This window comes from Varanus komodoensis, unplaced genomic scaffold (genome assembly GCF_004798865.1).
Source record: "Varanus komodoensis strain SLA01 unplaced genomic scaffold, ASM479886v1 scaffold19, whole genome shotgun sequence".
NCBI classification, from domain to species: Eukaryota; Metazoa; Chordata; class Lepidosauria; order Squamata; family Varanidae; genus Varanus; species Varanus komodoensis.
In genome coordinates, this window is record NW_025335550.1 from 19640129 (window position 1) to 19778667 (window position 138539).

The 138539-nt window shown below is 42.1% G+C and overlaps 1 protein-coding gene and 2 long non-coding RNA genes across 11 annotated transcripts in view; 2 read left to right on the top strand and 1 right to left on the bottom strand.

Annotated features, from left to right (window-relative positions):
* Window positions 1–20829: 20829 nt before the first annotated feature.
* Window positions 20830–44325, bottom strand: C9orf72 (C9orf72-SMCR8 complex subunit). 8 transcript variants are annotated; one of them, XR_006414482.1, is made up of 13 exons: window positions 44003–44066; window positions 38199–38678; window positions 35239–35298; window positions 34450–34545; window positions 33377–33441; window positions 30618–30690; window positions 28996–29112; window positions 27193–27428; window positions 25947–26067; window positions 25485–25542; window positions 24808–25045; window positions 24053–24162; window positions 23828–23963 (listed from the first exon to the last, which is right to left on the bottom strand). XR_006414482.1 is itself a non-coding variant. In XM_044427720.1 (12 exons), the coding sequence occupies exons 2-11, from the start codon at window positions 38640–38642 to the stop codon at window positions 24056–24058; spliced, it is 1377 nt and encodes a 458-aa protein (XP_044283655.1). In that variant the 5' UTR covers window positions 38643–38678; window positions 44003–44066; the 3' UTR covers window positions 23828–23963; window positions 24053–24055. The 8 variants fall into 8 exon arrangements, 3 of the variants coding, with proteins under 3 accessions (XP_044283657.1, XP_044283654.1, XP_044283655.1); XM_044427720.1 differs by lacking the exon at window positions 24808–25045; XR_006414486.1 differs by lacking the exon at window positions 44003–44066 and adding an exon at window positions 44226–44325 and having other exon boundaries at window positions 23941–23963; window positions 24053–25045.
* On the top strand, window positions 44153–89319 carry LOC123022192. 2 transcript variants are annotated; one of them, XR_006414487.1, is made up of 4 exons: window positions 44153–44308; window positions 57415–57543; window positions 64620–64658; window positions 72087–72323. It is a non-coding gene; the product is annotated as an uncharacterized LOC123022192 (long non-coding RNA). The 2 variants fall into 2 exon arrangements; XR_006414488.1 differs by lacking the exons at window positions 64620–64658; window positions 72087–72323 and adding an exon at window positions 87846–89319.
* Window positions 89320–138104: 48785 nt separating this feature from the next.
* LOC123022349 overlaps window positions 138105–138539 on the top strand; it is a 935-nt gene continuing 500 nt past the window's right edge. Inside the window, exons 1-2 of the long non-coding RNA XR_006414512.1 lie at window positions 138105–138126; window positions 138302–138318. This is a non-coding gene — a long non-coding RNA (uncharacterized LOC123022349). The remainder of the gene's footprint in view (window positions 138127–138301; window positions 138319–138539) is intronic.

Genomic DNA, 138539 nt, shown 5'->3' on the forward strand with positions numbered 1-138539 from the left:
TGCAGAACACTGCTAGTTTATGCCAGCACAATGGCAGGGAAAAATGATCCAAAACACATCTCATTTCTATCCATGGAGAGGAGGAACCAATGAACCCTACTGTCCACTTAACAATTGTTATCTGAACTCACAAACTGCACTTTTATGAAGTACTTTTGAAATACTGCAAGGGCACAAGGCACAGATTCTTGCCCATTGCCATTATTTTTGCAGGCAGACAGCACAAAATTTGCACTGCATGCCCATGCTGGTGGCAGCGCAAAACCATGGATCCAATGCCTCAAGTTGCTAATATTGTAGAAAACTCTAGATTTCAAGCAGGGATCTTTATTTTTTTTTTATTGCATTGGTTTTTTGTTCTATTTTTAGATTAACTATTATAATAAATCCACTCTTGAAGCACAGCTTAATGTGATGAGGAGTTCTGAGAATATCAGAGCAGCTGAGAGCAATGCCACTAAGAGGCCAGATTTGCTCGTGAGTCTGGTCTCCTAGCAGGGTCACCCAAGGCAGAATGGTCAAAGCAGAAACACCAAACTAAGTTGCATCTACCTTCTTCAGGTGCAACAGTCACATCAGCTGAAGAGAATGGATCTCTCTAATGGTGATGGGGTGGAGAAGTGACTGGGCAGCAGCAGTAGTTGAACACTGATTGCAGTGATGCAAACTAACTCTGATTAGTACTGCACAGAAGAAGGCAGCCTATCCTCCAACAACAGATGCTGAAGAAGAAATTGGCAACTTTCACACAGGTGTTCAAGAGGAAATGGATAACACAGCAAACAAGACATGCTGATAATCCGAGGTGATGAGAATGCAAAGGAGGAAACTATCAAATGCAAAGGAGAAAATTGGATAAGAAACAAAGCAGGAAAATAACGCACATAATTTTGTGAAGCCAACAGTCTGTTTATTGCAAATACATACTTCAGACAACCACTCAAATTATGCAATTGGAAGCAGAAGATGGAGAAGTTGTATTCTCGTTGCTAAAAAAAGTCCAGGGCAGATTGCAGAAGTGCAAAGAATGTTGTAATGACCACAAACTGTTAATATTCAGTACTGTTAACAATGACAAAATTGAAACTATGAAAGATTTTACAGGCATTGGCTCAGTCATCTGTTCAAATGGAGAAAGTAGGCAAGGCATTCAAAGATGACTTAAACTTGGAAGGGCAGCAAAATGAAGGAACTAGAAAAGATATTTAAGTGTAAGGATATTTCACTGAAGACCAAGGCTAAGATGATCCAGATTATTGTATTCCTGATTACTATGTATGGGTATGAAAGCTCACCAGAAAAAAAGATGCATTTGAAACACAGTGCTGAAAGAGAGCTTTATGAATACTCTGGACTGACGGAAAGATGAACAAGTAGGTCATAGATCAAATCAATCTAGAGCTTTCCCTAGAAGCAAAAATTACAAAGCTGATCCTATCATATATTGGGTATATAATGAGAAGGGAAAACTCCCTGGAAAAGACAATCATGCTAGGGAAAGTCAAAGAAACAAGGAAGACCAAAAATGATTTACTTCATAAAGGAAGCCACAGCCATGAATTTAAAGCAGCTGAGCAGGGATGTCATGGGTAGCACATTTTGGAGAACTTTCATTCTTAGGGTCACCATAAGTTGGAGATGAGATGACAACAACGAACAACATCAAATTATTATAAAGCACTTTACTATTCAACAACAGCAACAACAAAAATCTACCATCACTGCATATAAAACCCATGTTTAGCCTTCCACTAACTGAGAACGGAATTGCCAATTTAAAAACAATAGGATTGTCTTCCTTCTCAACCCAATAAAACTAATCTCTGTGGGCTACTATTCTATATAGGCTTCCCTGGAAATAAGCTCCACTCCGATGGGACTTGCTTCTGAGTAGAAATGCATGGGGTTGGACTGATAGTCAATGCCATGAGACTTACCAGAACATAACAAGAGCCCCGCTGGATCATAGCAAAGCTCCACCTAGTTCTGCAGTCAGTTCACATGGTGGCCAATCAACTGTCCATGGAAAGGCATGAGCAGGACATGAGTGCAACAGCACCCACTTACCCGAGTTCCCTAGCAACTGGTGTACATAGGCATTGAGGTCCCATATAGTAAGCCACCCAGAGACTCCATTAGGAGTAGGGGGCAGCATATAAATAAATCAATTATTAATTTATGCATAATAAATTAATGAATAAATATAGCCATCAGTACTCTTGATCATTAATAAACTTCTTTCAGTGAATTTGTCCAATTCCTTTTCAGAGCCATCTAAACTGGTGACCATTCCAAGTTTATTTTTCCTCTTATCCATTCAATGAGCTAGAACGTTTTCAGTTTTTTGTATACAGCTTTCTTTTACCTTAGAGCATTTACCAGAGGAGGCCAAACTCAGCCCCGGGAGCTGCATACAACTCTTTGAGTTTAGTTTGTGGCTTGTCACTCACAGCTTCAGGGTGGCCAGGGGTACCCACTCACCACTGCCGCTCTTAGGCACCTGCTCGCTGCTTGCCACCTGCTGCTGCCACCCACGGGCACCCACTTCCAGCTCCCAAACATCGGACATTTACCATATGCGGCTCTTCCATTGAGCAAGTCTGGCCACCCCTGGCATATATGAAAATATACCTCTGAATCTGCCTTCCCCATCAAGGTGCCCTCCAGAGTTCTTAGACTACAAGGCCATAAGAGCTTGGGCTAGTGCAAGGGTCTCAAACTCGTGGCCTGTGGGCCAATTGTGGCCCGTGGGACGATATTTGTGGCCCTCACTTGATATCAAAGTTTAGTGATAGTGCGGCCCGCGCGTTTTTCTCACACGCACCTGCGGGAGTCGTTACCCTGGGCGCAATGTTCCCTCTAAGCTGCACACCGGGACGGGCGAGGCATGGGGCAGGGGCCCTGCGGCCTTCAAAGCGCCTCCAGGAGCCACGCGGGATGAGCGGCCCACCACCACCACGGTGGTGGAATACTTGATGCGGCCCAGACTCACCCAGACTCTACTTCCAGCGGCCCCCAGGTAAGTTGAGTTTGAGACCCCTGGGCTAGTGGAAGTTGAAATCCAGTCTGGAAAGCACCAGGTTGGGAAAGTCTGCTCAGAATTATCCCTCTGTTCTTTGTATAATTTGACAATAAAATGGTTGCATCTAAATGTTAAGACTCTTTGTTTAGCGTGTTGCCTAATCATTATTGCCCAATGTCTTGTGTCAAAAAGCATATTCAAAGATGTAAATACATGCCAGCTTCCAGTATATTCTGTCCTGTTGCTGACTTTCCAAGGTCTCCGGTGGAAGTGCTTTGCATCATCTACAACTCAGTCCCTTCAACTGGAGAGGCCATGGATGGAAACTAGGACCACTGTTGTAAAACGGATGTGCTCAAAAAGCATGGATTCCTCCATTAACTTTTGGCACACAGTGTTAGAAGTAGCCATTCTTTTGTATAGTCTGTAGGTCTTTTTTGAATGTTCAAAAATCCTATGTAATCACTACTGACAGCCTTGTCTGTGGACTGCAGTGGTAAAATAATTGCAGATCCAGTATCTCATGCAAGACAGTGGCACAAAACCTGCAGTCCACCTCATGGATTTTCTTGATTTGTACAAGCACATCAAATAAAAAAGCCATGCTGCAATCTTCCTTCTGTGATAAATGTTTTTCACAGCACAGTCTCTGGTATCTCTTACTGAGAAGAACCTAGTAAGGGTCTTATTAAGGACCATGTTCCAGACCAGTTCTAACCTATCAGGAACACCTTGGAATTCACGCTAGAGAGACCATTTTTGAGCAATGACCTCCCAAGATAACTGCATAAAATGCAAGCACTCAAGATTTTTGTCATGGGGAATCTCTGGACTGCAGGTGTAATTCAGTCCCTGGAATCTAGCTTGCTTCCTTGGGGTTCAAACCCTGTACCCTCTAGAAATATCCCCTGGGAAAAATCCCTGCTGTTTTCTCCAATCCAAGATTGGAGAGATTCCCGTGCACTATGCTGCTTCCACATGAGAATGTGGGTGATAGAAGGATTGAGTCAGTGCTGGGAAGGGCAGCTTCCCTTCTCTGTGCCAACCAAGAGGCTTTGGATTGCATGAAGGTGAGGACTTGGTCAACATTGGGAAGAACAGCCCCTCTTCCCAGTGCTGCACAAGTCCTTTTCGCAGTGCTGAGTGAGGCACAGAACTCCATGTCTACCCCAGTTATGGAGTCTGGTAAATAGGCAGGCATGGGGTGAAGAAGTCAGTGATCTGATAAGTTGATCTGATAAGTGATCTGATATGTTTTGTAAGCCGCCCTGAGGCTTCGGCGAATGGGGCGGCATAGAAATTTTTTAAATAAGTAAGTAAGTAAGTAAGTAAGTAAGTAAGTAAATAAATAAATAAATAAATAAATAACATCATCTGGCCCATGGAGGGGCACAGTGAGGGGCAAGTTGCCCTTTCCCATTCACTTGTGCTTGCTCCTGCACCTCTGACCTAGACTTTGGGCAAATCTTGCTTGGACACGAGGGGTTATATTATTTGCCAAAGCAGCCAGATTTTGTGTTATGACCCATCTTTGCACAGATGTGCACCCTTCTGTCTGTTGCTCTGCTGTTATGGTTGGCATGTGATGAGATGGGGTTGCACTCATAGAAACATAGAAGCAGAGCGAGTCAGAAGGGGGTCTCCTGAGCCATCTAGTCTGACCCTCCAGCTGGCTCTGCTCATGGCATGCACTCTAAAGTGTTCTCTTCCAACTGGGCAGTTTTTGCCAGCTGTCTCAGTGAGGAGCTTCTGTCTTAGGTCTTTCCAGAGTGACCCCTCCTCTTAGCTGTGGCTTATGCTACTTTGAGAGTAAAGCAAAGCTTGTCAGTGTGTGTGGTGTTACATTTGGGGGAGAATAAGAAAAACTGACATGGTGCTGAAATCTTTTACAGGTGATGTGGCAGAAGCGGCACCTAGCAATTGCATGGGATTGGAAATGAGCAGACAACTTGTGGGGTTCATGGCAGGATCTGAATCACTCTGTGGTCCCATCCGCTTGCCAGAACCAGGGTAGTTGCAGCAGGGAGTGCAGGACAAGGGCCCCTGCTCTGTTGGAGCTCTCAGGCCCTAAGGAGCACCAGTTCGGAGACCTGGAGTCAGAGCTCGATGAGAACATGCTCTTCCCTTCAAGTCTTTGCCTGGGCAATGAAGGTCTTCCTGGCTTGCTGTGGTGTGTCCTGGTTGTTACTTGGCCTCTTGCTGCCTGAATCCCTGCCCTGCATGTGGACCCTACCTTCCCGACTCTTGGATCATCACCTGTTCCTGCTTCTACTTCACTTTACCTTGCTTTCTGATTTGTCTGACGCACCTTGCTGTTCCTGGACCTCTCCTTGTTAGTCTGTTCCAGGGACCAGTTCCCCGTTTTCCTGGTTCCTGATTTATGGCTTGTTCTGACTACGTTCTTGTCTATTTGGCTGCACCTTGCTCTACAATCCACCTCTGGTTTGATCTTGGCCTGTTTGGAATAGCGACTCAGACTTACTGGATCAGTGATTGGACTCTGGACATTTGCCATCTTGCCCATGTTGCCTAGGTCCTGGTTCCTCTGTCTAGCATCCTGTCATCTATGACCCATACTCTTGACAGCCCAGAAAATGTGACAATTCATGGTGGGGTTTTTTTTTTTACCATTGTTGGTCTGTCATGTTTGAACCCAGTCATCGTATTTCTCTATGGTACGAAAGCTTGGTCTTTAGAAACCATGATAAGAATCAATAGTTTGTTCAGTGGTTTCTCTGTACTACTATGACTTGTCATGTTGTCTGAACTCGAGCATGGTTTCCATGGTTATGGTATGCAACTACCACAGAGTTCTCTAGAAAGAATTGTAATTACAAGAGCTCCTCTGTCCATCTAGCATCAATGTGTGGACCAAGGAGGAAAAGGCAAGTGACATAGGCAGGAGGACTGAGCAGGAAGGATGGGAACCACAATAAAGTCGAAACCAGTTGATCATCTATCAGGCTCAGCCTTCCTTATGGTTCAACTTTCACAGCCATACGTTACAATTGGGAAAACCATAGCCTTGACTATATGAACTTTTGTCGGCAGGGTGATGACTCTGCTTTTTAGTATGCTGTCTAGATTTGCCTTAGCTTTCCTCCCAAGGAGCAAGCATCTTTTAATTTCTTGGCTGCAGTCACCATCTGCAGTGATCTTGGAGTCCAAGAAAATAAAATCTGTCACTAACTCCATTTCTTCCCTTCTATTTGCCAGGAAGTGAGAGGACCAGATGCCATGATCTTAGTTTTCTTAATGCTGAGTTTCAAGCCAACTTTTGCGCTCTCCTCCTCCACCTGCATCAAGAGGCTCTTTAGTTCCTCTTCACTTTCTGCCATTAGAGTGGTATCAACTGCATATCTGAGATTGTTGATATTTCTTCCGGCAATCTTAATTCCAACATGTGATTCATCTACCCTGGCCTTTCGCATGAAACCCTTGAATAGGAGCTTCAATTTTATATAAAACCAATGTGAGGTGTGATTTTAGAAAGTAGAAATAGTATGAGTTTTGTGAATTGTTTCTTAGGGCTTCACAATTATATGGAGTCCTAGAGGTCATCAGGAGAGATAGATCGTGTTGGTTCTGCACAAATCTGAGTCCTAGCTAGAGATTCCTTGGTGTAAAGATCTCCATGTATTTGTTTTCCCTCTCCTTTTCTCTGTCTTGCAGTTCCTTGCTCAGCATGCACCAATGTTGCTCTGTGCTTGGCATCTGCTAAAACCATTCTTATTTAAGACTAGCTTCAGATCGAAAGCCAAGCCATGGTTTCGATTTTCTGGATTTGAAATATTTTATCTTTTGTGTTTTGATATGTTAATGTTGTTCACAACTCAGGATTTTTTTTTATTTGTAGAGCAGCTAGAAAGAAAGACTGAAATAAAGATAATGGGATCATCATCATCATCATCTTGTACTGGTCAACCACAATTGGAGGGCACCAGCATTGCCAATGGGCCTCTAATAACAGCATGCCAGCATGAAGAAGGTGATAGGAAACATTTTGCCAAGTTAACCTCTATGCCAGGAAACTGTGGAAGGAACATGGCTGAAACCCTCCCCTCTCCTAGGATTACGGCTATCAAAATCAATAAATGGCAAGCACTGCTAAGGTTTAGTCCAGGTTATTAGGAAAAGCAGTCTCCAGGATAGCTGCTTAACACTGCTGCTCAAGGACAGAGGGCTAAAATCATAGAATCATAGAATAGTAGGGTCAGAAGGAGCCAAGAAGGCCATTGAGTCCAACCCACTGCTGGTACAGGATGCCGATTACACCATCCCACTCAGATAACTCTATCTTCTTTCTGAATGTCTCTACTGTGGAAGAACATATGGCCTCTCTTGGCAGCTGATTCCACTGTCATATTACAGTCAGGGAATTCTTCCTTGTGTGTAGCCTGCACTAGTGTACTGTAGTTTAAGTTCATTCTTCCGTGTCATATAATCTGGGATAAGTGAGAATAGGTTTTTCCTCCTCCTTTGTGACAGCCTTTGAGGTACCTATAAAATGCTATCATGTCACTTCATAGTTTTCTTTTCTCAAGCCTGAACAGGTCCAACTCTTTCAGCCTCTCATCATAAGATTTATTTTCCAAGTCCTGTATCATTGTTGGTGCCCTCCTCTGAACACTCTCCAGATTATAAGCATCCTTGTTTAACATGGGTGCCCAGAACTGAACACTGCATTCCAAGTGACTAATGCAGAGTAGAGGAAAATGAGTACTCTTTATCCCAAAGTGATGCTCCCAGCTCCACCAGCCATCCCAGCTGATGGCAATGAAGTGCAAACAAAATGGCCTTCTGTGGCATCCCAGTCCCCCTTGGAAATTTAATTGGCAGTAACAGCCCCAGTAAGCCACAACACCCATGGGCACAAAGTTGTATATGCAATCCCCGTTCAGTGTTTGTTGTGTTGTGAGAGCTTGGGCAGGGTGTTTTATATGAGGCTTAAACAACCCTCACCTGAGCCCCAAACAAACAAGGGATGTTTAACCCACCCCAGATTTCTGGGCTCACATGACACAACAAGCCCCAAGGGAGGCTTTAAAATGGCAGCAGCACATCCCCCGCTGCCATTTTCTCAGTGGAGTGTAATTCTAGGGCCCTGTGAGCAATTGAAGATGGTAACTTCCCCTCCCTGTGCTCTCAGTAATGCCCAGACCCCAACAAGGAAGGGATGAATATAAACTTTAATAGGGTTCAGAGATCAGGGAGGTGGATGTGCAGCCCTGCTACTATATGGAGGAAAATTGAGGCTAAGCTATAGGTCATGTCTGAAAATATTTCTAGAGACTTATTAACCAGTATTCATCTATCTACATTGGCCAGATTGTGAGAGGGTTGTTAGAGCAAGCCCGAGGCCTTGTTGGAGCATAACAAACCATCCTCTGAACCATGACCCAGATTGTTCTCTGGCATAAAAGTGTGTTCGTTCAGTTGAAGTAGGGGCTGGAACAGAACTTACTGTATTTTTCGCTCTGTAAGACGCACCTGACCATAAGACGCACCAAGTTTTTAGAGGAGGAAAACAAGAAAAAATATTCTGAATCAAATGGTTTACTAAACTATTTAATAAACTATAACAGAATACAGTAATACCGTATTTCAACCTTGTAAAGTGAACAGCACTCAACAGTGGCATTAAAAACCATCATCATTAACAAAAGAGAGACTTTAAAGTTCAAGTACTCTTCTAGTTTTTGTTGAACCCATAGAACTCATCATCACTCGAGTCAGAATTTATGAAGCTCTGTTGCTCACAATCACTGACATCACTTTCTTAGTCAGTAGTGGAATTATTGAAGGAATCCACAGTCTACACCAGTTATACAAGGTCTGCTGCAGACAATTCAATAACAAATCTAAAAAAGCCAGTAATGTCCACGCTGCCCTACTAGTAAATAATAGAAAAAAACTTCTGACAAATAATGAGATATTGTACGGTAAACCCTCTGTGAATGATATTAGGAGGATGAGTACCCGGAGGAAGGCTTTCTCTGCGGTGGCGCCCCATCTATGGCATGCGCTCCCCAGAGAGGTCCGCCTGGCGCTGTCATTATTTGTTTTTTGGTGCCAGGCTAAGACCTTTTTATTTAAAACTTATTTTAATTGCTAAATTATTGTATTTATTAGGATTTTAAAATTAGCTGAGAATGCACCAGGGGTTTTAAATGTTTTTTTTCCTTTTAAATTTTTATATTGTTATTAAGTTTTTTTGTATTTTTTGTGAGCCGCCCCGAGGCTTTGTTGCGATGGGGGCGGCATAGAAATGTTTTAAATAAATAAATAAATAAATAAAACACACAGCAGACTAAATAGCCTTTGAAGAATAAACTTCATACACGAAGGTAATGCTGTTCAAATATCCACTGATCCTAAAAAAAAATGTGTCTGATCAACTAACAGATAACTGATCCATGGAAAGCTTCCTGCTAGTCACAGGCACATTCCCCATCACTTCCCCATGGGCTTCATTAAAAGACGGGTTGCCATTTGAAAACACACACCGGCCTGTGATTAACAGCTCTCACCTGTGCCGGAGGAGGGGGGGCGAAGCAGGGCGCGCCGAGCATGTGCCGGCCAGGTGGTGCCATGTGGGGCTGGCAGTGTGCCGGCGGTGGTCTTCTGGGCAGCCGTGGCGGCAGGTCTTCCCGAGCGGTGGGGGTGAGCAGTTCCCGGGCGGTGGGGGTGAGCAGTCCGTCTCTCCGTGCGACCGGCGGGTTAAAGCCCGTGGCTCCTCCTCTGCACCTCTCCCCCTGAGCGGCACAGCTCTCACCTGTGCCGGGGGGGGGGCGGAGCAGGGCGCGCCGAGCATGTGCCGGCCAGGTGGTGCCACGTGGGGCCTGCAGCGTGCCGGTGGTGGTCTTCCAGGCGGCGCAGCGGTGGAGGCGGTGGCGGCAGGTCTTCCGGGCGGTGGGGGCGAGCAGTCCGTCTCTCCATGCAGCCAGCAGCTTGAAGCCCGCAGCTCCTCCTTCTCCGCACCGCTCCCCCTGAGCAGCACAGTTCTCACCTGTGCCGGGGGGGGGTGGAGCGGCGCACACCGAGCGCATGCCGGCCAGGTGGGGCCACGTGGTGCAGGCGGCCGGCAGCGTCCCGGGCGTCGGGCACACACACATTCGCTCTATAAGACGCACAGACATTTCCCCTTACTTTTGAGGGGGGAAAAGTGCGTCTTATAGAGCGAAAAATACGGTACTTTAAAACTGTGCCTAGTAGCAAGTTGCTTGTTTTTTCCTTTTCTTCTCTTACTCTAGGGGAGGCACAGAGGCTCTCTTTAAAACTCTCTCCGCCTTCACACTAGGGCCCTGATCAGGGAAGGGCTTTGGATCTGCTGTAAAAGGAAAACAAAAGGAAAAGCACACCACATTCAAAGCTGCTAAACACAGATTTAAAGTAATTTCCGATTTCATTCTAGGACTTGTACTTTGAGTGACAAAGGCCCTGCACAGGCGTTCAACCTACTTATGTACTGGGTGTCTGTGTGGGGGTGGTGATGGGTGCTACACAAATTGAACTCAGGATATCATTTAAAAAAAATAGCAGGGTGTGTGCATTTTGAGGCATGGTAGAAACAACCCCGGTATGGGTCTGGGTAGAAAATATACAAAATCCTGTTTCAGAATTCAAATAAAAAACCTAAACCTTTCTTTCACAAGGAATGAGATTTATAAGTATGGCACAGGAGCATTGTTATGTACATGGAAAGGGGGTGTTACAAGTTTGTTTTAGCCCAACAAATGATGTTTGGGACCATGTTAGGGAGGGAACAGCCAACAAAGATGCCAGTAGTGGCAGGATATACCAGGGTGTGGGTGCCAAAACCTGGCCTAGTATGAAGAGTAAGCCTAATTGGCAAGAAAGGATTCTAATGGACGCAGGTAGTGGTAAGGGAGGGATCCTGTGGCCCCTAAATCTTGTCTGAGGGTCCATGGGATGTTGGGGATTCCCCATTCGGAGGTCGAAGATAGCACTGCAACATCGGAAAGTGGGGTCAGAGATCCACCTCCTCCTTCCTCACACACCGGAAATGGACCTTTAGAAGAAAGAACTGCTCAAAACAAAAGTCATATTAATCAAAAATAGCAGGGACTTTTTTTTTTTACTGCTATCGAAGACAGAATCCTGTAATTATAGTTCAGTGAGGAATACTGAGAATTCTTTGATGAAATTCTAACTTGAAGAATGTGTCCTGTCCGGGACCTTTAAAGGAGCTGCAAAGGGACGAGCAGCAATAAGATGGCCATCTTCAGGGGCTTTCTCATAAACACCACAATTCTCTCTGGAGCTGCGACAGGTCTCCAACTCTCTCCGCATTCAGGAAGGGGGTTAAGATACCGCTTTCAAAGTTGGCTTTTTAAAGTCAGCAGGAGTGGTGTGGGGCATACTGGGGTGAGCCCTTGTGAGGCCTCAGCCTGAGCTGCTCTCTTCCTGCTCACAAATGCAAAGGCGCTTTAGTGGGTCAGGTGGCTGGGACAGGCCAGTGGCCTCAGGAGAGCTCACTGCAATCGTGCCATCGCTGGGATATGGACTGGGGTGGAATGGGGGGCTCTGAGCCCCCGTGAGCTCAAAATAAACTCGAAGAGCTGCACATGGCTTGCAAGGCTCAGTTTGGCTACCCCTGTGCTAGACAGTGAAAAGAGCCAATCAAGCAAAAGGCAGTGGAAGGCGCAAATTGCCCTGCAGTGCTTCCTGCTCTGCCCTGGATGACTAGAAGCCTCCAAGTGACTGAGCTGAGCTCCACAGGAAGCCCAGGTACAAGTTCTGGTTCTGTTATGTTGGCAAGGGCTGGGCTTTAATAGAAGGCTGAGGTATAGCCATGGGCTTAAAGCTCACAATCCTATTTTCCTGAATAAATTCAGAGTTCCTGATCAAGATCTTAGCTTCGGCTTCCTCCCACCTGGCCTGTAGTCCTGATCTGGACCACCTGTGATACATATTGCCAAACAGTAACCTAAACACAAATGGATAATTATATACAGTATATTGCAACCTGCAATATGTGTGTGTGCATGTTCATCTGCCCCCTGCCCAACATACTAAAGTCTTAGGGCCACTTACCTTAGAATAAAAAAGATACACAGAAGGCCCCAGGGTTTGATGCCTAGTATAGCCAGGCAGGGCTCAGACAATTCCTGTCTGAAACCCTGGACAGCCAGTACCAATTGGTGTCGACGATACTCAACCAGATGGACCCATAGCATGACTCAGTAGAAGGCAGCATCCTGTGTCTTTAAAGCAACATGTGCTTCAGGCTGGAGGATGGGTCCCTCCTCCTCCCTGACTGTTGGCCCTACTGGCTGGGGCAAAGGGGAACTTGAGTACAACATCCTCTTCCTCACTCCTAATTATGGGAGCAGGAGCAATGGAATGATACACAAATATCTACAGAAAGCCTGGGTGCTCTTGCTCACTCAAGAACTGAAGCAGGATTAGTTTCTGGTCAAAGCATCCTATTTGAAGCATTGCAAATAGATTTGGCCAATGATCCAAAAATCACTCAATTTTCTTCCTACCTTCCATTTTTCATTTTACACTTCTAGGAAACAAGAAGGTGCAAACCTGCCATTGGACACAAGTCCATGTATCCACTTTTAAATGACAGCAATCATGCCTATTTTTAAACACTTTGTTTTCCTATTCAAATAGCTCCTCCAGCTTCTACACGTCCAACAGCTGGGGTTGGCCTGAAATACAGCCAACATCATTCAAGATGACTAGAGTTGTTTATGCTCAAAGATGTGCTGAAGCAAACATCAAAGCAAGCTGTCGGAATTAATGGAGCTACTCTATCTAAATTAAAAGCAGAAATGGGTGTGTTTCAAAAGTGCTTTTCAGTCAGTATTTAATTACAAGCAGTTATCAGGGAGATGTACCCAAAATGCCTAAATGTAGCAAAATAAAGACTTTCCACAAATGATAAAAAGTAACTACCCACAGAAATTTGCATACATTTTAATGATTGCATACATGAACAACAGATGTATTTCTTTCTTCAGAGAGGTAGTATGATGAGAGTAACAATGAAACAATTAAAATATATCTATTTTAATACTGGAATTCTTCAAATCTTGTTTATAAATGCAAAACAATAATTACGGTGGTTCCTTGAACAATACTTTAAGATTCAATTGCTCAATATAAGGCTTGGCTATTTTACTCTGCTCATAAAGTAGGTCTCCTCCCTTCTATCTGCTGCCAGAAATGCACTTCTCTTATGGCTCTGATCATGCAACAGCACCTTCTTTTAAAATTCCTACAATTGTCTACTCCTGGATTCTGCCCAAGCCCCTCTTCAAAGCCACCCACAGCCTTGTCCCTCCTTAGCTCTCCCCTCTTACAGCCCAATACATCCCTGTCTATGACTGGCAATCATTCACCACCATCTTATAATCTTGAAGGTCTCCCATTTCCTCAAAAGGCCTTTCTCCAGAGTCCCTTGCCACCTGAAACAACAGAGGACTTGTGCTGTTGCATCGCCCTTGCTCTTCTGCCAGGCACCCCCCACCCCCACCCTTCATCCAGCTGTTGCACCAGGTAGCTGGAGGAAGCCGCCTCCCTGCTCTTGTAAGACTCAGTTGAACTATTGCAGGATCTTGCCAGACCAGGCAGGCCTCCTGTGGGATCTCATGAGAATTGTGTCTTCTGGCTCTGGCTGAGAGCAACAGGCAGACAGCAGATGCCCTAGAGCCCTTTCAGCTGCTTTCTTGTTTTGACAAATGCCATGCTGGGAGACTGGTCGAGAGTAGTTGGTGGGACTCTCTGGGGCACCCAGTAGAAAACATGGTGGCAAAGTGCTGCCATTTGCCACATGGGCCCATGTAAGGTTAGGGCCAGCTGGTTTCTTGGAACTTCCTCTCAGGTCACAGATTGCTCTCAAGGGAAAGTGGCCCTTGACAGCAAAAAGGTTGCTCATGTTCATTCTTCATAACACTGATAAAATAAATTAGGTATATTTACAGCTGTGCTGCATAGGATTGTTTATTTTACTCCATGGCTACATTCAATCTAGCAGAGAAGATACTTTCATGATTAGTATTACCCCAAGATGGAGAGTAGAAGAATTTGAGCTACTTTATAAAGTGCTACAGATCTTGCAAAGGGGAAGAGTGTTGTGCTTTGAGTTTCGCGAACTCAGATCTCAAGACTACTCAAATGAAAACACTGTTGAGAGAAAGTCAAACAGCAGCACAGGGAAAAAGACAATACCTGGGAGATAGAAAAGTCAGCCCTAAATCAGGTCTCTCATGCTCACTTGTATCACCTTCTTTCCATTCCACTGGTCTTCTGTCCTCCAGCACTAAAACCTCTTATCAAAATTATTTCAGGAACTACTTCTCTCCATCTGCCCCTCACCATGTATGACAGTCTGCGTTATGCGGTGGCTGAACAGTAGCATCTAGGTGTCTGCTGGGACCTCTGAATCCAAAGTCTGATCATATCCCCGTCTTTCCAACTATGCATCTGAAACTTAAACTGTTTTACACAATTGGTCATTCCAATAGAACTGCCAAGCTCTTTTCTAATTGAACTGTAGGATCATAATGGAGGTGGGTTCAAATATGCTGTGCGTATTTTCCAAACATGGAGGATTATGGGCACAGGAGGGCCCACCCAGAGAAAGACTTTTGCTCCTGCTTCTCCCACACTGCAGAAGACTTTTGCCTGTGCTCACAAGGAGAAGAGGCTGAGGCAGCGAGATAGCCACAGATATCTAGCAAGTCAGGAAGCACTCTCAGCATCAAGTTTCTAACCTGAAGCTTAAAGACGCACATCTTCAGATGAGAGTTGTGAGGTGTGGTGGTTAGTAAGTTGGATTGGGATCCTGGAAAATTGGGGTTCTAGTCCCCACTTGGCCATGAAGCTCAGTGGGTGACCTTGGGCCAGTCACTCACTCTCAGACCAACCTACTGCACAGGGTTGTTTTTGTTATGAGGATAAAATGGAGCTCTGTAAACTGCCTTGGGTGTCTCACAAGTAGAAACAAGGCAGGGCATAATTGTAATAATAGTCTGCATCTTTCCAAAACATACTAATGAGCTAATTAATATGGTGTATGTAGGCTAAGACCTGTACTGGCTATAAACTCTGCTATCAAGCAGTGCACGCTGAACAGAGTTCAAATGGCTTGCACTACACAGAATAGCCTGGCTAGTTCTCTGTCCCTCAGAGTTTCAGTATTTTCCCCTCTAGAGATGGATGGCTAAGCCTTGAGTTTCTGTGGAAAACCTAGAGAACTGGCATGCAGGGATTCAGCTCAACACTGCCTTGAACAACCCCTGCAAAAAAAATAGTGTGCCTGCAAGGTGAGATTTGGGCCAAGTATAGTTTTGAAACAATGCATACCATACTGCTTTTAAAGAATGGTTTCATTTTTCTCTGTGTGGGAGCTTTAAAAGAACGCAAAGTCCTCTGTAATCCATAGTTCCTACCCACAAAGTAATGAGATGGCTTCAACCTCTTAAGTTTGTTTGCATTACAATATATTTTCTAATGAAAACCAACTTCCTGTCAGAACTCAAATACAACACCCACAGATATGAATGAATGATACTGATGGGAAAATCCTTTAAACCTGAATAGGAAGGAAATCACTAGGGCTCCATAAACATTTCATAGAGTTCTAAGACAATTGCATGTAAAGCCAATAGGCTTTGTAAGAGGCTAATAAGCAGAATGAAGGGTATTTAAGCCAGCCTGTAAAATTAGAGAATAGGAATTCTGAACTCTCATTTGCTCTAAAGGAAGTCTGAACAACAATTTGGTGGAAAAATGAGTGTGTGTCATTCCCACAATATTTGGTGCATGCAGCAAACGCACCCCTGCTGCCAGTTAAAATGTATCACATCTAAGACTACTCTAGTTGCTTTAACACCTGCAGCAGAAAGTGTTGGGAGTAAAAATGCAGTAATAAGATACTTAACTAGCATTATGCTCTTTCATAACATGAAAAATTAGCTGACTGAGCTCACTACCTAATTGCAGAGCTTGTCATGATCTTGGCTGATTTCAATCTTCACTCTTTTTATAAATGGCTAATTTGGCACCCCTGTACTCCAATATTGAAACATTTAAAAAGCAAGAACATATAAGCTTCCCTGAACTGCTCAAACTCATCTAAGTACTGCAGAATAAGGATGGTTGCCTCAGCCCTAACATACATGTGCAAGATTCAAATGCCAGTGTCCACATTAAATACAAGTGCCCAAATATCTTTGAGAGCTATTAATGTTTGACTGCATTAACCCTCCTTTAATGCTGAAGAACTTGCAGAGGCAAACTTTGACATAGTCCCTTGTGATAAGGGACTGTATGAAACACATTTTTGCTGGAGTAGTTTGTCAAAACCTTTTACTTCCCACATCCCCCAGGACAAGGCTTTCAGTTATTTCAATAAACAAGAGATTCTCTTTGAACATATATGGATGCCTATATGTACCTTATGGCTCATGAACTGCAAACAAATATTTTGGGGGTTTTCTCAGTTGACTCCTTCATACAATGTATTGAGCCCCAAATACAAATCAAACAAAAACAGTAGTTTTGCCCCATGAGTCATTCATGATTATTTCAGCAAGTGACAAGCTTTCATTGAATCGCAGGGGAAAGAAATCTATCTGTGGAAACACAATCTCACCCCATATGAGCCCAACAGAAAAGAGCGAGCACTGGGTAACAGAGAATGGTATTCAAAACTCAGCTGTGACAAATCCCAGTTTCTGCTATTCCAGAGAGACCAAAGAATTGATCTTTCACCCAACAGCAGAATGATAGCTTTTGTCTCAAATGTTTTTCTATATCCTTAACAAAACTGTTTTTCATTTCTTCAGAATAATATTTTCAGCCTTCAAAACTGTATGAGAAACCATGACTTTCATGTTATGTAGAGTTGAGCAAATGCTGCCATTCCATGGTTACATCAGGGTTGCTCAGGATAACATGCAAGTGGTAATGAAAGCGTGTATGGTGACATACCACATGAGCAGCACAACTGCTGATGGAGTGCATCCTAATCAAGCAAGTGGAAACTAGAGATGTTACTGGAAGCAGAATGGGCGCATCCATGAAACAAAATACCAAAAAGATCCTGAAAATATTTTGATTAATATGTCATGTAGCAATAATTTCCAGTGGTTATCTAAGATTCAAGTAGAGATTTTAATTAGACTTTATGATAAAGGTAACCAGGTCTCTATTACGTGATCTAACCTTGTCATCTCAAAAGGATGTGATTTTGTGTGTGATTTTGTCCTTTAGAAACATAGAAACAGAGCGCGTCAGAAGGAGTCTCCTGGGCCATCTAGTCTGACCCCCCAGCTCTAGCCGGCTCCACTCACGACATGCCCACCATGTGTATGTCCAGCCTAACTTTGAACACCCGCACCGATGGGGCCTCAGCCACCTCCTGTGGAAGCCCATTCCACACCCTCGGGGTCCTGTCAGTCTTCCTGGCATCTACAGGGAACCTTGGCTCCCTGAACTTTGCTCCATTGGAGCATGTCCTGCCTTCCTCTGCAGGGGAGAACAGCTCTCTACCCACCTCCATGTGACATCCCCTCACATACCTGTATGTTGCCAACAGATCCCCTTGGAGTCTCCTCTTCTTCAGGCTGAAGAGACCTAGTTCCCTCAGTCTTGCCTCATACGGCATCCCCTGCAAACCGGCCACCAACCTTGTGGCCCTACGCTGCACTGACTCTAACCTGGCTACATCCTTCCTGTAATGACAGGCCCAAAAGTGAGCACAATACTCCAGCTGCAGGCACACCAGAGTCGTATAGAGTGGTAGTAATACCTCTCTCGATTTAGAAGCCACACTTCTGGCTATGCAACCAAGGGTGGCGTTCACCCTTTTAACCACTCCATCACACTGCTCACTCATGTTTAGCCTGCAGTCAACCAGCACCCCGAGATCCCTTTCACAAGTGCTGCTCTCCAGCCACTTGTCCCCTAATCTGTAGTTATGACACCTATTCCTATGCCCCAAGTGCAAGACCTTGCACTTATCCACATTGAACGCCATCCTGTTGTCTCCTGCCCACTTCCATAGTCTGTCCAGATCTTTTTGGATCTGGAGTACCTGCTCCTCAGTTGTGGCCACTGCCCCAGTTTTAGTATCGTCTGCGAATTTGATCAGCACACTGCAGACATCTTCCATGTCACTGATGAAAAGATCAAACAGGATTGGCCCCAGGACAGAGCCCTGGGGGACCCCGCTTGTCACTGGTCGCCATCCTGATGATTCTCCACTAATGGTTACCCTCTGCCCTAATCCATCGGACAGTGCTTTGGTCTATCCCACAACTCCTCAGTTTTTCAACTTTAATGCAAGTCTCCATAATATCTGGAACCATTAAGATAATGCTGGGGTTTTCTATATTTTGGCAATTTCTGTTCCACCTACTAAACAGTACAGATCACAAAGTCCTTGTAAATATCACTGTTATTATCTTTATAGTCTCCCAACAGGGTTCAGTAATAAGTTCAAAAAGAAATGAACCTGTTTCAGGAAAAAAATCCTGTATTTCAGGAGTGGACGTTTAACCAAAACATCTGGAGGGTCACACTCCCATCAGCTCTCATTAACACAAACAACAGTGAAGGATGGGGGAAGCTATAGGCCAATTGCCTCCTGATATATGTACAGGGTACCAATCTAACTACATAGAAACCAGCATGTAGAAGCAATTCTTTAAATTTATAAATTCTATGTATTTTAACGGCGTCATATGCCATCAATGTACTAGCTTCACAGCAAAACTTTTCACCAGCTGAATCATTTTGAATGATCACTTACTCTATAAACACCTCTGCAAATCATGTTCCTGTGATAATGAGGTACCTAAGATTACCTTCAGAGAGAAATACACTGTTTTATGCCACTTTTGGGAGTGCATGGGAATGCTTTAAAGTTCTCTGAGTGATTTGTTACCTGTTTATATAGTTGTACATAATGTGGAATTATTGCAGCAATGCTCACATCAGGTTAACATCTTCATTGCTTACCAGAATCAAGTTTCCCTAAGATGACAAACTAAAATCAATGGATGGAAATTGCAGAGAAGCAAGTTTAAGCTAAACATCCAGATAAACTTTTGAATGGTGAGAATTGGTGTGTTCTTCTTTGCTGCTGATGCTTAAGCAAACCCTGTGCTGCCATCTGCCAGGGATACTACAGTTGTATCCTGTATTGCAGGGCATACATTGAACAGAGAATTTGACTAGGTCAATCTTCCCAACCTGGAACTCTCCAGACACTTCCTGCGACAGCTCTTGAGAATTCCCGCTATTGGCCATACTGGCTGAGAGACATGCGAATCAAAGTCTCAGCCTAGAGGAGGGTACCAGGTTGAGGAAGGAAACAGTTCCTTCCAGCTTTGATTTTAATGTCGAAAAATTGCATGGATCCATGGAAGATTAACCATGTGTGGTTTTAATCCCAGGCTAACCAAAAAGGTACTCTCAGTGTTAGCATTTTTCATTGCTATTCTATGGATGCGCATTGCAACCATGAATTGTCACTTGAAAACTTCAAAAGGTACTATGTGCAATGCAGCCTATGCAGGAGTGCCTTATTATCATCCTGTGTGTGAATGATCCCTTAGAACAAATAAAAGTTTTAAAATAATGTTTTTATTGATTCATTGTATTACATTTTGATAATGCCCAAAGTTCTCTGGGTGGTTCACAGCTAGTGCTTGTGGGGACATGCTCTGAGGGGTAGCAAGGGGAGGAATGGGGCTCTGCCAGTATAGGAAGTAGCCTGGTGGAGCCTCGGCCCCTCCTCCTTACAAGCCAATGAACAAGGCACAGGAGGCTGAAATCAGCTATGTTTTATGCAGCACGCAGGAAGTGAAGAGGCAATATGCACTTGCTTCCACACTGTATCAGATGCCTGTAATACTCTTGAGTTTGGAGAGTTGCACTTCGCCACCTTTGATGGTGCCTTAACAGATTTATAACAAAAACTGGAAAATTAAAATGTCTGAGAAAACAAGAAAATGGCGTCGGAAGGAATGTAACTTCAGTGCCAGGTAAGCCTCTCTGCAACGCCTATTCCACAACTGGGGTGCTACCCTCTTCACTTCTTTTGGTGATGCCTCAGCAGGGTGTTAAACAATGCACAGGTATTTTGCGTATAATACAAGTTTACAGTATTTTTATTTGCTGTTTATGACTAATGATAAATAAAATTAGTACATATTTGTCAGCTATCCCAGAAAGAGTTAATAGAATATATCCCAACAAAGCCAAATACTATTATTTTGCTAAAAACTCAAATAACTGAAGTGAATGCCTTCCCTTCAGCCCTCGGGTATCTAAGAGATGTCTTAAACGTATTTTATCTATACATTTCTAGTGCTCAGAGTGCATTCCACCTGCCCCTTGAGTGGCACCACACATTACCCAATAGGAGTAAGGACTTTTTCAAAAAGCCAGTCTTCTCTCATAGCAACACTGCAGAGAATTAGCATACCATTGGCACTAACCCGCTGCATCAGTATCCTGGACCCAACAGTTTGGAAGAAACCTAAACTTGAAAGCAGCACTGATCACATGGGAAATAAGGAATGAAATGGGTGAAATGAAAATGGCACAGGGGAAGTACTGTTGTTGCCTTCTGTCAATGGCAGCACCTCCCACAGGGGTCCATTACACGAATGCAGCTAGTGGGAGAAGTTCACTGGTGAGGCTTGGAAGGACTGGTGCCACTCGGACTTGGTAGTAAATAAAAGTATGAAAAGATTTTGTTAATGTTGTGTTCTATAGCATAATTTTACCCTCAGCATTAAGATGTACAACACATGATATGGAGGTACTGATCTTTTATTATATTGTGCATGCATGACAAAAGTGCATTGAAACTTGGAACAAGTTTTTAATATTTAGACATTCCACAGTGGAAAAAAGACACTATGATTTTTTTTCAGGCAACAATGGAGCTTTCATCTTAGTAATGCCGACGGCATTTGACAAAAAGCATCAAGCTACAATTAGGCATATAATTCAATAGTGTGGCCTGTGTCTGGCAACGTCAGAATGTAGTCATGAGAATTTAAAAACAAGCAAACCACTCTTAACAAGCAAAATTAAAAATATTTTGCTATCCGTGACATCCCATTCCACAATTTTAAGAAAAGAGCAAATAAATAGAGTTTGTCTCTTTACTAGATTATGTCAGCAATAGTTCTACAGATTCTTCAAGTAGCTTGCCATCCAAAGACCTGGAAGCGGGAAAGATACACAGACCTAGCATACTAAATTAGATATGTTTCTTTCAAGCCTCATTCCATACACTAGACAAACCCAACTTTAGTGTACAGCTGCATGTGTAAACAAAACAAAAAACAGTGATTCAGTGTGCAATCAGGATGCTAGAAAGCCCCTGAACTCTCAGGATTATGGACATCCTATGTAGACTGGGAGGAGTGATGGAGGCAATTGTTGCCTCCCTGCTCCTTTCACTCTGCATTTTTGCTAGATGCTGTTTTGAGCTGACTAATTTGAGTGTTTCAGAGGGAGAAAGGAAGCTAAATGGTGTCAGGATGCTCTGTATCCTGGCTGTCCTGGTATCTCCTCTACAAAACTCCTGGAACACCCCCTTTAACCTCTTTCTGAAGACATATTCCTGATGTCAGAGAGCAGTCAGGTTGGTTCTTGCTGTGAGGGGGCAGGGACTGGTGCTCTGGACTGGTGCTCTGAGCCACAGCTGTTTCCAACCACACAGCTGAGACTCCAAACCATCCTATGGCTCTCTAGTTAAACTTGGAAGTACAACAGGTATGTAGCTGTATACGCGGCCTTTAAACTCCAAGGACCATCATCTTATGAAATAGTTTTCAGAAAAGCAGCTTATTATCAGAGTTATATATTACCCATGTATCTATCACTTCATTAACTTTTTAAAAATACCTTATTTAAGATATTGAATACCTTATAAGATATAAGATATTGAATACCTTATATTCAATATCCTTTACCATGAACCCAGAATGCCACATAGGAGTATTCATCTCAAAAATAGTTGCGACCTATTGACTTCTGCTATACATGAGACAACACTGTAATGCTCAAGCTATTCACTTTAGGATGTACTTATGATTTTCAATTATTTCTTGCTCACCTATGCTGCTATTCTACACTGTGCTAAGAGGGAGGGGGCTCTAACAACCTGCTCCTATAGGTTCCTTCCCAAATTTTCCCTGTAGGGTTCAGTTTACTCTGAACATTGCTTTGCATGAAAATTTAATATTCAGTCACTGTAACATCATATTGTAATAAACTCAAGTTAGAGGTCACAGTCCAGAGATCTGTGGGACTCAGATGATGCAATAAGCTCTATAAAAGTAGAGCGATCCCCGATCATTTTACTAATAAAGGAATTTTGGAACTGACACTTCTCCAGGCTGCAAAAGTAAAAGTTAAAACCCTTCCTTAGAGCCCCATGTGCTTACCTGAACCAAAACGTACAAGTCATAACTACTGAATCACAGTGGTTAACATATTTCTAAGAAAATAAAATCATGTTATAGCTTGTTAAGAATAGCTTGAAGAAGAAAAGCCATAACCAGCAAGACTTAGAGATGTTTTTCAGTTCATTTCCCAAAACATGGAGGACAAAAGTATTGCACTTAAAGAAACATATCTGAATTTGGCAAAAATAACACAAGCATGAAATTAAAGAGAGACCAGCATCCACTGAATCAGCAAGAACAAGATGGCGTAAAGTATGATGGCAAAGTTTTGCACACCATACCTAGTTTAAGTATTCTATATTACTGGTTGTGGAAAACAGGCAAATTATATATATTCTTATCTCTTCCAAAATCAGGTAAATTTATAAAGTAAATTTATTAGAGTTGCAGAGGAAGACTGACATCTCAGAGACCCAGAATTTTGCCACTGCCACCATTCCTTTGAATGCGTTACCCACAAACTTTGGCTAAAAATGCCCCCCCCCTCAATTTACAGGAGGGTTTAGGGGATTTAGTTTTTACTCAGTAGCTCAGAGCAAATTTGGCAAGTGCTCATTTCAGCAAAAAGCATACCTTTCCTAGGTCTGCTTTGAAGATTTACAAGTGTGTTAGTCATTTAACAGTGCGACATGCATGATGGTCCAATTTAATTAGCAACAGAACAGCTTCGCTTGGCACTTGGATAGAAAGAAATGTGATTCATGATGGCCTAGCCAAAAACAGCATTCGGTAGCATCAGTTCCCGCTCGACCTCTTTTAAGAACTCAGTTATTTCATACATACCTTGATTTAGGTTATTGGTGCGTTTTGAAGGGTACATGAACAAGAAAACATATGGATGACACTGTTTATATAACCAAACAAACCAGAAATCTTAAAGCCACATTTGCCATCTGTTTGGCAGCCACAGTCTCCCAGCAGGAAAGGGATGAATGCATCGTATCACCCAACACCACACACAAGTTACAAACCCAGTGTGCTCTTAGCAACCCATTAGTATCATCCTCTTTGTGTTTCTCAACATCCCATTAAGCTAGCAGTTAAACTACTCACAAAAGTATTTACTTTCATGATAAACAAAATGGAGGTTTTGATGCATGCCTAAGTTAAAGTGACCAGACCCTTGATAATGCTGCCTCCTCTTTTCTCTACAGGCTGTAGTGTTAAATGTCACATTCAGTTGTCCTGGACAGCAGCACATCTGAAGAGTACGATAACATTCCCTTTATGGACATCTTTGAAAAGCATTGTGGAGCTATACCATCCCACCTCAAAAATGTCTTTAAAATGCCATTAGGACATCGTGTTCCTGCACGCTTGTGTAGAAAGGTCGGCCAAACAGAAATGAATGCAAACCAGGCTTGATCTTCTCTGCTAAAGCCATTACTATATTAAGATCGCCCTCTGCTGTTAAGTCCAGGTCTATCTTCAAGTTACGAAGAGATTTAAAAGGCTTTTTGCCTTTTTGCCTTGAGTAGGGGGAAAAGACAAATGTTTAAATATATTTAAAATGGCACCAAGATCTATAACCCACTACTCCTTTTAGCTTCATACTTACGTGTCATCTTCTATGTATTTGATGAGAGTTAAGGCTTTTCTGTGAAGGACTAAGAGGAACTGTGCAAGAAGCACATTCCTGAGGGACAACCCAGGTTTCAAGTGAAAGACCTGTTGAAATTATCATCAAAAAACAAAACAAAACAGTGTCACAAGCCACAGAGCATCCCACTTACTGGACTTCTCCAAGTGCCCCTATTCCTCTGCATGGATTACTAAATAAATGACATTTATAAACCAGAAAGTACCCAATATGATGAAAGGTTGATAAGCAGAATGCAAGGCTGTATTACTACAGTAACCCTGGGACATGTAGCATATCTTTAAGTGCTCAGCACACACAGACTCATTGTACATCTGTGCAGAATTCTGTCAATACAGGTAGACCAGCCTTCACTGCAGCACGACCCTTAAGTGCAAATGCTTTACTTTTAGCTATAGGAGTGAACGGCAACTATTCACATACAGCAGCAAGCATAAAAGAATGCACACAGGGATATCACTACACTTAGGCTTAATCCTGCCTCCTAACCCTAATGATCCCAACCACTGAAAACTAAATCTGTGCTCATTTGCTTAACTCTAATCACTAATCATTTCTTTGATAAATTAAAACAGTATGTTGGAACCTGGCTTATACAAAGATCTCCACACACACACACACACACACACAGAGGTTACTATGATATATGAACAAGAGATGAGGCACTTCTAGCTCACAGTGCAAATTTGACCTATTAGAGCAACCCAACTAGCCTGCAAGGCCTTGAGACAAAGAACCTCCCCAGTGAGTACAGACACAGGAAGATAAAAGCAGGCTTGGGACTCAGCCAGATCCTGGAAGAGTGGCTCCTCCCAATGTCTTCCGCATCTCTTTGAATGCTGTTAGCTGCCCCAGTGAGGACAATGAGCACGGGACAAAGCTGGTGCAAAAATCCGATGGTGCCAGGAGGAGTTGCTCTTCCAAGTGCCAGCCAAATCCCTTTCTCCATCTCTGCACAAAGAAAGGTTAAAATGGACATCACAGAATGGGCAGGGGAAGCACCTGACCTCCTGACATCACTGGTCTGCCAGATTGGTCCCAGCAGCAATCCAGTTCTCTATGAAAAAATACTGAGTGAGATTTGAGCTGCAGCTTCTTATTTGACTTTGGAAGTGCCACTGCTGATAGTGGTAGTCAACAATTTAGCCTGTTATCTTAGCCTGTTAACTATGAGACAGATTTCCTATTCCTAATCCCTTAGTCTCCCCTCATTTCCCTCATGACAGTACACTGTCATTTGACTGGATTTTAGGCTGTTGAAATGTTTTCTTATCCGTACATGATTAATCTCATTAAAACCAGAGCATGTCCTCTAAAATAACTCTTTTCTTAAATACTTCACAAAATGAATGAGTTGAATTTTAAAAAACAATGAATAAATATTAGTTACCTGATTCAAGAAGGCTTTTACTAGTGTGTCTTGGTGCAAGACATCTTGGAAAACATTCCTGTAAAAAACCAAAATACAACAGAGAGTTAAACTAGTGCTTGGTAACAACTGTGAGTATCTTGCAGCATTCAAAAACGAAACACTAATAGCACAATCATGTGGCCACCCTAGATGACCACAGGAAAAGTCACCAGTTCTAGCTTCAAAAGAGTGCCCTGAGATTGGAACAGGAACTGTAACCTATTCATACCTGGTATGGTTCTTTCTAAGCTGGCTGCAGTTCTAAAGTCAAAAAACCAGGTGTGGTGGGGAGGGGGGGAAATGAGGCACCATTGCCCAATGAGGGATCCTGGTGGTACCTTTGACTTCACCCCTTGTAAACCACTTTAAAACACTTAAGACAGGCCAAATCAGCTGTCCGAGTGTTCCAAGGGGCAGAAGGAGTACCAAAAGAAATCTTGCCTCTGTACTCCTTCTATCCTCCATTTGCTGCTTGTAATCCTGCAATCCAAAGCAGCCAAATTGGATGGCACTCAACGAAAATGTGTGATCCAAAATGAGGAGTAGGGCAAGGAAAAGAATCCTGCAAAACAGTAAAATTCCTTAATCAAGGCAAAAATGCTCTTTCAGAAGACAAAACTCAGTCATTCTTTACTTGATGACTGCAGCATTAAGCTAAAACCTGGTTGGAAGAACAAACTATCTTAAACCAAATACCAGCAAACTTTCATATCTCCTCCCATCTATTTCAGACAAGTGAGTTCCAGTATTCAGCTGAGAAAATATTCCAAACACAAAGAAGCTGGTCCCAAGTGTTGAATCGTGTCAGAAATTTAGTTGGTCACTTCTTGCTGCCAATAAACAAAAAATGTTCAAATCCACTATAAGCTGATCATTTTGATTCCCAGCTTCTTTCACCATTAGCTTCTCAAATGGCAGCTTAGAATAAGGCATGGAGAAAGAAGGAAAGTGATACCAATTCTTAAACCTTTCTTATGTCCCACCAGTCACTCTATCAAAGAACCTCTGTCCCACCATGACAGAAAATAAAAGCCCTCTTTTTCTCAGACAGGAATTCATATAAAGCCATTTAGTTATTATACTTATCACTTACAGTAAGTTTTAAACAGATAAAAATTACAGTAGCAATAATAGAGTAAATTTACTGCTAAAGCTTCAGAACGCTAACCAAAAAAAAAAAAAATCCATTAGTAGTTGAAAGATTAATGGTGAGCATAAATTTTCCTGGGGACTAAGGGAGAGCAATTTCTTAGCAATTGATATGAAAACCTTGTATCCTGCCTAGACTACTGCATTTCTGTGTTCTACCAGTTGAGCATATGTGAAACAATCCCAGGTCTCATAGAAAACAGGAATAAGTGCTCAGTCATGTTACAGTTCTTCAGGGTAAATAGAAGAATGCCCATTTAAAAGCTAGAATCTTAGCCAAACAAATAAAAAAACCTGGGTGCTCGCTGTCAATATTTGTGGGGTAATTCAGTATTGCAGTCTAGCAAACTGCTAATTTCAGGGCAGAGTATCTTAAGATAAAAAGATGGGCAAAACAGATGCAATGCTACATAGATAATGCATTTAAACCATGGCAGCATCAGATTGTAGATGCAATGTCAGAAAGCTGCTACGTTTACCAAGGTAAGGTTGGAACCATGGATTTTATACTTTCTGTAAACACTACAGGAATACATACAAGTCAGGAGTGAAGCTTTCATCTGTATGGATAATGGTGTCCTGAGCTATCTCTTCATCAGAAGTGGCCCGCCAAAATGCTGTTAGCTCAGATCTCATGTACCGTCGCTGATTGTAAATATGTTCATGACATGGAGGCATCTGTTTCACTGTATTGACATCTACATCTATGTGTGTGGTAGGATATGGAGCATACATCACTTGACGAAAAGGCAGCACAAAACTTCCAGTCACATCCTGCCACAGTGAAAACAATTAATTTCCTAGTTACTTAAAGGAAGTTACAGGTATTCGAAATTATGAGATACCATCAGGTAAGAATTTAAATAATTTTTTGGAATGATACTACTATGCAAATGTGACCATTTCATTATAAATAAGGCTGTCATTCCGAGTATGTGTTCTGTATAGTGAATATTCACGTTTTTTACAGATCCATCTGATGCAAATTTACTCAGAATTAAGTTCCATTTATGTTCAGTGGGACTTGATCGCTATAAAGACTGCAATACTTCTAAGTAAACAAGCATAGGATTGCACTGTTAAATATGGAAAAACTAGATTCAATGGGGTTTCCTATTTTCAAGATACTGAAAGAGCTGCATTCTGCTCCCACAACCTTCAATAGATGACTCTGGACCAGGGGTCTCAAACTCGTGGCCCGTGGGCCAATTGCCGGGAGGGGAGGGGCACGGGGGAGGGGCCCTGCGGCCTTCAAAGCACCGGCGGCACCCGGGCCAGACTCCGGATGAGCGGCCCACCACCACCGCAGAGGTGGAATACTTGATGCGGCCCAGCCTCACCCAGACTCTACTTCCAGCGGCCCCCAGGTAAGTTGAGTTTGAGACCCCTGCTCTGGACTAAAATGTTGTAACTCACACAGCATGATCAAGTTCACAAATGCCCTACAGAAAATGCAGAATGAAGTTTCACTAAAATTATTTAAACTTGTTTTCAAATTGGGAAATGTATGACTGGAGCTAGATAGCAAGTCACATATGGTGAGGCAAGCCATATTACAAAGATGAGAGCAGCACACTAAGAGGCCTGTTTCTTTCAATTTCCTGATTCTGCCTAATCTGGACAAAGTGCTAGGCAACTAGATTAGCATGGGCAGCTGTTCAACTACAAACATTACACAATTCCTTGTGACAAAGCCGCAAGAAGCGCTTCATAAATCTGTTAAGAGAACAAAAAAGAACTGAGTTTTATAGTACTCCATCATCCTTTCCCCCCCTCCATTCCATTTATTCTGCAATGACAGCTTCTACAGAAGGTGTGAATTTTATGTCATATTTATATCCTACTCTTCCTGACAAATAATTCTAAAATAATAAAAAATGTATCGTATGCAACTCTAACTTTCCAAACACATCTCATTCAAATGTTCCTGCTATGAGGGGGAAAGAACAGGTGTTATTTTACCCTTCTTCCTCATAGCTGGAGAACAAATAGTAAGATACAGTACCCCCCAAATGCAGCACAAACAAGCTTCACTTAGGAAATGTTGCTTTAGATAAGCACTACAACTATGCTTCATCTGTCATGCAACTCCCAGCAACTTTGTCACCTTGGAAAAAAGCCTGCTAAATGGGCTGTCCATTAACATGCTTAGGTAGAAACTTGAGTTTTAAAGAAAAAATATTAGGTGGAAAAGAGCAGTCAGAAAACTTTGTTGCACAGGATACAACACTGAGCTAGGAACATAGGTTTAGATATCATGATGCTAGTGAAAGAAACGTGATAAACACAAATGCATCTTATTTAGAAATGGACTCCACTTATTGGCAGCTGAGGACTGTACCTTGAGCAATCCTTGCACAAACAGACCTGATTCATACTTGAATGATGTTTCATTTCTACAGAGTCTAGAACACTTTCGCTCTGCAGAAGTGAGAAAGAGGCACAGGGTCCGTACTATCTGTAATACAAAAGCAATGTAATGCTATAGGCAGGGCAATTTACCAATACAAAAACCTTAATATATCAACAATAATATTGTATAATTAACTGGCCATCATTCCTTGTCTGATAGAGAGAACCAAGTATTTTTCCAGTTGTAGGAAAACCTCATCTCTGTAGCACTGGCATATTATATTGCTAGAAAACTGGCTTTTTTCTCCTCCAACAAGTGCATCCATTGCTGTTGAATTCCACAATACTAGTAGACCTACAGCCCACCATATTCCCATTGTGAGACAATGGGCAGTATCCAACAAGGTCATTGTACTAACCCAAATTGTACTGCTTTAGAGTGAGAGATCTCTAGTGTAAGTTACCTCCAGTGCTAACTTTCCAAGAAATCCTGTTGTGCCAGTGAAAGTTATTGATGTTGTGCCAACAGTCCCATATGCTATCCCTATGTAATCTGCATTAATGCAATGCCACTGTTAAATACTGCCCATTCTTTAAACTCTGCATTTCTACGTTTAAAGAGGTCAAGTGTTAATATTGCAACAGAAGCAAACATGCAGTTCCTGTTCACACATAAAGATGAATTACAGTAGGCTTGGGCACATGAGCCTCCTTGGTCCCCATCATCTTCATTTTAATTCAGAGGTTTGTATCCAGAACAGACTTACTGAAAAGAATGGGAATTAAGTTAGCTTAGTGCTGGATACAGCTCATTGAATACAACCCAGAGTTTGCAATCAACTTTTCCCATTTTGTCCAAAGATGAGAAACTGTGGTTTGTTTGGAATACGGTTTGTTGATTAACTGTACTTGAGTGAAACCCCACCCCCCTGCAGTTTGTTTAATTTGTTCTCGTAACTGCAAGATTGTTAACAGGGAATGGACAATATATTAGGCCAGTACTTGACCATCTGCGCTCGCTAACAGTGCAAAGTGAGACCCAATTCCAAGTGCTGGTATCAACAGTCAAAGCCCTGGATTACCAGGATTGTCTTTTCCCATATATACCTGCCCAGACTCTAAGATTCTCCTCAGTGGCCCTTCTAAGGGAATCCCTCCCAAGGAAAGTCAGGTGGGCGGCTGCTAAGAAGAGAGCCTTTTCCACTGGAGCATCCCAACTATGGAATTACGCAAGGAGGCCCACCTTGCACTCTTCTTGGTGTCAGCTGAAAATCTTATTTTCCAAGGAATTTATCCAACCCCTCCCCACCAAATTATTTTCAGACAGTTTAAAGTTCTGTGTTGTAAATGTAATCTTTGAACTGCTGACAGATTGTACTCTTTTTCTTGCTTTTATACTGTTGCCTTAACTATTTACAGTTTTATACTTTATTTTGTGTTTTACATTGTTCTCAGTTGTTGTGGATTGCCCAGAGCACTTTGCCTACTGGGTGGTATAAAAATGAAAATAAATACCTACAGGCCATAAGAAACTGCTAGCTCCATGTTTTCAGCTAATACATTGTTCACTCTGGTAACTGGTCATTTTCATAACCTACAAAAGACACTTACCTTATTTACTTTTTCTGGGCTGCTTCCAACAACAACTGAACAACCACATGTCTGCAGGTGTGAACTGATGGCTCTGCAAATCAATCCAATAGTATAAATATTTCAGAAGAGTTTTACATGTGGGAACTAGCACACTGTACATATATTAACAGCCCCTTTATCAATGACAAAACAAAATAAGTGAATTTATTTACCAGAAATACAAATGCATCCTGAAGCCATTGCCAGCTACTGCCAGATTCTGGTCCAACTGCTGCTGCCAAAATCATATGCGCCTTCATACAGCCTACCCTGACAACCCAGATCTTGAGTGGGAAAGGGATTCCTCTTATTCCAGGAATGGGGGATACTGTTAGGGTCTGGGCTGCTCTGGTGGCCAGAACCAAAACAACTACCACTGTATTTGCCAGATCAGTCCCAAGCCCTGCTGGAGTTCTCATTCTATGGATGAATGCCAGCTGGGAGTCCTGGGCAAAGAGCAATATAATAGCAAGCCTCTTCCTTCTACACCTGGCCTCAGCAGCACAGGTTCTCTTGCAGCTGCAGAGACCGTACCTTGCCTGATTACTCCTGGCTCTACCTCTTCCCTTGCTGTGTTACCTCAGCAACACAGGTTTGCCTGTATGCTGCTGTGCCTGCATCCTGCCTGATTTTCCTGCTCCTTGTTCCTGCCTTTGATTGCCTTGCTGTTGTGCCTGCCTCTTGTCTCATCTATAACTTGCCTTGTCTGTATATCCTGCCTTGCCATGTTGTCTCAGTAATGCAGGGCTTACCATGAGCTGTGGTTCCGCTCCTGCATCTTGCCTGACCCTAGATGCATCTGGTTCCTGTTGTCTTGTGTATCCTGCCATGCTATATATTCTGTCCTGCTATCTTGTCCAAGGTATCTGCACCTGTTTGTCTTCCTGGTTCTCAACCCTTGGCTTGTTCCTGACCATGTCCTTGTTCTGCCTTCGGCATTCTTCTGCTTCCTGACCGTGGCCTGTACCATGGCTCCGATCTGGACTTTCTATTAAACCCTGTGTTTGGACTCTGTTGTTCTTGTCTTGTCTCTGGTTGCCTGAGTCCCATTTGTGGACCCTGACAAGCAGGTTCATGGCTTTTGGGGTGCTCCTTGAGCCATCCTTGCCACTTGAGGCACAGGTAGCTGCTTACCGAAATTGCCTTCAGCTTCAGCTAGTGGCTCAGCTGTGCCTCTATCTGGAAAAGTATAGCCTGGTATCAATAATCAACTCTGGCAATTCCTACACTAGATTACTGCAATGCACTCCATTTGTGGCTGACCTTGAAGCCTGTTCAGAAGCTGCAGCTGGTATAAAATGTGACAGCTGGAACAAGGACCAGGCAGTTGAAACATATAACACCAATTCTGGTTTGTTTGCACTGACTGCCTATTATGTTTCTACACCCAATTCAAGCTGCTCACTTTAACCTATACAGCCCTACAATGGCTTGGGACCACAATCTCTGTGCTGTAGAATGCATCTCTGAACTGCAATCTACCAGGACACTATGATTAAGATCTGGGGCTTGTCTCTGATTGCACCTCCAAAGGCTGTTTGGTTTCTGATGAAAAGGTCCTTTTTAGTAGTCCCCCCTCCCCTCAATAGAACAATTCCCTACCGAAGCCTGCTTGATACCAACTATAATAATTTTTTTGCACCAAGTTAAGACAGTCCTCTACCTAAGGACATTTAATTAGTTCACTATTATACTGGGGCTTTGTTAGCTGTTTAGACAGATCTTATGATTTGATTTGTATAAGGTATTGTAATTTTATATATGTATTTTAAATTAGGTGTTACATTTTTGTATGCTAAATTTATCATGTTTTAATGCTATTTGTATTTTTGTTGTTGAAAAATGCACAGAGAACTTTGGCTATTAAACTACACAGAAAATAAAATAAAGCTACACTCTTTTCTAGTAGTAATATTGACTTGTCCAACCTTACATTTCCCTGCAATAAACCAAGATAGCACAGATAACATTAGTTAAGAACTTTTACTCTAGAAAGCAGATGTCTAGAGAGAGGTGGGGAAGTTGAAAAGCCAGTCCTTTTTAATTCAGTAATATAAATACACCTCAACTATTGCCTTAAGAACTTTTTTTTTCTTGTAAGCTAATGTGACTAGCTAACAATGCAGCACCTGTGGGCTGCAGGCTGAAGAATCTGCATAATTATCCTCAGCAGTGCAGCTTCGCATACTATATGAACCAAGTCAGGGATGAGTTGTTGCCATAGTTTACTTATTTAAAACATCTACATCTTGACCAATACCAAGGGTCTCAGGATGGCTAGTCAACAAACCACTTGGAATCCATATGCCGCTGTGGGTAGTAAAAGCTACCCTGTTCAGGTTTGCACAACACAACAAGCTGTACTGCTAAGAGTAATTATGCATATTCACTTGGTAACTGACCAGAATGCACAATATAGTTATTGAGCCATAACTGCCTGTAAAATGGGCCTCTGTTTCCAAGTCTCATTTATTTCTAAGTCCTAACATTTTACATGATAAGGGCAGCCACCAAGATATAGTCATCAATACAATCTTAAGCAAACAAGTTCATAAGATCATTCTAAATTTCACAACAGTCAATTTATTTTTCCTTTCAAAAGTCATTTTAAAATTCTTACATACAATCTCAAAAAAGTCTATCAATAAAGACGTTTTACCTATCACCTCAGTCCATTCTCAAACTTTTACTCCATAAAAGTTCCTCAAAAACCTAATAACGATAAAAATTGATCATACTTAAGGAGGAAGCCTTCATGACAGCTGTCTCCAATGTCATCATCGCTAAGCACCGTGTCCCTTATCTGGAATGTAAAGGATGCAAATGCATAGGAGGGGAGGATTAGTTTATGATGAGGACCACCACGTGAAAGCATGACAATTTATCTGAAGATATTTCATATAGCTATTACAGATTTTTAAAAGATTCAAGATCAGACTTTTTGTTACACTGTTACCTTCTAGGAGCCTATAAGGACACAACAAACTCCAACTTTAACTATAGTTCAAGCAAGTGGAAGAGCACTATTGGAATATATGCTCCATTTCCCTACTCTACTAGATATAACCCTGGTTCCTGCTGATCAGGTTTAACTACTAGGTAAATCAATTTATGTTTTACATTTATGAGTCACCTATCACTTCCTAAATGTTCTGGACTGAAGGGACCTGAACTCTAAAACACCTGGAGGGAAGTTTGGAGAAGGCTACTTTACCTTGTGAGCCTTGATTAACCTGGTTAATCTTAACTGTGGTTAAATGTAGAGCAGATATGAGCCTTCACTCTGGATAAAACAAGTAGGGAGACTTACAATCAGAGATAGAGCAGAGCATGTGATTCTACCACTCACTTCCTGATTAATGTCTGCAAGACTAAGTAAAAACAGGAACAGAAGATTCTGTGGATTTTTTAAAAATGTAACTGTAGCCATCCTTATAAGTTTCAAACTCACATCTGCATTTTGTTTTGCTAATACCTGGATAACCCAGTAGAAGATACGACAACATACTGAACATCTTACCTTTGGGGTCTCCTTGAATTAATAGTTTTCCTCTTGTAATAAATCATACTTCTGATAAATCTTTGCATTTTTGAAGTTACAGACAAATGGGGAGCCAATTTAGTAAAGTTTTAAAATTATTGCTAAGAATATTTTTATGAGATGTGTTGGCATTAACTCCGTACCGCCAAAAAGCTATAATCATATCAATTTATGATCTGTAATTTATTTTACCAAAGGCAGTTAAAAAACCCCCAGAAAAGAATGGAAGAGCTGCTTTCTTTCATGCTGCAGCTTACATAAAGGACGTACATCTATTTCTTCTGGAACACTGTGTGATTTCATAGATGAAAGGAGTTCCATTACAGGAATAACTTCCCCCGTCAGCATTGGAATGATGCTCTGGCCCTGTGCAATAAATAAGGTTTTATGTAATAAAAAGCACTTCAAGAACAGAACATGAAAAGATTGAACAATTTCTGAAGAGAGATGAATTCCAGGGAACTAATCAAAGACCGATTTTTCAATGTAACTAACAGAAAAATATGAACATAAACTAAGAATACAATTTTGAAACTGAATTAAGAAGCATTTATGCCAGACTGTTAAAGCTAAATTGTCTGAAACAAGGCAAATCTAACATTAATTACATTATTAATTTCTGGTTTTGCCTAGTAACATTCACAAGAACTGCTCACCCAGTCAGATACAGCTTAAGGTATCTGTCACTTCTTTTGCCTGACAGATAAATGTCCTAGTAAAACATTCCATTTTGACAGGAGGTTGGTACTTGAGTCATTCTCATGATATGAACACCTTTAAAAATACCCATAATTCATCTAGATGTTTTTTGCACAATGAGGAAATACTACTGCAGTTGCTGGGAGGAAGGGTGGGGAAAGAGAGATTTTTCCATTTGCTCAGTTTTCATGCACATTGCTTTCTTGTACAAAATGACCATGAGAATGAGACGAAGCAACAGTATCAATGTCTATGGGGGATACGATCCATATTCTTGGATTAAGCTTCTCAATCTTCTCCCTGGAAATCAGTGAGGATGTAAGTGCCTGTCTTACACCCAGTGTTTTGATGCATTCTTACCTGATCTTCCATTCTCTCTGTGCCTTCCATAGCAGCTTTCTGGAAAAATTCTTGTCTTTCCTAAAGAAGAAATTGATTTTCACAATCTTTTAAAATAACAGTTCTAGAACTTGTGTGCACGTTTTTACAAACAGACCACAGCTCATATTTATAAAGAGCCATCAGATCCACAACCCAATTAAGCTGCAGTATTTCCAGTAAAACACATTCATGGCTATTCCTAAATACAGTAACAGGAGAGCCCAAGTAGGGGGGATCTCCAGCAAGGTACCTACAGGTGCAACAGTGCTAAAAAGACTAGGCTGAGGTGCAAGCCAAGCTATTACCTCCTCTGTACATGAAGAGGGTGCTTTCCCCAATCACTTGGGGGATCTGAAGAGGAGAATCTCATGCCAAAACATGGATGGAAGGTACAAAATCCTCAGGGGTCCTTGATGTAGGTTATCTTTACCCCACCTCCCACGAATTTGCACCAGGAGGCCTTTTCTTCTATTAAAGCCAGTGGTTCTATTCATTTCAACAGAAATTTGAAAAAAAAACCGAAAAAGAAATATGAACTAGGGTATGAAAATGAATAATGAGCAAGAGGAAAGGGAGGGGAATTGGTACCAGAGCCAGAGAGAAGAGTGTGAACAAGAAACCAGAGTAACACACATACAGGGTGCACATTAGGGCAGGAGGCATCCATCAATTTTGTGAATGACCTTGACTTCCTCCTTTCCTACAGCAGCTAATCTGTGCTGGTGCCCAGGTGGATTTTCAGAAAGCCAAATGTGCCTATGAGCTCTGAAATCTTGGGGACCTCTGACTATGTAGCGAACAGAGTGAATTATATTCAGATGTACCTGATCCACTCAGAATCTTTTCAGGCTTTTCTAGCCAAAGGAATTTTGAGGGGAAAAGTTGGTCACTAGCATTCCATATGCTTCCTTGAACTCTTTGTGGAAGACTGGAATACAAATCTGATCCCCTTGAATTAGTGAGACTTCTATAAACTATTGTTTAGATCAATTATTCCAAAGGAAATACAAATTATTTCAGGGTTTAGAATTTCAAAGTCCTTGATGAGTTAGGAGGATGTCCTGCTAAAAATTTAATCAGAATTTCGGCCATTTCAAACTATTTGAATCATGAAATACATCTATTTACCAGGCTGTGAAACAAACAAAATGAAAAAGAGGCAAACATAGTTACAGAAACACAGCATATTGTGTTTAAGGCAGTGAGAGTCAGCAAAGAAGAAATGTACAAAGGTCCCACCATCTTAAGCATTCACCCTGCTGCAACAATAGCGAGATCCAAATAATAAGGATTTTTGGTTACATGATACACGGTGCTGCAGGCCAAAGTTTACAGTTTCACATGAGTTTCTAGTTTTGTAAGAAAGTATATACAGTATATGAACTGTCATGTAAAACTAACTGGAGAGAAGCAAGGCAGACACATCTTTAGAGGTGCCTTCAAAAGAAATGTAATGTTTGATCACAAAATGTAATGTTTGATTACAAAAAAGGTTGTACCAGGAAACAAGGGTTTAGAATCAAGCATATGAACAGCAGTGACAGCACATCACCAGAAAAACACAACACAAACATTCTTATTGAAAGAAGTTAACATGGGCCTAAGGTTTAGAATTAAGATTTCACCAACACATCAGTTTCTTGATGGTGAACTGTTATTATTTAATGAAGCCCTAGTATCACTGAGGCAGAAACACTACAAGCAATCCCCATTTGAATCTGTGCTTTTGCTCTTTCATGTGTGCAACACTTCAGCTTCTATTCATGCAGCAATGCACATACCCATTTTAACAACTCCTAACCTAAATATTTACTTGTCTGAGTCTGTCTAAACATTGCTGTATACTTGTAAGTCATCAGGACTTAGCACATATTGTAAAGCATTCATTAAGCATTGCTATACTCTTACATGCATTAACAGAAATTTAAAAAATTGAACAGGTTCTAATTTTTGCTTTGCACCATCAAAAGTGGGACATATTATGGAGTTTAAAAGCCCAATGAGAATGCAAAAGAGTGAGTGGTATCAATGAGACCTGCTCCCTCATTTTCCTTTCTATTTTATACTTCAGTAGGCAGTAGCCCACTATAAATGTTTGCACTGGTTTCTTTTATTGCAAAGGATACTAATTTACACTATTTTTCAGCTGTTTTGTACTTCAAAGATTCTTCGCTGAGATCAAAGCCAAATATGAAGTCCTATAATTTTTGCATTAGAAACCTTATACACCATGTATGTCTTTTGAAGGCAATGATCACATTTTATGGACAACTAGTATCCAAATGTTAGTAGAAAGAACACATACTGCAAACAAGAACTCTGTTGTTTTATCACTCAACATGCTAATATGATATTTCACTGAATCTGTCAGATCAAACTGCAAGTTAAAAGGATAAAGTATAGAAATCGGCCATATAGAAAGTATGGCCAATTCTTCTAAGACAACTAAAAGGACAAATGGTACAAATTTGGAAGGTTTGAAGTAATTTTGTCTATTTAGATCCTGTTAAGAAATGTGTTATCAATTTGTGACAACAAATGCCACTACCTACAGGGGCAAATGGACTTTGAAATATACCAGGACCAGACTTGGAGAATTCATTGGATTGTTATAGCAGGATCAGGCCTTCTTCCTGTATGCCTTTCCTGCATCACACAGGTGCTTATCTTAACCACCTTCCTTGCAAGGGTTGTTCTGTACACAGGTGATAGGCTTTCTTCAAACTAATGGTTAGGAATATTACCTGGAATAATTAATATTTTAAGGTAATGAGTTTGATGGCATCTGGACTCCCAAGAACAGGTGTACTATGAGTAAGAGCTTCAAACTACTTTGGATGCCTGTTGGAAAGTATGATGTGCAATACAAGGAAAGACAGATTGTGACACAAATTGTATTTAACAGGTTTAGAAGTGGTTATCATAAATAGGCAGCCTACCTTATGCATCCATATCCTTCCTTTTCTTATAATATGTGTCAGCCTATCAACACATACTCTGTGAAGGGGAAGGTAGAAACTGAGTTCACTCTGTGGAAGTATTATTGATAGTCCATATGTACTTCTGTCCCCATTCCAATTTCCATCAAAAATTAAGGAGACAATGATGACACCTTTCTCAGCCAAAACGAAAAATTTCACGTCTATTGCTCCACTCTCTGCATTACGAAGTATTTCTCCATTCAGGGTATGGTTTGCAAGAAATGTTATTTCTCCATCACTGAGAAAGTGCTGTTCTGTTTTTGGGGCCCAAATATGTCTGACCCTGGGTCCAAGAATATTATCCCAGTATGCAAAAGTAGCAGCCAGTAATGGTGACTCTCCACTCAGTGCAATCTCTGTCTTGGCAACAGCAGGAGAAGGAGGAGGGCACAGTGCAGACATGGCGACCACAGCTGTCACATCATGATACTCTAAAACCTGTAAAATGAATTTGAAGAATAGAAGAAGGAGCAGAGCAGATAATTTATATATATATATATCCCAACATTATAAAGTTGGAGGTGCACTTTTGAGCAAAAGTAAAACGAATCATAGATTCCCTTACACCAGTTATCTTCAAACTTGAGATACCCACCGAACCCTTCTCAGTGTGAAAAATCCGTGTGGAACCCATTAATACATTTCATGTAAAACATTTTATCTGAACAAAATGTTGCAATAATACATTTCATACAATGTAACAGAATTTGTTTATAAATACATTAATGAACCCATTTATTACGCAGTAACTGAATAATACTAAATTAACTGAATATACTAAATTTGATTATAACTTCACTAATAAATAATATAAAAATTATACTTCATTTTAATGTTCTGGGTATGCTTGTTTTTTGCCACCAACCCCTCACCACAAATTGGTGTTATTGATGAAAGTTTGGGGTTCTGCATCTATTTTATTTCTGTATTAAACCAGTGTGATCATTATTCCTTGCAATCCAAATCCTAACCCTAAAAAAATTATTTTGCTTTTAAAGAGATGTGTGTAAAAGCTCTGAAATGACAAACCTACCTTGTCACAGACTTCTCTCTTTTAAGTGAAACGAATGAATGAATAGCTTACAATTTCATGTTGTCATGGGCATGAACCCCTGGATGATTCTTGTGGAACCCTGGGTTTCCATGGAACACAGTTGGAATACTGTGGCCTTAGACTATATTATCACATATCCATGTCAAGAATATAACATTAACAATCCTACTTCTAGGTCAGTGTAGTTAATAGACTTTGTAATCAGAATGGCTTGATTCCAAGTAAGTATGCTTAGAATGGGATTGAGTATCTGTATACAGCAGTACCTCAGCTCACGAATGCCTCAGTTCATGACCAAATCAGCTCGCAAACAAGTATTTCATAAAAAATTTGACTCAGGTTGCGAACTCTGCATTGGGTGGCGACCACAATCATGGCCATCCCCCCCAAGCCCCGAGTGGGGAGATGGCCACAATCACAGTCACGCTTGTGCAGGGAAGACAGGCACGATCATGGTTGTGCTGGGGGGGGGGGGTGAGGAGATGGCCGAGATCACGCCTGTCTCCCCCCCCCAAGGGCTCCTGCTATCGTTCCCATCTTCCCTGTGAATAAAAAATGACCAATTTGGGTCACAACCAGTGTTGTGGAATGGACTGAGTTCATGAGCCAAGGTACCACTGTATATGTTGCTAATAGTTCAACAGAAAAGTTGCACTATATTAAGACTCCATTTCTTACATACAATTCAGCAAGCATTTTTAGAAGGTGACATAACACACCTTAGGAGACAATCCTATGTACACTTACTGACATATGCCATTGAATCATACAATTAAGCTTTTTAATTGAAGGCACAATCCTATGCGGAAGCCTGAAATCCTCCAAACTCAGAGCATCACATGTATCCAATGCAGATCAAGAAAAATATGGAAGCAAAGGTCTCCTCCATACTTTTCCTGCTATGCAAAACAGATTTCAGCTAAGTGCAACACTCCAGAAGGGAAGGAGAAGGCACTGCCAGGATTCACTAGAGGCTATCTAGCAACCAAAGGATTTGTTCAGATTTCCAGCAATCTTATTTCATCAGTTTGCAATATTTTACTGTACAATGTTTAGCTGTTTTAAATTATTTTAAATTTATCCATGTTTTAAGTCATGTTGTACTTGGAATCTTTAAGGAGTCTAATACATTTAATCAATAAAGTAACTGAATTCAGTGGAGGTAAAGGTAAAGGGGTCCCTGTGGATTTTACTCTGCTTAACCAGCAGCTAATAGGAGGTGGTGCTCATCTCTGTTTCTAAGGCCATGAGCCAGCAATGTTCAAAGACGATCCTACAGTCATGTGGCCAGCATGATGTCACGAAATAGTGTTACCTTCCCACCGAGGTGGTACTTATTTATCTATTTGCATTATATGTTTTCGAACTGCTAGGTTGGCTAGGAGCTAGGGGTGAATGACAGGAGCTCACTCTGTCTGGTGGAGGCTGGGCTCGAACCACTGGAGGGCCAACCATTTCTGGCTGACGGTTCCAGCATCATTAAGCTGCTGTGTCACCACTTCCCCCTCAGTGGAATTCAGTGGAACCTTTTAAAAATAAATATACAAGGAATTGTACTGTCTGTGATATAACTGGGGGAAAATATAAAGACAGACATTAAATTCACAGCTAGTTAAGCACTAAGAGAAAATTGGTGTAAGGTTTTTTTGGTGGTACATTATCCTGAAAAGTATAGAGAAAATAAACAATGCAAGATATTGGAAATGTAATAAAGTAGAATGGATTTTGTACCATATGTGACATGGTAGACTTGTGACATAATTGCTTTGTATGATAGTTGGATGCCTATGCAGTGGTGGCAAAATTAATGAATTATGTAAACAGAAGATCAATTGAGACATTTAATGATAAATGGAAATTCTATTATATCCAGTACAATATGATGTAAAAGGAAGCTTGTTAAAATATTGTCAATGATTTATAACTGATTTGAAGTGATTGGAAAATTTCTCGGTATAGAGAATTAGAATATTTCTTTCTGAGCTTCAATCAGAGTACTGATTGATAGAAAAACAGAAATTTTTAATCTCTCTGGAAATTTTCTCTATCTTTGGAAATTTGCTGGTTATGAATGCATTGGTTATAATTGTTTAAGATCGCTTGACAATACTATTTCATTTTTTCTTATATTCTTCTTCTTTCTGGACTTTATTTTAGGAAACCTATAAAAACTATTATTTCACCCAGTTCTGTTTGTGTTCAGCATGAAAGCAAAGAAACTCCACAAGGGCTTGTCTGTTGCAATCGAAAAAGAAGGGATGCAACTGTGAGGAAGTTTCGTAAGAAAATGACTCTTCCATTTATTCAACTTATTTCACAGTCCAACACTGATTTTAACTTATGCAACAAGCATCACATATCTGTACACAACTTCAGCATTTCAATCCTCAACCTGAAAGAAATACGCATTGATTTAAATTAAAATTACATCTAAGATTGCCTTGGATTGTAAGCAAACATTCAAAAATAGGAAGACAGCTTTCAGTCCTTTGACAGATAAAAATGATAATTATTCAGAATAAAGAATTCCTGTTGTGAGCTCCACTGACTTAATTAATAAAATTGATCGATTGGATGACATAATGGAACACCTAAATCTGAAAGAAAGCTATGAAGATGACAGTTTAAAGTTGCAGTAAATCAGTTCAGTGCTGTTTCAGAATTATCAGCCACATCTACTAAAGATATTTTAGTCATGCATCTTTAGATCACATGGTCAAATCACTGTAAAACATGTTGTAATGCACTGTATACTTTGAAAACTGGATTATCAAGATTGAAACTACCATGTTTATTTAGGACAAAGTTCTAGGTTTTAATCTTCAGCCTTTGCACACTTGCTTTTAAGAAGGGTCGAAACAATTAAGGCCTCTGAAGGAGATCTTTTATTTTTTAAAGGGAGTCTTCTCTTTTCTGCATTACTAAGAAGCTTTATATCAGGGTGGATTTAATTTAAATCACATCAATTTAAATCCTGGTTTAAATTACTAGTCAGTAGGACTAGATTTAAATCACGGTTTTCTACATAATTTGCATGCCTGCCTGCCTTACCCATAGGTAGAGGAACTTCAATAAAATATTTCCAAACAGGGTTTCTTTTTCAGTTGACATTATAGGTTTTCTCCTCCAGGGAAAGAATTATATGAGAAACCTCAAAACTATACACAAAAAGATCCAAAAACTTGTGGAGTATGCTGCTGAAAGAGTTTCATTTCATTTTACTGCTAGCCCCTCCCTCCTTACACTTAGCTTCTTGCACAGATCTATTCCACTCTCAACAAATCTTCTTCTATTCATTGAATTATTTGAAACTTTGCACTTTAGAGGTAAGAGATTGATTCTGTGTACATAGATTTGCCAAGGTACAATGGAACTGCGGTCTTTTTCTCATCTCCATATGTTTATAACATTTTTGCTGTGAAGAAGAGGCATATGTTCCCTGCAGATGCTAATTCACAGTTTTGAGAACTGTGAAACCAAGTGTCAGTGATAATGGCCACCACATGAAGACCTTTTTATTTCAATGGTATTTTAATTGTATCCTGCTTATTGGCATTTTAACAACAGGGTATGCCTTTGATTAAGTAAATAGTTCTGTTAACTGGGTGTGTTTTTTATATTATCGTTTTAAAGTTTTATTGCAATCTGATCTGTGTTTTTATGGTTTTACTCTTAGGTTTTATTGATGTAACCCGCCCCAGGGAGCCATATGGCTAAAAGGGCTGGTTAGACATTTAATAGATAAATAAGCCATACGTTTTAGATGGAAAATTGCCCAATAATCTGACAGAAACCTCAGGAAGATCATGATATTGTGAATGGATTAATGGGATTCAGTTACCAAAAAATGTACACATTGCACGAATATACAGCCTCCCGCTACATAATTAAAAACTAATCCTTATTTCATGATGGATGCTTTGGAATATAATGTATCTTAAACAGAAAACTATCTTTAGATAGATTTTTCCTGAAAGGTATTTTATTTAAAAAATTCAATTTAAATTTTAAAAATCAGATTTTTGTTAAAAACCATTAATTTTATCCACCCTGCTTTATATGCATCCTGAGTACATTCTTCCTACATGAATACAGTTAGCACCAGATATGGACCCTAATTACTGCTGACCTATAATTACTTATAGGGGAAATAGCTATATTTTTTTGACCCAACATTTTTAGGTGCAACAACAAAAATATTTCACACTTGGCCCTAGCAACCTAATCATGTTGCTGCAACCCCTTAAGACTCTGACGAGCTCTAGGTTTGCTACTTTTACATTACACCCTGATACATAATTCTCTCCCCAGCACCCATCTCCAGGTGTTTCCACAGATCCCTTGACTGCTAGAACAGAAGGGTTCCTAGCATAAACCCGCCAACTCTAAAATGTGGATTTGTTCAGAAGGGAGGGGACATGCTTGACAGAAGCAAGTACAGCCACGCAGCACCCCGCTCGGCAGGGGCCAACTTCCTCCAACGTGGCGCCCCTGGACTGCAATCCCTAATGGGTACACAGGTGAGAGCTGATGGGAGGTGTAGTCCATAACATCTGGAAGGCTCCACGAGAAGGGAAGCTGCTGCAGGCCGAAGAGGAGCCCTGCGAAACTCGAAAGCTTGCTCATAACTCTGTGCCTATACCCTTAAACCCAGGATCGATTCCACTGCTCTGCGTCGCACCCCATCCCATGGGAGCAGCGCAGCTACCTGCAAGCGTCTGGTGCATTTTACCGGCGTGCATCACTCCGTGCCTTGCGGCCCCGTGGAAGTGCAGAGCCCCGAGGGAGCCGCCAGGGCTTCACCGCGACCGCTCGGGGTAAACAGACCCAAGCTCCCGCAGGCGTTAACGGAGGCGCGCACGCGCTGCCACCTGGGGCCGCCTCCCCCCGCTATTCCTTCTCCCGCCCCCAGCCTCACCCGCCTTCCTCACCTGGCCGCGCAGCCACCGAGCACCGGCTACGATCAGGTGAAAGCCCTCCCGCTTTTCCAGCAGGCTACGGCATTGGAACACAGGTGACTTACTACTGCGCGTGCGCGTGGCCCAAAGTTCGGCGCTTCGCGTTCTTTTTTTGGGGGGGGAGGGAGGGGAAGCTGACGTAAAGCCAGTGAGAGGAAGAGAAAGAGAGAAAGAAAACTCGGCACTTCTCACTTCTGGTTTCTCCCTTGCAGTTCCGCTTCCCTCGTGTTCTCCGCGTGAGAGAGAGAGGCAGCAAAATAAGGACCTCCAGGGAGAGGCGTAGTAATACGAGATAGTTGCTTTGCATTGGTCATCTCTCGCTCTTCCATCAGGTCAAAAGAAACTAGGCAGGGGTGTTCCATTTCCCATGTCTCGTAGCCTCCCCCTCTCTTTTTCTTCCCTTCCCTTCGTTAAGCAGGGCGCCAGTGACTTTGACACAGCAGGGGGGTACGGCAGCAGTGTTCAATTTCTGAATTCCAGTTTGTCTTTGAAATAAGAAAACTTATAGATTGGCAAAGCAAATATTTGTTTACTTATAATGCTGTGATAACTTCCTGGTGGCTTGTAATAGGAAACACGAACGCATAAACATGGATTTCAAAACAACTCAGCAAAAGCATGAATGCCACTGGCCGGCCTTGCTGTCCCCGCATATGGAGGATTGCATCGGTCTCTGCACTAGCGAACCGGAAATCTCTCCAGAAAACCATGGAGGGTGTTCCCTTTTAAGTCTGACGCCCGTTTGGTGTTTTGACTTTAGCGAACGCGCAAAAGAACACGCCGGCGGCTTTTTTCTATCGGTTCCGGGAACAGAACTTACAAAAGGAGGGGAGAAAACCCTTTGGCTTGAGCAGCGTCTTAGAAGAAGTGTTGTAATTGTGAGAGGCTCAACGCGGCAGTCTGAGGCAGAAATTCCCACAAACAGGTCTAAGTGGAACTGAAACAACAATAAAAATACATTAGGGAACTATCCTCTGCTTGTTGGCTGCGGTGTGTTGGGAGCTTGTAGGACGTTTTTCTGTTTAAGCTAAGTGGGCTGGGGGGGGGGGGTTCAGTCAGACTGGCCACTCACCAATTACCAAAGCCAAGAACACAGATCAGCACTTCCTAATTTCTCCGTATCCATGCCAATTATAGAAAACAGTTGCTGTAATACCAACAGAAATGCAATAAACTTTACCATAGATAGGAAGGCAGAAGCTGAATGACCAGCAGGCTTTGCCTGGCCTGCCTTGCTGCTGTTGATGGGCTGTTTAAAAGCTCCTGCTTTCCTTTCTTGTGCTTCTATCTGTTTAAATACGTTTCCGACTGAACAGTTCTTCATAGAAAGGACTGCCTTGGATTAATTAGAATATTTTCATATAACCCAAATTCATCCGCCTGAGGAAGACTTTCTCATTCTGCCTTAGCATAGAGCCACCATTAAATTAAACTGGTTGATGTTGCATACAAGTGAAAACTGTGATGGCTGACCTGAGCTAATTTTGTTCTTCAGGTGTTTGTTTTAGGGCTTTTGGGCTGAGAGTCTGTGACTGGTCCAAAGTGACCCAGTGAGCTTCATGGCTGAGCAGAGACTAAATCACCTGAGTCCCAGCCCCTCACTCTACACCAGACTCACTCTGAGAAAGACAATACAATGCTGCTATGTTAATATCTCATCAAATTAGGCATTTTCACCTGAACCAGCCCTTTCTTGGTTGACCATTCAAGGTGCCCCTCCTGTGGAGAAAGCAAGTGGGGTAGTCAGTTGCTTTCTGAGCTTTTAAAAAGGGCTTCTCCGGTCAGGAAGGGAAGACGGATCAGGATGGGATCAGGATGGATAGGGACAGTTGTGCCCCTCTGATTCTTCCCATTAGGGCTGGGGGAGTCACTGTAAAGGAAATGGAAAATCCTGCAAGCTTAGCGTCAGGTACTATATTGTCTGACTGCAGAAAACAGTGGTCAGTTAAGCAGACAGATGCCAGCAACTGACTTCTTAGTGCATGTCTAGTAGTTCTCATACTAGTAAAGTATTATCACAGCTAAAAATGAAAGCTGTTTCCACAGAATAGTTTCTGTAATGTTAGTGAATTTTGTGAATTTGTGAATTTTTGCCTTTCACTTATTAAACAGAATTTATGACTTGAGGGGCACTCTTCAGGTCGAGACCTTAGTAAAGTTACAAAGAATTCAATCATACATTTTATATCAGAAGAAAAGGTTTAAAACAGCAAACACTTATAAATATGTGTACTGTTCAGTGGATATTTTTTACTGTGCATTTGTCTGCAACTCGAGCCTGGCCACACAGTGACACTTTTAGTCTAGATTGGATGAATGCCCCTTGCGATATTTTGGTAGATTTCCAGCCAGGGCAAATGAATTACTTATCATTGTTTTATAATAACCATCCTTCATTCATGGCTCCCATGGCAGAACCAGAGAAAAGGGGAAGTCTACCCCATATGTATATGGGGTTGGAGGATGATATGTGAAGACCCATCCCTTGCTGTACTTTCTGGCCATCCCAGGGCTGACAGCCGCCACAGGTTCAGGTTCTACATCCCGCCCCCCAAGCAGGATGACCCCAAACAGTCTGCTGTTGCTGCAACACAATTTTTTCAACTCGCTGCCAAACTTGGGCAGATGTTATTCAGTTAATGGGTAATCTTACAGATGAAAAAAGTGGCATGTACAAACAGGTGCAGGTGATTAGTTACAGAGGCAGCCTGCACCAAATTTGCTTACCCAGTACCCCTGCTGGGATCCTAATACCCCCAAGAGGGAAAAGCAAGTTTGGAACTGTTTAAGGTAGCTATTTTAGCCTTAGCACCCCAGGCTGCCACAAAGGAGAAGAGGCATGTCCTTGGGGTTACAGGTGAATCAATTGTATGCTTCCTTTCTGAGCAAGTGAAAGTAGAAATTGGTCCTTTGACTACTTAGCATTCCTTTCTTATGATGGGTTCCCTTGTAAATCTGTTAGCTGGGGATTTGTTATGTAAATTGCAGGCCAACATACACCGTACTCCAGATGGACTGTGGGTCAGTTTACATCTAGACTGTGCCATAGCTTATTTAGCTCTGCTCCAAAAAAAGGCAGAGTGAAAAAGCATGAAAAGATTCTTCTAAAACCCCTAGATGAACAGGGACCTCTGAGCAGAGGTCAGATTCCCCAGAAGCAGCTCACAACAGACTTTGGGGGAGCACTACAGGCACTCTACTACAACCTGGGTCTCCTGAAGCAGATGGTAACTACTTCTGAACTACGTCAAATCCAGGCCCTCTAAAACTCAAGTTCAAAAGAAAGGCATGATCGCACCTGAACAGGGCAATTGGGCAGCCCTTACATTATTTATTCTGCCTATATTGTTGAGCCTACTTTTTATTGACTGGAATTCTAAAACAAATGAGGTTATTAGGATTGTTTATAGCATTGGGAATTTCTGTCATATACTCAAACTTATAAGTATCATAATATTTTTGTTATGCTAGCTCATGAGGTTACTAAATTAACTAATCCTTTTGTTTGGTCTGTGCCCATCTTCTCAGTCCTAAATATTTATTTATTTATAGTTTTTATATACTGTCAAATCATTACAGAATCTTAAGATGGTTTACACAGAAGAAAATATATATATAAAAGATATATTAAAACCATTCTACAACAATGAAACCATTAACAACTCCTAACTTCCAGTACTTGCTGCAGCTAATTAAAATACCAGTATTAATTAAAAACTGGGAAGATAAAAGGCTAAAAGAGGTGCCAGGTGCACCTCTCTAGGAAGTGCTATCATGGAAAAGCTCCTCCTCCTCATAAGAGCCCTCCTCAGCTTTTTCAAGAATGGCTCTTGGCAGAGGATCTCTGCAGATGATCTTTCAGGCTTGCATGGAAGGAGATGGTCTCTTAGATAACTGGGCCTTAAACTGTTTAGGGATTTATATGTTATTGTTAATACCTTAAATTGGGGCTGGATTTCAATTGATGGCCAGTGTAGTTTATATAATTCTCGCCTACTGGTCCCTGTCAACAATCTGGCAGCTCTATTTTGGACCAATTGCAATATCTGGATCTTCTTCAAGGGCAGCCCCACATAGAGCGTCTTACAGTAGTCCAAGTGGGAAGTTACTTGTGCATGAGTTATTGTTGGTAGGGCCTGTCTGTCCAGATAAGGATGCAGCTGATGGACCAGCCTCAGATGAAGGAAAGCACTCCTTGCCGTAGATGATACCTGGAATTTCAGGGATAGCTTGGAATTAAGGAGTACTCCAAAGCAGATTGTCCTGTCCCATAGGAGGTATGCAACCTCATCTAACACAGGGATACCACTGGATGTAATTCCTCTCACACTGTTAGAAAGGGCAGCTACAGCTGTGGGTAAAGTAAAAGAGCAAAACCATTCACCCTTTTGGAATGATATCACCAAAAGTAGGATTCTCCAAGATTGGGAATGTGAAATAGCTGCCCAAACAAAATGTATCCCCCATCCCTCTGTTTGAACAAGCAGCTTTGCTCTGTAACTGTTTTACTGAGAAGTAATGAAAAGTGGGGAGGAGAAAGAATCTGGGACAGGAAAAAGGCAAGGAAAAAACTGGTATATTAGTTGCAGCCTCAAGGCACTTGTTGCAGTAAAGTCCGGTTAAAAACCTCTCTGGTGTTGGTCAGACAACCAACCAGATTGCAGACTCTGTGATGTTTCTATAGCCTTTTAATAACCGAATTGGCCCTACCGTGAAGCAAGGCCCTCTTTAGCCAGGCTGACTCACAGTTACATGTCCATTGTATTACAGCATTACCTTGCCAAATCACTACTCAGAGAAAATATTAGATATCATAAGGATGTGATAACTGGAGGGATATGATGTGATCAAAAAATTCAATTATGCAGAGTATCTCATTTCAAAAGTTTGCTGAGTGACAGGAAATGGAGAGAAACCAGACAGATACAAAATAAGCTGATACTTGCACAAGCTTTGGGCAATTTAATTTTGACAAGCTGAAATAATATTCAAGACAAAATTGTAAACAGGAACCATGCACAATTTACTAATGGCCAGAAATTGCTATAAAGAGAATCAGAAATTGTTCTAACAGTACCCAAATGATACCCAAATTAAAGAAATGAAGTTTTTAATCACTTCTTGTTCTGTTTTTGTAGCTTTCCATGGACCCCCCCATGAGTATAATGAAGACAAAAAGTAGGGTAATAATATGATCTTAAAAAGCTAGTGAAAGATATATAGGCAGGTGCGGTTAGCACAGACTGTATGGCAATCTTGGCAGACCGCTATGCAAGCATCTTATTTTAAAACAGAAAATAGAGCTGGCAACAAAATGTAAGCTGGGCAACTCATGTAAAAATTAAAAGATGAACAAAATGAAAGGAGGGTGTTTAATTGAAGCTGTGCCTACAACCAAGACAAAGTGATCATAAGAAAACGTTTTATTGAAGCGTGCTACAAAATCAACCAACCATCATGTGGCACTTTAAAGAGTAACACATTTATTATAGCAGTTGTATTTGTGCACCCATGAAACTTAAGTCATATTATTTGTATTATAGGTACCACAAGATTTAGTTGTTTTTGCTGGAATACATTAACACTGCTACCCCTCTGGAAATTGTTACATTTGTATGCAGTTTCTTATCTCAAAATTTGAAATAAAGGGAGGTCTAGGCAAATGAGGGAGAGAGATTAAAAAAAAAAAAAAAGACCCGATACCTTGTTTATGGGGAATAGCAGGGTTGCCAGCCTTTTAAAGAGCCGCAGCACCCTTAATAACTTGGTAATTTGATATCTGTCTATTAGCATAGTAGATGGAGGAGTTTTTGTTCTCAATAAGTAATAAAATAATCCTCTTCAAGCAAGAAATATTTTCTAATTCCCCCCATTGCTGTATCTTGCCATTGCTAAGTCATCTGTGGCAATCATAATAGTCAAGGAAGGAAGAAAGGGGACCCCAGTTCTCTGCAGGGTAGGCAGGGACAACAAATAGGCTGCCTTACATCGATCTCAGCCTGAGCCAGGGGATTCTCCAGACTTTCAGGACAGACTTGGGGCAGAGCAATAAACATTGACACCCTCCATTTCAAGCCCCAAGCAAAAAGCTCTAAACAGAAGCAAGACCAAATGGAAGGCTTTGAATTTACTACTGGTGCTTAAGTGGTATAAGGCAAACTTTGGAACAGATGCAAATTTTATCTACAGTAAAGAAGGGGGAAAGAAGTAAAAACTTGTACAAATAGAAGAAAAAACCCTTTGAGATGATACTGTAGATAAAACTAACAAATCAATACCTGAGCCTAGTGCTATATTTTACTTTATGTAAGCCGTCCCGAGGCTTTAAGCGATGGGACAGCATACAAAAAGAAAATTCTAAATAAATAAATAAATAAATAAATAAATAAATAAAATACGAGGAATCTGGTTTTAGGGTGGAAATCCATCAGCTTTTTTTCTGCTCATTTCCCTGTACTCTGGTCCACTTTCTCTCTGTGCTGTGGCCGCCTTGTGCCTTGTGTTCATGTGGGTGTCCTTCAGGAAATGAGTCCAAGCGAGGCCTTGAGGCTTCTGCTTCCACACATGTGACTTTACACAAAGAATTAGATTCTTTATGTACTTGCTGCAACGAGTTGCTGGTGTTCTCGAGTGTTTGCAGACTTGATCTTAGTTCATCTCACCTCCTGGCCAGGGCGAAGGGAGGGAAAAATCTGGTGAGCGCAAGAGACCCAGATTCTGGCCCGATCTTCACAACCTTATCTGAACCTATCCTATATTTAAGTGAGGGACTTCCCATAGGACCATGCCCAGTTCAGGATTCAAAAGTGCACAGGTCCAAAAGCTGGTTTGCAGGGGCAGACAAAGAAAGAACAGAATGCAGTTGCAACCCCAAAACCAAATGTCAACAGTAGACCCTTGGCTTTATGCCTCCAAGCCCTTGGCAAATGTGAGTAGAACCTCTGTAGCCAGTTGCTGTCTGGGTGCATAATTTCCTCAGAGGCAATCATCCTTACCTTGTTTATGATGGCTTTAGGATGAGAGATGATGGCTTTAGGATGAGGCTCCCACTATAGCCTAGCTGAAATCACCCAATCTAATTTTGGCAAGGATTCAGCACTGGGCTTAAAGGCCTGGAGACTAGATCAACATGCAATAACATATGCAGATGGTTTAATTAGTGTTTCCAGGTCCGACTTCATCAAGTGGATCTTCCATCTAAGCAGTTAAATCTTAAGAAGAAAGTGGATTTGTGCATAATGGTGTGCATTGTAATGCCCTTACTGTCCAGTTATCCAAACTACTGTATATATCAGTGTATAAGATGTCCCTTGAAATAAAAAATAGCAAAGCAAAAATTTGAGGTCATTTCATATGCCCCCATGTTCCCTGACTGAACATTCCCAGCCAGCCCCCTTGCGGGCCACCATCAGCCTCCAACTTTTCTGTAAACTACCCAGAGAACATCGGCTACAGGTGGTATAGAAATGAAATAAATGTATAAAAAGCATTTTTGTGGCAATCCATGGTTTAGGGTCAAAAAGAAAGCTCTCACATCACTTTACAAAACTTTCTCTAGACACAGGTCACACAGATATGAGCCAAGGTGTAGAAAAGACAAATGTGAGCTCGAGTGAAATCAGAGGTAACATGTCTATTAGCTAGAATAATGTGGCATCGCAATAATTTAGAAGCTTCTGGCTGACAAATATCTACTGAAGCCAATTGACATTACATAGGTATGCGAGAGTTATTGCTCAAGAGTTAAGGGTTGTCTTATATGTCCAGCATATGATAAACAGCAGAAAAACAGCCCAAAATATTGACCTCATCTTATACACAAGTCATCTTGCATGTTGCTATATATGGTAGGTTTCTCAGTAAAACTGTGCAAACCGTGCAGGAGATCATAGCATCCTGTTTTGAGAGAACTTAGAAGTACATTGAGACACATCTAGCATTCTTGAAGAGGCAAAACTTGAAAGGGCTCTTCCTGGAACAATATATGCAACTTGGATCAAACAAACAGACCTCAAGAACAGAGACTTTTAGGTAGCATTTGACCTGTAAAGTTTCTGTAGGAATTCTAGATTTTTGCAGCATTCCAGGGTGATGTGTAAGTTCTCTACTGCTTCTCATGCTCAGTTCTGCACCCTGTATGATTTTATATATGGAGACTCGGGGAGAGGGGTTTATATTGGTCGTCTTCTTGCAATACCAGTATACAAAATGTAATAAAAATCATAATACGCAGTAAAACAACATCCACTATAGGAATAAAAGACAGTCAATACATAAAACTGACAGCTCACATCAATCAGTTTCTTAAAACCAGTTTAAAATGTCTGGGCAGAGAAACAGACTTTGCGCTGGTACTTCTGTGGGGAGAGTGTTCTACAATCATAGTGCTGCAACAGAGAAAGTTTGCTTGTCTGGATTAAGCTTCAGTTTGTTTGCTATCCTCAGTCCATTTCTAACATCAGAACACATTAGAACCAAAACAGCATCCTTGTATTTAGAAGGAAAAGGGAGGTAGAATTGGGTGTCATCACCATAGACATGGCACCACAATCCCTGAGTCCGAAAATCTCTCGCCATGGTCTTATGGATATGTAGCATGAAGAATAACATGGAGCCTTGAGTGACCCAGGCCAACAGCTGGGACCCTGCAGCACCTCCTTTCGAGATCACCTCTCCCAAAAAGACGAGTTACACAATAAAAAAGTGCCTCATGGTCCCAGCTCAACAGGTGCTCCACAAGGATAACATTGCTGAAGGTATTGAAAACTGCTATAAGGTCCAGCAGGACGAATAGGGATTCAGCTCCCCTTGTAGATTTCTCAGCAAGATGCCAAAGCAGTATCTGACTCATTCCCAGCCCTGAAGTCAGATTGACATAAATCTCCAAGTAGCTGACCAACTGCTTGGCAGGAACATAAAAAGTGTTTTTCAAGAAGTGATATTTCTTCTAGTCGAATCTAATAGCAAGAGTGGTCCAGAAAATACAACATGATGGAAAAGGGACATGAAACTTCTTGCTTGTCATTTACTTCCAAGAAAAACTACCAAGTTCCTTACATAGTGATCTTACATCCTCTTCAGTTTAAGAGAAATAGCACTCAAGTGGGGAAGTTTAGTTTCAATCTATTTTAAATCTTGGACTGTATCTTAAATCTACATCCTGCTGCCAGATCTTACTCTACTTTTTACTTCTGTTTCATACTGTGGTTTTAAACATTTACATTGTTATAATGTATTTTATATTTTTAAATTATTGCAGACCATCCAGGGAGCTTCAGCTATTGGGCAATATAGAAATGTAATAAATAAGTACAATTGAAAATGAAACAAGTAATGCTTTGCTTTGCTTAAATTTATAAAGGCAAATGGGTTACTGTGTAGAAGGAAGAAAAACTTCTCTCTGTGTTTAGGTGTAAGTAGGTTTACCACAACATGCAGTTTAGCAATTGTAGGGAGAGAGAATGGAAGCTGTCAGGTTGTCCTCTAACAGCAACAAGGGTCTCTGCTTGGCAAAGAAATGCCCCTTGGTTAAAATATTGCTTGGTTATACAGAGGGAAATAGAACCTATGCAATCGCTATAGAATGCAAGCTAGAACAATCACAAATGCACCACATTGCAAACATTTTTCTTTGAAGTTAATTTACAAAAAGCATAGACTCCATCTTGTATCAAAACAAAAGATGAGACATAAGTGACAGACTCCATTCTGGGTTAACACAAATAAAGGGGATTTACTACATCCTGAGTCTTTTCAAGGATTTGTACTAGTTGTTTTCCTTACACATTCATGTGGTCTACTTTCTCATAAGGCCTAGTTAACCAGAAAAATATTCAAGGCCTGAATATTTTTTTTACTTCTACAACTGCATCTTTCCTTTGAATGACAAAATAAGGTAGTGAGTGATGCCATGATGGCTGCCAAAGCAGGGATTTTGAGAAGGAAGTGGGAAACATCAGCATTTTGGGGGAATGTCTTGGTTTGCAACAACATATCCTACTGGGGCAACTGCGGAATGTAGAGGGGAATTAAAAAAGAAAAGAAAAGAAAATGGGGCATGTAAATAGGAGGAACAGAATGACCTGCTTGGTTGGAATTGGCTGACTGAATACCTGAACAGAAGCAACTCCAGTATTTGGTGGATGCGCTGCAACAATTTGTTGCAGTTCTCACTAGTAAATATCTATTGTTGATCTTTATTTTGTATTGAAATGTTTTCATTGTGCACATACTCCTACTATCTAGAAAAGATGGACTACTGGTTTTGTTCAGTCTCTGATCATTTATATCCACAACCCCAAGATATTCTGGCACTGTCATGGTATTTTAAATTTAAGGCCATGTTAGCAGCTAGAGGTACTCCTTTTGGTAAACATTATGCCAGAGAACACTTCTGCAAAGTTTATTTAAAGCATGTATGCCCCACTCTTCAGTCAAAATGGTTCCCAGAGCAGCTTACATAAAAGCCTAGATTAGATTAGATTAGATTAGATTAGATTGTATGGGAGACTGAAGTTATTAAGCTCTTATAATGACCAGTTTGAGAGGAAATTGTTCAGGGAGAGGATGTGCCAAATGGCGATGGCCTTTCAGCAGAGCAGATGCTGTTTGCTTTTGCTGTCTCAGCTCTTCCTTGCCTGCCGCCTGATGTAATGGCTGCTGCAGGGTAACTGCTGAGGGAAACAGAAGCCCAATGGAGCTGGCCTCTCATCTGAGTTGATGAAGCAGCCACAGAGAGGCCATAGCTCAGTGGAAGAACACATATGTTGCACACCGGAGCTCCCAAGTTAATGCCCCAGAATTTCAGTCTTGGAATGAAAGAATTCCTCCCCGAAATCCTGGGGACCCACTGCCTATCAGTGTCTACAGAACTAGGCTAGATGGACAAGTGGTCTGACTCAGGGGGCTACATCTCCTTCTGCAGCCATGTGGGATGCTACCTAAAAATTATATTTGCTTCATTTTGTGCCATTACAATGCTACTGACCCAGCATATTCTGTGATAAGTCCTCATGTCTCTCAAATTCAGAAATGACAGCTTTTATTATCTCAAGGTCTGAATTTATGAGACTAGTTTTGAGACTGGTGGCTTTGCAGCAGCTATCTGCAAAAACATGTTGGCCAAATTCCTGCTAGGTCAGCTTGGAGCGTATTTCACCAGTAGTTCAACTGAGCACTGACTTTGAATATCCTTCCTGTCAAGACAAAACATGTGTGGGAATTATTGTTGATTGTATAGCCTCCAATTCACTTCTTTAATCATTACTATTACCACCACCACCACCACCTGGCCAATAGCTGAAACTAAAAAACCCCAAAGCACAAATACAATTAGAACAGCGTAGCTTTCTGATATGCAAAATAAAGCAAACAATACTTATTATTTACCTGGTTACTTAACATCACCTGTTGATGCATTTAGCCCCATTTTTAAGGAAACAGACGTGCATCAACATCAAGAAAAAATCCATCTCTAAGCATGTGCAGATTGCCTTACTATTGAAAACCTGTGGCATGTTCAGGTTACCCCTGTTCCCTGTGCCAGATAATTAATCCTGTTGCTATCTAGCCAGCACTGTCCTTGGCTTCATTGCATGGCTAGTTGTATAGCTTTGGGGAAAGTATTATAAACTGTTGAAGAAACAGGGTGAAATGATGTTGGGATGTGGTGTTTATTGGTATTGTCTAACATGAAAATAAGCATCATTAATATTTCTAAAATCACACTCCTAGCTCTCTCTCTCTCTCTCTCTCTCTCTCTCTCTCTCTGAGTGTGAGTGTGAGTGAAGGGAGGCATAGGATTATTTGATGCTGTAGCTCCAAAGTCTAGCAACCTTGGAGATAATAATCTGAATATGGAGCTGTTGGGGCACCTTATTCTATACACTGAAGACAGAGGGCATTTGATCGAGCCCTAAGCCTCAGATTTTTCTAAAGCAGCCTTCCCCAAATTGGTCCTTCCATTTGTTATGGATCACAACTCCCAGTATTCCTGGCAATAGATCATTCTGGCTGGGATTGATGGGGGTTGAAAACAAAAGCATATGGAGGACACCGGGTTGCGGAAAGCTGTTCCACCATCAATAAGAAAACTGAAACTGCACTGCCAGGTGGGGCATGGCTATTGACCTCTAGGAACACTGAGTAATTTTGAAATGTTGCAGTGTGTATGTGTTTGTATTTCTGTTGCATGTGTGTGTAGATGAAGACATCCCATCTGTACAGCCCGAATGTAACTGTGTTATCTATGAGCAACATTTTTGTGTGTGGAATCACAGTTTAATCAAACTGATTTTCAGGATTACAAAGTTTAGCAACAATAAAGATGATTTTAGAAGATACAGACTTGTTCATCTATAAGTATGGCATATAAAACAAGCAGACACAGTGAACTCTAAAATACTCTTCCAAATAAATGTACTTAACAATGTACTTAAACACCCCAGTTCCTTGCCCCATTTTAATCTTCAGCTTTGGTAACGTATGATCTATTGATTTCCACATTTGGTAAGAAGTGAGTGTGAAGGACTGTTCACATTCATTTGGATCTGATGAGGAGTGAGGTAGGGGAGGGTGCAAGTCTATGAGTTTATTAGAATTATAGGTAGCAAGCAATCAGCATAATTCATGCATGCAATCTGTGATTTTGGACAGACACTTCAATTCAATTACCAATAATGGTAATGGAGAAGCCTTACACCTGACTCCGTTACAAAGCTCTTTTCCAAAATGCATTGCCTTTTATCTTCCATAATGCGCCATTTGGTTGGATTTATTAGACCATAATTATAAGCATCTAAATCTAATTTGACTTGGATGTGGGAATAGGTTTTCTTTCCAACTCTCCATTCCTAGAAAAGAAGCCATTTATAATGTTCAATGAGAATCTGTTATTTGCATTTCCTGTAGTGTCACTTCAGCAGATGCTGGCTTGACAAAGCGCTCCTTTTAACCTTGTCCAAAACCCATCGAGTTCTTTCCAATAACTTCGAGATCTAGGCCCTATTAATGTCAAATGGACTTTTGATGGTGGCTGTGAAATAGAACTTTAAAGATAACAGAGCAGGCTTTGTAGTTGAAGTGATAGAGAAAAGGCTGGAAGGGAAAGCGTATGGGTGATTCCACAACAGTGGAAAACAGTTTTTTGTTGACTGTGTTGCAGGACCGGCCCAAGACATGTTGCAGAGATAACGGACAAGATGACATCCCTTTCAGCAAGAGCTGACTGGGTTGCCAGCCAGTGCTTTCTTCACATTTATCAATGAGACAACATCCTCCATCATGGCTGCAGGTAACAGTCTGTCTCTCCAACCTTGCTGCCACCTGTGAGCATTTACCGTCTCACTGTCCCCAGTAGTAGGGCTGGTCCTCTGGTGTTGTCAGCACTGGGCTCTACTGTAAGCAGCAGGGATTAGAAGAGCATGTTCTAACAGGATTGGGACCAGAATTGGGTAGAGTGCTGGCAGCTCAATCCAGATGCAGAGCCTTTACACTTGTTTTGTGGGGGAGGCTGGGATGCAGCTGGTAGAACAAGAAAGTAGGCAGGGAAGGTGACAGATGCCATCTCAGGTTTGGACCAAGCTGCAGGAAGATGGATGGATGCTATGTACTGGAATTCCCAATCAGCTTCAAAGAATCACATTCAATACATTCAAGAGTCACCCAAAAAAGGACAAAAACCAGGGTGGGGAGAATTGAAAAGAAAAGAGTTGAAAATAATTTTTATTGTGCTTCCTTTGCAATAGCCTGAGATACATGTCTGGAGGATACACTCGTTTGTTTGTTTGTTTGTTTGTTTGTCACATTCTCTCCTGTCTTTATCTGAAATGGATTTCAAGATGGCTTACAAACCAAAAGCAAAGCACCACAATTAAAATACAAATGCAATATAAAAATATACAAAAAATAATCCCAATTATCTGATAAAACAACCAACCCTTAAAATAATGTGTGAATAAAAAGGTTTTGGCCTGGCACCAAAAAGAATAAAGCATTGGCACCAGGCACACCTCTCTGGGGAGCAGATTTCCAAGCCGGGGTGCTACCACAGAAAAGGCCCTTCCCCAGGTAGCCATTCTTCTAACCTCCTTCCAGGAGGGCTCCCAAAGAAGGACCTCAGTGGAAGATCTTAGAGTTTGGGCAGGTGTATATGGAAGGAGATGTTCCTTCCAATATCCAGGCCATAAACTGTTTATGGCTTTATATGTCAAAGTTAGCACCTTAAATTGGATCAGGACTTCAACTGGTAGCCAGTGAAGATGATAGAGGACTGGTGTTATGTGATCACATCTACCAGTGCTAATGAGCAATTTTGCAGCTCTATTCTGTACCAACTGAAGTATCCAGACCATCTTCATGGGTAGTCCCCAAAGAGTGCTTTACAATACTCTAACTGGGAGGTTACCAGAGCATGGATTACTCATGCTAGACTCTGCCCATTCAGGTAAGGATGTAGTTGATGGACCAGCTGAAGCTGATGGAGAGTGCTCCCTGTCACAGTCACCTGAGATTCCAGAGATAACTCTGGGTCAAGGAGCACTTCCGGACTATGTACCAGACTACACACATATGCTCTAAGTCACTGGGAAACAACGGTGCCTTTCTTTATATGGGATATAAACCTGCTCTTATGTGCAAAGGAAGTCACAGTGAGGCCGGCTTCTGACTACTGCCCAGGTCTGGCCTGGCAGTATTTATAGTTAGTTCAAGGGAGGAGAGAATCAGCAGAACCAGTGGGCAGTAGCACCATGGTGGGATCTGGAAGAAAGCATTACCGTCATCTTTCACCTGGCTTCAGCAAGCATCTCATGAGGAACATTACCAGTGGACCTCTGTACACAATATGCAGATCAGGGGGCTGGAAAATGCCCCGTGATTCAGGACTTTGGAAGAGCATTGATGTAGACATGGACCTGCTACATGTGTATCCACCTGTATGAAAAGCACATGGGAAAGCTCTTAAATATATAGGTGTTCGGTGTATATAGTGCAGCAACCATTCACAAGAATTTGCTGAGTTACATCATGAGTTATTTCCAGCTTTCCAAGTACTACCCACAATCATATTAATATCAATTCAAAACAGTCGTGCTTTTGGATTTCTTTTGATCAGAGACATAAAAGTAATGCTTAGCCATTGTATTAACATTTTAAGCATTTAAGTTCTTCATGTGCATCGTGTCACTAATTTTAGTAGGCTCATATGATATCATTTTCAAAAGCTGAGCAAGGACAGCACATTTTGGAGGACATTCATTCATAGGATCACCATAAGTTGGAAACAACTTGACAGCTCATATCAACAAAAATTAGATAAACATGGGAAAGAAAATAGTGACTTGCCTTAGCTCACCTAGTCAACTTGTGGCTGAGGTGAAATTTGAGCTTGATCAGAGGCTTTCTTTCTCACCACCCACAGTTCCAGGCCCTGTGCTATTCCAGTCAACGTATCACAGTCTATTTTTCACCCTTCACATAGCAAAACTTTCCACAGATTGTGTCTTTCACACATACAATTCCCTTTTGATCTTTCAGCAGAAAAAAATTATCTTTCCAATAATAATTTAAGACTCCTCAGAGCATAAAATACTCTGACGATAGTTCATTTTAGTAAAACATTCTGGGTTTTATTCAACTGATTATACCCAGAAGTTTAAATATGCAAAAGTAGGGTTTGTTGAACTTATTAACTGCTATGAATTTCACTTTTTAAGAAAAAATGTCTTGACTTTCTAAAATCTTCCACACAGTGGAATAGGGAGGGTAAGGGATGTCAAGTGTATAGCAGCCAACAACAATATGCTAACGCACCCTGGCAATGAGCCACAATGGATTGGTTGTGGAACAGACAATGAATGCTCAGTGAAAATGATAGACACTGTGGGTTGTTGGTCCTCTCCCTGCAGCCTCAGCCCTTCCACAGGTATCAAACTCAATTTTTTTTTCTCCTGGAGGTTGTGAAAGGCAGCTTGTGTAATCTACAGTTTGAGAGCTGGGGACAGTCCCTTCAGAGTGTCCCAGCAGTATCTTGGTGGGGCTCCCTATGGTTGCTCACCCTCTTCCTTTAGAAAAAAATGGTTCTTATTAATTTTCAGAAATATTTGTGTAAAACATTATTATATTTGTGCAACTGTGTGGGAATAGGGAGCTTTGACTATTTTTTAACCCTTTGTAAATCCCAGGTGTGCAAATGTGGGTAAGAACAATATTAATTAAACATTCACAAATTTGTGAAAATAACTGGGGACAAAAATGGCCCATTGTGTTGTACAAACCCAGGCAGCATCTGAGAGCAGCCTTCTCTAGCCTAGAGTCCTCCAAATGGTTTGGGCTTCCATTCCTATCAATCCCAGCTAGCATGGCAAATGACCAGGAATGGTGGCAGCTATAGCGCAAAACGCCCGGAGGGTAGCAAGTTGAGAAAGGCTGCTTTTTGTTTGGTTTTTCTACATGTGCCATTTTTGATGGAGAAGATTGCACATAAGGAGTACTGGAGCAGCATAGCTGTGAGGGAAGGAATCACTGCATCCCAAGTTGGTACATCGGTGCTTCCTATATGGAGAAGGGGGAGTGGGATGTAGACTTCACCCCCTTGAGGAACACACATATAGTGTAATCGCTGCAAAGGGGTGCCTGCAACTGTGTTCTTTGCAATGTGGCATGATTCAGGGTCCCAACTGCCTGCAGTTTCTATCTTGTGGACTAAAACACGGACTACAGAAGCCAATGATTATATGCCGAGCATGGCTCATTTTCGTAATACTTAATCTTGCTGCCCTTGCTTCCAGAACACATGGTTTCCGCATAATATAGGAATGGTCAGCTCAATACCAATTGTCAGGAGAAAGAATGGAGAATCCAATTTTCATTGTGCCTGTTTGAGTTCTCTCCCTCGGCTAGTTGTGATATTTGGAAACTGAACAGAGAGAGCTTTTCAGCACGCACCTTATTTAGAGTTACAGCAGATGCCAACAACAGGAAGCAGTGAAATGCTTCACCCAGTGACCTTGCATCTGTTTGATATCTTGTGCCAATGCAGTATCACTGATGGCAGGAAAAATCACCAGAAGAGCTGCAATCTAATGCCAAAGGATGAAAGAACACAAGACTTGTCTTATTGGATCAGACAAATGGTCCAGCTTAGCCCAACCACACGCTAACTACAATCCTGTTCATACCCTGCTGAAAACTGCAATCATAAGTATGCTTTCTAAAGAGCAGAATAGTACTGCAGAGTTGAAGAATATATGGCCTTACAGATGTTGGTGAACTGCAACGCCTGCCAGCACAAGCAACACCTGGAGGGCCACACATTCCCTGGGTACAGGTTCATGTTGCATGTCTCCAAGACAGCCTTCCCTGGCCTGGTGCCTTCCAGGGACTTAAACTCCCATCAGCCCCAGCTGATAAACAGGAATGCTGGGAGCTGTAGTGCAGCATACCTTGATGGCACCACTGTTGGAGAAGGTTGTTCTAAGAGCGGCCAGCTGGATAACTTTGGGAAGTTTACTAACAGGGTGGCCCTACTACTTATCAGTAGTATCTGTAATCAGATGTACATACATCCCACCACTGAATAAAGTTACATTCTTAGCTATTATGGCTGCTAACCAGAGGTGGATCTGTTCTCCATGAACGTATCTAATAATATAGGCTCATTGAATGAGAGGCAAGAATCATTTCAAACCAAAACAGTATAATAGAACCAAGGAGATATTTGGAGGTCCAATTTATCTAAGTGACCTATGGAGGTAAACTCTGATATTTAAGGTGTTTCTAATATTTCACGTTACGTGGGCTTAATGGAACCCATACATCAGCATTTTGTTGTATTGTCTTTTGGGCTCATCAGGGTGCAAATGGGCTTCAAGGTAATTTTTAATCTATATGGAAATTAGATGTTATTACAGCAGCCACAATTTAAATCAGTCAACACAGGAAAGTGAAAGAAGGATCATTTGTTGAAAAGCAGTAGTTATTGAAAAAAAAAGGACAAGGTGGATCTTAATAATTAGTCACCCACAGATGAAGATGGATTTGATTTATTTTAAGAATGCTTTTTGATGAATCTGTTAACACAGCCATGTGGTTTCTGTTAGCGGAACACATTTCTCAGAATGTGGTGGAGGTGCTGCTATTTCTAATTTTTCATGTTATCTTCATTTAGTGCCTTCTAACAGATGCAATTGAGGATGGGATGCTGCTATAGTCTACAACTATATGAAAAGTAACCTGGCTGAGCTGCTTTCTATCCAGAACTCAGTCTGTTGAAAAGGTTTGGGGATTCTGTAAATTCTAAAAGCCTGACCAAGGAATCCCACTGCTACTCTATGGGGTGATATTAGACTTTTCCAGAACACTCTGACCATTGCACATAAGCGAAATATCAGTCATGTGGAAGTCATTTGCCAGTAAAAGAAATTACGCTAGTGGCCTTCATAGTTCCATCATAAACCTACATGTCAGAAACAGATGTGTATATTTGTCACACAAGGCAAAAGGCATATGTATTTCATGTAATTTTCTAGAAAATCCACTCACCTGTAAAATGACCTTCACAATGCCCACCAAGGTTGACATGCAGCCTCTTCTGTGCAGACCTTAATGTTTTCTCTCACTGAAATTTGTAGAATGTATTTTCCAAATATTTCACAGGCCTATTGCAAAAGGTACATTCCCTATTTTAGGCTCTCTCTTTTGTTTTGTTGCAGCACTGGGTCTTAGGCCTGATTCTCACAGTCACCTTTGACATAGTCGAGATGCCAGGGAGTTATTATTTTATTTATTTATTTTCCGATTTATATCCTGCCTTTTTCCTACAAAGGGCTCAAGGCAGCTTACATCATTCTCCTCCTCCATCTTATCCCCACAACAGCAACCCTGTGAAGTAGGCTGGGCTGAGAGCCTGTGACTGGCCCAAAGTCACCCAGGTGGCTCCATGGCTGAGCGGGGACTAGAACCCAGATCGTCTGAGTCCCAGTCCCATGCTCTTAACCACTACACCACACTGGCTCTCTGGCTTCTTCACACTGGTATGAAGAATAATTCACTAACCATGATATCTTTGGAAAGCAAACACATTTGAAACCATATCCTCCCTAATCTTTTGGACTTGCTGGCTGGGAATTGAGAATTCCCTGGCTGTGCCTTATCTGGAGGTATACCTTTGACTCTGTTTGTTTACTGCTTAGTTTTTGTTACCTGCTTTGTACTTCTTACTATTTTTATAAAACTTTTCTCATTTATTTTGATTAATGTATGCTAATTAAATTGCAGCACAAGACTATGGGTTAGCGCCTGCTTTGCATGCAAAGGTCCCAAGTTTAATCTCTAGCTAGCAGGAATGTGAAAGACCTTTATCTGCACCTGTGGAGAAAGTTGCTATGATCTGGGATAATACCAGGCCAGAGAAGAATGGTTTAAAATAGTATAAAGCAGCTTTACATATTCAGGTTAAAGAGGAGTTAAGCTTTTGCTAGAAATTTGATTTCATGCAACTAAGTTCTTGCAATGTTAATTTTCTAACCTTTCTCCTCTGTATATCATGTGGGAAACCTTGAGAAGGCAATTGAAAGGACTAGGCCAGGGGTCTCAAACTCAACTTACCTGGGGGCCGCTGGAAGTAGAGTCTGGGTGAGGCTGGGCCGCATCAAGTATTCCACCACCGCAGTGGTGGTGGGCCGCTCATCCGGAGGTCGGCCCGGGCGCCACTGGCGCTTTGAAGGCCACAGGGCCCCTCCCCTGTGTTCCACCTGTCCCGGCAATTGGCCTGCGGGCCGCAAGTTTGAGACCCCTGGACTAGGCCCACCTCCTATAACATGAAGTTTCACAAGGTTGTCGTCACTTTGGAATCTGAATCAAGCTGTTAAAAGAGGCCTGGTTGATATTTCTGAGCTAAAATGCAAAGGCCAGCAGACGCAGTGATAAGCCAAGAAGGCTGGTTGAGTTAGAAATCCTATTGAACAAATAGAGTCAGATGGGCCTGAATGTAGTCCAACAGCAAATCAGAAGGGCAGACTGAATGAGTAGCGTCTGACATTCCTGCTATTTGGCTGGCAGCAGATGGCAGCAGGAACTTAAGTAGTAGGAAGTGCCCTGAGGGAGGAGCTAACTCCTTTTGGATGAGAAAAGCGAACAATTCAGCTTGGAACTCAGTTCAGTGGGTATTCTGACATTGTTAATGTCTTTTGTTAATAACTTCTGAAATATTCCTCTTTTATAGCACAGAGGCAGCCTAGTTGGCCAGTTTCATGTACAGACAGGCCCCAGATTATGAACTAGTTTTGTTCCCGAGAAAATGGAAATTTGTCTTTAAGTCAAATTTGTATTTAAGTCGGATCACATATAGTTGGCTGTCCATATTTGCAGGAGTGAGGAGCACAGGACCCCCATGAAAGTGGAAAAAACGTGAGTATCTCTAGCCTCCCTCATGCCCAAACTCACCGGTGCTTCCTCTTTCCAGCAAGGAAATGCCAGAGATATTTCTCACTCTGGATGGCAGAGCAGGAAGGCCTGCTTTGGAGGCTTCCCTCTCTCCCCTTTCACTCCCCACCCTCCAGTGATGAGGATTTTCCACAGTAATTTTAAAAAATAGGGTTTATGGCTGGGTTTCTTCTTTTTTTCATAAGGACAGGTTGTTCATAACTTGGACGTTCATGACTCAGGGACTGGCTGTAATAACAACCTCTTGTCTTGATTTACTCGGAAGGTGGTGGGAAGACCAGCCTCTGATAGCAATGAGCACTTTGTCAACTTTTAGATTAAGGGTGGCAATTCTTGGTCATCCAAATGCTGTTGAACTACAACTCCAATCATCTCTTCACTGGCCATGCTGGCTGGGGCTGCGGACACTGCAGTCCAACAATATTGAGGAGGCCAAAAGTTCTCCTCCCCTGTTTTTAGATTAAAGTGGTCAGAGCAAAAGGAAAATAATAAGAACACAGGGAAGCTTCTCTGCCCTTTATATTGGTACTTTATCATTTAAGAAAGTCATACTGGTGAGTCTGCTGTAATTACCCATGTCTTCCTTTTGTGGTGATTGGACTTCTTATTTCTGCTGGAAGGTAATAGAGAAAGCAGAAGCACTTGTTAAAGAAACTGGATTTAAAGCAGTAAGTGTTTAATTAAGCAATATTTAGAGAAAGTGGTTCAGTTTTCTGAATGTTTAAATATCTATAATGTATATTAATATTTCTTCCAATATATTTTAGCAGGTTAGCTTACTAGCAGGATGTTCTTGTATTAATAATATGGCTGTGGAATCTGCTTCATCAGCAGTCTCCTTTTGGAAGATTGTGCACTGTAATCGAATTCTTCCTTTGAGGAAAAAAGGGTGGGAGAAGGGAAGAAAATCAACACTTTCCCAAAAGCTAGCACTGTTGTTTCCCCCGTACTCTCGGATGCACACCTGAATGTGGTGAGGCACTTCAAGAGTGACAGAGAACCCAAACGTCATCAGGAGATCAGGTTCTCTCTCACTAGCTTGGTTTCCTAGCAGGGTCACACAATGTAGAATGGTCAAAACAGAGACACCAGACTAAGATGCATCTACCCTCTTCAGGAGAAACAGTCACATGAAAAGAGGAGAATGGATATCTCGAATGATGATGGAAACAGAGAAACTCTTGAAGGGCAGTTACGGGGCACCAGTACTTGAAGGCTACACTGGTTGAGGACCTTTCTGTCATGAGTATGTCAGTTCCCTCTTTCCTTATCTTTCAGCAGACTCAAAATGAAAACTTAGAATCACATTTCTTTTATGGAAACTTAACTGGATGCAGAACAGTCTAAATCAGAGTAGCATTCTCTTTGAGAGGTGGAAGAAGCACCTGTCCTTGTAAAGAGTTGAATCCAAGCTGAAATGTCACTTCCTTCACTCTCCTTCAGCAAAGCTTCTGACTCCACCCTCAGGGTGACTCCTGCTACCTGCAGGCTAGATAATGGGAGTGCTGGATACTTTATAATTTGTGAACTCCCTTATCATGTAATTGCCTGATCAGGTCGAGGAGTTCCTCCTGCATAGCCTTCCATTCTGAGGCAAGCTGGTTCTCATAGTCCACCAGGGAAACTTAGATAACTACCCTTGAACCTGCCAAGTCTACTGCCACCTTGTGATCCTCTGTCTCCTCCTCAGAATCAGGTGACTCTAATGTGCAAGGGACAGCACCCCTCTCTACACTTTCACAGATAGTGGCAGCGATACTCAAGGTAATGCTGATTATTGCACAGAAGAAGGCAATAGCAAAACACTCCTGAATATTTCTTGCTTTCAAAATCCTTTGATGAAATAGTCCCAAATGAAACAAGTGATCGTGCCAAAGGATGAGACTCCTAGGTTGGAAGGTTCTCCATCAGTTACTGAAGAACAGCAAAGGACAAGTATGAATAGTGCTAGCGTAATTATGCAACCAGATCAAAGCCGAGGGAAGTCGAGTGGCTGACATGCAGAGAGAGAAACGGCAAGTCCGGTGCCACATGGCACATACAATTAGAACACCGCATGAGGAAAGTATGAATCAAGGCAAACTAGAAGCTGTAAAGCATATAATTGAACAGTTAAGCATCACAGTACTTGATGTGAGTAAACTGAAGAGGCCTAGAATATTTATTTATTATTTATTTATTAAAACATTTTTACATAACATAACAAAACATAACAATAGGACATTTTCAGTCAGAGAAACAAATTGTTTTAACTCAGGAAATGAAAAAAGCAAGAAATGGAGTAGCTCTAATACTGAGGCAAGATGTAGTACAGGCAGTAAGGGGCTACAAAACAAAGTCTGACTGAATCCTATCAATCAGAATTCTCAGAAAACCTATCATCAGAACCATCATTCAAGACTATGCTCCAACAACAGATGCTGAAGAAGAGATTGAAAAGTTTTATACAGGAGTTCAAGAGGAAATGGCTAAAAAACAAAAGAAGACATACTGTTCATCATAGGCAACTGGAACACAAAAGTAGGAAACAAAGCAGAATCAAATGTTGGAAAATTTGGCCAGAAATTAAGGAGGATGACACACAGAATTCTGTGAAGCTAGCAATCTGTTTACTGCAAACAAATTCTTTAATCCCAGATTGGGGTTGGGAGAGGCACTCCAACAGGTGTTGTGGTTCCAAGCTGTGAAGGCCAGTACCTTGAACTGGGACCAGAAGCATACAGGCAGCCAATGCACAGGCCAGAACTGGAATTATATGTTTGGACTTCTGGTTCCCAGTTTATAATCTGGGTGCCACCTTCTGTACCAGCTGTAGCCCCTGAACCATCTCCAAAGGTAGCGCCACATAGAGATTGTTGCAGTAATCTGATTTAGAGATTGATAAATCACGGGTAAATAGCTACTGTTAGGACAAGATACACAGACACAGAATTCGTTTCCTATAGGTAAAAGTATCAGACAATGGTATATTTCATCTCCCTATCTGTTCAATCTGCAGAACATATCATAAGGAAAGCTAGATTAGGAACAGAGGAATAAGGAATGAAAATTGGTAAAAACATACCAGTAATTTAAGATATGAAGGTGGTACCTTATTATTGGCAGAAAGCAGCAGTGAATCAAAACTTCTGATGAAACTGAAAGAAGAAAGTGCAAAAGCAGGACTGCAGCTGAATATTAAGATAACAAAAAACATGGCTACAGAAGAATTACTGTCAACAATGGAGAATTTGAAATTGTGAAAGATTTTGCATATCTTGGCTCAGTCATCAATTCAAATGGAGACTTCAGTTAAGAAATACAAAGAAGACTGAGACTTGGAAGGGCAGCAATGACAGAATTAGAAAAGACCATCAAATGTAAGGACGTTTCACTGGAGACCAAGGCCAAGATCATCCACACTATAGTATTCCCATTCACCATGGATGGGGGTGGAAGCTGGACAGGAAAAAAATGCTTAAACACTGGTGTTGGAGGAGAAGTTTGCAAATATCTTTGGCCAACAAAAAGAAGAACAAGTAGAGTCTAGCAGATTCTAAATCAAATCAAGCCAGAACTTGATAATGCTGAAGCTGTTGACACTGAAGCTGTCAAGTCAAGACTCACTGCAGAAGACAATCATGCTAGAAAAAGGCAAAGGTGGCAGAAGAAGAAAAGAGAAAGCAAATACTAGATCAATTGCATCCCGAAAGGAAGCCACAGCCTTGAGTTTACAAGAGTTAAACAGGGCACTGAAGGACAGGGCATTTTTAGGGCATCCATTCATGTTGTTGTTGTTCATTACAAAATTGTGTCCGACCCATCATGATCCCATGGACAACACTCCTCCAGGCCTTCCTGTCCTCAACCATCACCCAGAGTCCACTTAAGCTCATGTCGACTGCTTCAGTGACTCCATCTAGCCACCTCATTCTCTGTCGTCCCCTTCTTCTTTTGCCATCAATTGTTCCCAGCATTAGGCTCTTCTCCAGGGAGTCCTTCCTTCTTATTAGGTGGCCAAAGTATTTGAGTTGCATCTTCAGTATCTGGCCTTCTAAAGAGCAGTCAGGGTTGATCTCCTCTAGGACTGACTGGTTTGATCGCCTTGCGGTCCAAGGGATTCATAGGAGTCTTCCCCAGCACCACAATTCAAAGGCCTCAATTCTTCGGCACTCAGCCTTCCTTATGGTCCAGCTTTCACAGCCAAACATTGCAACTGGGAAAACCATAGCCCTGACTATAGGAACTTTTGTTGGCAGGGTGATGTCTCTGCTTTTTAGTATGCTGTCTAGATTTGCCATAGCTTTCCTCCCCAGAAGCAAGTGGCTTTTAATTTCTTGGCTGCTGTCCCCATCTGCAGTGATCTTGGAGCCCAGAAAAATAAAATCTGTCACTATCTCCATTTCTTCTCCATCTATTTGCCAGGAAGTGATAGGACTGGATGCCATGAACTTTTGCGTTCTCCTCCTCCACCCTCATCAAGAGGCTCTTTAGTTCCTCTTCACTTTCTGCCATGAGAGTGGTATCATCTGCATATCTGAGGTTGTTGATATTTCTCTGCAATCTTAATTCCAACTGGTGATTCATCTAGCCCCGCCTTTCTCATGATGTGCTCTGATTATAAGTTAAATGGGCAGGGCAACAGTATACAGCCTTGCCAAACTCCTTTCTCACTTTTGAACCAATCAGTGCAACAAGAAGCTCATGATCTGAGCCACAGTCAGCTCCTGGTCTTGTTTTTACTGAGAGCTTCTCCAACTTTGGCTGCAGAGCACATAGTCAATCTGATTTCTGTGTTGACCGTCTGGTGATGTCCATGTGTAGAGTCGTCTCTTGGATTGTTGGAAAGGAGTGTTTGCTATGACCATCATATTCTCTTGACAAAACTCTGCCAGCCTGTGCCCTGCTTCATTTTGTACTCCAAGGCCAAACTTGCCAGTTATTCCGGTTATCTTTTGGCTTCCTACTTTAGCATTCCAATCCCCCATGATGATAAAGACATCATTTTTTGGTGTTATTTCTAGAAGGTGTTGTAGAACCACTCAACTTGAGCCTCTTCTGCACCAGTGGTGGGGGCATAGACTTGTACTACTGTGATGTTGAATGGTTTGCCTTGGATTCAAACTGAGATCATTCTGTCATTTTGGAGATTGTATCCCAGTACTGCTTTTCCTATTCTTTTATTGACTATGAAGGCTACTCCATTTCTTCTGAGGGATTCTTGCCCACAGTAGTATACCTGATGGTCATCTGAATTAAATTCACCCATTCCTGTCCATTTTAGTTCACTGATTCCTAAGATGTTGATGTTCAGTCTTGTCATCTCTTGTTTGACCACGTCCAGCTTACCTTGATTCATGGATTTTACATTCCAGGTTCCTATGGAGTATAGATATTTACAGGATCAGACTCTCCTTTCACCACCAGATACATCTGCAACTGAGTGTCCTTTCAGCTTTGACCCAGTCGCTTCATTCTTTCTGGTGCTACTAGTACTAGCTCTCTGCTCTTTTCCAGTAGCATATTGGACAACTTCCGACCTGAGGGGCTCATCTTCCGGCGTCATATCTTTTTGCCTTTTGGTACTGTCCATGGGGTTTTCATGGCAAGGATACTGGAGTGGGTTGCCATTTCCTTATTTATTTATTTGTTTGTTTATGTAACACCCCTCCCCCCCAATTATTTATTTAAACTTTAATGGATCACATTTTGTCAGAGCTCTCTGCTATGACCTGTCCGTCTTGGGTGGCCCTGCACGGCATAGCTCATAGCTTCATTGAGCTACGCAACCCCTTCTCCGCGACAAGGCAGTGATTCATAGGATCTCCCGAAGTGCTGTTGTTAGCATTCACATCAGACTATGGGCATTGCCTCCTATTGCTGCACAGCAGCTGGTGAGATGTTGTGGTTATGTGTGCTGGATGGCTCAAACCCAGGAGATCTGGGTTCCAAATCCTCATTCAGCCATGAAGCTCACAAGATGACATTGAACCAGCCATGGACTCTCAGCCAAACCACTTCACAGGGTCGTTATTGTTAAGATTAAAAGAGGGACCATGTTTAGATCTCTCCCTTTGAACTCTGTCTATGGTATTTGCTGCCTACAGAGCCATCAAATTCCTCTCCAAAAGACTCGCAGCATTCTTGCCTATCCAATATTAGTGTTACATTAAAAAGAAGTGTCTGTCACAGCAGAATGACCAAAATCCATTCCTCACCTCCGATAACTTTAAAAACTGTATTAACTTCTGAAGTTGCTGTCTTGACAGTGATTTTGCTAGTCTATAAGTCATCACAGAGGAATGCTGTCAGGTTCAAAATGTATGTCTGCAGATGGGTGCGAAAATGAAAGGACCAGATGTGAAAGTTATATATTAATGTGGTCTACAGGGCGAAAAGGAAAGAAAGAAAGCATCACTCAGTGGCAGTGTTAAAAAAATAGGCAGCTTTACTTAAAGGGACACCATCCAGTGAAATATATTATAAGATGGCATCTTGTAATCACATTGTAATTGCTGACATCTGTGCAATAGGAGCACAGTGCAGCCAAAATGAAAAAGCCTGCTAGAGAAAGAAAAAGAACTGGAAGAGACCTGGAGATCGTATTGGAGGAAGAGCAGGAGCAGCCAGTACTCCATACTCTTAGGTTTGAGGGAGACCTGAACTAGGTGATCTTCAGGATCCCCTGCACTGAGCTGGCTTCTCTTTCTTCATCAGCATCACCATACATTCTCTTTCTCCATCGGAATACACCATTTTTCCTGCTTCCTACAGTGTTTGTGTCTTTGCTCACTCATGGCAGCTGGATGTGCTCTCCTCTGGAGTCCTCTGGGCTCTCAGCAGCAGCCCATCTGTCCCACTGCTAATTTCAAAAGGGCCCAGACGGCGTGGGAAGTGAACTACCCCATTGCGTCGTTCCCTTTCCATATCAGCAAAATGGGCCAGCAGAGCTGTAGCTTCACAGGCTGTAGCTTCCAAGATTTCAGTAGCTACCTGGAGTTTTTTGGATAGATATTGAAGTTCATTTTGTGCTTTGCACTTTCAAATCCAAGAGGTAGCTTTGCTGAGAGTACACAATGGCAGTAGGCAGCCCAGGCAGCCATTTCCACCCTCCCCAGCAAGAGCGGGGCTGCAGAGTTCTGGACTTGGACCCTGAGGCCTGCTACCAGCACAACCAATACATCTTCCTCAGCAATGACACCTCTTTGTTGAAAGCCTCAATTGCTCAGATAGCAGCCACCTTTGCTTATTTAGGGGAGTTAGAATGAACAACAAATTGCGGCTGTAGTAGCCAAGGAAGGCAGGCTGGTGTGGGACAGCAGTGGCTTCTGCTTCCTCTTCTCTTCAGAGGGTTCGAGCACAAGAAAATATTCAGTCTTTAACACTACTCCCACCTCCCCTTCTCTACTTCAGAACTACAGGGGTCAGAAGAAGACTCCCATTCACACGTTCCCTGATGAAATAAAATATCCCAGCACAAAGGAGCATTGTCCTGCAAATGTGTGTTTGACACGGAAGGAACAGAGCAACATAGAAGGTTCCAGGATGGTGATACCAGACAGCAGCAAGGAATGGGTGGATCTTTCAGTTTCATTTTTCCAGTGTAAGGTCCGAACTGTCTAGAACATGGAGAATTTTTGTAATCCTAAATTTGGTTCCTCTCGAATTTTGATAATTCTTTTTAAAGTATTAATGGATTTCATCTGTATGTTCATGTATTTTCATATGGATGAATGCATTTTTATATGCAATTTTGCCTTATATATTTTTCCAAGCAATTGCCTTAACATAATGCTTGTTGGAATGTTAGTTTAATGATATACTTATTTTCTATGTATTTTACATTAATACACCCATGTTTGTAAACATCTTTTAATCACAGAAATCCATTACAAAATATGGAGAAGTGCACATTTCAAAAAGTTAACCAAGTTTTAGTCCATTCATTGGTTTTTTAATCCAAAGTTAGATAAATGTACATTAAAATGCAAACTGAATGGGTTCATCCCCACCCTAATGATAGTGTAGTAAAAAGGTGGGTCCTGCAGATGGTGTGGACTACAATTCCCAATTTTCTCATCATTAGTTTTGCTGAGCAGTCCAACAAGACCTGGAGGGTCACAAATTGACCACCCTGCCCTATTGGCCCAGAACTGCTTGGAGGTAAAGAATCCCAACATAACCCTCTCTGCATAGCTTTCTTTGTAAGAAAAAATCAGCTACATCATGTCCCTAAGATGGTGGACAGAGCTTTTCAGCTGCAAATCAATAACTGGATTTAGGAAGCAGCATCACTAAGTATTTGCACCATGACAACTACATCCGCTTGACAGAAATGGGCAATTAATGGCATATATGAGGTGATAGTCATCTGTGGGAGAAGTAATGCACTCAACGTATGTGACCATATAGTTTATGGAGTTGGTGAGTTGATTGTATTCATCCATCATTGCCAGGCATGGTTCTTGCATTCAGGGGACTGCAAAGCTAGAAAAGTAATTCCTTTGTTCAGATTGGTTTGTTGACTTCTGCACAGAAGAATGAGACATAGTAAAAATAATAATAAAAAGGAAATAATTTAAAAAATACAAAAAGAAAAGATTGAAGAAAGATGACATATATCATGAATTACAAATAGTCAATAAAACTGTCATGCACACAAGAAAGAGAATGCATTATAATTTTATAGCTCTGGGAATCAGATTTCCTCAGCTTGCCATTTTGCTCAGAATATTGTTTAGTTAAATTCTGCAGAGCAAATTTTACAGAGCTATGCAGTTTCATTCACCTACATGCAAGTAGGCTTAAAACCACCACTTCTAAGAAAAAGTTTCATGACCATCCCTTCTTTGTAAAATGCTCATACCTGCTCTTTTGGAAACATGATCCCCTTTCAATGGCCTTGAAGTACATTTGAAAACTCAATCCCCATAGAATTAGGTTTTGAGTTCCTACTGCACAACCAAGCAGACGGTGGGCATCAATAGACCCAACCTCTTGTAGGTAATAAACTAACCTCTTCCCAAGATCAGTGTCAAAAGCAGGCTTGGTTGGGCACATCTGAGGGCCCATAGCTAATACACACTCCCAGTTCCTTCCCTTCATCTTTGCATCCTGGCCTCTCTCCCTCCCTCCACCCCAGACAGTGGTAGTGGTGAGAAGGAGAGATAGCAGATGCTACCCCCACTTGCTTACTGGTTCCTTGTCAAACCAGCAAGTAATAGCAATGATGAGAAAGTGGATAAGGACCAATAGTAGCTAGTTTCCTGCCATTTGCAGAGTATTCCCCAGTTCTAAATAGCTGAAATGGTTCTCATTAGACTTCATCAGTAGCAGTAAGTGAGAGCTTTAAGTGAAAATACACTGAACATGTGTTGGGAAAATTTGGATAAATCCTGTCTGAAAAGCATTACTCCTGTGTGCCTTTGCATTGTGGGATCAAATCCTGTCTTCCTTCTCAAAACCAAGCTGTCACTGTTTAAAATGGCCCCCCCCCCCCCCCCGCTCGTTTCTCTCACCTTTAGCTGTAGGCTACAGTAGGCCATTTTAGCCCAAATATACATTGTAAATAGTCATTGTTGGAATTCAGTTTACAATAATCTTTTGATAGCCCAGAGGGCTTCATGTGCCCTGATCATGCAGAATGTTTAGAGTCGAGATAAGGGTCTGAGCTTATCATGAATAGTTTCTAGTAGCTTGAATTTGTATGTCTGAGCAGACCTGGAGATGGGTTCAAGTTGCTCAACTAGAGTGTCAATGCAGACAATTAGAAATATTGTGATCTCATTGTTACAGTGTGATTGACTGACATTTCTTTATCTGTTCTGTATGTGATGACCTTGGAATCTTATTGTAATCTCTGCATTCTGTCATCGATTGCCCTGTACCTGTGTACCTATAAATGCCCTGTAGTGGTATTGAAGCTTTGCAGCAGAGTTAATCTCTGCCTGCCCGGTAATGCAGCATGCATTATCGTGAGTGTACCGCGGGAACCTTGGGGTAAAACAATAAAGCCTCAGATGGTCTGGACGCTTGGTCCTTCCCACGAACCCGAGTTTTATTCCCTCTTCTCAAATTGAGATTCCGGGATTCTGACACATGGGAGTCGTCTTCAATACCAAGTAATTATAAGTAATTCCCTTACCCCCACCCCTTTGTGTATACCATGGCCCCCTATTGGAAGTCAAATATCTAGGAGCTTCTCCAAAAGTGAATCTTGTCCTCAGGCTGAAAGAGGTTCATCACCTCTTTGCTCTACCCATGACCTTAGCTTTGCAGTATTGAAATAAATGGCAAATACGCAAGCTACTTAGTGTCCCAGTAGGGTACAAGTTGCTTCGAATAGATTTGTTTTCATCAGCAGACTTAAGAAGGGTGAAAACACTCTTGTATGAAAATGCACTAGACTATACAGCAATAGGAATGGAGAGGCAAGGAAGTGGCATCCAGGTGGCATGTTATTTAGTAACATCTACTTTTGTTGCATTTGTTTGTTTCTAGAAAAAACACGCACACCTCATATCAGCAATTGTATGTGAAGATTCGTAAATATAAAGCTGTGTGAGCACTGTGCTGGGGAAATAGAAAAACACTTCTGGATATGTCTAACCCATCTGAGGAAAGAATATTGAGCTTTAGTAATAACATGCTTCATTTATGTACCTTAATCCTGAGGAGCGCTTGAACAATGTGAAGAGATCAATAACTTATGTTGGAGGGTTAAAAATTGATTAGCACTTTGCAGAGTGTTAGAAAATAGCTCTGTCTCAGCTTTGCACAACACTCCTGTTACTCCAGAAGCTTCTGCACTAGTCCCTTTTGCCTAGGGACTCCATCAAGCCAGATGTTGGGTTCCCAACAAAACTTGCCTTAGGCGTGGCCTTCAAGGCTTCATTTTCCCTCAAGACTAGCTGTAGAGAAGGCCTCTCACACGACCCTTGGAGGCTTTATGGTGGCCTGATGGCACGCTCCTGCCATCAGAATGGGCACTTGAGAAGAAATGATCATACACGACGAACTCTGCAGGCAGAGCATTTCAGTAGTGCTACAAAGGTCCAGTTTTGTCTGTGCCCAGGGCATGCCCGAGTACATGTCTCTGTGGTCTGCCGCCAGCAAGGTGTCTGTCTCTGTCTAAATGGAAATAAAAGCTCTGAGCACTTTGAGTGCACGAGCGGGAGTGAAGGACGTGAGTTTAGAAAGGCAGATAATCTAGGCAGGAGTTGTTAAGTATAGTTGCATCATTCAGAAAGGACCAGAGGTTTCACTGAAGAGCACTGACAGCCTCAGCCCTGGAAAGGAGAAATACAAAACCTAGTTCCAGAGTGACCTTACATATTTGCTGGCAGAAGGCCTTTTCTTGATTTGCCTGACAATTTTGCTCTGTGGTGCACATGTCAGAAGGAAGTATGGCTTAATAAGAGTTTATTTCCACCTAGACAGATACATTCACTTCTTTCATAGGAGAATGTTATCCATTACGGAGAACCAACTGTCCGTGTTTTACTGAACATTGTGTGCATCTTACAGCTAGTTGAAGTGTTTGCTGTGACAAAGCATACACGACAAGTTGCATCTCTGAAAAACACTCGGAGATTTTTGTTTCTGTCAAGAGCTGATTTTGCTAAATCACTGAAACCCATCCTGTGGCACCTTTCCAGTTATGTCAGGCCTTTTCACTTTTCCAGGTCAGAGCTGGGAGTGCCTTCAGAAACCCCCATTCATTCACAGCTTTCATACAAAAAAAATATAATGTGTATAACATGCTTGTACCTACAGTGCTTGGTAATTCCCCCTCCAAGTAAAGCAGTGTTATATGGATTTTAACTAACATGTCATCAAACTGAAAAATTGAAGGGAAAATTGTCAGCAATTGATGGAAGTTAATTTTTGTGTGAGTAGTACTCAAACAACCTTTGCAAAAAAAGAAAATAAAACAAGCCTTTTCCCTAATTAGTTTAAAGCAGAACCAATTCAGTGAGGTCAGCTTGATGCCCAGTGAAAGCACCTAGCTCATTCCTTCCACTGTGCATGGTGAAATACACAATGAGGAATGCAAAAAAAGTATTTTGAACAACATTTCACTAATAAGATGAAGACCAATGATACAGAATTCTTTAAATACATTAGAAACAGGAAACCAGCTAGGGAGGTAATTGGACTGAGAGATGAAAATGCAGCATTAAAGCAGATTGCAGAGATGCTGAATTATTTTTTGTTTGTAGATGTAGGACAGATATCCATTCCTGGATTGCTGTTTCTATGAAGGGAGTTGGGAGGATCCAAAGCAAAGAGTGCTGGACTTCTAGATCATACTGTTAATCTGGATGGAAAAAGAAATCACAAGTTTCAGATGACATCCATCCAGAAGAACGTAAATGTACAATTGCTGTCTTTTAACAGAAACACCTATGTTAAAACATAAAAATATGTGACATATCTCTCAAAATAGTCTTTATGCCAGAGGCCTAGAGTATGGCCATTTTTCCAAAAAGTATCCAGGGGAAGTCCATGAATGTATGCATTAGCTTAATATCTTTGTCAAACTTTGTCTATCCAAAAGGCTTTTGACAAATTCTTTCACAAAACACCTTCCAGCAAACTTAGTCATGGGACAAGAGGAGAGGTCCTCTTATGCATCAGTAACTGGCTAAAGACCAGAAGGCAGAGAGTAGAAATGAATGGTAAATTCTCGTGGTGGAGGAAAATAAGCAGTGGGATCCCACAGTGATCTGATTTTTAATATGTTCATAAATTAGGAGTGAGTAGTGAGGTGGACATGATTGGGGATAACACCATATTATTTCCAGTGGCAAATGGATCTCCCAGAAAGCTCTCTCTGACAATGATCAAACAGATAGTACAGGTTTTTGAAATGCTATAACACTCCAGAATTCCTGCTTGATCTTGATCTTATAGGGCAGAAGCAAATCTAATAGGGTAAAACATTGTTATGGGTTTGCCACCAGATTGCTATTACAGAGTCTGAATTTGGACAGAAGAAGATTAATGAAGACAGAAGGACTCCGGGATAGTTTGAGGCCAAGCTGTCGACTGCTGTCATCTGTCGATAGAGAAATTAGAGGTTGTTGGCCCAGCATGGCTGGAAAATAGCTGGAAACACATCTAAGGGGTGATGGCCCTTTTGGCAAAGACAACTCATCCTCTTCCCCACCCACAAGGCTGACGAAAGTGTCTCTCCCTGTGTCTAAAATGCAATAAAAGCACAGAAGCAGCTTGAATGAATGAGTGAGGAAGATTGCGATTAGAAGAACTACCTCTGAGCTTTTGAAAGGGATCTTTGAGAGCTCACTGTCTGGGGAATATGCAGTGGGGCAGTGGGTGTGCTCTTTTGGAGGAGTGCCCTGTTCTCTGTTTTAGCCTATGTTGAACTGGTATAAACTTTGTAATAAACTCAAATATTGCATCAGTCCTTCAAATGAAACCAGGTCCAGGTAAGCCATGCCCAAAGAATGGGATAAGGAATCTCTGGCCCTCCAGAAGTTGTTGGGATCCTATTAGCCACAGCCAGCATGGCCAATGTTCAGGGATGAAGGGATCTGTAATCCTGTTACATGTGGAAGGCTGCAGGTTCCCAACAACTACCTCTAATTTCTCATTGTTAGGGAGATGAAATGTGCAGAATAATACAAAGCTATGTGTCCATGGAGATACTGCTTTCAAGTAATTGAAAAGCTATTGTACTTTTCTACATGAGGCTGTTATAATCAGCTGTATCTACCTTTGGATTTTTTTTTTTTTTTTTTTTTACTAAACTGAGTTCCTAATGCTACACAAAGAACATTTTTACCTCTTAATCTCTAGGTGGTGGTGTGGTATGGTGGGCTAAAGCATTTCACCACTTCTGTGATTATACTTTTTTCACTTTCAGAAATAATACTGCATTTTCCCCACTTAAAAAAAGCCCTTGGAAATTGCTATTCAACTGAAAGCAAAAAATGGAGGGTCACAACATTATCCAAAAACCCCACAAAAAAGGAGTAAGGAATGACGGGTGCATGATAAATGCCTTGTGTAGAAAAGCTTATAGTTTGTTATGCCTTACATCATGGCCACATTTCTCTAACCACAAAATGTAACCTCCTGATAATGTTACTGGAAACAGTTATTACATTACGCATGGGAATTTATGCATTCGCCATTAAATAAAAAACATGTATGAGTACACATAAATGTTACTTTCATTATCTGCCACATTAGTTACAGCTGTAAGAATGAATTGAGCCCATCTGAGAATGCAACATTATAATCATATTCCCTAATTGGTTTTGGTGGTTTTCAACACTGTATTTCATTCTTTTCCCACTTTCAGTAATGATTCTCTATTGAGCTGCGAAGACCACTTGTTATTTATTTCCTAAGTGAATTATGGCCTGGTGCACTGTAAATAGCTCTGTGAAATTAAATTTATTAACTGCGATATAGTTTGAATGCATGTACAAATCAAGATAATATAATGAATCTAAAAAAGAAAACAAGATTCTTTTTGAAATACTTGAAGATGGCTATTTTTATTCCAGACTTGCTGAGAGCTTCTTTCATTATTCTTGGGAGACCAAAATGGAATGTGTTTCTAGAAATCTAAGTAAGTTTGAGCAAAACACTATCAGAGATAAAACAAACAGAACAAACCTCTGCCCCAAAGGACATTCATAACTTCAGGCCATCTCCCCCCCTCCCTCTGTCCCCTCTCTTTCTCTTGTGTTTGCTTTGCAAATGTATTTATAGTGAGAAAATTTGTCTCCTGCTGCAGGCTCAAGGCAGCTGACAACAGTAATTTAAAATCACATAAACTCAGACAACGCCCATATATAAAAATAAGCTCATAGCACTAAAAATAAAATCAGCTGTAATACACCTGGAAGATCATATGAGCCAGACATACATTATCTCTTTTCTGACCAAATACCTTCTCAGTTAGTTTTTACAGCAATTCTCAAAGGCCATGTACTACCAGGCGATCCTGAGAGCCTTTTTCATAGCTTTGGGGCTACAGTAGTGAAGGCTTTGCTTGTTGTGCATTTCATTCAATAACTGTAGGGACTGGGGCTGCTTCTTCCAAAATAAGGCATTCCCAGGTGGATCTAAATCTATGACTAAACAGGAAGAAGAGGCTGACTTGGAATGCTTAGCTGCAAGACCAAGGCCAGTGAATTCTGAGATAAGCCAAGACTGGTGAGAATAAAATGGCCTCTGATTCAGGGGGAGACACTAGAACGGGGAGGATCAGAACAGAGTGTGCAACCTTCTGTTTCTATAAAGCTCAGGGAACCAAGATTTAGGGTGGACGCCAGGAAGTACTTCCTGATGGTTAGGAATCCTAGGGTATGGAATGGGCTTCCATGGGATGTGGTTGAAGCCCCAATGGTGAGGGTGTTTAAGGATTGGCTGGACATGCACATGGTAGGCATGTCATGAGTGGAGCTGGCTGGAGCCGGGGGTCAGACTAGATGGCCCAGAAGACCCCTTCTGACTCACTCTGTTTCTATGTTTCTAACTTGGTTGGTTCAGGTGTCTAATGCCAGGTCAAATAAATTGGCCAGTTAAGTAATCTCCAGTGTTATGGTTGTCTGGACTATAAGAAGCATGAACCTCCCTGAGGGTGGAGCCAACTCCATTTTGTGGGAAAGGGAGGAGGGAGATTCAGTTTGGAATCAATCCTGCATGGGCAGAACTCAGTGTACAATCAACAGGCTTGTTGTGTGACTTGTTAATGAATTTTGGATTACTCTGTGTCACAGAGACAACGTAACTTAATACAGAACTACAGTTAGCAGCCTTTTGCCTTGATCTGTTAGTAAGGAAAAAAGGGAGAGACATGCCTACAACAACAAGGGACCTGGAATAGACCTGCTTGGAATGCCTGCTTAAAATATGAGGGTTTAGATCTGAGGACTGATAGTAATTTATTCACATACAAGAGAAGGAAACCTCCAGTGACCTCAGCTTTTAATGTCAAAGTCAGGGCCATTCTTGTTTTTATTTTACAGTATTTTGAACATGTGTATCCTGTCTAGAACCCCAAGCACTCTCGGAGAGCTGATATAGTAAAAAAAAAAAAAACATACACACACACACACACACACCATGTAAGACAAACAGAACTAGGATAAATCAGAGTCTTAAAGATCTAAAGGCATGGGCAAAGATCTCTGGCACTGGCCTTTCTCCCCAGGAAGGGCACCTCATTGACAGAATATTACCTTTGGAAGAGCTCTCACTGAGCTCATACCCACCTCTCACCATAGGCAGAGAGACCTGCAGAAGGGCCTTCGAGGAAGACTGGAATGCCTGAACAGGTAAATATGAGAAAAGGTTGTTCCTAACCTTCTTGTGATAGAGGTATTGATAGAGGTATCTCAGGGCTGTGGACCCAAATCTGCCCCCCCTTGGAATTCAATCCAGTCCTCTGGGACTCCCAAGATGGCCATACTGCCTCCTTCCCCCTTTCTCATACTGCCTATAATTTGATCTCCCAACTTTTGTATAGTTCTTCCCCTATTCTAATGCTTGTCCTAAGGTTTGATTACTGGCAATAAGACCTTTAAGTCAAAACATGATGGTATATTTTGGTATTTCTAGTCATTTAGATTCTAGCTCTGCCTTACTCTCACCTACCATTGGAATGCATCTCACAAAAACTGAATTCAACCCTCAGGCTGAAAGAGGCTCAACTCCCTGGTTCAGGGCTTTAAAGTTTAACATTAACACTGAATTCCAAAAGAGACTGAGGAGCTGCCGGTTGTTTTAAAAATGGCAAGATACGCTCCATATGCTCTGTCCTAGGCAGTCACCTTATTCATGTCTTGAACAGACTGCAGTTTCACAACACTGAAGAGTTCCTTTGAACCTACAGTTTTAGCAGCAACAAAAACCTATTTCAGAGCAATTCCAGGTACTGTTAAAAAAGCAGAGTGGGAGATGGCATCTTGGTAATTACCAAGGCAGGTGACCAGGATATATTTGTACCTGTGGGCACTATGTTCTCTACTTTCTAGAACTTTCCAGAAGCAAAGGATGGTGATTACAGTGCAAAATAGGCAAAGCAGAGTTTTTCTGCAAGATGAAAACAAAATGCCTCTGCAGTTTGCCTAGTTGAGTCCTATGTATTTTTAATTTGAGAACTCCAAACTTTGAAGGACTTAGGTAGCTCGACTATGCAGACTGGATACTCTCAGTAAGCCTTGTGAATAATTCTGGTTAGATATAGCATAGTATCTCCAGGATTTAGTGCTTGTGATTATTTGCAAATCTCTGAGCCTAGTTGAAAGAAATAATAAAGGCAAAACTAAGGCAGCAATTCTGTGCAAGTTTTGTTAGGGAAAAAGCCTTCAGCTTCCAGAATGTCCTACCCAGCATAGGTAGCTATGGCACCCTGGGAGCTTTTGATTTTTCTTTCTTTCTTTCTAAAGTTGGGTAGGACTGCAGTTGTACCTTTACTGTGTCATTCATAATGTAGACCTCAGAAACGCATGGCTCTGCTTTTTACTTGGAAGAGCAGCCTCTTCTCAATGTGTTTGACAATTGTTCATGATCCTGTTTTAAAAGTACACTTTAATATGTTTGTTTTAAATTTAGATATCCTTTGAACCAGGTCAATTTAAAAAAATGATGCAATGATATTTTAAAAAAGTTTTTGAGAGATATTAATAAACTAGTAAATCCTGGGTAGCAAATCAAAACTATTTCAGCATTTACAGTCTATTGCACTTTGATGAATAATGCTGCTTTTCCCCATGCAGTAATTCTGTTTTCATTAATTTCTCTCTATCTGTGTTTTCATTACTTTAGCAGTAGCTCTGTTCAGGAAGGAAGCTGTGCTCCCACTCAGGTCGCTCCATTATGGCAAACACAGCCCCCAGAAGGTGAACCTTGGGCTGATTCATGGAATCCTGATCAGCTCAAAATTAGTCTCCCGTACAGCCTATTACACATCTTGCTTTCACTCCTTCTTTTCTGGAGTGCTGACCACTTTTGGAACCTACATGTTCAAACTGCAGATCTCCCCCACTCATTGCACTTCTGCATGGCATTTTAAAATCTCTTTATACTATCAGAATGATATTGTTGTTAATGATATTGCGGTTATTTCTACCTGAAAAGGTACAAGGATTCTTGTGTCTGGTTATCATAATTGGTCAGGCCTTCACCTTCTGGTTTCCTTGGCTTGAGTGGCGGGCAGGAAGAACAGAGAGACTGCCCAGTGGTAGGATGGTAACTTAAGCCTCTCCTTGTCCCTGCCTTCTTATTCCAACTAAACTGTTTGGATAGACTTTTGCTGTTGCTATGCTATGGGGCTTTTGCATAGGCCTTTTGGTGTATACAAATGATTGTATGCCAGCAGTATGATTGGAATGCCACTCAATGTGTGATCAATCAGGAATATATGTATGTGACTTTGTACAGTTGTTTTGATTACTTCTGTTCTTCAGTGGTGAACATCATGTTCTCTGCCTAAAAATCTCAGACTGGCATAAGGGTTCAAAACCTCTTTGAGTCCAAAGGCAGAATCCAGTTTTAAAGAAGCTCTTGTGAGCTGCATTCCGATGATGGGTGGTTACTAAACAAAAAGGCTAGTTTTCAGCTTAGACCTTTTATCTTTAGTTACCTAGCCTTAGGAGAAGCATTTCAATCTTTCTGAATTGGAGAAAATTTTCTAAAAGACAGAAAACCACCAAATGATCCATTGCTGGTACAAAGGAGGGGATGGGGCCAGGGGGAAGAGGGAAGGAGGCATTGCCATCTGGAGGACCCAGGGGACTGAAATAGGAACCCAGCTGGGCCAGATTTGCCCCACAGGCCTGAGGGTCCACAGCCTTGCATCAAACAGATTAGGAATAGCCTTTTCTGGTATTAAATTGCCAGGTGTTGCAGTGTCCCTCTTAGGCCCTGGAGGAGTGGATTGGTCTCCAGATGGGCTGCATTTGGCCTACAGCCTGAGGTTCAAAACCCTTGCTTAGCAGTTTCTGAAGCTGCTTTGCACACATGTGCAGATTCCATCAGAATAAAGGCAGGGAAATGGGAACGTAAGGTGTTCTGCTACGATGTATCTTTTGGCCTTGGGCCCTGCTTTCAAGTCAGTAGGCCACAGGAGTGCGCAACATGGAGCCTTAAGATGTTTTGGGATACCTTCCCCCGCAGCCAGCATGGCCCATGAACAGGGATTAGGGCCTTGTAGTACAAAACATCTGGATGGTGCCAGCTTGCTGATCCCTGCAGTGGAGGATATGCAGTAGCAGTGTGCATGAGTGGTGGGAGCAGAAAACTAACCATTGTGGATTCAGCAATGGGTGTGTTACATGTGTCCCTATAAGCAGAATATGAAGGACACAGACATATTATGTTGCACTCCCAGTTGTTCTTTCTTCCTGAACTGAGCAGTTGAGAGCTGTTGTTTGGGAGGGGATAAACTATTCAAAGGTACCAAGGGCTTTGACTTTCTGTGAATAACTCCCAAAGAAACTACAGTTGCAAACTTTCTTATACAGTTGTTGTGCATTATAGGCACAGATGCCACAGACAACAGAACAATACATACAAAGGACTTGCTTAAGCAAACAGCTCAAAAGCTCTTCTTTGGAAAGAAGGGGGGGGGGAGAGAAAATTAAAGCTTAGCACCACAGAGCAATTAGCAAAGGTGTTAAGTCAACTTGCTAAGCAATCTGTGATATCAGACATGCAATCAACATGGGAGACAATAAAAAGACACTGTAATTAATGATTAAGTGGGACTGCAGGGATATAAAGCACAGGAGGTTCCTGCATAATTGAATTTGAGAGAGGACTGATCTTTTGACAACAGTGTATTTTCCAAAATACAATTGTTCTCAGGAATATATATATATATATATATATATATATATATATATATATATATGTCTTTTATCATTGTAGGAATCGTACTTCTGCTCCAGCACTCTCCTTTTGTAATTGTATTCACATGTACTTTAAAGGAATCTTTTTGTGGGCCACTTGATGACACATTTGCAATATTTTAGCATCAAATTAATCTGAAATACCCAAAACTCAGAACCATACACATGGATCCACACCTCCACCTCTTCAGAAGCACCTCCTATCAGAGTGGTGTGATAGGACCAACAGCAAGACTGTACATATTTTAAATTTCTTCAAGAGTGGAGAACTTGAGATCAGGTGCAGAATGTAGATTCTTAAGAATCTCAATATTCACTTTAGGATGGCAAGTTTCTAGGCTTTATTGCTGCAAAAGAAAGATAAATTTGAGTTTGTATGAGTAATGGTTAGTGAAATCTCAGAAGCCACGATGGCTGAAACTTCTATTGGCTAACAGTTACAATCCTGTTCTTGTCTACTCAAAAGTTCCATGGAGTTCAAGCAAGTGTGTAAGACTGCAGTGGAAGAGTGAGAATTCAGTGCTCTATTTCTCCAAAAGTATAGCAGTAAATTTTGAAGTCAAGAGCTCATCATAGCCACACCCCCAGAGTGAGGAGAAAAATACAGGTAGCTGTGTGGATAGAACTGTGTTTATTTCAAACAAACAAAAGGAAAGAAGGAATCTGCTCTATTAATTTTTTCGTCTGCCACAAACAGTGGTCCAAACTGAATAGCACATTATAGCTTCACCCACCTGCCAGTCAGTCCCTCAATTATCCTGGCATGCAACAAGATGCTATCATAACTCCTGCTCTGAAAAACCTTCTGGAGTGGTGCCCCCATATATTTCCTTTTCACTACACCACAGTAATTAGCTCTTTGCTGCTCCCAACAACCAACAGAAGGAAAAGGATACACAATATGGGCAATGTTTCAAATGCACTTCATTTCAATATAGGATGCAAAATGCTGCTTTGGTGGAGGATTTGGATTATGAATTTAGGATAGAGAATATTGGCAGGAGACACCTCATTTGATGTTTGTTATTCCACTTATGCTGACCATATGAATGAAAGACCTCCACGATGTCCTATCCGTGATATCCCTGCTTAGCTGTCCTAAATTCAAGGCTGTGGCTTCCATTATAGAAACATAGAAACAAAGCGAGTCAGAAGGGGTCTCCCGGGCCATCTAGTCTGACCTCCGGCACCAGCCGGCTCTGCTCACGACATGCCCACCATGTGGACGTCCAGCCTATCCTTGAACACCCGCACCGATGGGGCCTCAACGACCTCTCGTGGAAGCCCATTCCACATCCTCGGGGCCCTGACTGTCAGGAAGTGCTTCCTGGCATCCAAATGGAACCTTGGCTTCTTGAGCTTTGCTCCGTTGGAGCACATCCTGCCTTCCTCTGCAGGGGAGAACAGGTCTCTACCCATCTCCATGTGACATCCCCTCACATACCTGTATGTCGCCAACATATCCCCTCTGAGTCTCCTCTTCTCCAGGCTGAAGAGACCCAGTTCCTCAGTCTCGCCTCATACCCCATCCCCTGCAAACCGGCCACCAACCTTGTGGCCCTACGCTGCACTGACTCCAACCTGGCTATATCCTTTCTGTAATGAAGGGCCCAAAACTGAGCACAATACTCCAATTGCGGGCGCACCAGAGTCATGTAGAGTGGTAGTACTACCTCTCTTGATCTAGAAGCCACACTTCTGGCTATGCAACCAAGGGTGGCGTTCGCCCTCTTGACCACCGCATCACACTGCTGACTCATGTTTAGCCTGCAGTCAACCAGCACCCTGAGGTCCCTTTCACAAGTGCTGCTCTCCAGCCACTTGTCCCCTAACCTGTACTTATGACACCTATTCCTATGCCCCAGGTGCAAGACCTTGCACTTATCCACATTGAACGCCATCCTGTTGTCTCCTGCCCACTTCCATAGTCTGTCCAGATCCTTTTGGATCTGGAGTACCTGCTCCTCAGTTGTGGCCACTGCTCCAGTTTGAGTGTCCTGTTTATGAAGTCAACCCATCTCTTACTCAGTTTTCCTTTCCCATTTCTACCTTTCCTTCTTCCCTTTCCTTAGCATGAATGCCTTCTCCAGTGAATCTTGCCACATTAGCATATGCAAATATTATGAAGTTTTTGTTGTTGACACATTCCCTCTTTTTTGGCCAGGGGTAAGTGTGACTCATGCGTACTTGGTGAATGGTCACAGGGGCCAGTAGTCAGAGCCAACCTGTTGACCCAGATCTCAGTCCCGTCTGGAGAGTTTCATCTCATGGTCACTTGTGCGTCATCACACCTTCCACTCACGGAAACTTGCCACACAAGCTTTGGAACTGAAAGGTGCACGCATGTGCTTTTGTGTGTCTGAGTGTGCGTACGATACAATTTAACAGCACAGCCAAAAGATTAAACAAAATCTTTGGCTGTGGCTGACTTTACTTCAGCAGCCTTAGACCTACTGTCTGTTAATTCCATTTTATTTTCATAGTTCTTCATCTCATTATTTATTCACTCGAAGTGGCATTTATTTAGATCAAATCCTCCCCAAACCTTCTCATACTTGCCTTGAAAGAATGAACTAAATAAATCTAGAGAGCTTGGCACAGCCTCTCACCTGATAAAGATGGTCTGCTAGAAGATATTCAAGCTTCTTTATTTTGTCACTCTGTAGTAAAAACACATATTTTTCAAAGCACATCTCTTTCTTGCCTCACTGGCAACTTCTCCCATAGAGGAAGTCAAATACACAGCCTCTTAGACAAGATGGAAAGGCAGAGTTTTGCAGATATAACAGGGAGCAGTAATGGCTTTGTAATCCTAACAAGTACGAAGAAGCGGGGACTATCAGCTATACATTTTTTATTTTTCACAGCAAAAGGTGGTGGCAATGGGAAGGAAATTGTTGAACTCCAAATGAAAAAGAAAGTTGTCTGTTTAGGATTGAAGGACGGACAAGATTTATACTCAGATAATTGAAGCAATACAGAGTTTCTAGTTCATTAAGTTTCATTTTTGTACTAGGCTTCTCCTGCTGTCCCCCCCTCTTTCATGTGGTATTGTAGTGATTTTTATGGCATTTTCTTGTGCATTTGTATTTCAAATATGATTTTAATAGTGTCAATGTGTCGTGTTATTTCAATATTTGTTAATATTTTATGGGCTCCAAGTGAGGTAGAGTGGAATATAAATGTATTAATATGTGTAATGAGTTGCAGAATCCATCTCAGCTTCCATGGTGAATTCCTTGACAGCTTTTCTAAAATAAACTTAATTTCTTTTGTTCAGCAGGTACCATTCTGTACCCCTCAAAAACTAGAGGACAAGAGAGGCACTCTTCTCACACAAGGCAGTGGCCGCCATCAATGATACCTGATGATGTCATGAAGTCAAATCAGAATGAAGATGATGCTTCTTGCCCTCACTCCTGGAGACCTCTGGATTTAAAAAAAAATGTTTTAAAGGCACCTGCAAGCAGGGTTGCCACGTCAACAGATTTCTTCCTTACATGTTAGATCCCTACTGGCTATCAGCCTGGATGTCTGGGATGTTTTCACACCACAACATATCAGTAGCAAAACAATGAGAAAAAACTGGGGCTTTCCCCAGCCATTCTGAAACTTTCACATTTCAGCAACCATAGTTCTATTTAGGTTCAGCTCTAGTTCTGAGTTTCCCAAAGCTCTTCAATGTGTGTGTGTTTTAAATCAGAAAATTGATACAGGATAAATGTAGATAAAATAGATTTTGAGTTTAAAATATGTTGATATTTTGGGAGCCCTCTTTTTGTCTTTTACTTTGCACTGTGTCTGTGAAGTACTTGTCCAGAATCGAAGGTGGTCTTTGGCTTGCAAGAACATTCAACAGATGGTGCAAAAGGTGGTGGTTTAAATAATATCTCTTCCTTCTGTAGTGGGGAGTTTCAGCAGAACAAACACATATATTTTGAGCCAAGGTAGCATTCTACTATTAAACCTGGCATTTTAAGGCTGTCTTGAGTCACCTCCAGGCACTTGGAATCAGGAGAGCCAGCTCCAGTAGCTTTTCGCAACCATCAGCATCTGCCTCACCTAGTGTACGATGTAACAAGAGCAGACAGTCCTGACTTTCTGAAGGTCCTGGTGTAATTGCTGTGTCACCAAGCATCACCCTATGCAGAATTTCTCAGGAAGCTTACATAAATGAAATTCACTACCTTTTAAAGAGGGCACATCGTCAACAAAGGTTTCCACACAGGCACGGACAGATCACGCCACCTAAGCCATCAGGACAATGCATAAAAGTATTCTGATGGAATGAGAAATGACTATTTGTTTCCATTATCTGTCAGAATTATTATACCCCAGGAGTGGTTTATGGCTTCAAATGGCACTGCTGTTTGCAAGAACATACAGTGCATCCACAGACTGCCTCTGTTGCTTTAAACTCGCCTGCAACTGAATGACACCTGTTAGAAGTGTTATTATGTGTTACACAGCACCTCTGTTTTCATGCAACCTTTTTATTTACAGGAATTGCAATTTTGTGATAAATAATACCATAAGAGATCAGAATTAATATTATTGTTATCTGTATTGTGATTTTCACCTTGCCTGGTCCCAAGGCACTCTGCCAGTTGCCTAGACAACAGAAGGATAATGTCATTGAAGAACTGCCTGTAGATCTGAAAAATCTGTAAGAATATTCCATTTAATTTGCCCATTGTGTAACACTCCTCATGAAACACCCCTATAAAAATTATCTATGCAAAGATTAATAAAGTTTTATTGTATTGATAGGAAGGGTAATGGGGGTGCCTCCTAACTTGGAGCTTTATGCTCTTTGATCTTTGCTTCCCTGCTTGATATTATCTCTAGACTATAACTTTCAACCATCTAGCTGGAGTATTTCAAAGGAAGAGGCAAGGAGACTGCAATGACTTCAGGACACATTGCATAGGTGCCCCGCCTATGGAATGCGCTCCCCAGAGAGGTCCGCCTGGCGCCGTCGTTCATTTTTCAGCGCCAGGCTAAGCCCTTTTTATTTCAATGATATTTTAATAACTTTTAATATCAGTTTATAGGTTTTAATATGCAGCCAGGTTGGATCTGGGTTTTATCTGTATTATGTTTTATTTTATTTATGTAAGCTGGCCCGAGGCTGTGCGATGGGATGGCATACAAATGCTCTAAACAAACAAATAAATAAATAAATCCTGGCTGGCTCAGTCTCCTCCCATCACCCCCAGAACAACCCGTTGACCCCTCTCCAAGGTTGCTTTTCTGACCCTGGAGAGGATCAGTCACCTTCACAGACTGAAAGGGGATGGGGGCTCTGATTGCCGCTCTGAGGTCAGAGGGGCATTAGGATCATTCCATTATTCTTTGTATAATTGCAACAAAATCACAGTCCAGAGTAGAGTTGTGTGGAAATGACCTCTCAAAACTCTCCACCCTATTTGGGGGGGGGGGTGGAGAAACAATGTCACCCAATGTTTTGAGAAGGGGGATTTTTTTTTCCAACAGTTTCTCATAGGTAGGGCTCACCTTTGGCTGAGGTTGTAGAACAGCTTCTTGCCTTTCTCCTCTAAGGGTTGCTGGGGTGTGTGTGTGTGTGTGTGTTGCCAATGTTACTGACAATAACAGCAACTCTCCCGGCAGTCTGGTCCTCATTTTGCATCTTCCACATTGACCCATACCAATAATCTTTCTGGGATATTGTGGGTGAAAAGGAAATGTCCCTCCCTCACACACACACACTTAAAAAGAAGAAGAATTTTGATTGTCAAAAGTGACATAAGGAGGAAGAAAAGAAAAAATCCACCTTTTCTCCTTTGGAGAAAAATGTCTTTGACAAATTTTGGCTTAGCAATTATTCTCATTTTTCAGGGTTCATCACATTCCCCAGGATCTTCCAAAAGTTAATTTCTTAAGGTTGGTTATAGGTAGACCTTGCCTCTTAGGCAGATATTTATAAAATTACTACTTTTCTGAAAGCCCAGTAGCAGGTATGAGGGATGCAGGTGAAGTTAATGCTGTGCCAAAATCGGTCCTCCGGAATGTTGAAAGCTTTATTTTCCCACTGAGGAGGCATCCATTTTCCCACCTCATACTCAGGGCCTTTAATAATGTCTTTTGGTGGTGTGTTCACCCTGATCACGGTGAAGCAGCTGAGGGTGCTCTGTGTGCTAGTACACCTGTCTCCGTTGCTGTGCAGCCTCCTAGGCTTTCGATGCTTCCTGGTGCTTCCAGGATGTCTTCTCCATGTCTCCGAGGGAAGTCCGGGAAGCTGAGAAGGCTGCTGGAGAGATGGCTGTGCAATGAAAGCCAGGGCACTGCACACATTCCTCAACTTCCTCATGCGGAAGGTAAGCCTAAAAACCTTAAACCAAACTCCTGATTTTTAAAACATTGTTTTTGAAAGCAATTTCTTTTCTGTCCTTGTATTTTAATTCTTAGAGTGATTTTAATGGTTTTAAATTTTATATGTGACTGTAGATGGTAGCGGTGCCTTTTATGTTAAAGCGGTTTCTGTGAAGTTTAACCCTTCTGTGGTTTTAGTAGTTAGGCTGTTAGTTTTTAATAGGGTTATATTAGTATTTTGTTGCATGTCGCTATGTTATCTGAGTGTATATTTTTATTTGTAACCCGTCCAGGGAGCCTTATGACTAATGGGGTGGGATAAAAATCTAATAATGAGTAAAGGAGAATGGCTGAAAAAATGTGGGAGAAAATTTTGGCTTAGTACTGATCCGGAGGACTTGGTTACCTTTGTTTAATAATTGTTTGATAGAGTCACACTTGATTGGGCTGGTGGACCTCTTTTGGCTGAATATCTTTCTGAAGCAGCTCCTGGGTACATGGGACAGAAGGCACTGAGGGGGTAAGGCCTAAATACAAAAATACTGGCATATTTCAGTTTGAACTTCTCCCTACCAGTAACAAAGTCTTAGGAGAATACATCCTTTCAGCTTTTTGGAGTAGGGAAAAACCTGGCAAAAGCCAGAAACCAATCCATTGGAAAGTCAGTGTGGTATAGTGGTTAGAGCACTGGGACTGGGTTCAGGTGATCTGGGTTCTAGTCCCTGCTCATCCATGAAGCACACTGGGTGACTCAGGGCCAGTCATGGACTCTCAGCCCAACCTCCCTCACAGGGCTGCTGTTGTGAGGGAAAATGGAGTGGAGGAGGACCTTTAAAGCCGGCTTTGGAGCCTTGCAAAAGGAAGAAAGTCAAGATATAAATGCAGCCTTAGCAACCTTGTGCCTGCCAGACATGTTTAGACCGCAACCCCCAGAATTCCCAGTCAATAGCCCTGCTGGATGGGAATAATGGGAGTAGTGGTACAAATGTCTCTGAAGGCCTTCAGGTTGGGAAAGGCTGCCTTTGGTGGAAGGGGTAGGCCATGGGGAAGTGGCCTGGCCATCTGTCTGATGAGGCCTGGAGTACAGACTGGGAGAGCAGGCAGGCCAGATTTGGCTCCAGGGATGAGGTTCAACAACTCTGGTCACAGCCCTGAATGAAACCACACATGCAGACTAAGACAATGATTTTTACAACAAATTTCTATATCATCACCCATGTACATTTTGAAGCGCCAGCATCAACAACAATCTGCTGGAAAAACTCTTTAGCTGTGACAGCGCCTACTCATTAGTTCTCAGTAATGTGAGCTGCCTTTAGTACCAGGACTAACAGTACAGAAATCGTAATCCAGCCATGTACCTCTGGGAATGTGCTGACTTTCTCTTTGCTATCAAGTACCCCTGGCTACTCCCACTGACGTTTCCAGAAGTTTTTGGAGGATAGTCCAAAATAGTCCAACTGGCATATGACGTTGCCCTAGCAGCAATGGCTGTTAGCACAGTGGAAAAGTTACACTTGCGAGTGCAACCCAAGACCCTGTCCAAAGCGACTGCTTTCAGAAGAGGATAAGACTTCTATGACCTCTGCTGTCTTGCTCATTTGGGAACCAGTCCTTTTCTGTTGGGCTGCTTTCCTAACAGCATGTTATGGCCATTCTTGCTAATGAAGGAGTGGTTATAGAGAGAACACTTTGAAAACATTTGCTGTGTTGCAGTCTACGTACAGGTGGCTTCTGTTGCATTACTATTACTGGCCAAGAGAGGGTGCAGAAGAATAATATATACTCTTTTCTAACCACAAAAAATTACTTTTGAAACCTCAATTAAGGTCACACTTTACAGCAACACTTTACAATGTTTTAATAACCACCAATCCATGTTTCTGAGTCAGCCTTGTCTAATATTCCATTGGTCTCTTGTAATGCCGTTTTACCTCCAACATATGGCTTGTGGAGAATAACTCTACTGTTATTTGCACATCTGTTGAATAATATTACATTAAACTGTTAAATGCACAATTATGTTCAATTATTTTAAGAGAATCTACTTTACCTGATGCTTATTCTCCAGGGCTTTTGTTATTCTTAGTTACAGGAAGTTCGTGCAGGGTAACAGATGGTGCAACGTAATTTCTCCCAGCTAATAAATTTAAATGCCAAATACACCATGATAATTCCACATAAATATGTATGTGTGTTTAATCTATATGTGTACTCCATGCATGTGTGCATGTATCCATATATACATATGCAGGCTGTTTCAGTTTTTCTCTGAGTCTTCTGCTATGGAACTAAATTTGACTTATCACTGCATCTTTCGGTGTGGAGTCGTATTACAGTTTATGATCTGCACAGTACTTTATATCTTTCTCCTGGTATTCTGGAGGAGAGCTAGCATGCATTCATTCCAGTTGGCATTTGCATGCCAGGCAGATAAGCTGGTTTTATTACATTGATTTATTTAGGATTGCTTTTAGTGATTTTGCTCCTTATCCCAGCCTTCCTTGGGGCAGCCCATATGGCCCTCTGAATTTAATGTTCACAACAGCCCTGTGATATAGGTTAAGCTGAGATGATGATGGACTAGTCCAGTAACTTGCATGGCTGAACAGCAATTTAAAAACAGCTCTCTAAAACTTATTGGCTTAAAGATTTTATTGTAATTGTTTGCTATTGTCAGCTGAGCATTTCACAAATACATTTTAAGAAACTAATCAAAATGAAGAAATGAAGATTAATGAACTTCTGTTGGTAACAGCTAGCATCCAAAATAAAGGGAGAACAAGCATATAATGACCCTTAGCTAGAGTATCACACCACATAAAACACACCTATCTGAGCTTTAGGAGTCTTCTGTGATGCAGAATTCTTTATCAGGTCATAACTCAGTGGCTCAAACATCCCAGTTTCAAACCTTTCATGCATAGCCAGGAAATAATCCTGCCTGAAAACCCAGAGAGCTGCAGTCAGTTAGCACAGACTACACTGGAGTAGATAAGAACATAAGAAAAGCCTTGCTGGATCACACTAGTCCAGCACACTGTACACACAATGGCAAACACAGGATCTTTCAAGCAGGATGGGTGCAAGGCCTCTTCCTGCCCAGCTCCTCAGCAACTGGAGCATGCAGGCATGGTACCTCTGGTGTGACTCAGTATAAGGCAGCTACCTCTGTTCGCACATTCTTGCCTGAAAAGAAAACAGCTTAAACCAACAAGTATGAGTGTATTCTACAAAGAGAGGTGGGAAGTTGATGAATATCAACATTGATTACCCCCCTACACACTTTTCATTTCAGTGGCATACACAAAGGAGACACAGTGAAAAACATGGCAATGGGGCAGGTAGACAATAAAGAGAAACATTCATGCTTTCAAACTATCACACCCATGCTGTTGGTAAGATTGCATACAAGTCTAGCCATAGGGTATTATGGGCCAACGTCAAACATAGGCAGGTGCTGACAGGGTGATGTCTTCTTCCACACCAGATATATAGTGACTTTTACACTATACAGGAAAAGTATAATGTCTGCACAGTCAGAATGTGGAGTAACTAGTAGGGGAAGATTCCTGAGCAATCATTAAAGGGTCCTGTGATTCAGGCCCAAAGAGAGGAAGCAACAAGGATACCTTAAAATGGTTTGGTGTATGGTACTAGAGTAGCCTTCTTTATTCCATGGAATTTAAAGTCCCCTTTCGGATGCAATTTGTACTTCTTCCATTATGGCCATCTTTTATCTTTAATTCTTCCACCCAGATACAATGTCTTTCTGTATTCCATTGTTCTGTGTGTAACATGAAAGAGTGTTTGAAGGGGATAGTCTGCACCAGAGCAGAGGCCGGTGCCAAGAATTAGAAGTCTATATAAAAAGATGGTTTTTAAACATTTATTTTGAAGGCATTCCTGGGGACACATTCCAAGAGTAGTGTCTTAGACAGGTCTTCTCCAGCAGACAGGTGAGGCTTTATAAGCAGAGTTCTTTTATTAAAGCTTATTAGGTTACAGAACAGCAGCAGTCAGAGTAGCATCCATCTTGAGAAGTGGGAGAAGAAACTGCCCATGCAGAGTTGAATCCAAATGGAAACATCCCTCCTTCCCTCCTTTTCACAAAAGATTCTGACTGCACCCTCAGAATGGCTTCTGCTGCTCGAGGGCTAGACAGCGGGAACGCCAGACACTTCTCAACTGGCCCATTGATTTTGCCTGTCATCTCCTTGCTGGGGCAAGGAACTCTCCATCTCTCCCCTGCCCCGCTATACTAAAATCTCTCCCTCCTTATCCAAGACGGGCTGGTTCTCAAGCACTGCCTGAGTATCTTCACTAGGTAACCTTGCAACTGGGAAGACATCTGCCCAGCTATGCCCTCCACCTCCTCTTCTGAATCTGAAGAATCCATCTGGAGACACTGTAGCTTGAGGAACCTGGGACCCCTCTCTACAGGTAGATGGGTCTGAAGGCAAAATTTGGAAGGGGCAAAAACAAAGAAAATGGGGCCAAAATGCCACAAGGACCAACATATTATAGTGCAGAGCTCTTACTGCCAGTAACAAAGCCTTAGAAGTGGCAGCAAGGGTGAAAAAAATATAAAAGCCAGGATCAGAAGAGATTCAGGAAACCATAAAATGATCAGTCATTGTGGGAAAGGGGGCGGGCACCAGCAGAAGGATGTGACCTTCTGGGAAACCCTGGAGAGTCAGGCTGGGACCCCAGTCAGGCTGAATTTAGGCCATAGTTCTTAGGTTTTCTAGTCTCAATAGCAATAGCTATTGGAAAAGGGGTTTGTTGTCTAGTTTAGAGACGAGCAAATGAAGTGGGGAATACAAAGATGCTGTTTAACTATAGAGATGGCCATTGGCCTAGCTGAGACACAATTAAAATCAAAAATGGTGGCCAAAATATTTTTTCCCCAGCCATTTAGCTTCATGGCTACTGTACAATGCAGATTTGTTACACAGTTGTTTTATCCAAAAAACACATTTTTTGCATAGTGAAAGTGGCTTGATTAGGAGGTACTTGCTCCTGCCAGCAGTGAATTGTCAAACTGTACGGCACTGTGCAAAGGCTCAGATACCAGGTTTTTATGTGGGATATTTAATGAATGTGAACAAATATTTGGAGTCATGCGCTGCTCCTATGGGGCAAGTAATTAGCCACAGGATTTGCTTAAGAACTCCCAGTGATGTTGCATATTAGAATAAGGTAATTATAGGCCTACCCCAGCTTGGTTGTGGGCTGAGAGGCTGAGGTTTATCCCTCATCTGACTCCTTCATTTGAAAGATTATGCCCAGTAATTTTTGTGTTTGAAAAGAGAGCTCAGGAAGCAGAATTGAGCCACTAGGGATAACTAGTCAAACATGAATAAAGTGTAAATAACTGGTCCTGTCCAGGGTGACGTGAATCCGGGATGCTTATGGAAGTGCAGTTCTCTTACACATAGTGGTTCACATTTGCACAAGCTGGCTGCATCTGATTTTTTGGGTTCCCTGATCCTGGATAAGAAGCTTTTTGGCAGATGTAGGGGAATGCAGTAGAAATTCCCCTTGTACTAGCATCCTTAGCCTGTACTAAGCCTGTTAGATAAACTTGGCCTGTTAGATAAACTGAATGGGGTTTTCAAGATGTAATATAATAATTGATGAGATACTGTTCAAAATGGATGAAGTCATAGGATCTAACCCCCCCCCCCTTTCAACATGTACAATTAGGGATGGGGGAAAATTTGTTGTACATTTTATTCAAGTGCAGTGACTGAATTCTTATGTCCTGGACCAATAAGGGTTTGGAAGACTGTTATCCTGTACTTTTTTTAAAAAAAATTCTCAACAATTGCATACAAAAACATTAGGGAAAGTTGTGTGCATTGTATTAGGGAAAATTGCATCTTGAAATAAATTAGAATTTTCCTGCTTTAAAAAAAAAGTCATAAACCATTGTGGGATTTGGATGAAAGAGACAGCAACTTTAAATGCAGTCCTGAAATAGACCAATGCATCCATTGCTGCACATGAATTCTATGTTTAATTTATAGGCTTTCTTCTACCAGTCTTCAGAGTCTGAATCCTTGACCATGGATTTTGAATTGACCATCTCTTATAGTTCTCTCCTTCTGTTTCTTGGTTTGTGATATGCCTGTACATGAAAAGGCATCATAGCTTCTGATCGGAAAATAGCATCGAACCCCATCTCAGAATACCCCAAGTTTCCAGGATGTATAAAATATAAGTGCTAACTGCTACTAGTAACTATAGTTTCAGTACTGGGACCACCTGTGATGTCACAATTTAATTATATCTCTTGCATACAAGATGCATGTTCATGCTCATCACTCACCTGAACAATTAAGGCATTTGAACTGGGTTTACTCTTGTTTGTGAAGACAGGCTGTGGGTGCTCTCTGTTGTTTATGTAATATTGGTTACACCTAGGACAGATGGAAAACAGAACAGGCATGTAAACTGAAAGGAACTCCTAAAACAACACTGGCCCTCCTCTATCAAGAGAGAGAGATCCTAGCCACTCTTAAGACCGTTTTTTGTAGGCGAGCTTCAAGAACTGCTACTGTTTCTCTGTGCCCCAACCAAAATTGCCACATAAGTTCTTGAAGCACCCCAGGGGTGGACCAAAGCAGCCAGGTCCATGAAGTTAGTATCCAGCTCAGAGGCACTTCTGGATGGTGGAAGGGATGGTAGCAGTGGCCAAATCCTGCTGGTGTGATGCTGAAGCTACCTGCAACAACAACAGCTTCTAAAAATTACAAAACAGGCAGGGAAGGGAAGAAGCCCTCCAGGTACTATTGTAAGTCCCCACAATAATTGAAATAACTTGGTGCTGTTCTCTCCTCCTCCTTTTGGGTTTGATCTGAATACTCTATTCCCAAAATTCTGTGGCTTCCAAATAGGGAGAAAAGAGGTCACCTTTCAGCATACTGATTTCTATTATCTGTTTTTAGACCTAATAGGTATGTCATTTTATAAATAAAATCAATCAAAATAAACATCACAACTGGTCTGAGAACAATATCTGTGAGCATGGCAGTCAATTAATAAATGTGTACCAAAAATGGAACTCAGGTGACTAACATAAAGCAACACCAGGATTAAAACAAAAGCAATACATAACATAAAACGGACAAATGAGAGACACAATTAACACCACAATAATCAAAGAAAGAAAGAACACCTTGACCCATTTAAAGAAACACAAACACTTTAGTGACACACCAGTTTCCATCTTGAAGGACGGCCTGCCTTGTCTGCCAGTAGAAAGACAAGAGGGAAAGGGCGACACTAGTCTCCCCTTACAGGATCTGTCAGAGCCTGGGAGTGGCCACTGAGAGAGCCGTCCATCTGCTGACTGCAAATGACTAGACCAGTAGTGGTGTGATCGAGTATAAAGCCATCACGTCAGTCCCCATAGCCATGCGCCCAAGGAGCGCTTCCAAATGTTAACAACTGAGGTATCAACAAACAGATTCTAGCAGTTTTACATTCAGTGGGAGGAGTTCTTCTATAAAGCAAGGGGGTCAAAACTGCCCATTCAAGATCCCGCTGCCCCAAGGCACCCAGGCACTCAAATGCCCCCACTCTTCTCTTCCTCTCCCCCTTGAATTAAGCATAGCCATGTCATATAAACCTGGAACTGTGGTTAGTGTTAAACATGTCGGTAAACCACAGTTTGCCAGATTTGTACAGCTTGTGGTTAATCAAAAGCAGAAGGGAAAGTTTTTGATCTCTCCATCCCAGGCATGCCAAAGGAAGAAGGGAAAGGAGAAAGTACATGGAAGCAGCAGGCAGGGTCAGTTCCAGTTGTTCTTGAGGGACCCATGGACAAGAAACCTTCATTGGGCCTAGTAGGTAGCTTCTCTTGCTCACCATTGCTACCACATATGAAGGAGAAGATTACCAACAGGTGCTAGTCCTGATGGGTATACGCTGCCTCCAGGATCAGAGGCAGTTTGCTTTTGGACGCCAGTGGCTGGGGAGCTTGGGCGGGAGCACCTGTATTCTGTTTGTAGGATTTTGTGGGCAGCTGGCTGGCCACTGTGTGAATAAAATGCTGGACAAGGTAAAGCATTAGTCTGATCCAGCATGGCTCTTCTCATGTTCTTGGCAAACACAGAGCCAGGCAGTGGCATCTACAGTGCCTACTTTTCCCCACCATCATTGTCTGGGTCAGAGCAAGAGGCAGGTGAATAAGCAGGCTTCTGTTGTGAGGAAGAGAAGCAACTTCAGGAGGTTCTTGCTAGCCATGCCTACCAGGGATGCCGGCAGGAGGTGAGGCTCATTCATGTCAAGAGAAGACACAAGGCCTGCATTAGTATTAGCAAGAAACCCATTCACAAAGAGGGGAAAATGGCCATAAAGTGCTGTGCTTTCCTCTTTATTTTATGTAAGGAGGAAAAGATTCACAGCTTCAGCTGAGTTTCTTTCCATTGAGTCCTTTAACCAAGAGACCTGTAGGGCCAAACATAGTATCAAATAACAACTAAGATGATCATGCAGAATTCTGGGCAATGTTTACAGTTCTAAAACAGTTCAACAGAACAATGTAAATAATTCACAGGACTTAGCATTACATGAAGATTCTGACAAACTCACAGATCTATATATTTTAGTTGTAGAAAAGACCGCTCTTTTCTCAGGTTCTTGTCAATCTGGTGCCTTGGATCCTTCCACCCACACAGTGATAGTCTTTGGTGCTAAGTGGGAATAATCTGACTTTCCTCCAGAAAGGAGTTTCAGCATGGCACCAATTCCTGGACTCAGAAACTGGGCCCATTGGGTAGATCGCTAAGTTCTGTTCTTTGCTTCTTTTCTCACTGTCATAGCACCATGCTATTGCATAAACTCTTTTTTATCTTTCTCTCTCACAGATATTCTGATCCCCTCCCATTTGGAATTTGCCAGCAGCTGCAGCTGTTCATTAATGAACGCAGCTTTGGGCTTCCTGATATCTCAGGAGCATTTTTTAATCAGTAGATTGGGTATATCAACGGGGCTGGGTTAAAGGAAAAAAGGAGTTAGTGCACGCTTCCCACTACAAGACAGTTTAACACAGAATAGGGATTTATCTGTCACAGCCCCCTGGCCATGGAACTCTGTCCTGAAGGAAGCTAGGCTGGCCCCTTCCATGTTCAAACTTAGGTGGGCTGTTAAAACCGACCTCTGTGTTCTTTAGTGTATATAATTTTCTAGCCTTGTGCTCTCTTTTTAGACATTTGAATCCTCTCCTGTTCTCAATGTCTACTGTTTCTGTTGTTTTAAGGTTCTAATTTTTTTAAATGGTTGCACATTTTTGTTGTAAGTCACCTTGCAAGCACTATGCAGCCTGAAAAGCAGTTGTGCCATTTATAAACAAACAAATGAACGAAACAGTGTGTAATGTGACATCCAAATACAGTCAGGGGAATGAACAAGGTGGAAAAGCTTACACTTGAATGCACAAGATTTCTACCACCTTCTGCTCAACTTTTCAGTGGAACTTTCTGCTCTTTAGTTCCATCACCTCTCCATATACAATATTTAAACATGGCTTTTCCAAATTTACCAAATCTCCTGCTACAGCTTTAGTTCTTGCCTTCACCTCACATCTAACAGGCGTATGTTCATATTTTCATTCCTCTCTTTCCTTCTTCGCCTCTCTTCTATAAAGTAAGGGGGAAAGCAAGTTCTTTCACCTTTGTGCATGTACTGGAAGAGCATCTGCATGGCATTAAGGGGAAAAATATTAGGCCCAGGAGCCAAATCTGGACTAACTGGAGGCCCAATCTGTTCTTCTGGAGTTTCACAGAAGGCCACAGCCATTTTTTTTCCTGGTCCCATCCCTTTTTCTCAACCACCAATTGTCCAATGATTTCTGGGCTTTTGTGCTGTTTCTTTTGCCTTCTAGAACATTGAAATTCTTCTCCTAAATCTTACTTTCTTGCAGTAAGAGCTGTAATTCGCAATATACTGGTACTCTGAGGACATTTTCTGTATCTTTGGCTCCATCCCTTTTGCCTTTGTCCTGTCCCCTTCCCTTACTGTTATTTAGCCCCAAATACTTCTCTGCAATTCAATTTAGCCCTCAAGTTGAAAGTGATTCAACACCTGTGCTTTAAAAGAAATAGACTGGGCCAATGGGGATGCTTAGAGTGAGAGAACACTCTTTCTCCATCAAGGGCATGTTTTAGGAAAGGATCAGTAGCTATGCTAATGGTTGTCGGGATTATGAATGGCAGAAGTGTCCAGCTATGTTGACACAATCCAGAAGATGGAGCTGCAGCTCCACAAGTTCAGGGAACTTAAATAGCCCTTTTGGCTCCACTCGATAAGAAAGTTGCATTTCAAATGAACAATAAAAAGAATTATGGATGCCTGTATGAAGGATTGGCTGGAAAGAAGAAAAAGGCATTGTGTCAGTCAGCAACCAGCTCTGTGTGGATGACCTTGGGAACCAAGAGATACACGACAAGAACAAAAATGAGGGTGGGTGGGCAAGGGGAAGAGAGGGAGGAAAACAGAAACACTGATTATTTCTGCCTACCTGTTTATTGAAATAACCCTAGCACAGAATTCTTTGACAGTAATGCAGCCAGAGAGCTTAGAAAGCATTTGGCTTAATACATACCAAGAAGTTCATGAAATCATCCATGCTTTTAATTAAATCTTCCTTGCCCTCTCTCGTCCCTCCTTTAACACCCATGGGAGGACATATAGACTAGCTTTTGGGGTCCCCTCCAAGGAATTTTAAACTCTTGGGCAGTGCAATTATTTTATCAGGAGATTAACTCAAAAAGCAAACAAAAGCTGCACGGTGTCATCACTAGAATTAGTGTTTTATTCCCAATTCTGCCAATAGGGTGTGGTGAATGTGCTTGTGAGCTAGAAGATTATTTTATTTCCCACCTGGGTAATGAATCTGAGTAGAAAAACAAGATGAATTCACCAGTCTACTATGTCCCATGTAACATGAGGCAAAGTAGATACATGGGGTATTGCTGTTATTTGGCAATGTCCATAAGGATAAAAGCATTGCTTTGCAGGACCAGATTAAAATCCATCTAGGCAGGTATTCCATCCCTGACTAAAGCCAGCCAGGTATCTCCAGAAACCCGTAGGTAGGACACAATGTGAATAGCCACTTCCTGTTTGTCAGTAGAATCTGCCATTAAAGGTATGGCATAATTAAAGAGGTGTTTAATCGATTTTAAAAAGGACCAAATTCCATTCTGGAGAAGTTTTCAGCAGTGGCCAGGATCCATAGGCAAAGAAACAGGACCAAGGGACTAGCATATTTTAGTGGAAAGTTCTCATTACCAAGTTACCAAGTAACTAAGCCTTAGGAGAGATATGCAAATCATTTATAGTGGGAAAAAGCCAGGAGACTGGTGAAGGATAGGTGATCAGGGGAAAGGGGGTGAAATCTTCTTGAGAATGCATTGGAAATTTAGTCATCTGACCTGAGGTTCTTCCCCGCTACTCAGAGGTCGGGTAAAATAGTAGTAACTTTTTCCTGTTTATGAGTAGAATCTGTGATCTGTGCTTCAGATCCTGAGCAGTCCATGCTGCCAATGTGAGGATTAGTTCTTCAGAGACCTACAATCCATGACTGTGTCTAGTGCCATTTTAAAAGTAAAGTAAGCTAGTTGCTGCTGCCCTAAGTTACCAATGCATCATGTGGAATAGTTTTTCCTTTTCTGCTCTTTTCTAAATTGGGCCAACCGTCAATTTAAAAAAAGGAATTGGGTGATTGAGCAATCCCAAATGTGTGTCACGAGAAATCTATTTTCTGTCCACTCTCTAATCATCACATGTTTTCATAATCCTCAAACACATTCTTCCACAGGGTTAAATCCAACATTACCTAAATAGACTTTGGTTCACTGCTCATGCAGTGAGGATTCCATTCCTTCTTTTCCCATGCAGTCTCTTGCTCATTTACCACATGTACTCATGAGGGTCCCCCTGTCCTCCAGAGCAGGTTTGGACCATGTAGGGGGTGACTATATGAAAATGGAGTTTGATCTTTTTTGGGCCCACAGTACTGCAAAAGTTTCTGTTTCACAGATCAAAAGATACCATTGGCTATAACCCATGGCCTCCATTCCTCCCATCTAAACTAACATGTCACATGTGTGGTGTTTTCACATACAAGCTGTGGGAAGGGAGCCTGGAGCATACGCATACGCACAACCTGAAGCATATTCTCTCTCAGTCTTCCAGTACATCATAAGATAATTGTAACCTATTTGCAGACTTGAAAAGAAAGTTTCTGTTTTCTAGTGAAACAGATTAGGTCACTGTTCACAAGGACAATTCAGTGTACTATGTTCAGTGTACTATGTTCAGGAGCTACTTCACAAGTTTCATAATGATTTGAAGGGAGATGGGCTAGTGTGCAATCACAACGGCAGCGTGGATACCCCAATACTGATCTGGGGACAGTGAACCATACTTAAAAGTGCCAGTTCATGAAGCAGAACAAAACATGGAGAATTCAGGCTGTTGCCCCTGCAGTTATGTCCTCTACCCCATTATGTTCATCTATCCTAATTATTTACTGCAAGGGCATTCCATTGTAGGTTGCAGGCTTTGCGGATACTCAGTGACGTGACTGGGATTTCCGGGTCCTGCTCTGGATTAGATCTGGAGCAGATTGGGTTAGGTTTAGTCCAGGTTCTCAGGAAACAAGATGAAAAGAGATCAGCCCCACAGAAAGCCCTGTGTGGGGGTGCTAGACAGGGTTCCCTGGATGTTGCTCCGATAAAGAACAGAGTGAAACGGAGGCTAGAGTTGGCAGTCACTGGCTCTTAGGCTGGTTTGAGTTACTTCTACATTGATTGACATGTTGGCCCTTAAAGTAGCCTGGTCTGAACCCATGGTGACATGGGAATGGCTGTGTGCTTGGCAACTGATGCAGAGGAGCAGTCACTTGCACTTCCCCTGTAGAACTAGGTCCTGGGGAGATAGAAGCCTTGCAGTGCCTTTCTGAGGTCGTGTCTTTTTCGACTGATTCCAGAGCCTTTTCTGAGGATCAGGGGTTTGAGTCCTTTGAGGATGATGGCTCAGGGTTCTGATCCATGGCAAAAGGCTAGAAGCCTGAATTCTGTGCAGAAAAAGTCATGCAGTCTTGAGGAGAGGTTGACAGGGAAGATGTGCAGAAAGCAGAAGGTGCACTGCATAGAATTGTTCTAAATTATTTTCATCAAGGCTAATGGAACCTCCTCCTTCAGGGTCCTGTAACAGGGAATAAGACAACAATGAAGGACATGCTCTTTGTTCAGACACTTGTCAGTGGCTCTTTAGCTGCCAGCAATTTACCTCGATTGAGGTAAATCAAGTGAGGACTTGATTCATTCACTGCCCAGCATTTTGCTGATTATGTAGGAAGAACAAGAAAAGACTATTTGAAAATTTTGCTTACTGTCTAGTGATAATTTAACCCCTGGTTCATACAGTGTCACTGCTGCATGACCACCACTTCATCATATCTAGAGTCCCTCTGATTTAAATACCAGTGGAAGATGTTGCAGTATATCCAGTCCCCCAAAGTGGGACAATTTAGTGATCTCCTTCTCCTTTTTACCATTTCTTTTTCCCAGTGCTCAGCATAACATGGCTTCTGAAGCATGTTTAGTCCTCATTAATCTATTTTGGAGGGTTTGCCCTCTCTTTTTAATACTTTGCACTTCAGAATGCCTCAGACTCTACCTCAACACACAATTCTTCCTTTTTCCTGAAAGGCCCTAATGGTGTTATGTCACCAAGCCTTAACGGGATGCTGCTCCAGCCCTTTTTGATTAGCAGGAATGCTGATGTCATCTGTCGCCTCCCTTACAATTCCCAGTTTCCTCTGAGCTTAGATGCAGTTCTCAAAGTAGCTGCAGGAAATGAATTTTCCTAGCAACAATATATTGCTCATTGTTGTAACACCAAGTATTTTGGGGTGACATGAAACCTATTAGCTCCACAAAAGATCTGCTTCTGAGGGAGCTGAAACTGCTAGAACTCCTGTGTTGATATGGCCTGTGTAACCCGTGTTTATTGATCCACTTTGAGGGCATGGTTATATGGGATATCATGATGTGCATCTATATGTTAAAATGTACTTCTGTGCCATTGAGGTCATTGATAGAGGGAATGATAGCTTAAATAATATACTCTTTACATTCCAAGTTAATTCCATACTTTACATTCCAAGAGTGCACATCTGGACACTGCTGAGCTCCGTATCTTACCTGCCGCCACCACAGCTGAAGGTAGAGATGGGTTATCTGCGTTTGAAATCATTAGCACCTTCACCAGTGTGGAAGGATATTGCTCAATGTACTAAGGGTGCAATCCTATGGCGTACCACCATAAGATTCTTCGGAGTCCCAGCCTTGAAATCCAATGAACTCAAAGGTGGAATCTGAAGTCTGATCCCTCTCTCGCTTCAGATGATGCACAAAGAACCATGGTGGCTGCCCCCATGGTCATGATTGGTATGGAAGGGGGAAAGGGGGCGTACTGGAGGTGTGTGTGTGGAGAGGCTGAGGTCACAGACTTCCTCTGATGCCTGTCAGCACCCCGAACTCCTCCTCTCCCCCTCCCCAGCACTTTATCTAGATGGCCAGAAAAAACCATCTACATAGGATGGCCAGAAAAATCCATCTATCATGTGGCATGAGGCATGGCAGAGATCACCAGCAGGCACAGAGGCATATGTGCATCAAGGAAGGCCACAGGGCATAGGATCCCACCCTAAACTATTTCCCTCTCCTTATACCACAACTTTGTTATTCCCTTAAAGTTCCCAAAAGCTATTTAGCCATATGGATGATTTCCCCCTTACAAACTCAGCTCTGCTTGTCAAAAGAACGGCTTGAAGCCATATTTGTTTAGCTAGATCCTGATAAACATTTTTCTGAATTTTTATAGCATTAAAAAAAATCAAACAAGTACCATCACCCAGGAGGCAGATCAAACTACCTCTAAAAGCAATGCTATTTTCTTTCTAAATATGATACAAAGCAACACAACTTTTAACAGTAATAGGCAAAAATTATTTACTGGCATTCTTTCTGTAGTCATGAGCAATTTTGGTGCATGTGTTCAGTTTGATGATCACTAGATCAGGATGGGAGTGGGGGTAGCAGTGGAAAGAAAGAAAGGCTATGAGAGTCTTGGATCTGGGGTATCTTCTGGACAGAGGAAACTATTTTGGTAAAAACAGCAAGAAAAACTCAACCTACATTCAGGGGTTTCCGGCATGTGTATATGTCTCACTTTTGGATCACAGCCTACTTCTTAATGTGCTATTACATTTCAAGGAAAAGTTAGGTGTGCGGTATTTGCTCTTTCCTACTACGGGCGTATGGATTTTGTCTAATACGCTTTATCTGTGCTTTGTGGATTGTCAGGGGCCTTTTGTTATCTGCTTGTTCATGGAATTCTTTTTCTTTTCAGGGGTGTACAAGAATTTTGTTCCACTTGTGTCAATGCTTATTAGCATAAATTCATTCTCACACTAATGTGTATTAACACAAGTGCCCAATTGTGTAAATCCTCACCAAAAGTTTTTTTTTTTAAAAATGGTCTTTGAGCCAGCGGAATCTATGTAACTCAGAAAAAGCTGGTCCTCTGTAGAATTTGCAGACAGAATAATAAAAATTTAAACCAATTTGAATCTGTTGCAGACTTCTCGAACATCCATATTTCCTGCTCTATGAAGTCTCTGATTTTTTTGAAAGTTTTCTTATATTTTCTAAAAGGAACACAAAATGCTATGCCCTTCCTCAACAGACACACCTGATGTCTTCCTTGTGTAGCAGTTTGAAACCCTCCTCGCTAAGTAGGCATTTAATCCTTGATCAGTTGTTCTGTTTGTTGATTTCACTGCAGGCTCCTTGATATTTTAAAAGTACTTTATAAAGTATTCATGTTTAATATCCTGTTATTCTAGTACTTTTTTTGCTATGGTTATTATTCGTTATTTGTGGTTGTTATTTGATTGTACATTTGTGAACTGCCCTGGCACCTCCAGTTGGGCAAGACAGAAATCTAAAAAACAAACTAACACAGCAACATGACTAAATGATTTAAAATCCTGTCCTTTAAGTCAAGTTCAGCTTTCAAGAATAAGGGTGCAATCCTATGCATGTTTAGATAGAAAAAATCATACAAGCTCCAACATTCTTCAACAGGCCTGGATTATTTTCCCAATCACATGCCATCTAAAAGAGTAGCCCTTAAGTTGTAGATAAAATGCTCCTATGAACTCACTGAGGTTTACTGGACAGGTGCCATTAGCCATTAATAATTCAGTCAAAACCTGACTGCTGGAGATCATTCCTTTCCCACTGTTGACTCCCCACACCATGGCTGTCCATCACTAAAATGCTCTTTGTCTCCTGGGTTTTTCACAAGTAGCAGAGAACTCAGAGGAGAGAGCTTGCTACACCAGGCATGACAGATAGGAGTACACTTCCCCACCTGAGTCCCTGAATAAAGAGTGATCTATCTTTCACATTACACATGGCTTTATGACAAATGGCAGAAGGCACAAGAAACCTGCCTACTTGTTTCCCCTTTTTATGATTCTTGAGCTTCAAAGTGGACTTGGACTGGGCAGCCCTTCAAATACATGATTGCCCTCTGACTGCTCTTCATTTATGGCTAGTTTTATTGTTATAACAATTCCCTGAAGAAGGTTAGGATAAGCTTACAGTGCTTGCTGAGCAAGAACATGGGCCCAAAACTCTGGGGTCTGTGCCCATAGCAACTGTTCCGTTACTTGGGATTATTATTTTGAAATACTGTAGGGCTCGGCTTTGATCTTAGGATGCATGTTGAGGAGCCCTGTAGAGGCTAAAAATGTGATGCCTGTGTTACAAATTTTATGATTTCAGGTTTGTGTTCTTCTGGAGAGCAGTGAACCTTTGTGTTAACACAGACCAGATAGGTGTGTTGTGCACTCTTCCCCTATACAAAACTGATTTCAGTTCAGGAAGAATAATGTATGATACTTTACCTTGATAATAAATCCAGGGAATGGAAAACAACATAGGTTTGCCATGGGCAGAAGGAACTTTTTGTAGAATTTTGGGAAAGTCATTTAGCTAATACTCTCCTCAAACACAATCCAAAAACAAAACCAGCCTTTGCTTCCTATATGCTAATTTCCCCAGAGCTGCTTCACTTCTCTTTTAGGACTGACATGCTCAGCCTGTATGCATTCAGAATCCTTTAGTTAAGTATCGTTCCTTCAAATCCAAAGCCTGCATTTTGAACTAACTAGATGGGTGGTAGAAGAAGAAGGGAATAAAGTTTCATAAACTTGTTCCTCTAGTACTTTCTGCACAAGAGCCCTCTACAACCTTCACCAAATGTGTGGCTTGTTGGATTCTGAGAATTGTTGCCCGACACTTCTGGAAGGTACCAGGCTGCTTTTTAATTGCAACTTGCAGAATTCCTGACCATTCACCATACTGGCTGGAGTTGATGGGAGCTGAAATCCAACACATCTGAAAGGCATGACATTGGAAGAGGTCGCAATATCAAGATATACTAAAATGACAGGCATTCCCACATGTTCTAACACCTTAGAAATGTTGGAAAAGTAGTATCCCTGAATTGTGGTTGTTGTTAAACACAACCAATCAGAAATACCTAAAACTGGATTGTTGTTGTTAGTCGCGAAGTCGTGTCCGACCCATCATGACCCCATGGACAACATTCCTCCAGGCACTCCTGTCCTCCACCATCTCCCGGAGTCCACCCAAGCTCATACCAACTGCTTCAGTGACTCCATCTAGCCACCTCATTCTCGGCCGTCCCCTTCTTCTTTTGTCTTCAATTGTTCCCAGCATTAGGCTCTTCTCCAGGGAGTCCTTCCTTCTCATTAAGTGGCCAAAGTATTTGAGTTTCATCTTCAGGATCTGGCCTTCTAAAGAGCAGTCAGGGTTGGTCTCCTCTAGGACTGACCGGTTTGATCGCCTTGCTGTCCAAGGGACTCGCAGGATGAAAATACTAATACAGTGGTACCTTGGCTCACGAACTTAATCCGTTCCACAACTTTGGTCATAACCCAAATTGGTCATGAGCCAAGTCAAATTTCCCCATAAGCTTCAATGTAAATAAGGTTAATCTGTTCTGTAACTATTTTTTTCATCACAAAAATTTGAAGCAAAGTGACAAAGAACAACAAAGATCATGGCCATCTCCCCCCACCTCCTGAGCATGAGTGTGGCCATCTCCCCCGCCCCCCCATCATGACCGCGATCGTGCCCATTTTCCCTGTATGAGCGCGACCGTGATTGCAGCCATAGACAGGTGCAATCGCAGGCATGCTGGGGGGAAGACGGGCGTGATCATCACCTGATGTGGAGTTCATGACCTGAGTAAAATTTTTTCTTAAATTTTTGTTTGCAACCCATTTTGGTCGTAAACTGAGGCTAACGTGAGCCGAGGAACCACTGTATTCCTAGCTGGATGGAACAGAAGTGGAGATAAGAGTGAGAAGGAGTGGAAGGGCGAAGAGAGTGAAGAAGGCCTCAGAATCTGTTCCAGGTGGACTTTCCCTTCTCATTCCATAGGGCCTTTGGCCTGACTCCTGTTCCAGAAGGACTGGTTGCCTTCTTCAGTTTTAGTTTTTGCATGTGCATTTTTTGGAGAATGTGTGGTACTTTATGGATATTGTAAGCTAAGTACTACAGAGAAAAAGGAGGATACAGCTCATATAAATAAACAGATAAATAAATGGCTGGTGGAATACATTCTCTCTGGAAGATTGCAAGTTATGACAGTCCAGTCTGAAATGTAGCATCCTCTTTTGCCTACGATGGTAGAGAATCCCAAAATGGTTTGGGATTAACAAGAGGGTCCTAGCTATCTGTGCAGCTAGGACCCTCTGCACAGACCTTTGATCAATGTCTGGCAGCTGTTGTCTTCCTGGTACCTACCAGGTGTTGCAGACCAGAATGCGACTATTGGTTAATGGGAGTTATAGTTCAAAACATCTGGAGGGCACTGGGGTTTAGAATACTGATTTATGGCTTCATAAACTCACAAAAGTAGTCACAGTTAGATCCTTCTAAGAATGGGCAAAGTCTTCCCTTTATTTCTATGGCTAGGTCTACCTTTTTGTATGCTCTTCTTGGATATCTGCTGATGGTGCCGTTTATATGAAGAAACAAATAACCCCTATGCATTAGTGCATTGTTTCATTGTTATGATCTGTTCAGAAAATTTCAGTTAGTGGGTGGTATAGAAACGTAAGGAATCAACCAATCGGTCAATCAATCAAATGTTCCCCTTGTGACCTATTTTAAGCCATCATGGCTGCCCTGACGTTTGCTGAATTCACTACTTCCTTGGGTCTACCAGAACTATATCGACACAGGTTTTTTTCTACTGCTACAGAAAAAGCCAGGTGATTTTTGGAAAAGAGAAATTTTCTGCGGATTGCTACCAAGGCCATGTAAGCCATAATACTACCCAGGCAAAAATCCATTTTTCCCAGCACTCCATCGTGTTTTTCATGCAGTGGGTGGATGTTGTTCTTGTTGTTGCTATTACTGTCATTAGATTGACTTACCCTATACGCTAAGCTATCAGGGCAGCATGCACAATGAAGACTAATACCAAAAAATAATGACAGTACAAATCTAAACATTTTAAACATGTTTTAAAAACAGTAACAAAAATATTTAAATAATTTCAGTAGAAAATGAGCTTATATTTCAATATCCCAGGAGCCAAAATGTAGGAAAAGACAATTTTAAAAATGGAATTAAACATAAAATTAAAAAGAAAACAAGAGCAGTTAACATTTCATTTTAAAGGCCTGGAAGTCTTTGTCTGGCATTAAAAATTAATAAAATAGGCACTAGACATCTTTATTTTTAAAATGTTATTAATTATTTAATTTTACAAAAAGAAATACAACACAACTAAAAAGAAAACATAGAATTAAAACTGTATCGTATCAAAACTTTGCATCCCATCACCCACACGTTTTGGGCCAGATGCTGACTGAGCCAGTTCCATGGCTGAGATGGAGGCCACAAAATCCTGAGTGTTCCTATCAAGGCAATCTTGGCAGGAATACCGAAGTCCCCCAATCATGGCATGAACATACCGAAGTCCCACCAACCTTGGGGGGAGTACAGCAATGTACTCAAGGCCTCTCCTGTCAGCTCAGGCTGCAGGGTAGCCACTAGACAGCAAAATTCCAATCCTCCCTCATGATCACACGCCAGGTGCAGAATTCAGTATTGGTTGGCTGATGGACAAGGCACCCAACCAGGGAGATGGGTTCCCTGTAAACCAAAACTACTCCTTCACTCTGCTCTTCCAGTTGAGCCTGGTGCTGCACCAAGGACTCTGTTATAAATGACAGTTGTTGATCACCTGCTTCATCTAACCAGGTGTCTGTGATACAAGGCAGTGGATGCGTCCTTCCAGGATTAAGCCTCCGGAAAAAGACCCCTTTCTATTAACCGACCAAGCATTCATCATCAATACTTGCAGACTGCATATAACCCCCCGGCATTTTAAAGCTGGGAGGTGAAATGGAAAGAGAAACAGAGTACAGATATTAGATTTTCTTCCCCACCATTGTTGCTTCCCGCTGCCGTAACACCCTGTGCCACATTCAATACATACTGGGGCCTCAAGCTCCCCACCTCTGGAACACATAGCAGGCTTCAGCCAGCTGCAGTCCACAGGCTACGGCAGCCTCTTTCACAGCTGAGGTGCTGGCAGCACCCTGTGTAAACAGGGCCAAAGCATTCCCCATGGCGGTCCACCAGATGTTCCTCTGCCTCCTGGGGCCGTGTTTGGTCTTCAGAAGCAACCCTGGACACTCTGCCAGCCTTTATCTTTTCATTTCTCTTGGCTGTGGGAAGGCATTGTCACTGGCTGGCTGTGTGCCACAGGCCAAGAGCTCTTGCCAGGCTTTAAATAGGTTGCCCAAAAGGGGAAGAAACAGCAGAGCACAAGTACTTACCTCAATCTGTAGGCTTCCCTCTCTTGCTTATAGACTTTTTTTTTTGTAATGTCCCTTCTCTGTACCTCGTTCACATAATTATGGGGGTTCTAGATAGCGTTATCTTCTATTCACAACCCTCCCATTTTTTCCCCTACATGCTCTGTCTGTTTTTCTCTCTCTTACCACAAAGAATCCATTAAGGAGGGAATGACGGGAAATATTGCTGTACAGTGTCTTTTGATAGTTAGCTCTAGAAACCATCTGTCCCTCTGAAAGCACCCTCAACTTTTTGTCATGCAACACAGAACAGAACAGTGTGGCAAATAGCACCTTCACTAACACCACTGTTCTTGAAAGCAAAATACTGATGTTTACCTGGTGGATTTATCTATACAGTCTTTATACTGTTCCAGCCTACAAAGTTCAATCCTTCACAGCCATTGAATACATAAGTAAAGGTACAGCAGACACTTTGGGAAAGCTTAAAGTAATGGTGTCCTTGTAGCCGTTAAAGTTTTATAGAAAGTATGCTCTAGGTTAATGCTCTGTTTTATGCTATTGTGTAGCACAAAGGCAAGACTGCAGCTGATTCACACAGCATAACTGTTGTGCAGAGCGCTTTGGCTCTTGGGTAGTAAAGAAGTTAAATAAATAACAATACATAATGCTTGTAGAGTGATCACAGCTCCTTCTTTTCCCTTTGCATTTGTGTCCCCATTTTCATAGGCAGTTTCTCAGCGTACGTTGTTTGTGATCCACTGCTAAGCCTTTTTAGGAACATCTGTAGCCACCGTAGGCCTATCACCTGGTCCAAGTGTTTTTGTCTTCCTTATTTCACAGGTTTCACTCAGTTGTCCAATGGAGTCAGTGCTAGTTTCCCCCAACCTACTGCAAGGCAGTCACTCAGTGAAACTGATTAACATCAGAAAACAGAACAGAGAAAGGGAAGTTTGTCCTGTGATGCATCATTAATTCTGAGTGCCATACAAGTTGGTGATGGCCACTAGCACAGGGTCCAGCTGGGTGTGACATCAGGAGATCCATAAATGCAGGTATATTTTCCCTCATCCATGAGGCAGTGATGGAGAATTCAGTTTTAGAAAAATGAAAAAAGGTTCAATGTTCTGTCCAGCACTGTAGCCACAATCCAATTTGGATCTGGGACATAATGCATTTGCTGTTACCGTTGGCAATCTATATCTATAGCTGTGCATATCTTAGGTAATCTGATCACTTATTTTGATCATGTTATGACTAGCTTAGCCTAAAGATTGCTTTCTTAAAAATAGTAGCTTGGGGTGGGGAGCATGCCAAAGTTGTTGTGCTACAGGCTTCATCATGCTGTGATCTTTGACTATGCTGGCTGGAGCGAATGGGAGCAGGAATCCAATAGCAGCTAATGGGTCCAATAGCAGCTAATTTAAGAGGCAGATGCATGGGAGATGGCTTATCTACGGCTATCAAAAATGAAAGCTAAATAGAACCTCCATGTTTAGGAATAACATACCACAGTATTCTACCTGATGCTGGTGACAAAGAGCAGGGGCTTCTTGGAGGCATCTGAATGCCCATGGCTGAAAATGAAACACTTTACTAAATCAGAGATGCAGAACCTCTTTCAGGCCAAGGACCAAATTCAGTTTTGGAAAAGCTCTTGGGGTGTCATTGCATTGGTAGAGGGGATTGAAGGCAAAAGGTATGGAACCAGATGTTGTAGCAAACACGCTTGCTGCCCATAACTGAGCCTTAGGAGAGGCATTTACAATGGGGAAAAACTGCACAAAGGCTGGGAAACCAGCAAACAATGAGCAGTTGGGGGAAATGGGTAAAACCAGGGGATGGTCGTCCCAATGCAGGCAATCTAGGCAGGCAGACTTGGCCCAGGGACCTGCAGTCCAACACCCCTGGATGAGATGGACCCTTGCTTTGATCCAGCAAGTTTCCTCTCAAGTGAGGCTTTGTGAGAGAAAAGAAGAGAAAAGAAGGAATGTCTGCATTGGGGTTTTATGAGCATTATGAGGGAGCATTCTGGAGGCGGAGAGAAGAAAATGAAGGGTTGGTATAGAATGGGCTCAAATGTGTCTGAAATTGTGTTTAACAAATCAGGGTCATCCTCCCAACTTATAAACATATCCAGGTAGTCCCTATGGTGATCTGAACTGCGCACCATGATGTACATCCAGTTTGAATCAATGTTAGCTTTACAGACATCCATCTTGTATTCTTGTCACAATCCCACCACTCTACCAAAGCAGCAGGCAGAGATCGGACAGCGGTTTTCTGTCAATGGGAAAAAATATGTAGATTTTAATTCAAAATTATTTCGAGAACTTGCAGTGAATGGAGAGCTGCCAAAGGAATTCCCAAATTTCTCATGGTTAATAAAAGATGGATTCTTTTTCAGGAAGAGTTTACATTAATAATTAAGAAAAATGCACTAGTAAATCCCTCTAGAAAGCAGACACTTCAGCAGTAGTTAATATTATCTAGTCAGAAGCCTTCAGCTGAATCAACTTCATGTCAGAGAGAAAGCAGAAGGCCTTCAGCTAGCACTATGGAGATTCATCAAAACCGATAATGAATGTTTGTGTGTCCGCACAGAGTTTCTGAAAAGTCTGTCTTTGAAAGAGAGGAATCTGATGTGATTGGCTGCTTTATTCTTCAAATTAGGCCTAGGAATGCCTCACTGGAACAGTCAAGGTAAAGCTTCAGTGAACACTATTGTCAGGAACTACTGGACAATCTGATTTTGTGCTGTTCAACTTAGACTGGGGCTCAACATAATGAGCTTCAAGGATGTTATGTGCTCAGATTAATTTATGTTCATATTTACGTCCCACCATTTTTCTTGCAAGGAACCCAGGGTGGCTTATACAATCCTCCTCTTAATTTTTTCTTCTGAACAATTACCCTGCAGGCTGAGAGTCTGTGACTGGCCCAGAGTCATCTCATGAACTCCATGGCTGAGTGGGGACTAGAAGCTGGATCTCCTGAGTCCCAGTCCAGCACTTTATCCACTGTAAAAGGTAAAGGTTTCCCCTTGTCATTAAATCCAGTCATGCCTGACTCTAGGGGGCGGTGCTTGTCTCCGTTTCCTAGCCGAGGGAGCCAGTGTTGGTCCGCAGACAGTATCCGTGGTCATGTGGCCGGCATGACTAAACACCGACGTGCACGGAACGCTGTTACCTTCCCACCGAAGTGGTGCCTTTTTATCTACTTGCATTTGCATGCTTTCGAACTGCAAGGTTGGCAGGAGCTGGGACGGAGCAACGGGAACTCACCCACCCCATCTGCGGATTCGAACTCTTGACCTTTCAATCAACCAGCCCAGCAGTTCAGCAGTTTAAACCACTGCGCCACCCACACTGGAATAATGATGTGTGGCTTTGGGAAAATGGAGCCTGTGAACTGAATCCACCCTCCTGCTCTTGTCAGGGCTGAGACAAAGTCAGCCCAGAGAAGGGAGCCAGGAAGCTGGAGTTAGCAGCTGACACAGAGCAAGGAGGCTAAGATTTAGGAACCAGAGCCAAGGAGCATAGAGAAGTATACTAGAATTGGATGGCATTTCTGCTCAGGATGCAGGCCTCCAAAGGAAGCCTTTCTATAGCTCCTCCCTTCAGGTGGGCTTAATGTCCAAGCTGGGTATGATGGCCGGACCAGAGCCTGGCAGATGTTTCAGTACTAGGAAGATCCTTCAAGCTGCACTTCTAATAGCTCACCAGATAGGCAGCTGCAGAGAGAACTAAAGGTCCCAATTTTAGTTTTGGCACCATTTGTCATGCCATACTTGGGCTCTGAGCTGGAAAATACCACCTTGGTTATTTGTGTCCTTCACACCCCCACACTCTGGCACTGACATCTACCCTGGATTCAGTGGGCCTTTCCTACAAATCCTGCCTTGAATTTTGTCGATTCATCAATTTCTTCACCACTTTGGCCTTTGCCAGATGAGGTGCCCTCCATCATCCTCAGTGAGGGCACAGATGAAACCGGGTTAACAGAAGGAACTTTCATTCCCATTTGCTGACATTTCATACATTCCATCAGTCAGTCAGTCTGATGGTCTTAAATATTTTCCCCCGAGGTCAAATAGCACCTTCTCAGGGTATGTGGAAGGATAAGCACATTTAAAATGAGGACCATGCATGGGAAGAAAGGGTTACCCCCCCTTTCATGACCCAGGATAGAAAATGATTTGAACAGTTTTTTAAGGCATGGTGTACATAAAGAATATAATGGTCCAGCACTTGAAAAGAGCTGGCACCAAAGAGTGAGCCCACCATCAAAAGTGCACTGGGGCTGCCCCTCATCTACCACTGTAGCCTGCTGGTTCACCTGCTCCTTTCTCTGGCTCAACAGTGGTGGTGAGAAGAGGGACACAAATGCGTGTTTGCTCATTGGCTGTCTGCCTCCCAGGCAAGCATGAAGTAGCAATGGTGATAAAGAGGATGAGGAGCGAGGTGGTCGTGCTGGTGAGCAAAAAGACTCACTGAGGGAGTCTGTCTAAAATCCATTTATGAATGAATTTTATTTGCACCCCACAAATGGCACTAAAGGTGGCTTACCATCACAGATCAAATGTGACCATGATGATAAAAACAACAACACAAAACACTATTAAAAACATGACACTGACAGTAAAAATAGTTTTCAGAGACCAACAGACATCAAAGGCCCATTTGAATTAAAAAAAAATCTTTGCTTGCCAGTGGAAGGATAACTGAGAGTGAGCAAGCCTAGCCTCTTTCAGCAAGAGAGTTCCACCACCTGCACGTGGCCTCTGAGAATCCCCTCTTGGGAAGTGGGTGGTACAGCACAGTATTCCAAATGCATCCAAAGAGTGGTCTTGCCCATGGACCCCAAATCCTGGCACTGGCACTGCCCAAAGGAAATTGTGATCATGTACTTTCCACATTGCGTCTTATTGAGCCCCGAGGACCCCCTTCCAGATTACTTTATGCTTTCATGGAAGGAGCTTCTGCATCACAAACAACATGTAATGTGTCGGTAGATCATTATATTGATTTCCTGTATGCATAAAATGCTTTTCATTTTATTCTCTTTGTGCACAAGGTGTATAAACTTGAGAGTTCCAGCCAATCCATTTTCAGAGTGTGTACATACAGTATGTACACACAGTTAAATCCTGATTATTTATTGTATATTAAAATAGATAATAAAGGCAAGAACGACAATTGGATCCAGAGATGTACAGCAGTACACTTTATATCTTGCAAGCCACCTAGGGGCTTTTTAAGTATTTGGTGGCATATAAATGGAGATATAAATAAATAAATATTATTAATGTACATAATGAATTAGAGTAAAGTAAGCAGAAGTAAAGGGTGAGTGATGCAGGTCCCTGCCCCGAGGAACCTACACTCTGAATCTTGAAACTGGAAGGGGGCAACAAAAAGTAGAAAACTGAAGGGTAACAAACCCACATGAGCATATGAAGTTGCTTTATGCAATGCCAGTGTCCATCTAATATAGAAATTTCAACTCCCACTGGACTGCCAGGGCCCTTGCAAGGGAGAGGTCTGCCCCCAATCTGTGGACCAAGATTAGTTAAGGGGAGATAGCAAGAGTTTTGAGATCTTCTGCTGAAGCTCTTCTCCAAACGCCTTCCTTATCAGAAGTGTGCTGTCTGCATCGTGGAAGATATAAAATTGAGGCTATGCTACCAACAGAGTTGATGCTGTTGCAACTTGCAGTGGCAGTACAAGCCAAGACAAGCCAAGCCACAAAATAAAACCCATAGGAAACAAGAATGACGTTTTAATCTCAGCCAATGATGAAGCTTTACCTGTGAGGAAACTGCTGCAGAATTTGTCTTCCCTCTGGAGAAATTTGGTGAAATGGTTCATCCAGGTTCTCTGTACATGAATGGGGTGGAAAGTTTCGAAGGTTGTTTACAGATCGAGTTTGAAAAGACAAACTTTTCATCTACCATAGAATTATATGAGGACATTGACAGATTCTTCAAAGAATCAGAGCCTAGGCTTATAACACAAGTTTGCATGTGCAAAGTTAGAATTACTAGAAAATATTTAAATTTCACCATTAGCAAAAAATAACAGTTAAATAAAGAATACTTCTGAGCTGATGCAGAATGCTTTCTCTTACCACTAAGCCATTACAGTCTTCCACACAGTTAACAGCGATGGTATATGTCCCGCAGATTAAAGCCTCAGCAATCTCCTTTTAGATATTAAGCACTGAGCACACCTGTTACAAAAAATCTACAAGAATCTGCAAGATTCTGTTTCCCTCCACATAATAAAACTCCTCATTTTTGGGTCATCTAGCAATTCTTTGTAAAAGCAGTTTTAGAGTTCTGTTATGTTCTGCAACTTGCCTCTATTTGCTTGTAGTCGTGGAAGCACTCACTTCTTTCCCCCACCCCATTATTCACTTTGTGGCAAAACTTCACCCAAGTTCAATTAAGCAATCTGTTTTCTTCATTACCTTTTGTCTGAGTAATGGAAAAAGTTCTTTTCAGCATGCACTAAGTCTCCCATCACAAATATTAGAGTCCATGCAAAACAAGCAGAAGTGACAGGCACAAATGATAACCCTATGTATACTTTCCTGGGAGTGTGCCCTTTGAAAGAAATGGGACTGACTTCTGTGCGGATATGTGTTGGTGTTCTATTTATTTCCACTTCACTGCCAGGAATTAACTCAAGTCAATGGTAGTCGGAAGTGGATTGAGGGTGCAAAGGAAACTTCCCATACCATGGGGATTCTTTCATAGGGGTAATTTGGGAGGGAATGGAGGGGGTAGGCAAGCTGGACATACCTTTAGTGAACTTCAGGAGGTGAGATGACTGAGGGTTTTTTCTTGCACGTGTGTTTTAACTGTAAAATTTATTTTAAAGCCCAACACCTGATGGCAGCACGCTGAGGGACTCTGATGCAGCCTTTCCAGTATTTCTGAGAGCAGGACATCATATTGTCCAAACCCTCCTTTTGGTAGAGCCTTCTGCCTGCAATTAAGTGGAAGAAGTTTAAGGTGGAGGGTGGGAAGAGGTTTGCAGAGTCTGATTAAACCCTTTGTTGTGTTGAAGCCACTGAACTTCTTTGGCAGGCAAAAGTAGACATATCAGAGGAGAGAGGCAGGGGAGAAACAGCAAGAACAACTGTAGAAGGAAATGTGTGAGCAATTCCTATAGTTTTAAAAAGTGCTGCCTTTATACCCCTGATCTGATAGAGGGGTGAATCCTAAAGTCCTAGGGACTAAATCCTAAGGTCCTAGGGACGAATTAACTGCACATTACAAGTTGAATGAATAAATGAACAAGTCAACCTCATCAAGAAAACAGTGAAACAGATTAGCTACACACAAGATTCCTAAGTATGGGAATGACTTTTTTTAACCCTAACAAGCAATGTTATTAGTTTCTGAAATTTCCCTAATTTTGGAAGTTGATCTCACAGACTCAATATTCACAGAACCTAATTGGCTTCTTAATTGCATCTCTTAAAATCCCAATATGGATTGTATAGACTTTGCAAGCTTCTAGTGGCAGGCAGGTGCAGAACAATCACCAGCCAAATGCATGCACCTATGCACAAACATGATCAAGATTCCAATAATGAAGTCACTGACACCATTTCCATCAAGGACTAACAAAGCAATGCACTGGATGGCTCATTTCCCAAAGCATTTCTCAAGCTTAAAGGAGGCCACTTTGTTATTCATGTTAGAAAGGAAGCTCTATCAAATTAAGCCAGTGGGATGAAGGCATGAATACTACCTGAAGGAGACTGATTTCTGAGACAAATAGACCACATTGCAGAGCAATCGCTTTACCGTGAAATTCAAAAGGTAGTATTGGATGACAGCAGTTGTATGACAAGTGCATGGAAATGCCAGTAATGTTATACAAAATGATTACACTTTATAGGCCAGAATAATAACTTCTGTGTACAAGCTGGTCAACATGGCAAATAAAAGAATAAAAAAGAAATGGGTTATTTGCAACCATTATATATATATATATATATATATATATATATATAGAGAGAGAGAGAGAGAGAGAGAGAGAGAGAGAGAGAGCGCCTTGTTGCACGTTATATTTTAGATATATGCTGAAGACATTTTAAATATATGCTAAGGGGGGAGTATTGTGATCAGTTCACATTTTGATTCACTCTTCCAAATTTGCAGTTTCTGCATCAATTTGCAAACTGAAACACAGTTATCTTTCATTATTTGCAGCACTCTGATGTTGTGATACAGTCCTATGAATAAAATTATGAACAAAAGTTCATATGTTGGAGAAAATGTGCACCAAAATGCATACATTATGCAACACCATGCATAAAATGCATCTATGTGTGAAAAAAGGAGCCAAAACACATTATATGAGAGAAATCTGACAAAAAGGTATATATCAGGCAACACTGTGTATTAGCATATGTTATGTTATGTTATGTCTGACCCACCTCATTCTCTGCCATCCCCTTCTTCTTTTGCTGTCAATCATTCCTAGCATTAGGCTCTTCTCCAGTGAGTCCTTCCTTCTCATTAGGTGGCCAAAGTATTTAAGTTTCATCTTCAGTATCTGGCCTTCTAAAGAGCAGTCAGAGTTGATCTCCTCTAAGACTGACTGGTTTGATCTTGCAGTCCAAGGGACTCACAGAGTCTTTTCCAGAACCACAATTCAAAGACCTCTTCAGCGCTCAGCCTTCCTTATGGTCCAACTTTCACAGCCATACATTGCAACTGGGAAAACCATAGCCTTGACTACGAGTATACGCACTTCAGGCCAGATCCTGAAGATGAAACTCAAATACTTTGGCCACCTAATGAGAAGGAAGGACTCCCTGGAGAAGAGCCTAATGCTGGGAACAATTCAAGGGAAAAGAAGAAGCAGATGGCAGAGGATGAGGTGGCTAGATGGAATCACTGAAGCAGTCGGCATGAGCTTAAGTGGACTCCAGGGGATGGTGGAGGACAGGAAGGCCTGGAGGAATGTTGTCCATGGGGTCACGATGGGTCGGACACGACTTTGCAACTAACAGCAACAACAATATAGAGCTTCTCCACCTTTGGCTGCAGAGCACAAACTCAATCTGATTTCTGTGTTGACCATCTGGTGATATTCATGTGTAGAGTCATCTCTTGGATCTTGGAAGAGTGTTTGCTATGACCAGCGTGTTCTCCTGACAAAATTTTACCAGCCTATGCCCTGCTTCATTTTGTACTCCAAGGTCAAACTTTCCTGTTATTCTGGTTATCTTTTGGCTTCCTACTTTAGCCTTCCAATCCCCCATGATGATGAGAACATCATTTTTGGTGTTATTTCTAGAAGGTGCTGTAGGCCTTCATAAGAACTGGTCAGCTTCAGCCTCTTCAGCACCAGTGGTTGGGGCATAGACTTGGACTACTGTGATGTTGAATGGTTTGCTTTGGATTTGAACTGAGATCATTCTGTCATTTTGGAGCTTGTATCCCAGTACTGCTTTTATTGACTATGAAGGCTACTCCATTTCTTCTGAGGGATTCTTGCCCACAGTAGTATACCCGATGGTCATCTGAATTAAATTCACCCATTCCTGTCCATTTTAGTTCACTGATTCCTAAGATGTCGATGTTCAGTCTTGTCATCTCATGTTTGACCATGTCCAGCTTACCTTGATTCATAGATCTTACATTCCAGGTTCCTATGCTGTATTGTTCTTTACACCATCGGACTTTCATCACCAGATACATCCACAACTGAGTGTCCTTTTGACTTTGACTGGCACTTCATTCTTTCTGGTACTAGTCCTCTGCTCTTCCCCAGTAGCACAATGGACACCTTCCAACCTGAGGGGCTCATCTTCTGGCATCATATCTCTTTGCCTGTTGATACTGTCCATGGGGTTTTCATGGCAAGGATACTGGAGTGGGTTGCCATTTCCTTTTCCTGTGGATCACCTTTTGTCAGAGCTCTCTGCTATGACCTGACCATCTTGGGTGTCCCTGCACGGCATAGCTCATTGCTTCATCACGCTATGCAAGCCCCTGTGCCACGGCAAGGCAGTGATCCATGAAGGGGGTATTAGCAAAACGGTGTACAAAACAGCATATGAATATCTTTTTTTTCAAGTTGCAAAATAATGTGGAAATGAAACAGACTTAAGCAATAGAGCAGCTACCTTCCAAGGTGTTGGTGAGGAAACTACACTAAAGTTCCTTCCATTTATCAGGGAGTGCCCTCATGGTATTTATGCAAAACACATTTACCTCTGTTGGGATGCATGCTAATGAATGCAGTGCAGTTTCCACAGTGGTGAAAATGTGGTGCCATTCATAAACACAACTACAGGAAAAGAAGAGCTGGAAAGGTGGGTCTCATCTACACTGCTATTTTTGATCATCCAGATTAAGTCCCATGTAAGGGGAGGGAAGGAGGGTGACGGGCTGTTTGGGTATGGTGGGAGCTGTCATCCCCAGTCCACTCTGCTCCCACCCCCTGCATGTCCCTTTAGCCCACATAAAAGCCTATTTTCCAACCTCAGAGAGGCAGCTGGTATGGTTCTGAGGCCACAGGACCTAGCAACTGGCATTCTGAATAGTGCCGTGCCACCTCCCTCCCCCACAATGCCGGGAGGCCGAAGTGTTTTTGTGTGTAGAAGGAGTGCCAAGACAATCCTCATTTTAGAACTGCTTCTGTCCTCCATTGGATGCAATCATGTTTATCATACAGATTTTTCCCCCAGTGCACACTCTTAAGAATAGTGCTCTGTTCTTTGTTGCTTGGCTTTCATTTATTCATGCTAATAATACCCCTTTTTCCAGAAAATAGTGATTCAGACATCATACTAAACCTCAGTTTAGAGTGGTAAGAATGAATCTTCAGACTCTTCTCCAGTTCTCTGCAAAGTAGGTTTGGAAACTTTGGGGTGTGTTTTTCATCAGTTACAACTTTTGTTTCATCTGAACCTGCCAAACTGTGGTCTTAAGTAGTTTGTTGAAACAAAACAGCTTTATAAATAGTTGGAAAATGGCTTGTTTCAGTGACCCACAGTTAAGATTGACCACAGTTTTTAAAAAATGTTTAAAAAAATTTTTTTTAAACAATAGTTTAACATCTACGCATCTAACATCCAACTCATCTATGTACACAACTAGGATAATGCGTTTGGTCTACATTTTTAAACAAAGTTTTGTAATGTGTACTTTCTTGACTAATACTCAGTTCAAAACATAGTTGTCCTTAGGCTTCTCCATATTTTGTGATGCAATTCTTGGCTAAGAAATTACGTGTACAAGGAAAAGTTTCTTATAAAACTGCACATATTATCGAAAATATGAGCAAAAATGCATATGTAAGTGTATTTTGGGGAATGTTGCATATGAAAATAAATGCAAAATTCATGTATTAAAAAGATAAGGAAATTGAAAGGAAATTGTTAATGAACTTTCCTCATGAATACACAATAGAATTGACATGTATCTAGATACATCCCTATACATACCTTTCTTCCAATGCTCCAAGCATTTCTTTTCCTCTATACTTAACGTCTTTTGGTGGCAACCATAGATAAAAAGATTTAAGTCTTTCTTTGCCCCTTCTCTTTCTAATATCTGGCATGTTACTCTAGCTGTATACCAAATAGTACACAGATTACTGGAACTGGAAAAATGTATTTCCAACCTTGTATCTGGCATGGATTGCTAGCAGTGCACTAGATTTTATAGGAGTAGGAGAGATCTGAAGTGGGAATTATCTACTGCTGCAGAAAGGTTATAGGGCAGAAGGGGCCTTGGTGATGGTGTGTGGATGAGAAAGGAATGAAGGGAACTGATGCATAAGTTCTTTGTTGTAGGCAAACTTGCACAATTGTATTGCTTCAGTCTTACGAGTAGACAACCTGATACCCTCTAGGTGTTTTGGATTGCAACTCCTATGATCCCTGGCCTTTGTCCTTGCTGTCTGGACTCATGGGAGGTACCATGTTGGGGAAGGCTGTACTACCTGGCTTGTACTGAGGTGTGCATCACAAACTTGTCCTTTTGGGGGCAAATCCAAATGAACGAACCATGAACTGAAAAGAGATGTTTTTGTGTCCATTCTGAGTCTAGGCTTGAGAGGATAAGAAAGTGCTGGGAAGAGAGAAAGATATATTGCCTTTTTGTCAATTTTTCCATTTTGACAGCTTTGTGCAAGCACAAAAATGTGGCCAATGTGCTAATTTAGTGAAGGAAAAAAGTAAAAGCAAACAAATAATAAGCTAGTGTAAGCCTTGCCTATGCACTGCTGGCAAAGATGTTTTGGATGCTCCTCACAGAAGACAGATCACAGACTGTACCTGCCTCTTTGGGAAAAAAAGCCTCTCACTGATGAGCAGATTTGCATTCCTACACAAACAGAGCAATCAACCAGTGCAGGTGAGTTGGTGGCATTGCTAGATAATAAGGATTTCTTTCCTGCCTGTATAATTATGTTCGTGCAAGCACGCATGCATGCGCCTATACATCTCCCTGCAACATGTTCCCCTGGCTCTTGCCCAGCTTTCCCCAGGAAGAAAATATTTGTATACAACATAATACTTTAATGAAGCTTTGGTTAAAGGCACGCTAGATCTACTTTGAGTTCTGAACAGGTGTAGCATGTGTGCAGGTGCAGCTCTCTGGAATGGCTGCATGCTAGAGATTATGCAAATTGCTCACCAGCCTGGGGACATCTTCCTTTTCAGCTTTAACTGTAGGTTTGTAATCTGTTTAGGAAACATTTGTGTGTCATCAGAGGTTTGAATAGAGTTTGGTAGGGGGTGGGTGGAGAGAGGGCACATTATTTAAAAATAGATCAGATATTTAATGGTTGCAGACACTACACAATATTGCCTTGGATTCCCAGATACAGTCACACTTTACTTTATTTATGTCCAGAAAGAAAGCACTGTGCTTTCTATCTGGACATAAAAGGAAAATATATGTATGAAAACAAGTAAATTTAGTCCTACCTTAGTTGTAAAATAGGGTTCAGTTCATTAAGCACAACTCTTTTGTTGCTGTTGTTACTGCTGTTTGGGTCTTATTAGGGTTACCATACTCCTCAAATATGGGCAGCCTTATTTGCATAGAATGCAAACTGTTTCCTTATTATGCAAATTTTACAAGGGTTTTACATGCAACATGTAACCTTAAAAAAAATCATACATGTGTACATGCAACAATCCGACACCTAACTTGTGATATTTGATCAGCCACATTGGTGGGCTTCTGTAAATCATTTTCTCTCAGCCAGAGCCGCTTCTCCAAACCTGCAACGTGATGATAATGGACTACATTGGCATTAGTACTGGCAGAGCAGTTTTTGGATGCTTCAGAAGTGATGGATAAACAAACACTGCATTTTTCACATGAAATAAGACTGGAGTTAGAAAAAAAATATGAACTCCTGTCTTGACTGAAACCTTTTGTTTCTGGGCAGACATGGATTTCTGAAGCAAAAGAGCTAGATTTCTCCATTGATCTGTATGGGCAACCCCAAAGTAGACTCCTCAGTGTTAAAATTTCAAAATGAATTAGGATATCCCTGCTTCAGATGGATGTATAATCTTAGCTTTATTTTGTTGTTGTTGTGGATATCACTGCTTCTGTGTATGTTAATGATAGCTGTTAGTTTTTTTCATGGATGTTGGAAGGTGGCCAGTTTCACAGAGAATACAGATTTTCCTTGTATCTTTGCTTTCATAGGAACTTCAGATGCCAACAACCAAAAGAGAAAGCCAAAAATCCAGGCTCCCCTAGTAGTCTAAAGAGACAGTGATTGGCATGGCTAGTATCTGAGCAAAATCTGGCCCACCAGGCCAAATTACAGCCATACATATGGGAAGCAAGATAGACTAGGGCTTATGGACCTCTTTCAGCCTTAGGGCTGGGACCAAAGATGAAAGGTCTGTGTCCAAAATACCAACATATTGCAGTTTAAAGCTCTTACTGCTCATCTTTATCCCTGGCCAAGGTATCTCAGCTTTTAAAGATGGTGGAGGGGAATGCAGAAAGGCCAGGAAACCACAAATGGTCAGCATCTAAGTTGAAAGCAGTGGAGTCAGGCAAAGGGACGTGGCTGTCTGTGGAATCCCAGAAGACTAGACTGGGACCTTAGACAGGCCAAGTAGGTTTGTGGGCCTGAGGCTCCACAGCCTGAAGTGGAGCTGTAGATGAACTCAAAGCAAAGAGAGCCAATTTTCTGCACAATATTTTGCATAATTATCAAACAATTGGCACTATGAAAACCAGGAAGTTTGGATATGGGAAGGTAGAATATGGCAGCACTGTCTACCAGAGAGGCCAATCAGCTGCCTCTGATAAGTCCACAAAAACAAAAAGGCACGAAGGGCCTCTCCTATCATTTCACTGTGAAGCAGATGGTGCCTCAGATGTGGTGTCTGAATCTGGAGGATGACTATAGCCATGATGCTTAATCTCCACTGATACTCCACTAATTTGTTCTCTTGAACTTGGTCTGTAGGAGGGGAAAGGATATCCAACATGTGGGCTCCAGGTGTTTTGGCCTACAACTCTTATCAGTTCTAGATAGCCTGGCCAAAATGATGAAGGATGTTGGGAGTTGGAAGGCCAAAACATGTAGAGCCACAAACTGCCCATCTTTGGAGAAACGCAAGATGCGGAGAAAAGCAAGTAAGGGCACAATTCTATGCATGTTTATCCAATAAATGAACAAATAAAATGAAGCATTCTGCACATCTCAGCATTCTGCAGTCAGCACAGTTAGCTGGGGAGTGTTGAGAGCTGAAGGACTTTTTTCTGTCCAGACATGTATAGGTGTTGACCTATAGGCCTAACTGGGTTAACAGCAGGGGTGGAGTGAGGAGTAAGGAAGGAAAGAGAACCAGAGTAGATTTTTTTATTGCCAGGCTTCCTTTGTTATTTCATGCAGTTCAAATGCAGAGCTGAAGGCATGCAGGCAGGACCAGAGGGAGGTCATCTAGTTCACCCTGAAAACATACTAATTAATTACAGGCCATCTCTGACAGCATCCCTAATCAAGGGAGCATTTAAAAGTGTCATTTGATAACGAAAATTAGGAGATGCACTTAAAATTCTTTTCCAGAGTGAGACCTATCTTAATGCAAAATTGACTAAGAGGGCTATTACATTCTGTTATGTTCCAGAAACAGAATCTGACAAACGCTGTGTGACTGCAAGACTTTGTGGAGCTCACAAATAGGATAAAAGAATTTTTATGAGCAGGGAGAAAAGAAGCTGCAATCCCACAAACAGTCTTAATCAGGGTTGTTTCCTTGGAACCGTATAGCCTTGCATGCTGAATATGGCAACATTAGCCTGTTTTCTTTTACAATTATTGTTCCTTTTACTTCGACATAGATACAAGGCAAAGGCCTAATTTACAATTAATCTCACAGCTAGTGTAAAGCATTCAAGTTAATTTTGCACATAGAACCATGGGGACTTATAAAACCACATTTAAACTTTGCTACATTCTACAGTAGATTAAGCTACAGTATTCTACACATAGTTCACTGAATCGTGCAAGGAATAAGAAAATAATTTGGGAATCATGCACTTTCTTACATTTCTGAAATCCCACATCTGTGCTGTGTTCTGTGAGGAATTATTCATTTTGGCTTGGATAGTTCCAGACAAAGTTAATCGCCCTCAATTCTTATTGAAGTCAATGGGACTTAATTTAAGTCAGGAGGATAACATGTCCAATGGGACTTAAGTGCAATTTACTTAGTCTGGAAATGGTCCTTGCAGTGCAATCCTGTGCATGTCTATGGAGCCGTAAGTCCCACTGATTTTAATGGGGCTTATGGCCGCTTAAGTAGATATTGGATTTGCAGCTGCAGTCTGGTTGCATCATTAAAAGTAGTTTAAAATTGCCAAAATGCATTAAAGCCTACTAGAGAATCAGGTAGAAATTCCGTTGCGATTTGGTTTCCATCCAACTATGTTGTACTAAAATGCTTCCTATGCAAATCCGTCACAAAGCAGTGGCAGGGAAAAAAATGTTACAGGAGAAAGACTCTAGTAATTCAACCAGGAATAAAGTAAGATGTCATCTCATTTCAGGGTTGCCTCCCATACAGTGCCATTTCTCAACAAAAGCATTTGAAGCATACATCTTCATGAAAGGCTGTGGGGGGGGGGGAATCTCTTTATTAATAAAAGAGTTTTTTTAATCCCGCTCTTCAGTTCAAAAAGGCTCCCAGAGCAAAATAATTCCTGCCTGCAGGCTTACCATCTTAAACAACATCCAAGGTAAAAAAGAAAGATGGTAAGAGAAAAGGGGAAAGGGAAATTAAGTAGACTTTCAGCAGGGGTAGTGGAATGCCCTGCTCAGGCTGCCCTTGTGCTCTCTTCTTTCCACACAGCGCCATTGATGTCAGTTCAATATTTTAGCCAGCTTCTCTAAACCAGGAGCAATTCTGTGCAGAGCACATGTGGAAGATTGTGTCAGTTGCCATTACCTTAAAGGCCAGATGCGGAGTTTGCCCTTAAAGACCAGGTTGTTTTTCACAGGATGTCAGCACAGAGTCCCCAGTCCAGATTAGGCCTCTCGCTTGGGTGGGAGAAGGGAGGCATTTATTCGTGCCCTTCAGGTAACCAGAGCCTAAGCCTTTTAGGACTTCATATGTCATAACAAGCACCTTGAATTAGTCCCGGGCAACAAATGGTAGCCAGTGCAATTCTTTCAGCACTGGAGTGGTATGCACCCTAAAAGGAGCACCCATTACCATTCTTGCTGCTCAGTTTTGTACCCGTTGCAGTTTCTGGGCTGTCTTCACCAGCAGCCTCATGTAGAGCATGTTGCAGTAATCTGCAGCTCGGGTCTGATCTCTCCCTCCGGAAGGGTGGGGGCTCTATTAGGATGGTCCGTCCCTGGAGCCGGATGGATCCAGATGGATTCCTGAGGGCTCTGGGGGATTTTCCGGCAGATAAAGCTGGCACTCCTGCTGATGTCCTGGTCAAATCGTGGAATAGGAAGATAACCAGGGCAATTGACATGATCACTCCTAAGTGTCCTCTCTTGCCTAGCAGAGCCCGCTCGGCACCATGGTATACGCCTGAGCTGCGGGTGACAAAGCAGACTGGGAGACGGCCAGAGTGCAGGTGGAGGCAATCACAGGATGAGTCTGACCAAACACACTGACACGCTCATTATTGAGCCTGTGCTGTGGTGGTGAGGACAGCGAAGAGGCAGTTCTTCTCCACTCCCATTGCTTCCTCTCAGTGCCGTGTGGCGGAGCTTTTCCGAGTGGTGCAAGGCCTGATACACTCTGGCCAGGAGAAGGAAGCGGTCATACCTTCGGCAGCCTGCTGTGACAACTTGTCCAGCAGTTTAGGGAAAAAGTCGCTCAGATTTGCCGCGATCTGAACTCCACAGTTGATTTGAATCCAGTACAGGAGATGTCCAGAATGCCGTCTGGTCCATCATTATTGGATGAGTTTCAGTTATGGCAGCCTGATGATGTGGACAAGTTACTTGGAATGGTGTGTCTCTTGGACCCTTGCTCTTGGACCTTTGCCACCTGTCTCTTGGACCCTTGCCCCTCTTGGCTACTTAAAGAAGCCAGTTACAGTATTGGTCCCTGGGTCCAGGAGGTTGTCAACGCCTCACTGAGGGAGGGATGGGTCCCTACCCCCTTGAAGGAGGCGGTGATCTGGTCTATCCTGAAGAAGGCATCCCTGGACTCAGAGGTGGCCGCCAATTTTAGACCGGTGGCCCACATCCCGTTCCTGGGCAAGGTGTTAGAGTGGCAGGACAACTCCAGACACTCTTGGATGAAACGGATTATCTGGACCCATTTCAGTCTGGTTTCAGACCTGGTTATGGCACTGAATCTGCCTTGGTCACCCTGTTTGATGACCTGTGGAGGGAGAGAGTCGGGGAGTGTGTCCCTGTTGGTTCTTCTGGTCCTCTCAGCAGCTTTCAATACCATCGTCCATGGTATCCTTCTGGATAGGCTGGCCGGGTTAGGAGTAGGAGGCTCTGCTTGGCAATGGTTCCACTCCTACCTGGCTGACCGACTCCAGAAGGTGGTGCTGGGGGACTATAGCTCTGCGCTGTGGCAGCTTTGCCATGGGGTTCTGCAGGGCTCTATTTTGTCCCCCATGCTTTTCAACATCTACATGAAACCGCTAGGAGAGGTCATTAGGAGGTTTGGGTTGCGGTGTCACCAGTATCCTGATGACACCCAGCTCAACCTCTCATTTACATCTACTCCAGGTGAAGTGGTGGCTGTGCTGAACCAGTGCCTGGCCAAGGTAATGGGCTGGATGAGGGCCAATAAACAGCCTCAATTCAGATAAGACAGAAGTCCTGTTGGTGGGTGGATCGTGGTTTCAGGTAAGTGACTTTGACCTTGTCCTGGACAGAGTAGCACTCCCTCTTAAGGACAGGGTCCGCAGCTTGGGAGTGTTCCTTGACCCAGAGCTGTCACTGGAATCCCAGGTGGCGGCGATGGCAAGGAGTGCTTTCCTATAGCTTTGGCTGATCCACCAGCTGTGCCCTTATGTGGACAAGCACTGCCTAGCAATGGTGATTCATGCTCTGGTAGCCTCCTAGTTGGATTACTGTAATGTGCTGTACGTGGGGCTGCCCTTGAAAATGGTCTGGATACTTCAGCTGGTACAGAACAAAGCTGCCAAGTTGCTGACGGGGAGCGGTCATTATTCTCATATAACACCGGTTCTCTACCAGCTACACTGGCTTACAATTGAAGTCCAGGCCCAATTCAAGGTGCTAGTTTTAACCTATAAAGCCCTGAATGGCTTGGGACCAGGATACCTGAAGGAGCGCCTCTTCCCTCACATGCCCTCACGCCCCTTAAGATCTGCAGGAGAGGCTTTGCTCTGGGAGGCCTCTTTAAAGGAGATAAAAATAACAACTACCCAGAGTAGGGCCTTCTCTGCGGTGGCACCCAGGTTATGGAATGCGCTCCCTGAAGACGTGTGCCTGGCGCCAAGTCTATATTCTTTTCGGCACCAGGTTGAACCTTTTTATTTAATTGCTATTTTAAAAATTAATATTTTATTGTTAACAGCCACTGTTTTGTTTTTTTATAATTTTATGGAATTTGTTATTGTTTTATTGTTTTAATTGTATGTTTGTGAGCCGCCCCAAGATGCTGAGGCATGTGGTGATGGCATATAAAAGTTTTAAATAAATACATAATCTATCCTGGATGTTACCAGGGCCTGGGTGACTGTTTTTGGGCTCAGTCCATCCAGGTAGGGGCATAGTTGGTAGGTATGAAGAAGCTGTAAGAAGGCACCCCTGGATACTGGCTCCACCTGTGCTTCCAAGGACAGACCCAGATCCAGGAGCTCCCCCAAACCTTGAACCCTGTTTCACTCTGCCCAATAGTAGGGACTGATAATTTCTGGAAAGATCTTTTCAGAATGATGTGATAAAAGTCACATGCAACTTGATCCTGAATTATTCCATAATGAATCTGGTTTGACTCTGAGTGGTTTTTTTTTAATGATCCTGTTACTCCACAGTACTGTCTTATGCTTTAAGTTGAACATGCTTCCTTTCTCTATTCACAACTCATATTTGAAAGGCCTGCAGTATGCATGTGCTGTATTCCAATATTGCTTTTATGCCATAATGAAATGCTGTTGGAGGATAAATATTATTACTGTGTCATTTCAAACGTATCTTCCTCGCACAGGGCATTACTGCCATCTACATGGAGTCTACATTTTTAATACTGTTAGCTGAGCAGCCAATACAGTTTTAATTGATGTTTCCCTGCACCAAACAGTTACCCTTGATGTGTAGTACAATCCTTGGCATCTCATCTATTTAAAATAAATGTACAGCATCCTCATTTATCTATGGCTGCTTACTGTCCCAAAGCAACAACCATATATATACACATATAATGTATATAGTAATAGACTTTTTGGCCCATGGTGGCTGCTGAAATTATTCACTAAACAGGAAAGACTGAAGGCAACCTGCATTATAATTTCCTAGTTGTCGATAAGCAAGGATTTTGAACAAAGGATTTTACTTGATAACTCAGGGGTAAAATAATGGCTGCTGGAAAAAGTTGAGTATTAAAATAGTAGCCTGAACCAGAACAGATGCAGTCATGCTAATCTGGCATCAGTCCCCCATCCCTAATGTATGGAAGAAATCTCACGCCTCTTTTAGAAAGGCATTTTCCATTGTTGTGTGATGGTAGATGCCACAATGACCTCATTATGTAGTCACCCTTAGTGACAATCACTTCTGAATAACAGGCTAGCACATTTCTTGGGGATATGTGTTTCTGCAGAATATTTCTTCATATTCAGGAAGCAAACCATTCTGAAAGACAAGTTCCTGGGACAAGTTTAGCTCAGCTGTGTCCACCTTTCCCAAATTTGGTTTACCAGATGCTGTTGTACTGCAACTCTCATCATCCCTGAACATTGGCCCACAGTCTGGAGATGATGGGAGTATAACAATACTTGGAGGCCCAGGCTTGGAAAAGGATGTCCTAAGGCAGGGGAGGGCAACCCAAACTGGGTACAGGCTCAACGGCATCCTAACCAGCTCAGGATGCATAATTACAAACCCTGACATCAAAGGGGGTGAAGGCCTGCCTAACCCAGAATACCAGTCATGTCTGTGGTCTCTAGTGGGCACATCAGGAAGATAAATTAGACATCAAGACCATGGAGGAATCCCGGAAGGTTCAGTGGACCAACCGCCATGGCATAACTTTCCTCAGCCTTGGCAGGGTGGAGTCTGCTGGAAAAGAGAGTTCAGGAAAAGAGTACTCAGAACTGAGAGTCCAGGATCTGTCAAGGTATTTATTCCGGCAAGACATTCAGTGGAATCACATGAAGTTCAGAAGTGCAAAAGCTCACATCCTGCCTGGGTGTCTTCCAGAAATGCTGCTTCTGCAAGAATCGCACCACTCTTGTGACCTCACAGGGTGTCTCCAGGAATCTCACTGGTTGCAAAAGTGAAGGGTGTCCTTGAGGTGCTTCCTGGTGTATTTAAAAAGCGGTTGACTAGTTCCTCTAATCTAGGCATTAGATGGAGTCATAAACAACCCTTGAAATCTCAGGACGTTCCATGGCTTTTTGCTAAGTGGAAGAAGGTTAGGCATTCACACTATCAGGCAGTCCCATGCTAATTTACAAACTTGTGTGATCCCTGCTTTGTCCATTTCAATCAAATATTTAACTTGAAATTTTCAAGCGCACTTCGTCCTGGTTTGCTCAGTGCCAAATTATGCTAATAGCAAAGGCTGTAGGTGAAAATTGGCCGTTTGCATCCCAAATCCCCCTCCCCATTCATGGCAGCAGTGGAGGCATTTTTTCCTTTGTTAATCCCTCCCTGCTCACACAGAGGGACTGGATTTTCTGAAAGAAAACAGTGCTGGTGCAGTCCTCCTTCCTCGTACATGACGGCTCCATTCCAAATGGGGCCTGCCTGTACTTACACCAAAGAGAAGTAATGCTAATTCTCAACAAGACACTACTACATGCGATGCCATTAACATGCAGTTTGGCTCCTACTAGTGCATGTTATATGACAAAATCTAACATTCTGGGCCAAGGTCCTCATGAGAGGGACAAAAAAATGGCAAAATAACAGTTCTTAACAGCCGGGATATCTGTATGGCTGAGGGCAGATCAAAATTGAGAGCCAGTGTGGTGTAGTGGTTAAGAATGTGGGACTGGGACTCAGGCGATCTGGGTTCTAGTCCCCGTTCAGCCATGGAGCCAACTGGGTGACTTTGGGCCAGTCACAGACTCTCAGCCCAGCCTACTTCACAGGGTTGTTGCTGTGGGGATAAGATGGAGGAGGAGAATGATGTAAGCTGCCTTGAGCCCTTTGTAGGAAAAGGCAGGATATAAATTGGGGGAAAAAAATTGTATGAAGACCCTTGCCCACTGCCCCAAATGGCAGCCCCTTGTCTAAACCCTCCTCTACCTCTGGAACATCTTCTTTATCATAGTCTATGGCTTGTGGTCCTTACAGCAGCACACATCACATGGATGCCATGAGATCTATACTGAATGAAATGTTACAGAGGTGGCACTTGGTGGAGGCAGTGGCTCTGATTGTTTTAGTGAACATGCGGTTCTGCCTTCAGCCATTCAGATTAGTCAATAGAGCTGCCCAATCCAGTCATGACTGATGCTCTGAGCCAGGCAGCCCTGTGCTGATTCCAGTGGAAGTTGGCAAGCGCTTCCTTAACTTGAAGAGCTCTTTTGAGAACAGGGGCATACGCAGCTGTGGGTCAGTCCAAAAGATATAAACAGCCTTTGTACTTGCTCTGCACAGCTGCTCAGAGGGGCTGACCCGGGATATGTACCAGCAATTTGCCTTCTATTCAGACAAGTCAAGGAGCTTATGGTAAAATCAGCCAAGGTTTCCAAGAGAGATGATATTCATGTATATTGAGTTAATTGAGCACTATTATGTATTTCAGATTAAAGGCAGTGACTCCAGCCCTCGTTTGCACCTGTAGCAATTCTTTTTTTCCCTTACTGATCAAACTACATTAACAGCTTTTGTCTGTAGAGATGTTAGTGCCTGTTTGCCTCGAAGTGTGTCTGCCCCTTGACTGCTGCAATGGGTGGAAGTAACAGCTGTGTTTAGTGCTATGCAATGGCTCAAAGTAATTAATTTGATGTGAGAATCTTTTGGAGGAAACGTGTAGGTGTAGGAGGAGAGTGATTGCAATCTAAAGTGTTCCTGGGTAAAAGCTACAGCTATGTACTCTGCACATACTCATAATGAGGGTTTTTCATTACTGAAGTTTGGAAACAAAACATGCACCATTTTCAGCACTGAGCTGATAGCAGCTAGGAACAGCTGGAATGGAATATGGGAAGGAGTAGGAGTAGTTCCTGGCAGGGAACCATCGGTCAATGATTTTAATTCTTAGGTGGCCCATAAGAGTACACATTCAAATGAAAGAGGATACAAGGTAATACCAGGCAGAAATGGCCGCAGGCAAGTTGAAAGAGGACAGATAGACAAGGTCTACAACAGACCACTGTCCAACAGGGGAAGGCATACAGGCTGCGTTCAGACATCTTGACAAGCCATGGTGGTTTTTCACCAGTGTTCATCTATTGTGTTGTCTGAACACAATTGCGGTATTTTTCCATGATAAATTTGCTCTTCAGAAACTATGATAAGAAATAATGGTTTGTTCTATGGCTGCTCCATACCACTATGGTTTGTCATAGTGTCTGAACCCAGGACATGGTTTCCATGCTCCTGGTGTACAACTACCATAGAGTCTTCTGGAAAGAATAGCAACTGCAGGAGCCACTCCAGCCATCCAACCTGTTTATGTGGACTATTGAGGAAGAGGCATACAATATAGGTAGGAAGGGATGCAACTTGAGAATGAACTGATGGGATTGGGATATGTAACTGATGGCTACAGTGGGAGGACTGAGTGGAGAGGATGGAAACCATGATAAAGTGGAAACCACTTGATTGTCAGATAGATCGTGGTAAAACAAGCAAACCTGTGAACCATGGTAACCATGCAGGTTTGCTTGTCATTTTGCATGAAGGCAGCTGCACACTAAAACTAGGTGGATACTTTGATGCTGGCCAAAGCCGTAACCGAATCAAGCTGGTTTGGGCAGTTTCAAGAGATGTTAAATTGAAGCAGGGAAGGCAAGGCAACAGCAGGGGTGGCTGCAGCAGAGGGAAGGTGAAGGAAAGGCGGGGCATCTGGGATTCAATGGGATCTTGCTGGCACACTGGAAGTCTTGGAGGACACCAGTGTGTCCATGGATGCCAAATCTGTGGAGTTTGCCATTTTCATATAAATTGCCAAATGTACCCATGGAAGGGGTGGTAAAGGGAAGTGAATCACTCTCCCAAACCTGAACACACTCATCCTATGCAAAACATCCTGCGCTTCTCTTTCTGAAATGTTGCAATTTTTTAAACTAGGGCCTTGTGCCACTTTGACAATTGTCCACAAAAAATGTAGGAGGAAAAGCTCATCCCTGTTCATAAACGCTGGAACTACAAAGGTAGCTCTTGTGCATACCCTCCACCCCTGGCCCAAAATGGTGCATCTGAAAATGGTTAGGCTTGATGCCTTTGGATGGGACCATAACAGAAAGCCAGCAGGGAATCCTCACTCCCCAGGCCAGCTGGGCCAAATCCTGGACCACCCTGGACCAGCCACTGAATTCAGCACATGGCAATCCCAAACGTGGGGAAACAAACAACTCAATGAAAAGGTCACAGTATAGGGATGGAGGGACTAAAGCACAGAGTCTAAAAAGGATCAAAACAGGAATGAAGGGGAAGATGGATGAAAGGGGAATTGGACAACAAGACCAGTTACAGCTGGACAAGAATCCTGTACCAAGGACCTTGTTGGCCTACTGGGGCAAACAAATAACAGCTTCTGTCCTAACCTGTGTACAGTAACTCTACCTTCTAACACAGGATATGCAGGATGCATTGGGGAAATGGCCGCAGGAGTGAAACTTCCTGGAGAGGAACAAAAGGCTGCTCACTTCTTCGGACTGCATCCCACCCCCAGCCCAGGTCAGCTGACCGTAGGGGGTAGCCCACCTCCCAGGCCTTGGTGCCAGCCATTAATTCTGGGTTCCGATCATTAACCAGCCATTGTCTGTTATTGCTGGCATCCTTGAGGCCAATTCTAATAGTTCTCACCTCACACAAAAGGGAGGAGGATGTCTCCAAAGACCTTGGGAGCCAGATTCCCACTAGACTGGCAGCTGGTATTTCCAGTGTTTTGTCAGCTCCTCAACTAACCCTTCCTAGGCCTTCTGGAGCATCGAAAGCAGGTTCACATTACAGGAACAACCATCATTTTAAATTTCATCCCATTCTGTCTAGAAATAAAGTTGTCTGCAGTTCCTTTTTATATAAAAATAAAAACGAATCAATCAAATTTAAAGGCATGTAGCACGAAATACCCTGCAGCTATTTGTCTGAGAGTTGACAGACATAATCCACGCACAAGGAGCTGCGATGCCTGTGAACAGCAACCACTTTGGCCAAAGACAGAAAACAGTGATTGCCGTCAGTTGATTTCCAATGATAGTCTGTAAGAGGTAGGAAGATGTGGGTTTTCAAATCAAGATTCAGATTCAGACCTGAGTCAAAGCAGGCCGCTTTGGGATCAGTGTGAGCCAAACTGAGCTTCCCTCCTGAATGCCTGAATTAGAATCTAAACCAAGTGTTGTGGGTTGGTGCACACCTCTATGTAACTCAAGCAGGCACCCTGGGGAATGTTATTGTTTGGAGCCAGAACTTTCTGCCTACCTCTGATGCTATTTCCTCCCATTGCCTGTGGTATAAAAGTGACAGGTGCCCACAGGAATTAGGGGGGACATCCAAAATACTTGAGTAGGTGTGACTGAGCAGAAAAAACTGCTTGCTTCCCATCAAAAATGAAACAAAGCTAGAAGCAAAGATAGTAATTCATTATATTCATAAGTCCTATAGAAGGGTGATTTTGAAAAATGGCCTAACCAATGTATATCCTGATATTCTCTCTAGGCTAGACTAAGCTAAGGCCTTGGCTTAGAAGGAGTGCGCTATGTCACCCCTCTGCGGTGTTATCTTAATATTGCACTGACTGGGGGTGAAGTGGAAAGAGATTTGTTTAAGGGAAGCCTGCAATTAGTTCACAGTAATGCATTTTGCAGCAGTGTCACAACACACTTTTCTACAATCATCAAGCCACTGAGGGTCTAGAGCAGTGGTGGGAAACATGTGGCACGTGTGCCACAGCAGGCATGCAGATCCCTCTACATTGGCACGTGAGCCAAGTCGCCCCAGCATCACCGCAGCAGCCAAACATCAGCTAACGGCGCACATAGAGGACATGTGCATGCTCGGAACAGAGTAGCGGCGCCAGGAGATAACATCACGAGCCACAAATAATTAGCTGTGACTCGTTCGAGCTATTGCATGGCCGGTCAGTGGCTGCCAAGGAGAGAGAGAGAGAGAGAGAGAGAGAGAGAGAGAGAGAGAGAGAGAGAGATGGAGATGCTTGGACTGGATGTGAGTTGTTTTATCTAAACTAAAACCTCAGTTTTCAGGTTAGATTGCAGTATTGGCACTTCGCAATAAATAAGTGGGTTTTGAGTTGAAGTTTGGGCACTCGGTCTCTAAAAGGTTCACCATCAGTGGAATATGGATAGAAAAATGAGGGGTTCAGGCATGATTTCAATGGTTGGAAAGTGCTTAGAATGGGCAGAAATGTTGAACTGTGCAAAAAAGAGACTCAAGAAAGGCTTTTTGAAAATGGCCTCGTTTCAATGGAAATTAAGCCTTATATTAGGGTTAGGGGTGTGCACCAGGGCAGGGTTAGGTTAGAAAAACGAGATGTCCTGGCATGACTTGGATGGCTGCAACGTGCTTAGAATGGGCAGAAATGCTGAGCTGTGCAGAAAAAGCTACTCAAGAAGACTTTTTCAAAATCACTAGTTTTCAATGGAACTTTAGTCCTACATTAGGTTGAAATTTTTTATTTAAATAAAAACATACTACAAAGGTACAAAAAGGCCCAAAAATTGCAACATTACAAAAATAGAAAGTACCCCATCCGTTATTTACATCCGTTCAAAATGCCAAATGTACACAGATTTTCAAGATTCCCAGGCTTTACACATCAAATTTACAAAAAGAACTTTGTATAGACTTTTCCTGATAGCTTCATGCCATG

What these genes read in the sequence shown, in the direction of transcription:
- C9orf72 (XM_044427722.1), bottom strand. Translation starts at nt 38,642, where the DNA reads ATGTCTGCACTGTGCCCTCCTCCTTCTCCTGCTGTTGCCAAGACAGAG. An exon ending in GCCCAGAAAAAGTAAATAAG is followed by an intron (nt 29,113 to 30,617) that starts GTAAGTGTCTTT and finishes TTTGTATTACAG; the next exon opens with ATAGTACGGACCCTGTGCCT. An exon ending in TAAAAGCCTTCTTGAATCAG is followed by an intron (nt 24,163 to 25,484) that starts GTAACTAATATT and finishes TAATTTCAACAG; the next exon opens with GTCTTTCACTTGAAACCTGG.